The sequence below is a fragment of the Prunus mume genome, linkage group LG4, assembly GCF_029339155.1.
Source record: "Prunus mume cultivar Tortuosa linkage group LG4, ASM2933915v1, whole genome shotgun sequence".
Taxonomy (NCBI): Eukaryota; Viridiplantae; Streptophyta; class Magnoliopsida; order Rosales; family Rosaceae; genus Prunus; species Prunus mume.
This window is the reverse complement of record NC_142701.1, coordinates 953245-1096805: the sequence shown is the minus strand read 5'-3', so window position 1 is coordinate 1096805 and position 143561 is coordinate 953245. Positions and strand designations below refer to the sequence as shown.

The following is a 143561-nucleotide window of genomic DNA, read 5'->3' as shown; positions in this document are numbered from 1 at the left end:
TAGAAATTTCTTCTCCTTGATAACCTTTTGCCTTGTCACCATCTTTTTTAGATCCACTATTAATGTGCTACTTGAAGTGGTCTTTACTTTTGTTGGTATAGAGAACTTCCTCTTCACCTTTTGACGAGACCCGTCCCATTTACTTAGCCATATCTTCTTGATTGGCAAGCAAATTTTCAAATTCAACAAGTGATGGTTGAGTCGGCCATTCTTGTACAGCAACAACGAAGCCCCAGTATTCTAGTATCAGACCACGGATATTTTTTATTTATTTATTCTTGACAGGACCCACCTAGGACTCCTCGGAATCCGGGACGAATCCTGTGGTATTTCCGACATCATCCCGATATCGGGCCCACTTACTAAAGACCGAGACTTTCTGCCAAAATTTCAGCAGAGTCTCCCCTGTAAAATGGACAATTCCCAAATGTCTCAACCTGTTAAAAACACAGTTTAAGTATATCCCAACAGGCAGCATGCTTTAGAAACGATTAAACAATTAACAACAAAGGCCTCCGGCCTCACAAATCAAACCCTATAGGTTGATAACAGAACATGTCTAATAGAGTTCAGTTTACAAATGAAAAGGATGTTTAACAGAATAAAAAGGATTAAAAGTTCATCCAACGTAAGCTTGGGATTCGGAAGCTCGCGACTTGGCTCTGCTGCTCGGTTTAATCAACTATTGGCTGGGGCGTGAAACAAAAAAGTGTGAGTAGACAAAAATAAGTTTAGTTCACAATTGAAAACAACATAATATAACCTCACCGTTTAGAAAACGATGCTATATATATAAAGTTTGGTCAAACCCATAACTAAATCCGAAAACCCAAAATGAAACTTCATAAATCAACCCATCCAAACTTTTCTTTACAATTCCCAAACTAAACTCTCGAAACACATACCCGCTGGCACCACGAGCGAGGAAGTATCCTCATTGAGAAACAAGAATGAATGAATAGATATATATATATATATGTATACACATGTACATATATATAAATATGACATCACTTAGTTTTTAGCAGTGAAACAATCCAATCGGAGATTGTTTGACTAGTCCACATGGAAGAATCCTCAATTGACCATGTGGCTAGGGAACAAGCCGTCCAACCGAGGGACTAACTCTACCAGCACATACAGCCGAATCCTCAAGACTCGTCCAATCGAGGGACTATCTCAATAATCCAATTCCATTCCATAATTTCTGTAACCGGGGAGGTACATAGGGTAGTGCGTATAGCACTTCAACTGACATACTAAAACCCACTTTCTTTCCAAAATCTCACATCAACACCCCTGCGTACCCTACACATAACCAAACATAGATAGCAATTCTCGAAAATATTATATATCAGCTTAAGATACTTGTAATACACAAAAACCCAAATATATTTTAAAAAATATAAAGAAATATCAAGTTCAACAATTAATAAAAATAATAAACTCATTAAATCGAACATGCATAGTTTTCCATCACAAAATCAATGCTTGTTATTTGAAAACAACGTCCACTCACAGGTAGTCCCACGCTGCTTGACCCTGAGAGGGTCTCGCCTCTGTGTATGCGCTTGGTCGGAGTACCTATTTCAGAATACGAGTATGAAATTAATATAAAACGCTTTGAACGGTAACTTTAAATTAAAAATCCTAGTTTCCCAGGTTTCAAATAAGTACACGAGGAATGAGACATTCCTAAAGTCCAACTACATGTTTCGGATGATGGGATAGCATCGGAAGACGCTCAGTCAACTAGGTGGTCAAACTTTCCAAATTGGGTCAACCGAGCCCACGGGACCCACGGCCTCCTTTTTACAATCTGGAAGTTCCTATGGGTTCAACAAGGTTTAGAATACACATCCTGCAAGTTTGGTCCAGATCGAACAGTCGGATTGCTCACGATCGGACGGTTATCGTTTAAGTAAACTTTAAGTTATTGAATCGGAACATCCGGTGCTCCGATTCACAATCTGTGAAATCTTACACGATCATAGGAATGCCTAGATCAACATATATTAAATTCGAGTTGATCCAACGGTCCGAACATGTCGAACTCGGATAACGCCTAATATGCGATATCTGATCGGCGGTCAAACGATAACCAAATTCAAATCCGAGCATACCGTCGTGCTCGGGACGACATGAGGATTATTTAGGACCAAGAGGGACACCAAAAAGGTGCCCACATGCCGCCACACAAAACGGACAGCACGTAAGTGTCCAAAGCGATTCCGGCAATCAGAAAATCTCCAAACTGCCAGTCAATACTTATACCTACATGATCAAGACATTGAGTGGAGCAACTTTTGTTCTTTGACCTATCCCAAAAAATGGCTGAAAGTGGTCGAAAACATGGGCCAAAATTGGCCAAAACTTCTATTGCTTATTTGACAACCAAAAATAACCCAACTAGCAGATAGATCACATTGAGAGAATGGAAAAGCATACCTGGATCACAAGATTTGGTTGCTGAAAATCTTCGAACGAGCTCCGAGAATTTTCAAGTTAAAACCGACCACTTTTCTGTAAATTATGGCCAAAACCGGCAGCGGTGGGGGCAAGGATGGGGCTGGAAGAGGGAGAAGAGGCGGTCCTTTTGGGACTGGTGCCACAAGAATGGCGGCTTGTGGTGGTAGTGGCAACAGTGGGAAGTTGTTGCCGTCGCAATCGAGTGAGGGGGGGAGGTTGTTATGAGAAGAGAGAGAGAGAGAGATTTTTTAGATATTTAAAACCATTTTCAAAATAATTACGGTTGTGCCACTGAGCTTCTTTTGATTGTAACTTCTTCGTTACAACTCCGATTCGAGCCCACTACGTGTCTACGAACTCATCTCAGTACAATCTATGTAATAGTACTAGTCACTTCCCCAAAATCCTTTCAGATTAAAAAGTGACCAAATTACCCCTACCCCCGAAGGCAAAATTGAAATTTCACAATTAATTAAATTAATTAATTTATATGGATAATTAAATTAGGCTCGAGGTGTTACAATTCTCGATTCCACAATAGCAACAATAGGATCTAATTCACAAATTTCACGGCATATCGACTTTACCTTGTGGAAACACTTAGCAATCATTATGTCACGTTGTGCAACTGATAGCAGCTTGTTCTCAAGGTGCTTTAGTCTCGTATAAGTCTTCATTGAAAAGAGTACTGCAAAAAGTGTCCTATGCTTCTTCTTTTTTTGGTGTTTTGGCTTTTCTTATGTGTTCCAATATTTCTTCTTCAATTGTTGTCTTTAGGACAAATATGGCTTTACCTGCGTTGATCTTCCACTTACGTAAAGTGTCATTGTTGTCTCATATAACTTCATTACTCCCGACGACATCCCAAAGATCTTGACCTTACAACTCTATACACATTACCCACGTGTTGTAATTTTTGTTGTCGAGCTTCTTACTTCCTCTAACTACATGAAGATCACCCATCATGTTGGCAGAGTTTCGGCAAGACCAAACAAGCTTGATCGAAAGATGCAAACTTGTAGAGACAAGTTCCTTGCGACTCAAGGAAGCTCTATCATAATCAATCCCTAAGCGTCCCGCTCTGATACCATATTGAGAAATTAGAGTACACAACTCTAATATATAATTGTTGGAGACAAACAAGTGAACAAATTACTTGTATTGAACTCACAAAATATTACAACAAAATAACTCTAAAAAATAGCCCACAGTTTTTAGAAGTTGACACCTTTCCTCACTTTCTAGAGACAAACTCTAGAACACTCACACTCCTCACAAAAACTACTCAAACTTATGCTCTATAGCTTATTGCTTATGCTTCTTCTTCTTTTTGTTAATTGATTGCATAAGAAGGACATGCACTCCTATTTATAAATGCAAGTGGCTGACTTATCCCACCAACTTGGGATATTAACTTCAATCCTAGCCACAACGTTTACAAACCGACTCTACACACATTATTACAACTTTAGATAATATCATTATTTTACCAACTTTACTTTACCAAGTCATTGAGCTCTTCTCAATTGTTCTGAATATTTCTTCTTTCTTCAAGACACAAGTGTTTATTAATATTTCTATGGGTTGGGCTATTTAAACATTAATGTGGTTGGGGTTGATTTTAACCATAGCATTCTGATCCAACCCTTTAAGTTAAATTCACTCAGTTCATATCAATGAGGTGATGTAAAGTTCCAATTGATACGACATGCTTATTCTGCAATGGTGTAGGGGAGACTACCACACACCTATTATGTGACTGTCCTTTCTCTGTTTGTGTATGGTTCAGCTTTCTGTTAGGCAACCATGGTCGTCGAGATACGTAGCAAGACGTCATAGATTGGGTCCTCAATAATGCTGAGAAGATACAAAGTTCTGATTTTTGCGCTTTTCTCATGAATGGTTAGGCTATCTGGGAGGCACACAATGATCTATTATAGAACAATAAAACACAGTTACCGGTGGTTGTTGGTTTTGGAGCTATCATTCTGTTACAATAATTTTTGCGGGTTAATGAGAAAAAGAAGGGTAGCGCTCAAAGTAGACAGGTTGTGAAAAATTGGAAGAAGCATTTCGTGTTCTCATGAAAATTATTATTGATGGGGTTTGGAATTCGTGCAATTCGGAATGAGGAGTAGGCTTTGTTGTACGGGACTCAAAGGGAAATTTTATGGCTAGGTGTGCATAACATTGGTATGAGATTTTCTCTGTCTCATATTGAGGTGTTAGCTGCCCGTTTGGGTGCAGCTTTGGGAGTCAAGAAGGGTTTTAATCATGTTAGTTTTTAGAGCAATTGTCTTCATATTGTATTAGTCTGGAAGGCCATACTGACCCAAATCATTGGGGAAGCTTTTACCCATATCCACCTAACTGCAAATTAGGTGGCTCTTGCATTGCACGCTTTGCGAAGCATATTGGAGCTTCTGTTAGTTGGTTTGAGGAACCACTAGATTTTCTTGTTAATCTTTTATTTGAGGATTGTAATTTGTAACATGTAGGTTTTATGGGTTAGTCCCTAGAGGGACCGGGAGCTCTATTGAGGCCAAGTTCTTTCTCCATTTTCTTGTTAATCTTTTATTTGAGGATTGTAATTTGTAACATGTAGGTTTTATGGGTTAGTCCCTAGAAGGACCGGGAGCTCTATTGAGGCCAAGTTCTTTCTCCCCCTTGTGGTTGAGAGGGTAAGGCTACTGAGGTAGTCGACGACCAAAACGCCCATTGGTGTAGAGGTACTCGCCTAATCCTCTAGGACATTAGCCCGATTTTTTTTACTTGTTACTCTTATATTGATATATTTTAGGTTTATAAAATGAAACCTGCAAAGCATTGTATATTTTTATTTTACTCTTATATTGATATTTTTAGGATTATAGAATATAACATTTACTCATATATTGATATTTTTTAGGTTTATAAAATAGAAACTGCAACGCAATGTGTTTTGTTTTGTTACTATTATATTTGTTATTTGTATTTTTAGGCTTGTAAAATAGAAACTATATTGCAATTTGCTTTTTTTTTTTTTTTTTGGTTACAATATGTATTTTTTATATAAATGTTTTTCTTCTTCTTTTTATAAAATATAAATATAAATATAATTAGTCCAACATATAGCCTATGGCACATGGGCTTAGGCCGAAGAAAGGGACCTAGGCCAAGCCCAAAAAAGAACATTCATTGAGAAGAGACATTTGGAATAAATAAATAAATAAAGGCTAAGAGCCTTTTTCATGAAACCATACGTAGGAATGGTAGAAATCCACGTTGTGTCTTTGACCCTAACGGGAGGAGATTTCGAGGGCCAAACATGGATCGGGTATGAGAATTCCCGAATTTTAAAAATTCTCAATGGGTACGAGCCTAGGATGATATTGGCATCCCCATCCCCGAACCCAACCCAATAATTATATGTTTCTTTTGAAACTAATAAATGTATAATATAATATTTTGTTACCCTAGCCCATATAAATCTCCCCCATAGCTCTCTCTTCATAGCACTGACCCTCCCACTCTCTCTTTTCCTCCTCTTTGTTGGTCCTATTCTTGTGACTATTGGAGAGTTGAAGGCCCTTGGCAATGTCGATTTGAGTGAAAATCGGCTCAATGGAAGCATCCCTTTCGAAATTGGCGGGGTCTTTTCGTTGAAGGAGTTGAAACTGGAAATATACTTTCTTCTCAAAGAAACTTTTAGGGATCAATTATTATAGAATATGATAATTTATTATAGTCTTCCAAACATGAAACTATTTGAGAGTGAAGGCAGTGAAAACAAATATTTAGTTAGCTTTTAGAACATCAAAGATTGATAAAGGCCTCTTCTTGGAGTTCGCAAATAGTTCCTCTATTGCCAAAGCATAAATTGTCGAAATGGATTCATGTTTTGAAATTCTTTTGCATATTTATTTTTATATTTAAATTGAATGTATTGAATGATAATTTAATGTGAGAATTAATATTTTTTTAATACAAAAAAATTGGAGATTCAGGGTGGGGATGGAGGATAGGCCCCCGACGAAGATGAGATAGGGATTCCCTGAAACCACTAAAACATGGATGGGGCCGGGGCTAGGGCTAGCAATGGTATTGTCATACTCGACCTATTGCCATCCCATACGAGATGTTGTTTGAAACGAAGTGTCCAATGCATTCCCTTCAACATCAGGCTTGCCCCAGCCCAATTTCATTTTCAGAATCTCCTTGGATCATTCACAAGGACAACGCAACAAATTCAACAAAACAACATATTGTGTCCAATCCAAAGCAAAGGATCAAAGCGTTTGGATCAGGTGAGAACGCTTATGTGCGAACGTTACGTGAGAACACCGTTGGATCTAATCTAACGACTGCATCAAAAGCAATTGTAAGTGTAAGTGTTGTATTAGAACGAGGCCTTCTTCTCTCTTGTTGGTAATTTTTAACAACAATATTAAAACCTTGCAAGTGCACAAATCAAATGATAGTATAGTAACAAGCAAGGATCATTCCCACAGAGATTGTAATCTAAAGAGATGTTTATCAATGTCACGCAACGAAAATTAAAATACAAGGACTTCCACACACACACCAACACCAAGGGGGGTTTTGATTTGATTTTGTAAATAAAACAAAACAAGGAAAAGAAAAGAAAATAGAATTTAAATTAGAGTTTAAGAGAAAATGGTTTAAAATCAATCAAGAACAATAGCTAGGACTCCCTATCCACCTCCAAACAATCAATCAATCCATAAATAACAATAGATAATCAATTTCTAGCAAGCATATGATGACGACACTCACAACAAGATCATGGCATTTGGCTCGAGTTGTATGATTCTCTCTTAAGTGCATGTAAAGTGTATGGCATTTACATCAATACATGTATTCTTAATTGAAATCTAGTATGGCATTTACTCAAAATAACAATCAAGAATCCATTAAGATCAAAGAGAATATGAGTGTTACAAAAACCCTAAAGCATGGCATTTGTTATTAGGAATTCAAGAATCGATTTCTCATAACTAGTTCTTAACCCAATTATTCGTTGCAAACAAGAACACATTCAATATGGCAATTGACCTATGTTCTACAAAAATTTAATTCCAATACATGCTTCAAAGTTAGCTACTCAAAGAAACAAAATATCAGAATTCACATAAAATAGAGAAACCGAAATCATCACGCTTGTAGAAACTGAAAATCCGTTCAAACTTGTTTATAGAATTGGAATCATGTTTAGGGGTTCAATATTAAGCCCTAACTAACAAGAAATTAGTTACTCATGTTCTTGGATGAACTCAAAAATAAATACATCAGAACTGAAGGAATGAAAAGAAAGAACTCGTTGGCAGCTTTCTCCACTTGCGCAGTTGATCTCCTTAGGACGTGAATCCTTTGTATGGGGCCTTGGCTGGCATTTTATATCACTTATATCAGAGTTCTAAACCCTAAAATTGACTGACAAGTCGTCCAAGAAGTCTTGGTAAACAAGGAATCCAAATAGGAAAGTAAAAATCACAATTCCTAACTCCACAGGGAAATACAGCTTAGCCCAATTGTCACACGATTTGGGGATCTTCGGCCTTTCAGAAAAATTATTAAAAATATATTTTATAAAGATAAATGTCTTATCTTTCCAACCATATATAGCACGTAACTTGAAAAATTCGGGAAGGCTTCCGTTTCTTCACATTCACGTAACATGTACGAAACTGTCATGTCTGCACGTGGGCTAACTTTACTTGTAATACTGTACCAATTGGCTCGGTAGAAAATTCTAGAAAAATCGCAGATTGAACTTCAAGATGTTAAATTCCTCCGAAAAGTTAATTTTTCCTTAAAAACCTTCTAAGAGCGCAGAAAAGCTGAAAATCAGAAAAGTAAAGTAATAAGCCCTTTTTAAATCTAATTCTCCTACAAAACCTAAGTAAAAGAGTACATAAATGAGTATATTTATGGACTTATCAAAATACCCACAACTTAGATTTTGCTAGTCCTCGAGCAAAACAAAACGGAAAATAAAAACAAAAGAACAAAGACTCAAAACAAACAAACAACTAAATTCCCAATATTGATCTTAGAGATAATTGCCAACGGTTAACTAACTTCCAAGAACTAAGCAACATTAACTCAAGACATTATCAAAAGGTTAACCAAACTTTAATTGAACAACTTGGAGTGTTGTGTGTGAAATAGCCAACATCAATATAACCACGATTTATGCTTCACAAAAGTTAAATAACCACATAAGAACAAGCTTTAACTTCAATTCTCACCAAGGATGTTCACTCCAATGAAAGCACTCAAAATTTGACTAGGTAGTGTCACTCATATATGTGAGAAGAATCAAATCAATAGGATGTACTCACATAATTGAAATAAAAGCAAAGGATTTGAATTTTGGGGTATTCCGTGCCGGCACATCCTAGCATTCTTAAGAAGTAGGTTGAGCACTTGCTAGACAAGTACATATTGAAATGATGGCTTCAAAGTGCGAAAAGCGGTGTAATATATGATAAGAATCACAAAGAAGTTAACAATTGCATTGATGGTTTGCTTTTGGTTAAGAGATCGAAAGTTTGCAAAGTTGCAAGTGATTTGATTGAGTCGGCTTTGTTGTCTGATGAAGGTTTTGAGTTGCTGGAAAAATCTTTTGAGGACATTCGTGGGAAGCTTACAAGGTTGGTGTCATCAAGAGCTCATGTCGAAGAACCCAATGGTTCTGTCGGAACTAGTTATCCCCAACTTAGAATCAAAGATCCACATCGAGTGAAAGTGAAAGGGCGTGCAAAAAGAGTTAAAGGAGAAAAAGAGAAGGCAGCGCAACGACATAAACGTCGGTGCACTGAATGTAGGAAGACTGATCATGATAGACAGAGTTGTCCAAAACTTGCGAGCCCGTAAGTGAATATATGTTATATTATGCTTTGAAATTTATGTTGTTGATGTTTATTATTATTTTTTTTTCGATGTGGCAGCTCTTCATCTTCCGACCCAGAACTTGGTGGTCCAGTTGCTGAGAATTTGTAGCCCACTCAGAGCACGCAGGACAGTGAACCTACTATGATAGAGTCATTTATGCAAGAGTTTGATTTCATGTATGGTCCCAGAGTTTGAACACTTATTGATACTTATTTACATCGTTTTTGAAAGTATCTGGAAGCATTAGTGAATCTTAGGTAAATGCCTCATGTCCATTGATACTGAACTATGGTTTATTAAACACATAACTATCTGGAAGAGTTTGTTTTCATTTGTGGTCCCGAAGTTTTAACATTTATTGATACCTATTTACATCTTTTTTGGTCGTGAACGCCACCATGCTTTCAATGCGTAACCTTGAGTTGTTGGAAAAATCTTTTGTTAAAGGTGGATGTCCCGGATGTCCTCTAGGGCTTTGGGATTTTCAGAACCTGAAGCCCTTGTTTGAAGGAGAATGAGTTTGGGGGAATCATGCAAGGGGTTTTCTACACAAATTTGCAATGGTTGCAATGATATGAAAATATCCAAGGGAATCTTGAAACCATGACTATGTGTAGTAAGAGAATCTTGAAACAATCACAATGTCTCTGTAATGTCTCAACCAACGAATATCTGTGTCAAAGAATCTTGAAACAAATTGTCTCCCCACCGACAATGAATTAGACAAAAAATTGTGAGCACTATTACTAAATGAACGCTTTTAATCCGGAAGTTAGTGATCGAACTGTGATTGAACTCTAGGTTTGATGGCAGTGTAAAATGAAATAATAAGCTGCACGTAAGCAAGATCGGGCATTAATATTAACAGTAACCCAGATCGGGCATTCACATTTAAACACTAACCCAGATCGGGCATTTTAAAAACAAACAACTGCTAAGGGATTGCCTACGGAGTGATATGGCTATCACCAGTCATTATCGTTGCCTTTGGCTGGTTGGTGGCCTTGCTCTGTTGGGTGTGCACTGCTGGAGATGATTTCCTACGCAGCAGCAGGGTTATGGCGTCCCAGTCAATATCTTTGTGGACATCTGCAGCGAACCATCGGAATTTCTCAAAACGTTCGTTGAAAGCCACAGACATTGCCTAGCCTTGGTTGTCGCCTCCTTTGTGGATGCTCAAAGATTCGTACGTAGCATCCTCCTCTATCATATGCAAATCCTTTGCTGTGTGCTTTCTTCTTTGGGCACAAATTCTCTGCTTCTCTTTTATGTAATAGGCTTTGTTAACTTGCCGAGTCAAATAAGCCAACTTCTGCTCAGCTCCGACACACTTTTGAGTCCAATAATGGACCAAGGAAGAGTTCTGTTCTAGTTTGTTCTTCATATCATTTATTTCCACAGTGGGATCATCGGAGTCCCCCTCGCTTGCGGAGGAGATTGGAAGAGGCAGCGGTGGTGGAGGGGACCTTGGATAATCGGAGGCATATTCCCATAAGCCATCAGAGTCCCCTTGATTTGCTTTGGCGCTTGAACTGGCGAACATGTTGAAAAAATCGTAAGATTGGGGGATTCGGCTGAAGGTTTGTATGCAAAAAAGACGACTGGAAAGAAGAAAAAAGAGATGTAAGGCATGAGTATCCCATAGGCATAAAACAACGTTTATATATTTTGTCTGGAAGTTTTCCATTTAGTTTTTTCTCCTTTTGTCCCATCACTTTAATATATATATATATATATATTTAAAATAATCAGAGTATTTGATTTAGTTAATCACAGGAGCCTCGCATGATTAGTAAAAATGTAAGCACGCACTTGAATTAAGATTTATCAAGTTTGAATGAGTTCGTAGCAATTTACGAAATTTTTTCCCGATTTTTGTATATTTAGTTATGAAGGATGCGGTCAGTTGTCGCCATGTGTGTACACATGTGCACCTACTGAAGGGGGATGCGGTCAGTTGTCGCCATGTGTGTTATTTCTTTATGTTTTAAATTTTGTAATGCAAAATTATTTAAAAAATGGTAATAAATAGGAGAAAAATCGAAAAATTTTCCGAAAAATTGCTTCCACCTCCTTGTGCCGTTACAAAACTAGGGGAAGCTATAAATCATCCAAAGTGATTATGAAAACTCAATTTCGAACTTAATTTCATCTGATGTGACAATACAGAGTGAACACTCCATCGTTGGAATATGGTGATAACTTGTTTTCCTTTGAACCGTAACATTATATTTTACAAAAATTAGAAGTATACTTCTTTAGTGTTCATTATCTAATTTATAAGAACACAAGTATCAGCTTCATGTGCTTCATATATAATTGTTCGGAAAAATATTTCTATATTTTATCCTTTGAATTGACAGACACAATATGGTTCTTGTTATTTCATTGCTAAAATTATATATTTGAAACCAATAAGCAAACCTCTAAAATGCCAAGTTACGAACATAATTAGCTACCATATAAGTGATCAAATAAATGCTCAAACCTCAAAACTCACCCAATTACTTAAAAAATGGGGAAACAAAAATAGACTTCCAAATAAATTTATTCAGCACTGTATTGACTAATATATTTTTCTGCATAGCTGCATTATTTTATTCAAACGACCCAAAATGGAAACACACAAGAGCATTTACCTCATATATAAATATGCTATGAACATACAAAGTATCGACTAAGTTTTATATTTTATATTAGTAGATTATATTGTATACAAATCTTAAGCCACAGTACTTATTTATTTAGTTAACTTCCAACATATATATAAACATTGTTATATTGTCTTCTAAGTATGTACTCTATATATTCATTATGTTGTCTTACTGCTCTTTTTTCTTTTCAACATAGTAGTTATATAATTGGTTTTTTCTTCCCTAATGCGGCGGGCCATGAAAATGGCATACCCACCCCCGATTCAACCCATTGTCATCCCTAAACGAACGAGATAAAGCCAACCCTCCATTACTTGATTACTATGCGACATAAATACATGGAGTATCAATAAATCCACCTCTGTTGTTTCTATTCCATGCCTTTTAGGCGTTATAAAATAACACAAAGAAATATGTGATCAAAAAATAATATAAACAAACTTCATAAAAGCACAACAATTTATGTAGACAAAAGTACGCTTAAAAAACTCATAATAGTTTCCACATTTGTTTACAGTTGTCCTTCACATCTTACAGTTGGATACATTACCTAAGAACTATGAACACTTCAAACCACAGTTTTTACACCTTCAGGAGCCCACACAAAATGCCAAAAAACGTACTCAAAATGAACCACACACTTGTTCCGAACAAAATACTGACAACCCCCAAAATGAATTTTATCCAGGGATGGTTTACTCCATGGCAATCCCGTCCCAGTTGTAGGTTGGGACAACACATCTTGCAAACTCGCGGAACAGGTCAAACCCTTTGCGTGCTTCTGCTTCCCTCATTTGCACAGACTCATTCAAGTACTGAACCTTCGAACACCTTTCCCTTTCGCAAGCCAAACCCTCACTTTCATTCTTTGGACTAATCGAAGGTGGACTTTCTCTTTCTTTTTCTCCTTCCCCAATGTTTCTTGATACCATCTTAGACGTATCTTCAGGCGTTTGATTTCCATGATCAACGCATCATACCTCATCTTGCCAATCCGAGCTAAATCATCGTGGTCCTTAGATGAAAAGTTTATGGATTTCACAGCTCCATCAGCAACATCTTCAACTTTATTATTCCTTTGTGACAAAGGTTCTGCATTTTTTGCTGGAGTTGTTATAAGTATGGGGGGATTTTTGTAGGGGAACCCATTCTGAGTTTAGGCTTGTTTAGAGCAAGTGGAGGTGCAATGGGAGGTAAAATACTTTTATATTGGTATTTATAAAGCAGTCCCCATTTTCATTTTACCCGCCAAAATGACAATGTTGGCTTCGAGTGGGGAGCTGCAACTTTAGTTACCTTGAGAACTGGTGATGTCATATTTGCATTATTTGTATCATATACGATATTTTAATTTTCTTTACCGTTTGTATTTAGTATCATATTTGCGAAGATGAAGCTGTTGACTTGGTCATGTTCAAATGTAAGTTACCTTCACAACTTGTGATGTGATATTTGCATTATAAGTACCACAAACATATTTTTTTGTTTCTTTACTAGTGATATGAGTTCATATTTAGTATCATATTTTAGAAGATGAAATTCTTTACTTGCTCATGTTAAATTCAAATTACCTTCATAACTGGGGATGTCATAAACACTGCTTTCATTTTCTGTACTGTTAATGGTGCGTTCATATGATATTTTGTTTCATACTTGGCTGTTAAATTATTCACATGCAATGAATTTTACCTCCATAAGTAGCGGTGTTCGCATTATCATAAAAAGTATATTTAATTTTTTGACTGCTGACGTTGATTAGAAGTATCATAAATGCGAACACCCACGAGGTGTACCTAGGCATGAAGCCGCGAGAAGACCAATTTACCGCCATAACCTCAATCATCGAGGTGTGTGAATTGTCCTTTCAGTCACACCGGTTGGGAAACGAAGCAAATAATACATGATCTAAACCCAATGTTGTCTTCGTCCGTAGTTTAGGTGACGACGGTTCGTCCCAATATATACCTTTCTTCTTGATTTGTCTAGACACACCGTTCATTATTCCTCCACATACCTTTTGCAATCCCTCTTCTCAAACAACCCATATGGACATCCCAGCAGAGGCATGGTTTAAGGTGCTGCTTTTGGTTGCAAAGCACTCGTCTGAAGATCTGTACAGCATGGCGGGACATGCAAGTTATTTCAAGAAATGCTGAATGATCCTGACGTTTGGCAAACTATGTCTGTAAAAAAGTACCAGTGGCATCTTAAATGGTACTGGTTTCATCAAGAGAAACTTGTTGAGATCTTGCAAAAGTGCAAGGAACACAACAACCCAAAAATCATTTACAGAGAAGCTGTAACTCAATTCTTCATATTCAAAGATGATGAGGCTGTCAACAACTTCCGGGTGGCGGCTAAAGCAGGGCATATGGAATCCTCCTACATTGTTGGCTTGCTAGGGCTGGTGAACCCTACGGAGGGCGAAGAGGATGCGATGGAATGGTTGTGCCATTTAAGCAAAACGAAGAAAATTGACATGCAAGCATGCAGGGCATCATTTTTTAATCGACTGATGAGGTATACCATTTCAGGCGTGGTGACTCCTCCAACTCTTGCAAAGTTTATCGACAGAAATTTTTTCTTACTGCGCTAATCGAAGGGTGTTAATCGTGAGGGTAATCGGAGTGGTATTTCAAATTCTCATGGGATCAAGGGCGACTACTCGACATGGTAGCTACCGAATCGCTGTGGAACCTCAGTAAATGGAAGAGGGAGCTGATCTTGATTCGAGCACAAACTCCGTATGGAGACCTGTTGGATTTAATAAATTAAATATTCATGGTATGATATGGGTATTAAAGTGTTTTTTGGATTTTGTTTGTTTTTATTTATAGGGGAAGTTTACCTTCTGTTTAATGTTTTGAATTCAAGGTCTGTTTATGTTAATGTTGTAGACGTTTGTGGTTTTAAGTCCTGTTTATGGTTTAAAGGTCTGTTTTTGTAATCGGTGCACTTTTAAGATCCAATTTAAGTACATGTTTGTAGATGTTTGTGTTCCATAGACCTTTGTAGCTTGCGTGCATATGTTTTGGATGGTTTTGGGTCCTATAGTTTGACTATGTGTTCTGAAATGGGGAATTGCTGGTTCTGATTCCCGAAGCGTCATTCGTTGAAGATGACAGACACCAAAATGCAGGGAGGTTGCGTGTTGTCAACGCATGAGGGATTATCCTTTCAGTCAGACCGGGTCTGAGCCATCCTTGATCTTCTAAGACACTCTAGTGATCCTTTAATGACGTTTTCAATTTCCCCACATTTCCTGATTTGTCCTGCATTTGAAACTATATTTCAAAGATAAAAAATAGTTTAAAAAAGAAATCCGAAATTCTATTTTCACTAACATAATGATTTAAATAACGAATTTAAGGGGGGAAATAAGTGTTGGGTTTTTCCCCTTCACATTCGGAATTTGTCATGCAATGTTGTTGCAACAACAACAAAAACACAAAATTCCTTGAGAAGTATAAGCCAAAAACTCCTTGAGAAGTGATTTAAATAGCGTATTTAACCAAAAACTCCTCGAGAAGTATAAGTCAAAACTCCTGACGAAGTATTCATCCCGATACATACTTAGGAATTTTTCCCCATTTTTTCTGAATTTTCCTGTATTTTTTAGGATTTTCTGGAGAAAAAAAAAAGGAATAAAATACACACGGAATGCCAAGTGGCGGAGCCAGAGTGGGGAGCTGCAGCCCTCATGACATGCGACGCATTCCCATGCTTTTTATTTTCCCGTTCATGCATTAGGGTTATATATATATATATATATATATATATATTCAACTTTGGAATTTCCCGCTCACGGATTGTCGGGCCAAAAAAGGCTAATTCAAACTTCAAACTCCATATATGTTTCGACCAAATAATAAAATCCAATTCCATTTCAGAATTGGAGGAAAATAATTTGGGGGTTTTGACCAAATATTTGGAAGGGTATAATTCTTTTGTTTTCTTCATTTTCAACTATGGGCAAAGCTATGTCGATTTTTTCATCAAACACTGAAGCAAAGAGGTGTCGGCACTGCAATCTTTGAGATGGTGAAGCTAATTTCCAAATCCGAAAGGAATCTGGGCAGACCGTATTGGAAGTGCTTCACAACATATGTAAGTATAATCTTCCCAAACCTCGTATGTAAAACCGAATAAGCTGTATATAATAAACAGTAATCCCAAACTGAAACTGCTCCAGATAAAAGAATACGGTCGACATTGTAATTCCACACTGAAAAATGTAGGTTTTTTTTGTTTTTTTATAAGGAGCTACAAGGTGTAGTGGCTATGAATTGGTGACAACAGCCAACACCCCACCTGAATCTGACATTCAAAGCCAGGTGTATGTGAAGGAACTTAATGCATATGCTGAAGTAATCCGTATACTTAAGGGCATTAATAAAATCCTCCTACTGTTGTTACTTCTATCATTTCTGAATTTGGCTGTTAAATTGATGAAAAAGTAAGAAATGTTTTGGGTTTAAGTATTTGTTTTGTAATTTTGTAATCCGAACAACTACATATAAGACGTGTTTGGAAATGTACAAATATAATTAAGCCTTCAGCACAATTAGTCAATGAAAAACTTCAACATTTCATATGCCTGCAACTTCACAATTGTGTTTGCCCCAAACAAGATACATTACTATTTATTCGACATTTGAAAAGAATCATGCACCATTTAAGGTTCGGGTTCAGCATACTGTCAACAATATGTGTTGAGGGTTTCATACAGCTTGTATTTGAGCAGAATACAAAAACTAATTCTTTAATTTTAAGTGAAAAGGGGGAGTTGGATCATAAAGAAGACTTTGTTCCTTAACAAACAAGAATCCTACCTTTCCAAAACCTTACTAAAATAGAAAGGGGAAAGATGCGCTCAAGCATGCGAAGAAAGCTTTTCAAGCTTCCCTTATATTATAGAAGGGTTTGTTTTGTAACTTGTGAATATAAGGTCTGTTACCAACAAAATTGCCCACCCGGTTAAATTAACTTTACAAGTTCATATGCTACACTACACCCACCTAGTTAAAAACTTTGTAAGTTATAGTATCTCCTAATGAATCACAGCTACCAATATCCCTGCAACAACTGTACAACGAGCTTCAACCGATAGAAGGGCATGGCGTCATGGGAAATGTTGGCCAGGTCTACATTCGAGGTCAGAAACTCGTAGTATTTGAGGATGTACATCCCACAGTCGCCCTTGAAACATAGCGAAGAAGCTGTGATTCATTGTACAACAAATCCATTTCATAAGACAATGTGGTTAGGTGGAATATTACTCACTCGCCTACTTGTTGGGGTGCATCCATGACGCGAATAACTGGCCACTCAGTTTTCAGAAGTAGACCATCGCCAATATATCCAGATTCCTTTAACAACCGGGCAGCATTTTCGCCACCGGCTGCACGGCCCATTGGATGGCTTCAGTTCTCCACAGATCTACTTTTGAATCATATGCCCTTATCTCACACTCTTTTAAATTGACAACAAGTAAGATCCAGTGCTTCTGCCTTTGTAGGTTGAAGGGCAAACAAACGTGATTCACAGACGACCATGATTTAGCCAACTTAGGCCCTTCGCCCTTTACCATTCCCAGTAGACCCTTGTTGTGCTACCTGTCCTCATTTCCCATATACGCCTTCATTTGGTTGTAATCCAAGGCAGCACATTTCTGCATAGTGGCACACGAGTTATGCATCCTAACGGATACCAAATTTGAAAATAAACAATGCTTAAGAAATAATACAGACCTGAAAAGTAGGGTCCAGTATCGTCCAGTCAGAACCTACCCAGTTGCCAGAGCTCTTGTGCCGCTCCCGTAGCAAAAACTAGGCCATGTCTATGTTCTACATAAAAGAGTTGTTTCCATTATTAAATCAATAAATCACTACATAGCATGGGCATTTCGACAAAATCTCAAATCAATCAATGCTTACCGAGTCATCCAACCAACCATCCTTGGTCAGCAATCGAACAAAGAAGTTATGCGAACCTTCCATACTGTCTTCTCCACATAACCGCACATGTGAACTATATTTGTGAATCATTATTATTATCAATTCCGTTTCACCATTCACTCAATAACTAATCATAATAAATCATTTACATTTCACTAAGGACGGGCAGTGGGAACTTACTTTTCTTCTTGTCCCCATTCCCAGCAAAATTTCGCAACCTCCAAAAGGGAATCACGAGGAACAGGCCTTAGGGGCTCAGCAATTTTATCCTCCGAAATATTGGGAATCTCCAGACTTGTCCATGGAGTTTCCCTCACCACTGCCCTTCACCTCTTCATCGCAGGGCCAAGAATCTCACTATTTCCCCAACCCCTCTTTTGCCGGACCACAACTATAACATCTTCACCACATTCACCCTCAGCAATGGACATGTCAATCTTTCGAGGAGGATTCGTAAGAAATTTAAGAAGGGTGACACACACCACAACCGGATCATCCCAATTTATATCCCGGGGTGTATATTGCACCTCTTCTTTAGCATTTTGTACACACTGCTCTCTCGATTTGGCTACTCCAGCATCCTCAATTTTGTCACTCTCCTCTCTAGCATCCTCAGTCTTCTGACTCTCCTCTCTAGCATCCTCAGTCTTATTCCTTTCCTCTCTAACATCCTCAGTCTTATTCCTCTCCTCTCCAACATCCTCAGTCTTATTCCTCTCCTCTCCAGCATTTGTTGATTCAATTCCTAACAATTAAAATGAGTTATTAAAAACAACAACCTTAATTCTCGCAAGTGCACGAATCGTTTATAGTATAGCTTATGTAAATACGAGATCGATCCCACGGAGAATGGTAACTTGTTCCAAGTTAAATTACTTAGAATGCTAGAAAAACATAGAACAAGGAAACTGACTAACTAGCTAAAGGCAAGGTCGAATTCAACAATACCTCTCGCTAATTACTCAAGGTCTAGGACAGAATCCTAGCACCACACACGCACTCAAAATGGGGGGTTTTGTTGTTGAAATGAAAAGAAGAAAGTGAAATGAAAGTGCTCGAAAGTAAACATTGGACAGATTGTGAAACAATAATTGAGAGGTGTTAGAGCCTTGGAATCCACCACTAGTTTTCCTATCCAAGTTATGAATGCATAGAAATTGACTCAAGCTTCATCAACAACAGATTATCGCATACAAGCCTATGGTATCTAGGTGCAGGATGCATGATTCTCCTAAGGCATGTAATTGTGCATGGTATCTACACAACATGTGATCTCTAATATGCAACCTAAGCATGGTATCTACTTAGAATAAAGCATACAAGAGTCATTAAGCTCCTTGAGAATATGATAATCACACAAGTCCTAGAACATGGTATCTGTCCTAGTCAACCTATGGTTATTAACCCCTTGAATGATTCTTAGGCCATTCATGTGTTGCTTGTGAAAGAAGAGTAGAATTGGTGAATCTAAACCCCTTCCCAACCTGTGCTAGATGCATAAAATCTTAGTTAGCTACTCTAAGAAAACATACATCAAGCAGATTATAGACTGGAGATTAACAACTTGATAATGAAAGCAAGGAAATCAATTAACTATAAAATCATCCGTAACATTGAATATTCATGACTAGGGCTTCATCCTAAGCCCTAACTAAATGGATTAGTTAGACATAACTATGAATACAGAAAATAAGAAATACATAGATAGGATAAATAGAGGAGAAGAACTAGATGATGGCAGCAAGGAATTCCTAGGACAGCTCCAAGCTCTCTTCTCTCTTTGTGGTGAATCTGAATTTGTGTATGAGAGTAATGGGTGAAGTGAAAATGTGTATCTGACTCTATATCTCTTTGAATGAGTGTGCAGCCCTCTATTTATAGAGTGTAATTTCGTCCTCCCCTTTGGCTGGTGAAGCACACCTCTCTTAGCTGCTCCCAACAACTCCAGCAGCCTATACTTGCCACCTACTCCAGCTGCCAAATACATGCTTTGGTATGGTTTTTTAATGGAAAACTTGACTTTTGTTCATCATTCTGAGTTTCTGAGCTGATTTGACTCCATGTGTGGCTGCCCATACTTAGCACATGGCTCTAGGGATGTAGACACATTTAAATGTGATGGCAGCCAACATGACATTTCTTTGAACTTGGTTAAGTCTTTGACGTGCTGAGGGCTCCAGATTTATCCAATTGGGCTGAAATTTGGATATGTGATAATAGACACCTATTGGAACAACTTCTATCAAGGATGTCTCCTCATCCGACTGTGTAAGTTCCTGAAATGAGGACTGCAAGATGACCCACGAAACTGGACTGACAAGGAGTGTGGCCCAAATTGGATTTGTCTTTAAGCTCATATTCCTCTTATCCCAATCAGCCTTTAACAAGCATGGATTGCATCAAATGTGATCTCTTGCTGTCTTAACCTACAAAACAAACAAAAAGAGGTAAGTGACTCAAAATAAAGAGAAACTAAGCAAAGTCACTGAGTAAAGAAGTCATGCGAATGTATGAAATTATGAACTTATCAGCGTCCCTAGTCTTCCTCTCGTCTGCATGACTGGTACACTTTTCCAAGCGTAAAACTCTCTCCTCTAGCTGACCCTTCTCACGGTGCAATACTGCAACCTCATTCCTCAACTGCTGCACAACAGAGTTTAACTCATCAAGGTCCTTACATACCCGCGGAGCTACACTAGGTGCATCACATTCAGGAACATCTGATCCCCAAGTCCAATACAGTTGGCTCATCTCCAATTGACTTGGTCGTAAGAGGTGCAGTATAACAGGCTATCAAACACATAGAGTTAACAGGTCATACACAATACTAAACAGCTTTCCACATGAAACGAACATAGTACTGAAATAAATTATTAACTACACACCTGTTTGCTTTGAAATATATAAGCGTTCAGCTATCTAAACTCAGGCACTTTATCCATGGATTCCCACCGGTAAATTCGAGGGACTAATGTAGGTTCCTCGATCCGCTTACAATATCTAAGGAGAGGAATTCTCAATTCAGCAATTAATTCATACACCCAAATCTACAACAAATAGATTATCAAAGGCAGTACTTAATTACGAACTAAAATTTTACATACACTAATTTTGAACTACATCATACCTGTAGAGCATAGCTCAATCCCTTTATACTCCATCCAGGTCTGTTAATTCTTTTAGGCTTCTCATCTTCCACGTTTTTCTTCCCTTTTCTCACCTGAACCCCGCACCGCCTTTTTTCCTTTTTTCTTAGTCCTTTTCCCTTCCCATCATTCTCTTCATCACTCTCTTTCTTCTCAGGAGCAAACAATAGAGAATCTTGCAGATACTCAAAAGATATAGATCCCCACGGATAATTGTTGAATTCATCCATTTTATGAACCAAATGTAAGTACTCCTCATTTATCTTCACATTTTGGGGTTTACCCATTATCACGAACTCCACAAAATACAGCAGTCCCAATTTGAACAAGTCCTCGCTTCCTCTTTCGGACTTTAGGAATGCATTTTCTAAGTCATTGCAAGTAATGTGACCCCTGTTAGTAAAATGCGCTTTCATAAATTGATTATGAGCATCCCCCCCGGACGTTATGTCAGGCTCTGTTCCACATTTCAAACCACTTATCAAACAAAAATCCTTTACACTGAATTGAGCAACATTGGACCCTATTGCATAACTAAGGCCCAGCATGTCCTTAACACCAAGTCCTCCGACTCTCCGGAGTGCCAGAGCATGCACAATTTGACCATTAAATGGAATTTTATGGAGGCCCAACAGGTTCCCAAAACAGCTCTTTTCATAAGCGACTCACAAATGCGCCCCAAAATTACACAGACTGAATTTGCCACACACAAATTATTCACCCACAAGAAGATAGACCTCTCGACTCGGAAACAAAGTTCAAACCTGATTCCATTTTATAATCAGTAATAAACACCTTTTGCTTAAACAGAAGTGATACCTGCTCACAATATTATCTACACATCTTCATCACATTAAGATATATAATGAATACCTACAAACACTATTTTCAACACATTCACATACATAATGGATATCTACTAACACTATTTTCAACATATTAAGATGCAAACTGATACATTATTTTTAACTCATTAACATACCTAATTAATACCTACAAATACTATTTTCAAACATTTAGATACATAATGGATACCTACTAACACTATTTTTAACATATTAAGATGCAAAACTGATACACTATTTTCAACTCATTAAGATGCATAATTTTCACCTACAAACACTATTTTCAACACATTCACATACAGAACTGATACCTACCAACACTATTTTCAACACATTAACATACAGAATTGATACCTACTACAAGATGCATTGATCCTTCTACATCCCAAATCATCTCATATTCACAGTTAAGATTCAGTTTTCTCTTCTGCGTTCTACTTCTAATGGTACTTATTCTTTGTTTTCCAAACCCCATTAAATCCCTAAAATGATGCCATACACTCACACCACTAGATGGGCAATGCAGGATTACAATGACTAACACATGAAGGTTCCTGGAATTTTAAGAAAAGACAACAAGCAAGCACAATGCAAAAAAAATAGGAACAACCAACAACTGTGAATCTACACTTCAACAAATTACCACAACAAATTGCAATAAAAAGACAACCCAGCTTTTGGAAAAAGTAAATAATATTTAAACCGCAGAAAAATTTTAAAAATTAGTTACTATGCTTCAACAAATTACTAGAAACTAGAAAAAGACGCAAAAAAACAACTGAAGCCAATTTATATTTTTGCAAACACAACTACTACAGAGACAGAGTACTCTTACCCAAAAAATTAAAGCCTCAAATCTTACACCAGAGATAGACTACTCTTACCCAGAAAATCAATGCCCTAAAATCCTAAACATTATTTAAACATTAAGTGATTTAAACATTAACTGAATGCAATATGACGTGCAAACTTTAATATGAATGAAAGAGAGGGAATTCGAGAGAAATGTACCTTCTCAGACGTTCAAATGAGAAATATTAGATGAGGGAGGAAGCGAAAGAAACATAGTACACCAGGGAGTTTCTGCAACAAGAGAAATACACAAATTTATGTCTGGTAGGTATTTTGGGTGTTTAGGGTTGATTCATAAATTCATAAATTCATCAATTTATTGACAAGAAAGGCGCGACAAGCGTGACTTGACACTTAGGCTTAGGGGAAATGCAGCCTACCCGTTTTTACCGTAAGCTTGCTTTTTCTCTTTAGCCGTTCGGATAATTTGGATGGCTGGATTTTGTTCTCATATAACGTTCGCACATAAGCGTTCTCACTAGATAACCACCCAAGGATCAAATATCAACGACCTTGTCACCTATTCAACAGTGAAGTCTTCTCCATAGTCCGATTCTTTGGACCCCAAAACGCCCCCTTTGATATCATCTTGGACCCAACTTTCCACGCCCCATTAGGGCTCTGAATTCAGATAGTCATTGCAGAGGCCCAAAGCCACAGAGAAATTGGGATGGCTGATTGGGTCTCCAACAAAAAAGAAAATAACAGAGACTTATATTTCTGGTTTTGCCCTTGTTCAAAAAAAGAGGGGTAAACGGCCGAATATCCCCCTATCGAAATGTCCCCCCTAGATTATTTTTTTCAGCTAATTTAGCTTTCGAATTATTTTAAATGACCAATTTAGCCCCTGCCGTCAAGTTTTTAGACTTCCATTCAATTTTCTGTTAATTATAAAGGTAAGTTTGTCATTTTACAAGGACAATACCAAAAAATAATAAAGAAAATGTAAAATCATAATTTCTTCTCTCTTTTTTTTTTTTCTTTTTTCCTTTTCCTTCTTCTTCTTCCCTCTCTTTTCTTTCTTCTTTCCCCGTCTCTGGAGAGACTGCTACTCTGTTGGCAAATTACAGGTTGTGGACCAGAACTTTGGTCTCTTTGGTTGTTGGGTTGTAGCTCATCAATCTGCCATGGGGTCCGCCCCCTAAATACCCGATGTTGCCATGGTTTTTTTTTGTTTTTTTGTTTTTTTTTTGTTTTTTGCTTCTTTAGTTTTTAAAGATTTAATTATTTTTAACGGAAAATTGGATGAAACTACATGGAAACTAACGGCATGGGCTAAATTGGCCATTTAAAATAGTCTGATAGTTAAATTGGCTGAAAAAATAATTCAGAGTGGACATTTCAACAAGCGCTATAGTTCAACGGGGGTTTTCGGTAGTTTACCCAAAAAGAAAGTGACGTAAAGAAAAGAAACAGGCAAAATTGTAAATGTAACTTCTTTTTTTCTTTTTTAACGAAACAAACTCATTAAATTTTTGGGTTGTAGTGTGCTTAGCCATTGGCGGTGGAGGGTCACCAGAATCAGATGAAAAGTCAAACATAAATGAGAAGAAAATTAGCATCAGAGAGAGAAAAAAAAAAAAAAAAAGAGGAAATTTAAAAAAAAATGTCTGAGCCCGGGTTCGAACCGGGGACCTCTAGTGTGTGAGACTAGCGTGATAACCGACTACACCACCCAGACAACTTTGATATCTAAACTAGTAAATTTAATATAGTTATCAAACCAAGTGAGTCCAATCTTAGTACTATACTAAGTCAAGTCTCCCAGCCTAAACTCCTTGGAGTTGGAAGAGGCCAAAATCTTATCACTTCGTAATTGGACTGAGAAAAGTAAGTCCATGCCAAGCTCCACCGACCGACACCCCAAAAAGAGAGACCCAAAGTCTGCAATTGCGGTGCGGCTGGAATTCACCTCAGATCTAAGATGAAGGAATTTGGGGATATTGGTTATCTTTATTATATTATGCTAATAATAAATAAATAAATAAACAAATATATTGGTAGATGCAAACTTATTTTATTCATTTAAAACCCCAGTATTCTCATGGTACAACTGATAGTACAATGATTGCTGGTCTAGAAGAATGACATCAACTAAGTCATCATTCTTGTTACATATTATATATATATATATATATATATATATATAACTACTTCTTCATGATGAAGAGGATTCAGAAGAAAGTGACTGATATTGGAAAATGATTTAACATTGAGGGACGGGAACACCACAGTTGGAAGCAAGTTTTCTGGCGTTGGGGCTGTTGACATATTGTCTGAGGCTTGGGTTCTTGAGATATCCACAAAGGCAAGGCCTCTGCTCCCTCAGTTTCTGGCAGCATGTGGTTGAAGGAGGTGCCCCTGAATTTATTGGGCCCAAGCATGGGCTCAACTGCACTGGGCTGCATGTCACTGCCTCTGCCATCCTTGCCTCTTCACTTAGCATCACTGCCACCATCACCACCACACACAGTGCCACACCTGAATATGACAACTTCATCATCTTAATTCAAAGTGCACTAGTTAATAATTTTAGAGAGAGAGAGAGAGAGAGAGAGAGAGAGAGAGAGAGAGAGGGAGTATGGTGCATTTGGGAAGGGCTCCTCCTGCACAATTTATAGAAGGAAGTAGCCAATGCTGTGGTGGAAAGGCGAAGACTGAGTGGCTGATTTTCATAAGTCTTCTTCAACACACTCGCTCACGTGGGAGGACCACATTCACACCGGGATTACAAAATTTGGCATAAGTTGAATTTTGGTGACCGAAGTTGGGTGTAATCCACGCATAAGAGTAGTTGTTGATTCAAGTCTTTTGACTATCATGCTACGTAGAATTACATTCTTTTTTTTAATATGCTGAGTTATAGTTGTGTATTTGCTATTTTTTTGTTTTAATTTCTTGTTCCTATTAAGGGCTTGTTTGGGAGTGATTCTAGATAAGAATCACTAGGGAGAACCACCTCTCATGTGATTCTTCATATAATCACTTTAAGTGATTTAAAGTGATTATGAGCAGGAGCACCTCCCATGTGCTTTTCCATAAAATCACTTAAAGTCTGCTTAAGTTGATTATTTGGAGAAGTAATTCTCTATAGAAGTGCTTTTTTGCGTATCCAGAATCACTCCCAAACGAGTATTAAGTCCCTGAAGTCTAAAACGGGCAATTTATTATTAATTACATGTCTATTTATTGAATGAGTGCTGCTAAACGAATTCTAAAATTAACCGAGTACACCCTGATATCAAACTATTTATTGAATTACTAATTTATCCTAATATAAAATGACCAAAAATGATATATTGAATTGTGAAACAAATATAATTTTAATAAGTACACCTACTCACCGTATTTAACCCTAATCAAATAATCGCCCTAGTTTTACCGTCTTTAACCTAACCCTTAGTCTTTCACTAGACAACAATACCGTCCACCACATCATTGCCGTAGTATGGAGGAAATGCAACTTCACTGAATATGATATTTGGTGACATCAACAATTCTAGCTCAGATATTCATCTGACGACATCAACAAAGCTCTTGCATGCTCAAATCAAAGATCAATGAATTTGGGGATATTGGCGATTTTTACAAGTTTAATTTACAATTAACTTATTACATTATGCTAATCATAAATAAATTGGTAATGCAAATTTCAATTCATTTAAAACCACAAATTATATATGTTTTTTTTAAGAAAAAAATTATTTATTGAAAGAAATATTACGGATGATCTTCAACTAAGACATCATGATGATATTGAAAGGGTCCCCATACCACATTAGCACTTGAAATAAAGTTACAGCAAATCGAGCTAATCTATGAGCCATTGAATTGACTTCATAAAAAACGAAATTCAAATAGCAGCCAAGCTAAATGAAGCAAAACCGCATATTTCAGAAATCAATTACACTGACATTTATTTATTTTCTTTAACCATATAACATATATCCCATTATTCTCCAGGCACAATTGATAGTATCATGATTGCTGGTCTTGAACAATGACATTAATGAAGTCATCATTCTTATTACTTAATTTTATATAAGTATTAAGGAGTGATTAATAATGGTAATTAATTTAGCATTGAGGGAAGGGAACACCACAGGTGGAAGCAACTTTTCTGGCGGTGGGGCTGCTGACATATTGCTTGAGGGCTGGGTCCTTGAGATATCCGCAAAGGCAAGGCTTCTGCTCCCTCAGTTTCTGGCAACATGTGGTTGAAGGAGGTGTCCCAGACCTAATTGGTTCCAAGCATGAACTCAACTCCAATGGGCTGCACGTCACTGCCTCTGTCATCCTTGCTTCTTCACCTAGCACCATCGCCATCATCACCACAACACACAGCCCCACACCACAACATGACAACTTCATCATTTTAAAATTCTATATCTATTAATTATTTAATTACTTATATTCACAGAGAGAGAGAGAGATTAGAGAATGGTGCATTAGGGAAGGGCCTTACTCCACAATTTATAGAAGGGAGAAGGGAACGCTGCGGTGGAGGGGATAGCTTAAGTGGCTGATTTTCATGAGTTTTTTTGTCGTGATTGTAATACCACCTGACATGTTGACGTAATTATACCTATGGTGTTAACATTAAATTCTGAACTTTAAACAATGATATTAGTATTTTTTGTATTGAAAAAAAAAATGGTTAATAAATGTAAGTACAAATAATATTATCGACAACCTCTTATATTTAAGGAATTTTTCAAATAATTTTATTTAAAAAATAACTTATAAAGTCTATTATGAATTTTCAACAATCCGAAGTGTTTATTTTTCAACTCTTCCCATTGAAGCTCTTTGATATTATCAAACTCTAAATGGCGTGGTTAATACTAAATCCAATACAAATGTTGTCATGTCATGTGGTGTCACGGCTCACACACAAGTTCTTCTTCTTTTTAAGCTGCAGAAAAAAAAAGGGCAAGTTTAGTGTTGGGGGTCCCGCATTGCAATGAATCAATGTGACCCACTCTGTAATGCGAGGACAAAGTGAGTCACGGAAAACTGCACAGAAAAAGCTAATAACGCCACAGAAAGGTCTTCCTGAAAAAGAGATCTCCTACTTGACGCGAGTCCATTACCATATCAGAGAAAATTTTGAAGTGGCATGACACGATTGCTTGCAAGGATAACGCCAAATGGTCCTTTATTTTGGAAGATGATTGTGTGTGAGGTTTGTTTTACTTCAAAGATAATACTAAAAATATAGGACCCACGCTACGGTTGTGTAGGTGGAAGATAGTGGAGTGAGAAAAATGAGAAGAAAAAAAGTGGGTTTGTAAGTAATTAAAAATCTAACAGTAAATTTAAATTACATATAATAATTTTTAAAAAAAACTATTTATTGTAAATTGTAATAGGATATAATTTTCTCAAGATAGTGTAAATGGATATATTAGGTGCACGACCGAAAAAAAAAGAAGAAGAAATATTAAGTACTAGCAGTCTCGCTCACCTATAGACCTAAAAATGAAGTGTTTTGAGCAACTGAAAAAGTCACTGTGAAAGCTATTAGGTAGTGAGTAATGTGATTGGCATGAGACAGATATTAAATTGCAATTATTGATGGAAAAGAAATAAAGAAAAGTTGTGTGCTACAAGGCTTTCTAAGTTTCCTCTAATAATATGACGATGCACAAGGAATATTTCCCAACTGTAGAAATCTTGTGAGACCAAAAGAAGTAAATAAAAAAAATAAAAACAAAGTGAGACCGAAAGTTGATACACCCCCAACTATATATATGATGATTAATTTGCAAAGAAATTGGCGCCTCTGAGTTGAAAGCAACCTGCTTGAAAGTGGAATATACATATTCTTAAAGCAGAAGAACTCGTACTATCGGGTCTTGCCAGTTAGAGTAGAATTGCCCAAACTAGTGGAATTATACTGGCAGCAATAGACTTATAATGAAAACACAAAATTCCTTTCACCAAACAAAATTGAAGCGAAGTTATAGCATTTTCTAATATTAAGGCGCAGGGTCGAAAAATTAAAATTCGTACACTTTTACGAAAACTTAAAGAAAGCAACGAGCTTGAGCTCAAGTGGTTATATTATGTGTCATCAATTTTGTCATTTTACGATATCATTCGTATAGAAAGAATATATGCATAAACAAACCAATAAACCTTTTATTGAATTAGCAAAGCAGGCTAGGGCCAAACTAGGAACTAGACCACGACTAAATTCAATTGGTTACATAACCGCCAGCAATGGCGAAGGAGTTCAGCTGCTCAGGATCAAGTTGATGTTTTCTGAACTACGACTAAATTTCAATTGGTTAATCAATCCAATAAGTTCTACACTAAAAACACAGAGCAATAAAATGCATGCAGTACAAATTAATATTGATTGGGACGCGACAAATTAAGATGATGTGTATGGTTACCAATGGGCCACGCAGAAGGCATTCATGAATATCTACTTGTTGACCTCTAATTGGGCATCTACTCGAAGGCGACGAATTACTAGAACCCACTTGTTTAGTTTAGTGGGACGGGCCTACCCAGGCCATGCATACCGCCTTAGCACTACGCCTATAAATAGAAGACCCATCTGATGGAAGAGGGGCTGACTCTTTACCTTTCAAGCTCTAAGCTCCTTTGCATAAATTATTTTAGGAGTGCTTTTAGAGAGATTAAAAGACAACTAAAAGTATTTATGATAATGTTTGATAAAAAAAAGTTTAAAAGCATTTATAGATCATAGAATCGCTTTATGGAGGAAGCACTCCCAAGTGCTAAAGCACTTAGATTTTTTTTATATGAAAATTCAAGATTTTTCTAATAAAAGCGATTTTGTTAGATGCACTTATGAGTAGAAGTATTTCTTAGAGAAGCAAACGATCCATTAGTTTTTTAGGTATAGACCCACTTCTAGCATCAATATTATGAAGATATTCAATCTGGGGATGAGTTCTCTCTCTCTCTCTCTCTCTCTCTCTCTCTCTCTCCATCGATTGAGTCATCAATGGTGGAGGAGGCTCCATTGAACTCACCCAATATTGGATCGGCAAGATCGAGACCATTCTGATGAAAGACGACGATGTCAATGACCTAGATCTCGACAACCCAAATTTTCATTGCTTCATCAGAGAGAGAGAGAGAGAGAGAGAGAGAGGTATAAATAGAGGTAATGGGCTTCTTCTTTACTTTTTTTTTAAAAAATTTAAAATTTTAAAAATGATAATCAATTGGAACAAGTTTTAAAGTTCAATACCAAACAAGTTTTTAAATATTGTATTTGAAAATTCATATTTGTAAAAGAATCATGGTTTTTGAATTCACTTTTTTTTAGTAGAATACCAAACAGCCTTATTTTTTATTTTTTATTTTTTGCTTGCCCTTTCTGTACGGATCCTTGTTTGGGTTTTTTCTTTTGTGTTGTTTTTTTTTTCTTTTTCTATTTGGGCATGTTGTATTTTGGGTTTTTTTAAAGTTGGGTATGGGCTTGGTTATAAAAGTCGGTGGCATGGTTCATTTTGGGTTTTTGAAGCCCAATATATAAGCCTTAAATAAGGTCCTATCTCTTATCCGTTGGATCAACCTAACTAATTTGATTCAAGTTAACCAATCTGATCCAAAGAGTTAAAAGATAGAGCCTCACCTAAAGGCCTTATATAAGAACCTCGGGTATGTTTGGTATGCCTCACTATGCCTCATTGGACTGGACTGTATTAAATAATACTTAAAACCTATGTTTGGCAAGGGAGGAAATTAACTTAAATGATACTCTATAGTCCAATAGTTAAAACCCGGACTCGTGTGTCTAATATAGAGAGCCCAAAATTGGGTTCACAAAATAGCGAGCGTCCTATTTTGAAAATGCGAGTCCGAAGGATTTGCTTATGGCTTGAATCAAAACCACACCATCACAGACGCAATCAACGGACTCTGGCAGAACCCAACGCCCAGCGCTCCCCCCAAATTTCTTCTTTGGGTGAAGAACCCCACAGCACCTCTGCAACAACAGTAGCTGCCTCTGCATCAGAAACAGAGGCCTCTCTCACTCTCTTCAGTATTTCCAATTTAAAAGCTCTTTTCTCACTTTGCTCCAATCCTTCCCCAACTTCCACTTGCACTGCAAAACTTGCCACCCACCTTGAAAATGGAAATTTCTCCACACTTTCCTCCATTTTTGGCTCTTTCTCCTCCGCACAAACACTTCCATTTCGTCCTCATTGGACTGCAAACCCACCTCCAATCTCTGCACACCCATAAGCTTCTTGATCAGGTGCTCTTCAAGCATTAAACCAATCACTTCCTCTCTGCCCAAAAACGCAATTTCAAGAATGCAATTTATGGCTGCCACTTTAGTTGACAAGTCTTCAGAACCCAGGAGGCTGATAATTCTTGGGATTTCTCCATTGACGTCATCAACCAGAGGGGTTCTGATGATTTTGACTAGTCCAGTGAGGACTTGAATCGAACAAGATGAACCCATTTGAATTAAAGCTCTAACAATCGGACCCATCAACACCAATCCCACAAAAACATTCTTATTGAATTTAACCAGACCGAGAACAGCAAAAGCAGCTTGGTCTCGAACCCAAGTCGAAAACTTTGAGTCACAAACCATGAATTCAAGAAAAGAAAATACCTTGGCTCTCAAAATTAAGTGCTGATATTGTTTATCAAACCTTTTGCCCAACCTGTAAATGCCTAAAAATATAAAGAATCAAAAAAGAAAGCCCAAAATGCTACATTATATTTATATTTTTTAATTTTTTAATTTAATTTTTTTTAAAGTTATATATATTTTTATATATTTATTTTTAGATTAAAATTTCTAATTAAAAATTAAATATTAAAATAATTATTTTTTAGTCCGACACAGAATCAAACATAGGTCTTCACTATTTTTACAATCCAGTTTCTTAGTCCGATGCAAGACTATGCGATGCGTATGTCAAGATTTAATCTAGCTTAAGCCAATCCGAGCTAATCCAAATCGCCTCGGATTTAGTCAGTCATGATCATTATACCAAACGACCATTCACTATAGAATTCTTGCACTCTTGTAATTTAGTTTGGGTTTTTTTAATGAAGTTTGGGTTGGGCTTCTGTTGATGGTAATGTTATAATTTATAGGTGTTTTGAATGTTGTGTGTTTGAAAATGGGCTTTGGGTTTTTAAATTGAATTTCTAGAGGGTTGGGTTTTCTGTTATTCCAAGCCCCATTATTAGGTCTGAAACTAATGCCTCATTTGGGATTGTTTTTTTTGGCCAAAAATCTGCTTCACTTTAAAATTAAGCAGTTTAAGGTGTTTGTAAAAAAATATCCCGATTATTTTAAAAGCATGACCTTTTGACAAAGAACTTTAAAAGCACTGGGTTGCTTTTCAAAGTCGCTTTCAAAAGCAGAGATGAACTTTAATGATTTTTTAAATTCCCAAAATACCATCATTCATTTTAAAAAATGACACCACCTCCACTTCCACATCCAACTCCACCACTTGCACCACCACATTCACTACCTTCACCACCACCACCACATCCTTCTCCTCCTCATCCTCCGCCACCACCACCACAACCACCACCTCCTCCTACCTCCACCTCCACCACCACTACCACCACAACCACCACAACCACCTCCTCTTCCAAAACCTCCACATCCCCTACCACCTCTACAACCAACACCACAATCACCGCCATGCTGCCACTACCACCACCACCACTACTACCGCAACCACCAACTCCACCTTCATCACCACCACTACCTCCACTCCATCACTACCACTATCACCACATGATTAGTACATAACACTTTTAACATCATGTCTATTTTAGTCATTATTCACAGTTATAACAATTTTATATTAAAATTTACCAAATAGTTTTGACACTGCTTTTTATACTAACAACACTTTAAAAATATTGTTTACTAAAAATGGAGCTGCTTTACTTTACAGCTAATTATTTTCAAAGCATAGCAGAAACAACTTCTTTTAAAAGTGACAGCAATTCCAAACTGGGCCTAAAGCTCCCATAAATCAAAGTATATTATAGACATAACTTTTTGTTTTTCCATACCTCAAGTCTTCATTTTGATTCTTGTTGTAACCGTGCACTAGGTCAAGGTCTCACATTGACCGGTGGTCTTGTCAGTCAACATGAGAATAATTAATATGACTATAAAATACGTATGATGTTAATTTAATGTGAGTCTTCTTAAAAAAAGGAGAGCTCCTAATTAATGCGAGTCAGTTACCATGTTAGAGAAAATTTGAAGTGGGTATTGGTTGAATGATAATGCCAAATGATCTTTATTTTGGAAATTTTAATGCTTGTGATGTGAGGTTTTTTTACTTCAAAGGTAATACTAAACATATAGACGCATGCTATGGTTGTGTAGATCACAGATAAGGGAGTGAGAGAAAAATGAGAGAGAAATTTTGAGTTCCTTTAAAAAAAAAATAATGAATTTTGAGTTCTTTTTTTTGAATAGGGTACCAAACAAGCCTTTAGAATGCGGGAGAAAAAGGTGAGTTTGTAGGAGCACTTCCACCCATTTGCCATGGCAAATGGCAAGGGGGAGCAAGGGCAAATACTATTCACATGAATAGTGGCAGCCTTTGCAACACCGATTACCATGGCAAAGGGCAAATACTATTCATTTTTTGTTTTTTTTTAATATTTTAAAACCTAAACAATTAATTTGGGGAAGATTTTTGATTCCCACGTGTCAATATTTATTATAAAATTCATATCTCATAATTCGAATGACTTTTTCGGATAAGATTCAAATTTCAAATTCAAATTCATATTCATATGTCATATTTCAGATAAGATTTCCAACCTCTAAAATCGCGCCATGTGTCATCTCTATCTTCTAAATCTCTATATAAAACCAGAGGCTCAACTTATACCTCTCACACCAGATCTTCCATATCTTTTCATTTTCATATTTTAGATTTCATACTCCATTCTCAATGTTAGACATGAGGAGATACTTGGAGAGGTAAGAGCGAGAAATTAAAGAAAGAAGGTGTAGACGAGCTAAAGAAAAAAGAGTGCAGCAAGAAGAAGATGAACAAGTTACCATGACAATGGGTTTTCTCGATCTAGAAAGCCAAGGCCGCCGTCGTGGTTCACAAGTCAGCCGTGGCCCGAACATGGACAGATATAGGCATTCTTAGGGTAAGAATCTTTTGGAAGAATACTTTATCCCAAATTATGTGTACTCTAATGTTGATTTTTGAAGGCGATATAGAATGCAACCCCATTTGTTCAATAAAGTCATGCATGATGTTTGCAATTACGATGCATGCTTCATTCATAAGTGTGATGCTGCTGGGGTTTTGGGGCTTCTTTTGGAGCAAAAACTTACAATGTTATTATCGAATCTTGGCGATCGAGTGTTTCCACCCAATGACCGGAGCTCGAGTAAAATAGGCCCAACTCAAGCTAGCACTTCCAGAGCCAAGCTTGCCAAGGCAAGGTGTGGGTCCCACGTAAGCCACAGGACAAACCAGCGACCTCTAACCCGGCGGTGACGTCATGGCTAACGCCATTGACGGTGGAAATGCTCTAGCCCGGGCTCTAGTCGACGGGTGGAAATGCTCCATTGCGGCATTCATATAATGATTGTAAGCTTTGCTCTGAAAGAAGCCTCAAAACCCCAGCAACATCACATTTAAGAAATAAGTATGCATCGTAATTGCAAACATCATGCATGACTTTATTGAAAAAATGGGGTTGCATTCTATATCGCCCTTGAAAATTAACATTGGAGTCCGCAGAATTTGGGATAAAGTAATATTCCAAAAGATTTTTACCCCGAGAATGCCTATGTCTGTCCACGTTCGGACCATGGCCAACTTGTGAACCATGACTGCGGCCTTGACTTTCTAGACCGAGCCAACCCACTGTCATGGCAACTTGTTCATCTTCTTCTTGCTGCACTCTTTTTTTCTTCAGCTCGTCTATGCCTTCTTTCTTTAATTTCTCGCTCTTGCCTCTCCAAGCATCTCCTCATGTCTGACATTTAGAGTGGAGTATGAAATCTAAAATCTGAGAAATGTAAAGATAGGGAAGATTTGGTGTGAGAGGTATGAGTTGGGTCTCTGGTTTTATAGAGAGATTTAGAGGATATAGGTGAGATGTGGAGCGATTTTATAGGGTGGAAATCTTATATAAAAATGTGAAATTTGATATTTGAATTTGAATTTGAAATTTGAAATTTGAATCTTATTCGAAAATTTTATCCGAAAAATTCATTCGAATTATGATATATGAATTTTATAATAAATATTGACATGTGGGAACTGAAAATCTTCTCCAAATTAATTGGTTAGGTTTATAATAAAAAATATAAAAAAGTGAATAGTATTTGTCCTTTGCCATGACAATGAGTGGAAACACACCTTACTTTTTGCAAAGGCTGCCACTATTCACGTGAATAGTATCTACCCTTACTTCCTCTTGCCCTTTGCCATGGTAAGGGGGACTAGGGCAGCTACTATTCATGTGAATAGTGGCTGCCTTGCAAAAAGCAAAGTGTGTTTCCACCCATTGTCATGGCAACCACTATTTACATAAGATATGAAGAGAGGAATTTATATAGAGTTTTGATGTAGGAAGTGAAAAATATGACTAAATATTTATTTTTTTAAAATTCTGAAATTTTTAGTTTTTTTTTTAGTTTTCTTTTTTTTTTTTAATTTTTTGTTGTCGACGTCAAGAAACCCAGGCTAGATCGAGGTTGATTCTGCTTGAGGGCCAGCCCAGGCTTGTGGAGCCCACCCACAACTCGAGCAGCATTTGTCCACGGAAGGCCGTTTGGGCCTAACCCCCCTTGCCCGGGCACCTGGAGTTGCTCTAAGGAGTTAAAAATTTAACATTAGATTTTAGATTACATTATATATATAAAAAACTATTTGCTGTAATTAGGGATGTAATTCTCTTAAATACAATATAAATGGATATATTAGGTAGTGAGTAATGTGATTGGCTATAATATGAGACAAATATTTACGTGCAATTGTTGATGGAAACAAAATTAAAAATTTGTGTGCTACAAGGCTTGCTAAGTTTCCTCTAATTATAATATGACCGGCAGAAAAATATCCTCTTCTCCACGTGAAGAATTACCATCTCATCAATGGCCGCGGGTCAAAAATTAAAATCGGGACAAAATTACGAAAACATAAACAAAACAATCAACTTGTAGCTCAAGTGGTTAAAGAACATTTTATGTGTTTAGATCCCTTCGTTTGCCATATCGCTCGTATAGAAAGAATTTATGTATAAACAAATCAACAAACCTTTTATTGAATTAGTAAAGCAGGCTAGGGTCAAACTAGGAACTAGACCACCAGTACACATTGAGGTGAGGACGGTGAGGTGAAGATAAAACTCGTCAAATTTGAAACTCAAGAACAATGACTTTATTTTTATGAAATTAGGGTATACAACTTATCAAAGGTATAAAACATGCAGCCTGGGTTTACATAACCGCCAGCAACAGCAAAGAGCTCAGGATCAAGATGATGTGTTCTGAACTATCCACTAAATTCAATTGGTTGATCAATCCAATTTCTACACTAAAAAACCAGAACAATAAAAATGCAGTACAAATTTGCTCTTCCCTTCTTAAACCCTTTTTTCTATGACACCAAAAAATAAAAGAATTCCTTGGTTTCAGCAGACCACAACCTTGATATTGAGAACAAAATGATCTTCACCTGAGATGGCTAGATGCAAAATAAACTCTGCCACCCCTTTCAGTAACAACTAAACTTTATTGGTTCTAAGTTTCATCGCCCTTTGCTTTGCCTCTGAGCATGTCAGTGAAATGTCCACGCATGATGCGCCTTAACCTAGTGTCTTCGACTGGTGGCATTGGTGCAGCCTTCGGAGACTCAACTGGCTCTGGCGGTAGCTCAACATTTTCTTTCTTGCCCAGTAACCCACCTTCACCAAAGAAACTAGTCACAGATGATGCAAGCCCAGCCCCCATCACCTTACTGATAGTATCAAAAGTTCCACCAGATCTCTCCTTCATTATAATTTCAAGGGCTTCCTTGTGTGCAGGATCCAGCGCATCATAGTCTCTCAACAAGTTCTGTATGGCAGGCAGGAGGAAATCCCGTACACTATTTGCTGAAACATCTGTATTAATTAAACACATTTGCCACTTGATATCAATAACACATTTTAAAACTTGAAAAATAAATCCATGCAAATTTAAACTTTGCTGACAATTTAACATAATTTTAGGTTAACGAAAGTCTGCACACATAATTCCAACTAGCTTAGAATTCTGGGAAAGCTAAAAGTTAGGAAATCTGGCAGAGGTAGTAGTTGTCAGGGAACCATCTGTTTTTACACATGCTTTCTCCCCTACTTTTGGTTCCTTATTAGTTCATTAGAACATGTAAAACCAGCAATAATTCTGGTCTGTGAAACAGAAAGGGAAGAGAAATAAACACCAACACAACAAAAATAACATTTTGGTCCGCGAAAAAAGAAGAAGAAGCAAACCTGTCGCATCTAGAGCACGAATTGCTTCACAAAATGCATTGGCTCTCTCACGACGGCGCATCAAGTCACTTGCAGGCGGAGTGGCTGTAAGTTGAAAAATCTTGGATAAAAGATGTATATAATGTTAAAGAAGTGACAATTAAAAAGTGGATCCAGTAGAAAATTGCACAAGATCAAGGAATAATGAGTCCGCATATGAACACTTTGCTGAAAATGTGCTAATTATAATTCTTCAGTAAGTATGTAAAGGATATAATCTTTAAGTCTATCCGTTGTATGTGGTACAGCAACCACCAATGCACGAACCACAGCAATGGTAGCTTCATGTGATCCATCTTCAAGAAACGCATCCATTTGAACACGTATTTTATCAACAATCTGGGAGGTTTCAATTGGATCAGCCAGATGAACGAAAACTGTTCCATTAAGATAGCTAATTTGTTGATTGCAGAAGGAAAAAGATTTGTACCATATCATTTTTAAAATGTTGGGCCACAGCTCCAAAGGCATCTATGCTTGCATACTTCACACTCAGGTTTTGGTCAGAACCCAAAGTAACTAGGGCAGGCAAAATATGAGTAGATGCAACTTTTGCATCGATATATGGAACCTATTAAATGGATGCAGTCAATTATTGTTGGTTTTAAAGTCAGACACATGAAGAAATGAGTACTCCAAGAGAATGGCTAAACTTACAATGACTTTCAACAGATTGGCAGCATTGATCTTCATATCTATATTGGAGCTGACAACCATTTCCCATAGTAAGTTAAATATCATACCATGATGATCTTCAAAAGTGCTGCATTATGGAAAAAGGCCAATCAGTAAGAAATAACTTATAATTAAGAAAAATTAGTTTTCAAAGGGTGTTTATTACTTTACTAACCAAAGGAAGCGAACAGCATCAACAATCTCAGCATTGCACTTTGTAGACTGATTTGTCACACCTTCAACTAAAAGCTTTCTTAGGTACTCCACTAACTGTTCATGCTTACTAGGGGCACCCAAAACACCAGCTAAGAGAAGAGGTAAGACACACATAGTAGCCAGTCTCTTAGCCACAGCCGTTCTTGGTCTCAAACCTGTTATGTAAATTATAGCCACAATTAAAGATCGCACACTGGTGTGAAAGGGTTTTAAAAGATTTCCATGCCATTACCTTCAATTCTGGAATGGATTGCAGATGGGAAAAATGTCAACTCAGCGTCATCCCCAGTGGCTACCAGGAATACAGGCAGCATTATGTGCGTCAAATAAGAATCCCCATAGTGTTCTGATACAGCCAACAAGAACTGCATTTACCAACATGTAGGTCAGAAACGATTCACACTGTTAATGAGGTAATATTAAAATCCATAAAAGATAGAATGAAGATACCTTGGTGGTTCGGTTTCGCAAACTATCTTCTTTTGGAGGTAACAAGCAGGCAAGCTGTATCAAAGCAGGAAAACAGTCGACATGCAGCCACTCAAATGCAGGCAATTGAGCATGTCCCCTACACAGATAATAAAATTTATTATAAGCAGTTATAGTAAACAAGTCTTTCCCATTTATCAATATCATTATCTCAATACAAAAAGTCAAAAGGTTATGCTCTGTCAGAAGATATAAGAGGAACTCAAAAGAAATATGAGATAATTAAAGTTGAAGAAGAAAAATGGACCTTACCTTGCATACAATTCAAGGAAAGATATAGAAAATATTGTCCCAGTTGTTTCCGGATCAGAAGCAATTGGGCACATCTCAATTGCTTTCTGGTACACAAAAGGAAGCATTTCCATTAGCATCCGTAGTAGAACATCAACATTCCAGCGTTCTCGTTCACCTAAAACACGAAGATGTGACTCCACTGACCCTTCAACGCCCGAAAGGGGAGGACAACGCTGCAATGTCACAATGATGTAAATAAAAGAAACTATTACAAACAAGGAATAGATTACCTCAATCATGAATGAGAAAATATAGTTAAACAAAAACATACCTGAGCAGAGCTTGATATATGAGAGAGTAGAACTCTTAAAATATGGTCTAATTTGTTTCCCCACTTGTTTACTGCAGGAACTAACTGCTTAAGTGTAGTTTCCACCACCACTCCAGAGGGATCACATACCAATTGGAACATCAAATCCTCAACCTATAAATAAATAAAATACAGTAAAATAATGGAGAAAAGTATCCTCGTTGACTTTATACATCTTTCTTGTCATTTATCATGTCATGATAAGGAGAAAGTCTCCATTCCCTAGACGATGTTCCATCAACCTATTCTAGAGCTTACATTGTAGCCATTTCTGTCAAGTCAGAATTCCTCTCCATGAGAGCCTCTGAAGCATATTAGTGAGGCTGACCTTGAAATATTTGTCCATGTTCGGAAAGAGTGGAAGCAGCAATGCAAGATTATGTGCAGCAGCCTCCCGGACAACAGTTGCAGAATCTTCTATGAGTTGCTGAACAATAGACAAAATAAGAGAATCACGAATCTCAGGCCGGACAAATTCTGCAAGCTGTCCACATGATTGAGCAACTAGCAGCCTGCGCTCCTCATACATATGATTTATCTGCAACCCATAAACCAGAGAAATCCGTCAAAGCTATCAAAATGACAGAATGGTTAAAGATGACCACCCCTACAAGATTTAGGCTCAAACTTACTTGTTCCCAACACTGGGGAAGCAATTCTGTTTCTGTTCTCATCTCTCCTACATTCTTAGCAAGGGTAACACATGCCTGAAATCCAGTTAGAAGATTTAGGAACAAGTCAAAAACAAAGCAGCTATTTACAAATAAATGAAGTACTTCGACTAACAGCCTACATCCATTATAATTCTTCTTTGTTGCTCATCTGGACGTTTGATTAGATTAAACAATGTGTGGGTCAAGGAATCTCGAGTGCTACTATCTGGATGGCGCTCAATTGCACACATGATCAGGGGAAGAAGCTCCTGTAAATAGATAATATCAATAAGCTCTTTCAAGATCCATACACATACATATGATATATATTTATATAAATACATACACATACATATAATATATGTGAGATTCTCTCTGCACGATGTCTGTTCTTTCTTAAAGGATGGTCGCATCTAGAAAATCTCATGTACTCTCAAGTTTTTCAACTTTATTCCATTATAGTGACAGGGTTGATTCTTTAGGATATAGAATGACCCTTTAGAACCTAAAATCTAAATGACAAGATAATCCATGACTAAAACCTAAACCTAAGCTCTAAATAGTGATTCTACATTTAAAAGTAATTGACCATGTCAATAAATGGCTAACAAAGCTGAAGAAAATTGAGCAGAAGTGAGGTTTTCTTAACCCGTCCGTTCTCTCTTAAAGAATGAGCGTCTTGTCCAATTAAGAACTCTATAACATGTGTGTGTGTGTATGTATACTATGAAAAGAAAGGAAGAACCAAACCTCACGATGGTTGATCAAAACATAAGGAACAATCTTGGGCAAAGCATCAGCAAGGATCTGAATGGTCTCTAGGCCCTGTCAAAGTACAAGCATAACTTAAAAAGAAAAAAAATAAGAAACAGAGGGGACGGGCGGGATTCCAAAGCTTTTAAAAATCATTATATCTAAGAAGTTCTATTATTTAGAATTTAGATGGGCGTCCATCCAAAACAAAAAACAAAAAACAAAAGGGATGCCCCCAGCCAACCCTGGAAGAAGAAAAACATTTCTGATCCAGTCCAGCAGTAAAGGCTTTGATGCCCTAAAAGAAAGGTACAAGGAACTTGCCCTTTTCTCAGAAACAATTCCAGCACTAAGATCCTCTGACGTTAGATGTAGCCTTCCGCCTGATGATGGTTCAGTATTTTGTTTGGAGACACTTTCATCATTGACCAAGTTACTGCTATCATTCAAAGGAGCCACCGAAAACTCTTGTGGAATTTCCTTAGGTGTAACTATATTGTCATCAAAAGTTTGAGCAGGCAGAGATTGATCATCTTCCTTTTCCACAACTCTTGATACTACATCAACTGGATGCGGGATTAGACTTTTATCTTCATCCATGACGACGACTTTTTCTTCCATTTGCACAGACTCTTTCTCAGAATTGGTGGAATCTGAAAAATCAGGAGCTTTTGCGTGTTTGGATTTTAAACTTTCTAGTTCCATCTGCAGTGATTTTACTTCTTCCTTGTATCTTTCCAAGGACAGGGATTGGACACGATCAGCATCAGCAGCTACCGTATTCCGTCCAGAACGATATCCTTCAATATGCATTTTCAAAGCAGTGATTTCAGCTCTACAATCATTGAGCTCCTTCCTTTGGTGCTCCAGTGACTGCTTCAAATTCTGTACCTGAAACAAAGGGTGTGTTATTTTCTTACATATGAATCTTCATTGGATAGAAGCTCAGAATGCAGTGTAGTAAGGGGGCTTACAAGGTTCTCTTTATCTTTAAGGTCCTTCTGCAGACCTTCCAATGATTTGTTTAGTGTACTGATTTGACCTTCAGCCAAATCTTTGTTTTTAAGCAAGCACAGCTTTTCATGATACAAAGTCTCTTTTTCTTTCGATAACGAATCATTTTCTCGTAGCATGGTAATTTTCTCCTGAACATAGAAAATTATTATTTATGTTGAATTTAGGAAAAGCAAAAAGTAGAATTCACAAGTATCAATAATGTAACTAAGTAACTTTTTAATACTTGAGAAGCATCAAGGCAATCTAGGTATTCAAATCTACACTGTAAGTATCCATAACAAGAATTGTTGCAATCGGAAGACAAACACTAAGGAAAAGCACTGTGCACATTGATAAATTATTTATGAGCAAACATAAAGGGAAAAAATGTCAGCCCACAGATCTACAAATCAATATGCTCATTGCCCAAGGTTTTAGAAAAATAATTTGCATAAAAAAAAAAACTAATCTGTTTAAGACATCGCAAAGTAAAAGAGATGGGTTTAGTTGTGGTAGTAATCTCAGATTTCCACAGTGCTTAACCTGGATTATTTGATAGAATTAGCAACACTCAGCATTTAATGATACATTAATTTATGATGCTGCATGATTATATTTTAAAGGATATGCAGGAACGTCTCTTAATCATTTTTATTTTTCTATATAACAACCAAACAATCATATGAATTTAATTACAATTGACTAAGCCCTATTTGTCCACCACCAAGTGATAAGCATACAACAAACATGCCGCAGGCCACAGTTCAGGTGCAAGAAAGCAGAGGCAAGGTGAACAACATTGAATCCTTTCTCCAACAAGCTTGGTGAAGAGTGGTAAAAGGCATTACGTTTATAGAATTATTTATGAATAACTGCATTCTAAATATTAAGCCTATTTCTGCTCCCTGAGTGATTAAAACATACAGCAAACATGCCACAGGCCAGGTGTAAGAAAGCAGAAGTTCTGCAAAAATTTGATGCCCCTGTCAAACAAGCTAGGTGAAGCATGGTAAAAGAAGTAATTTTTATAGATTTCAGCACATTTCAACATCACATGTTTCAAGAAATACCTCAGCAGCCTCTGTAGTGGACGAAAGATACTGATAATAATAATGGCGCAAAGCATCTGGCACGCATGCAGGTGAGTCCTGCCAAACATCTAGATCCTGGTCTGTGACCTGGGGAGAATGTATTGATAGGTTATCAAAACATTTGAAGATTAGTCAAACAGGGTATGATAACATATCAACATAGCCACACACACAAAGTGACAATCACACAACATTCACCTGATGCAAAGGTTTAGAAATCTAATGGGCCTCCAAATAGGTCAACCTAGTGGCATAATTCCTAAAAAATTTGTTCAATGCCACTGCTTACTGCAATAAACAGATCAAAATCAAATCCTATCTAGTAAAACGTTTTAATTTTCTTTTTATTAGAACTTGTTTTTCTAAAACCTATTTGCCTTTTTTTATTGATAAAATAAATTAAGCCTGCTGCTGTTACAATGTTAGAAAGCTTCCATTGCTTAAATAACAAGCAACTCAATCCGTGAGCAGGAAGTTTTATTCCATGAGCACTACGGGGTTCTTCACTCACGACAGTAATTTTAAGATTAACCAACATTTTTTTTAATTTTTTTTTATTTTTAAGTATAACTAGTTATTCATCATCGTTAAGTCAAAGAAAGAGATAGAGAAGGTATTACACCAAGTGATAATTAAACATATAACTAGTTTGTCATCTTTAATACTCTCAAGACACCTCCGCCAAATCAATTGATGTCTTCCAAAAGGACTAAGGTGGAAATCATGTGCCTCACCAACAAGATGGACCTCAAAACAAAACAAATATATTTTAAATCTCTACAAGGAAGTACCAATAACCCAATAAACTTTAACACCAAACTCAACAACTAAAACCGCTAGGAAACAAAATATTTCTAACTAATGTAGAATTCTAATTGCAATATACTTTTAATTTACTTTGCACATACATATTAAATCCAGTACAATTTGTTTATATGTGTTGTCCAGTTCCCCTAGCAAGACCACCTGTTTACAATTCGGGGCCAATAAACTACTAATGGTAGTTGAATTCAATAAGCGTGTGTGTCACAAATAAGAAGTCATCCTGTCTCCTATATAAATACTGAGGATAAAACGATAGGAAGAAAACAAGACATTAGAGGCAACGAGAGAAAAAGACAACTAAGCATTTATAGTGATCCATACCTCCTCAAAAAACGTCATTGCAGTAAGCCGGTACCCTGCTATAAGCAAATATTCTTTTACAGCACAGTTAAGATCTCTGCGTTCATTATCTTTCAATGGACCCAAATGAGAGAAGGAAACATCTCTCTTTTGCCGCTGAAATTCTGGTCCATTATTTACAGAAACACTGGAATTTGAACCTGAATCCAAACCTGAGGAGAAAGTCATGGAACAAAATCTTTTGTGCTTTACTAGTAAAGAAACTATTGTATATACAGTGTATCTCTGGTTTTCCACTGTTTACAGGTCTAATGCTGATTCTCAAAAATACAACTTCAATGAATCAGCAAGAGGAAAAAAAACAAAGGGGTAAGTCCCCAGCATTGACATGCATTTTTAGCATGGTTTGCTAGAAAACTGAAATCTAGTACAACTAAGAACAGGCAAGGATGTCCGTGTTCAGGATATGGCTTTATGGTCGGTCTTCATGATAAGATATGTTCAATGATTTAATAACCATAAGGCATCGATTCTTTATAAATGCATGGTTACTAAGTAGAAATTATTGAGCTAACAAATCATAGCGGATACAGAAAGATGTATCATATTAGAAGCAGAAACAAATATAAGAATACAATTTGAGATTCTGCACAGATGGAAAAATTACCTCTTGATTCATTTACAGGTGATTCAGCTTTCTTCTGCAATTCAGTCTTCAGTTTCAAAATGTCCTCTTGGGCTAAACGAAGCTCATATTCACTAATTGCTAATTTTTCTTCTACTGCTTCTTTCTCTTCTAGCAAACTTTGAGGATCTGCAACTGCATTAAGAAATGAAAGCAGTAGAAAGCAAAAAACATTAATAATGTTCCAAAAGGGAATATTAAGTATTGAGATTTCTGGAGTGACTGACAAGCATTAAAAATGTTCAAAAAGCTTTCCTTATCAAGTTCAAATTATCAGTTAATCAAGCAGAGACATGAAGACTATGATAAGTAAAATCATATTACGAAATTATGATATCATCATCACTACAATTAAGATGTGGGAAAGAAAACTAGGATAAAACATTTGTAAATGAGTTCTGCCATGGTATTAAGAAAGTTCAATTTAGGCTCTTTTCCCCTTAAGTTTAGTAAAGGAGAGTCTTTCTCGTTTCCTACGTAATAAATGCAATTTCTGCAGGCTTATTGTCTTTGAGTCTCCCTATGTCACATGATTAATGTATTAGGTGTAATAATTATGTCCTTAGAATTCCCAAGTGTATTAATGTGGACCTTTCCAGATTCATTTACCAATTACCTTATAAAAGGAGCTACTTTGTATGCTTAAAATCAGAGTTAGTGAAAGATAAAAGTTCTTGAGAATTCCTGCTTGTGTGTGGCACAATTTGTCTTGGAGTGATTCCAAGTCACCTTTGGTGCGATGCCAAAGGCCAGAGTGAGTCCGGATCTCTTTATTTTGTCCTCTCTGCTCATGATGTCCTACATCAACTTAACTTTCTGTTAGTAGGCTTGTTGGTCTTGTTTGTGTGATGTTTGCAGTTTAGGGCCTTTTTGTTTTCCTTGGCTGTTGAAATTGTTGTCGTCGGCCGTACTGGCTTTCTGTTCCACTGTTGTGCACTTCTCTAAAAGAAGCTTTCCTTTTTCATTTTTCACTAAAAAGAGTCTCTGATGCTTTGGAAGCACAAATCCAGAATATGGCACTAGCCCCACCCCTCCCCTCTTGATGCCCTTTACCGTTTCACTTACAGGCCGCATCATGCACAAAATTGATGGGATTCCTATCTTGCAAACTTCTCTTTCTTTGTAAAATTTGGCTTGGGGCTGGGGTGGTAAACTTGTTAAACAAAGAGTCCTTCAATATTCTTCTTTGAGTTTCTCTGACTGAGGATAAACCTCAGCAACCAAAACTCATTATACTAATTCTAACAAATCTTATTTTTGTTGAAATATAAGGTTTCTTATGAGTGAGAATCCAAGTGGGCCATCGAAAAGGGAACCAAGAAGCAAGCACAGTTCCTCTTGACAGAAATGACACAGAGAGAGAGAACTCTATATGACTCCAGAACAAAGAAACAGATATTCACACCTCAGCCCTTGCAGCTGAAAAGAGAGGAAATACAATTATGCATCCACAACATACCCATACTTTTGGTTGCATTATTGAAATATGTTAAGCCATTTCTTTTCTGCAGAAAGTAATAGTTCCACTAAATTGATAAGTTTCTGAACTAAATGCTTTCTCAATTCGCCACACCAGCTCATTTATGAAGTGCTGCTATCTGATGGTTCAAGTAACCCATTTGGATACATGACTGAAAGCATTCCTAACACTTCAGTTCATTAACTAGTAACAAAATCAAATTCCATTTTCGACATAAAATGCCATCAACAATAAGGTTTCGAAGCCAAAAATTTCATTGACCCCCAAACACTAAAAGAGATAGAAGGATCCTTCAAAAGCAGAACAAATAAAAGATCACAAGCGCGCCATTTTGATGCCATTGAAAATTCCAAGAAAACAGAGCAGAAAACTAAATTCCACTCTAATGCTCCCCACATTTCCCCACATTTTCTCAGCAACCAAACAGAACAAAGACAATTTTCAATTAACCAATTCAAACAGATTTAGAAGTGCGTGTAGGAGAGTGTATCGTAAAAACCTCGAATAGAGTTGAAGCGAGAGATCTGATCGGGTGGGAATTGAGAAGAGTCAGCGAAGAAGTCCTTGAGTCGAATGGCCTGGTTGTCTCTGCCATCGTCGAGAAGCTCATGGAGCAGCTCGAACGCCGTGAGCAAGTAGTTCTCCTCCAGCAGAAAATTCACAACGCAATTGCACAACGACGACCTCTCCACGTCCATCGAAGCTTCACTATCTCCACCGCCTTAACACAACGCCATGGTAGAACCACTGAACCAAAGCAGATCTCAGGGGCTCACTCTCTCTGGTATTACTTTGATTTCTCAGGGGCTCCTCCTCCTGATCGAGTCGTTGAGTTGAAAGGAAGGATCGAAGGAAGGTGGGAGATCAGATGCTACGCATCGATCCATGCTGTCTCGCCATTTCAACCGTGGATCTTATGCTATTCAGCTATTGGCTGTACATCTAGTGATTCACATTTATTTAGTTAGTTACGTTCCGCACGTGTGACTTTGCATGGGAAAATGGTGCACCGCCATCAAAGGTCAACAGTTGACCTTCCAATAAAACTACCGTTGCTTCCGAAGGAGGAAATAGTAAAAAAAACATTTTTTTTCTACTATATTATATAGGCTTAATTATATGCCCCAAAACTATAGTAAAATCCCAAATTGTCCCTTCAAACTTAAAGTGGCCTACTTATCTTTTTTTATTGTGGTTTAGTGACTCACTTTACCTCATATCGTCAACTTCATCGAAAATTTTGTTTAAATCTGATGACGTAACAGGAGTGCTTAAGTAATTTTATACACGTGGGCTATTTTATGCTTACATGGACTTCACAAAAGCAATAAACTAATCAAACAACTTCAAAAACTAAAAAGAATAATACTAGTCTTACCACATTTTTTATATCACATGATGTGGTAGCTGATGTGTACATACCACATCATGTAAAATATTAGTTTCTATTTTTCTAATTTTATTTATTAAACAATAATGCTACGGGCACCAACTTGTTTACCAACTTTTGAATACCAACACACGTGGCACATGACATGGCAACCCATGTCATCTGCCATGTCATCTGCCATCTCATCTATTTTAATTACATAATTTATTATATAAATAAAAGAATTTATCACCGAAAAAGATATAATTAAATATAAAAAAACCCATTTATATTCAATACCGCTACAGGCACCAATATTAAAATAGATGAGATGGCAGATGACATGGGTTGCCATGTCATGTGCCACGTGTGTTGGTATCCAAAAGTTGGTAAACAATTTGGTGCCCGTAAGCGTTATTGTTTATTAAAATACACTTCATTCATTTAATTAATGTGGCATATGATATAGGCGTACGCACATTATGTGATATAAAATGTGGGATAATAATGTGGTAAGTGTAGCATTACTCAAATAAAAATTATAAATAAATAAAAAATCATAAAGCCAAAAGAAAAAAGAAACAAAAATTTAAAATTGTTTTAGTAAGAAATTAAATTCGCAGCCCCCATCCTTTTCACCACAGCCCCGATCTTCTTCCCTACAAGCACCATCTCCCCCAATCTTTCCCACGCTGCCCACGCCACCCTCAAGTTGAACTTCATCCCCACCTGCAACTCGCCCATGGTAGACCACACCCCAACAAGCACCAATCTGCCACAGTTCCCTCTACAAACTTAGTAACCACCATCCCCCACTAGATCCAATCATTCACAACCCATACACACAACCAATTCATCATGCAACAAATGGATCAAACCCCATGAATATCGAGAAAATGAAAACAAAAAACCTCACTTGTATGCTATATTCTTTTACGAGATTAGCATGTCAATTAAGGGAGAAGGGGAGCGGAGCGGAAGAGGAAAGAAGGGGCAGCACCATCCCTTCCTCTTTATCTCTTTTTCACATCAAAGGTGGCCCACCCCCACAACTCAACAACATAGGCTCCCTCACCATAGTCCAAAAGAGGAGATTGAGAGGTTGTGAAGAAAAGTAAAAAAGATAGAGATTGAGGGGCTTGCAAATCTGCATTATATGCCCCTTGATTCTTGCTTGTTCTTGTAGTTGGGTCTCGATGGTGGAGATTGGATTGCGATGGTGATAGGGCTTGAATTTGGGGTGGGTTAGTGCGGCTGGGTTTGCTGACGGGGGTGGTGGTGCGATGTGAAGAAGATGGTGGTGGTACTGGCAATGTGGAGAAGGTGGTGGTTGCTGGCTTTTATTTTTTATTTTAATTTAGGCTCTTATAAAATTTTCTTTAAATTATTTTAAAAGGGCATATGGATGAAATTACCAAAAAGCCCATACTATGTCATCAGATTTAACAAAGTTTTGGATGGAGTTGACGACAAGGGGCAAAGTAGGTCACTTTAAGTTTGAGGGGGCAATGTGAGATTTGACTATAATTTAAGGAGGCATTGATGTAATTAAGCCTATTATATAATCAAGAGTAAATTGCTGAAGACCACAAAATGAGGGCCTCAACCACAAGTGGGAATGGCAAGTTGATGAGCTTTATAGGTTTAATTTTGTTTTCTTTAAAAACAACATGGGCTACAGTAGGTTTTAAAAAAATTCTTCAAAAACCTTGTAGGTAGTTCCACCCCTTGTTGTTAGTCTTTATACAATAACTTGTCTATATCTATTTGGTCATCTCAAGTCATATTTAGTTTAACATGAAATTAGTCATTATGTGTTGTCTATCCCTCAAAATATTTCTAAATTTGAAAATTTGAGATACATTTCAATTCTAATATAAAAAAATTCAGAATTTTTAGATTTTGGAACTTTCGAATGTCTTAATTGATTTGTACTCACCAAAATTGGAAGTTTTCGAATTGAAATCGATCGGAATTGAAATTTCCAATCCAACTTGCACCCCTAATATTCATGATAGAGAATACAAGCACGGATACTATCTTATAGATGGTATATTTATCCCAAATAGACCATTATCGTCCAATCAATTTTAAAGCCTTAAAGACTATAAAATAAAATTATTCTCCAGAATGCAAGAGGTTTATCATAAGGATGTTTAGAGATCCCTCAAGCTCTCTTTGCGACCGGGAAGACATTGGGGATTTTGAAGACATTCGTAATTCTTCACATATGATTGTGATGGCAATGCCAAGTCTTCTACACCTTATGTGTATCTTGTGGTGGATGATCTTGCCGAGGCAGCCCAATAATCATTGATAAATATCGAAGTAATCGTCATGCAATGACAGATCCAATCTGTCGCATTACCCTTCGAAATAATGTTATTAAACACTTGTGGAGTGGAATTCCGATCTACCAAGGACAAAGCTAACTAAAAAACCCTAGCCGCACTCTGGTCCCCTTTCTCTTTGCTGACAACCAACCGCAAGGAAGCTAAGAGGAGGTGGCCATTGCCCCTCCTCCCCTCCGCCCATCTTCCTCTCCTCATTTCCCCTTCTTTTTCTCCCATATTTTCCCTTCCTCTTATCCCCTCTTCTCCTCCCCTTCCCCTCCCCAGATAGTCTAGATCTGTTTGGATATAGGTCTGTTTGTTTTGTTTTGTTGTTTTTGCAGTGTTCTAGGTGACTGCTTTTATCTTTGTCTTGGTTGCGGCGATAGTAGTGACACTGGATTGTGTCTCTCATTGGGAGAGTTGTGATAATTGGTGGCTGATATTTTGTCTCTATTATCAGCAACAGCGATGCTAGTGGTAGTTGTTGGGATGTGGTGCTCTTCTTTACTCTGTGCCAACCAAAGAACTATGCTTGGTCATATGAGGTTTTCTTTGTCAGGTTCTAAGTGGAAGTTGAGTGCTTCTTAGGGGTCTTTTTACTGTTGTTTCTGTGTTCCTCCTTCATGTTCTCTCTTGGTTTCTACTATGGTATGTGCCTTACAATTTGTATGGGTGTCAAAAGACTATGATTTTGCTCATAGAAGGCTTCTTTTGACAATTGGGATGTTTTGCGGTCCTCTCATGTGGGTTTACTATTTGGGGTTTCTGCGATCCTCTCATGTAGGTTTACTATTTGGGGTTTCTGTGGTCTTCTACTGTGTTAGTCTCTAGTTGCGGTTCTCATCGGAGTTCTTTGTGTTTGTTTTTGTTTTTGACTTGTTCTTTTATTGTAACGGTCCAAAGTGACATGAATTGGACTCTCTTGTTAGTCTTTGACATATGTGGTACTCATTCCTCCCATGGGGTTTGTCCCATGAGGTTGTCCTAAGAAGGTTTTAATGAGGCCACTCTATCATGTCGCTCTTTGTACGTCTCTGGTTTTATGAATTCTCATTCTCATCCCCAAAAAAAAAAAAAAAAAACACTTGTGAAGTGGAGGCAATATGGAGGTGAGAATTAAGTGAATTGTTTTATGCTTTCAATACCTAACTAGCAAAATGTCCTTGCAAATGAAGGAAATATGAAATAAAATAAGTTGATATATATTGCACTACGAAAACAATTCATTAATGACACGAAATAACAACACTTTATTTCTTAAACTTCCAACATGGTCCGTGAACAAACTATAATAACATACAATAAAACAAATACATGATAATCATTCCTTTCTAGGAGTCATCAGATGGCGGTTCTGGATGATAGATGTCATCGTCAAAGTTCAGACAACGGGAGGCTTGTTTCGCCATAATCTCCTTTTGTTTCTCTTTAACTTTGGCTCTTCTAGCCGGAGTTTCAATTGTAGAAGTTTCCATCATCATAACCTTAAACTCTTTGTTCTTGTCATAACTTTCCTTGTAAGACTTCATGACTTTAGCCATAGCATTACCTTGATCCATGAGATCATGCATAATATCCTTTCTTTTTCGTTCTTGAGCCTTTTTGTTTCGAATAGGCCTTCGATGCAGGTTTGTTGTTTCTGGGACATTTTGGGTTACCGAAAGCAGACGAGTTTTTATCAAAAATAGCCAAAATTTACCCCTACTTTCATAAATGTCAATTTTTATAAAAACTTTCAAAAATAGTAAAAAGCTCACTTAAAAAATACTCAAATGCCCTCAAAACTAAAACCCACATCAATCCAAAAGGCAAAGGCTGCATCTCTGTTTTCAATTTGATTTCAAAAATAAAAACAAAGTTTCAATCAATGTTATATCATTGAAGGACTGAACCATGAATATGATTTCCAACTTGTAAACTCCCTTATGTTTCAATCAATGTTATATCATTGGAACAGGAAGGTACCATCGAAGCAATTAGAAGTGCATCATCAAACACAGGCCTTTGAGCAAACATATGGTGACTGGTGATCATGATTCAAATGACTTACACTTGTACCAGCAGTTGTACTGCTATGCAACTCAGTGAAAGATATATAGGCTTGGGGGCACTGTAGGGAAGCTTCATGGTTCAAGTCCTCCAATAATATAACATTGATCGAAACATAGGGGAGATTTATATGTTGGAAATCAAATGAAAACAAAGATTGCAGGTTTTATGTTTTTAGGTTTACGTGGGTTTTAGTTTTGAAGGCATTTGAGTCTATTTAGGTGAGTTTTTTGCTATTTTTGAAAGTTTTTTTAAAAACTGACATTTATGAAAATAAGAGGTAAATTTTGACTATTTTTGATAAAAACTCGAAACAGACTCCATCGATTCATTATTGTTGAGAGAATTGGGAGTAGGCATTGGAGACGTCGTTGAGGCTCTGCATAGAGCTACATCTTTGTGGATGGAGCAATTTGCACCATTTTTATTGGAACCTTCTTCATCATCTCCCATTGGTGCAAGTAAAATGAGAGTAGAAGGACAACAAAAAGAAACTTTGTGAACGAGCAAGGTAAAATAAACATAGGTGTGAAAATTGTATGTTGTGAAATTTGTGCGAAATGAGTTTGATATATATATATATATATATATATATATAGGCCTCATCATTTGGCCCACGGGCTCATGGGCTGATGGGGGCACGCCCGACCCATCGAAAAAGCCCGGCCGGGCCGTTATGGGCTTTGAGATGGCCCGACCCGTCTTGGGCGGGCTAGGCTTAGGCTTGGGTGTCGAAGCTCAACCCGGCCCGATTGAAAGCCCGCCCAGCCCGCCCACAAAAACCCGCCCGTTAGGCCCGCATACATATATAATTATGTATAAATAAGAGTTTAGGTTTAGGATTCTATCACCTAAATCACATATATAATTTGTTTCATTTCATTTACTTTTCTTTACTCATTCCTAGTTTATAATTGGATGATTAGCACATTAATTTGTGTCAATTATTAATTCAATAATTATATATATATATATAAGACGAACAACATATCACATCACCAAATATAATCATATCACGAAACATAATCGTACCACCAAATATAATCATGTTTTTCTTGAATACATCACCAAATATTTGCATATTTATTCATAACATCCTTTAAAAAAAATATTTGCTTGATACTTATTATTTTTTAAAATTATTTCTTAAAATGTGTTACGGTCTAATTATTTAATAACCTCAAAAATAATACTTGGTTTTATAATTTTTGTGGAAAATCTTATCAAGTTGTGTGACTTTATTGGGTGTTTTATGAATTTGGTTTGATGTGAAAATATTGGAATTAAGTGAGTTTAATCTCAAATTTGGACTAAAATGCCCTTATAAAATGCCCTTATTGTTCGTTTTCATTCTGGTACTTGGACCCAGTCGCAATATAATTATAGTACTACTAAAAAAGAAATATTAGCTATTGTATTATGTATTAGTAAATTTCAAGATGATTTGCTTAATCAAACAAAAAGACAAACAAAAAGAATCAGTCAAAAAGCCATCTGAATCTGCCACCCAACCTAAGTCCTCCCAGCTCCGAATCCTTCCCCCATCCATGAGGCAAAATAAGCCAGAAACACCTAAGCAGTTAGTTCCCTTTCCTGGTTGCACTCCAATCTCAGTTGTCACACCAATATCGTTGCCAATAAATTCTCTGCCTTAGGTTCCACATTGGCCAAATTCGCTCTGATTATCAGTCAACCCTAATCTCCGATTATGATCCTTTTGCTGGTCCCTCAGTTGCCTTCAAGAAGTCATCTCCTTATTTGCCCAAAAGTAACTCTCACCTGTTTATTGTTGAGCCCATCTATGATATTCATTCTGATCCAGTTGATATAGCCAAACACTATTTTCCCCCAGGATTTCATTATATGCCACCTAGTCCATACAAATCTCTCAAGTATTATAGAGATATATTACTTGAAACCCAGTCAGTTGAAATTAAGCCTATAAAGGATCGAGATCACCCTGAGATCATCCTCTACCATTCTCTCTATATTCACAGAGTCATAAGCCAAGAATCTTTCAGTAGCCACCCTTACCAGTTCAAAACCCTTCAGTCAAAATTGCAATATAATTATTCTGATTATATTGAAGCCTGGTACTCTATCTTCCTCCACCAATCTGAGGATTTTAGCCATTCCTGGTTTATAAATTTTGACAATAAGTTCAAATGTTCTTTTCCCTACTGGTTCCTCCATTGGTGGGAAAAACATGGTCCAGTTGATGAAATTCTACCTATCTCAGTTCTTGAGTTAATCCGCCATTACACCAAAAAAGCCAAGTTCTCTAAAGTTGATTTATTTTTCCCCAAACAGTTGCTTTTTGTTGCCAGATATAAAGTTCCTTGGATCCTCAAATGGTCCTACAAAGTCACCAAAGATACAGAGTTCTTGATCGCCAATTCTCTGTTAAATGGTGGGACAAATTCGAAGTTGACAGAATTGCCAAATATGTCTACAATGATTTGCCTCTTGATCTGTTCAGCAGTCTCCCCCTGGTTCGACTCGATCTGCCTTCTCGTTGAAGGAAAATCGAAGTTGGAACTTCAAGAAATTGCTCGCCAGTTAATGATTCAAGCTTCTCAAATGGATGATGATGAAGACAATGATTCTCCTTTGTCTTCTAGTTGCCAGCCCATGCAAAGCCCTACTAAGCCTAAGTCTTGGTATGAAGACAGTCAAGACCCCTATGATGCCTATGATCTCAATTCTGATTAGGCTCTTGGGTGCTGACACAATAGTTGCCCCGGAGAATATGATTGTGCAGCCATCTTCTTTCCCGTGTCTCTACAATCATTATTTCCCGACATTTCATCCAGAGTTAAAGCAAAAGCTGCCCCGACATTTCATCCAGAGTAAAAGCAAAAGTTGCCAGAGTTAAAGCTGCCCCAACATTTCATCCAGAGTGAAAGCAAAGTTATTCCTTTTAAAAAAGACAAAATTGAAAGTTGAATCGGTTCTTTTCCGTGATTCTGCAGTAACCATAGTTACTTTTGGTTACTCAACCATAGTTGTTTCTATCTATTTAAGTTGGCCTTGGCCTCAGTTGTATTCGGAACACAATTTCACACTTCAGTTTTTTAAAGATTCTCTCTAAACACTTTAGAGAAATCATCTTTGTAAACACTGAGTGTTTTGTATCCGAAGATTCCAGTTGCTATCCTTTGTGAGTATAAATAAAAGTTGTTATTTTCAATTATCTCTATTTTTAGTAATTTCATGTAAGCATTATTTTTGCATGTTTGCATGATTTGCTATCTGCTATCTATCTATCTGCTTCTTCCCAACTATCTCGGTTCTCCCCTTGTTTTGGTATCAAAGCCGTAAGAGTTACGGTCTTTGTCTAAGTTCGCTTCTCATCCCCGCCCAAGTGGCTGGTTTAAACTTCTGAGTAGAGGTTCTTCAGTTGCTTCTTCTTCTTCCTTTTCCTCTTTGAGTCTTTTGTTAATCTTTCTTTAAGGTCTGACCCGTGAGTCCTTTTTCTAAACAGTAAGTCCCCAATGTAGAGGGCCTGAGCGGTGGGCAGGAAACAGAAAATTAAGGAAGGTTAATAAGTTTCTTGTAGAGGAAACGGTCAGTTTAGGAAGTCCCTGTTTATCTTCTTCCTCAGAAACCAAATCCAAACACTTGAGTAGTCATGAGTCGTTTATTTAGAACAAATTCTTGTAGTTCAAGCAGTTCTAAAACCAGTATAAGCCGACTCCCTGAGATAGTTAATGAAGAACAATTTGAATATGATTCCAGTAGCAAAAAACAATTAGACTTTAGATATTGGAATATACCTAAAGTCCCGAGTCAAAAAATATATAAGAAACATTGGTTGCCTTCTAGTTTTAATAGCACAACTCATGTTAAGACAGTTGAACAAGTGTATGCTTTGAGTAAAGAACATGAAACTTGCCAGTTGCTTAATCTTGAATCAATTAAGAAACATAAGAATAATGGTAATAACTTCTTGCATATTGGTTTAGTTCAAGTTGCTGTTAAACCGTTAACAAGATTAGGATTAAAAGCTTCTATCCTTCTTTGTTTGCGTGATGCTAGATTCACTGAGTTTAGTGACAACACCTTAGGAGTCATTGAGTCCAGTTTGTGTAATGGTCCAGTACATTTTGATTGCTATCCAGATTTCACTGTAAGTCTTAGTGATCCTCACATATTAAGAACCTTAACTCTGAATATTAAGACCGAAGGTTATAATCTCCTCCCAGGAACCCAACCTTTAGCCTTAGTTTACAGAATTTATTATAAAGTTACAGGCACTAATATGAATTTCCAAGCTCTTAATAAAAGCCCAAAAGACCAAACTGTTTTGATCCAAAGTCACACAGCGGATGCCCATATCCAAGTTCCTCAAACCATTAAGTGGTCAGAAGTTGCCCTTCCAAAGGATTGGAACCTAGTTACCTGAAAGCCAACCAGCTCTAATTCAGCGTAATCTAAATAATTTAGACTACATCCAACAATACTTAGACGGTACAGTAAAAATCAGATTTGAAAATCAGCCCTTAAAAAGGTCTAATGTCCAGTTACAACATTGCCAACCCCTGGTCAATCCCAAAGGCATGCCCTTGCTAGACATTCCTTTGCTGCCTCGTCCTCCACTCTAGAACGAGACCTAGAGTTAGAAAAGGCCATGATTGATTTTAAACTTGAGTCCCTGAGAAAATCCTCTCAGGTAAACCAACCTTGTTATGGCAAGGTACCAGTTCAAGAAGATAAGTCCGATTTACCTGAGTCACCTACATAGTCCGACTTCTTAGTTGAAAATTTTGCAGCAGTTGATAATCAACTTAGAACCCTTAATAAAAAATTTGAGATTAATTGGACACGTCTAAATTATCACCTCAAGTCTCCAGAAAATCAGCATAGGAGAGATAGTTATCACCAAGCCTACCCTAATAGCGAAAGCCGCCAAAAAATCTTTAATGAATGGAAAGATTATATGCGGTCAGCCAGAGTTGAAATTTTCTACCTAGATTTTATTGAAAGCCGCTACATGTCTAATGAGTTAAAAAATTTAACTAAAGAAAAATGGAAAATGGTAGACAAATCTGTAGTTGAAGCCAGCCATCCTCCAGTAGACACCATAATTATTAACCATAAGAATACACTCATGCCTGCTAGCCCCTTCAAAGCCTTTGAAAGCAATGATGACAATAGAAGAATAATTGAGCAGAATAATTATACCAATCAGAGTTTAATTGTCATAGGAAAACAATTATATACAATTGAGACTAAAATTGACAAGATAAGTTCCCCAGAAACTAAGTCTAAACCTAAAGTTGAAAAACCAATAGTTCAGTTCCAGGATCTTAAGTCAAGCCTACGCTTAAGATTAAACCTACAATAAAGAAAATTGAAGAAATGTTAGAACAGTTGACCCCAAGTAGAGCTGAAAAATCTGGTCTTAGAACACTAGATTCCTTTGTCACCACAAACCCCACTGAGTCTGAACCTGAGACAACAGAATCCGAAACTAGTAATATTTCAAAAATAGAAAATGCCTTCAAAAACCTAGAAGTCCAAGTTAAACCCAGAGTCAAAAGATTAGACAGACACATAAGCCCCACTAGCTTAACCAAAAATTGGTATCCCAGACCAACTCCTCCAGACATCCAATTTGAAGAAAGAACTTCCAAACCCAATTTTCAGTTTCTTCTGATAAATTATATGAATGGAATATTGATGATCTGTCTGAACAAGAAATTTTTAATAAGTTACAACATATGTCCATGGTTGCCAATAGTTATATCACCAATCACGGTTTCAGACAATTTGAAATTATACCCTTGTTGGTTACCGGATTTACTGGTACTCTTAGGTATTGGTGGGATAAGCATTTAACCCCTGAGTCCAAGAATCTGATCATTCATGCTGTAAAACTCAATGAAGACGGTCTCCCTATATTTGACGAACAAATAGGTCAAGGTACGGAGTCAACATTTTGTTTTACACAATAATTGAGCATTTCATTGGAACCCCTTGTAATACCACTGCTAGGATCCATGACCAGCTAAGTAACCTCAGATGTCCTAAGTTGTCTGATTTCGGATGGTACAAAGATGTCTTCATTTCTAGGGTCATGCTTAGAGATGATAGTAATCAACCTTTCTGGAAAGAAAAATTTGTTAATGGTATCCCAAATTTATTTGCCCATAAAATATGCACAACCCTGAGTAATGAACAAGGCCATATAGATTGGGATAATCTAACATATGGGAATATTATAAGTACAATTAACCAAGTTGGAATGAAAATGTGTATTGATTTTAAAATTGGTAGACAAATACAATCTGATAGGAAATCAGCCAAATATGAATTAGGAAATTTCTGTGAGCAGTATGGTCTTACCAGCATCCCTCCTTCCAGGAAAAATAAGCCTAGTAACTAGAAAATATCGTCATTATTCTCGTAGAAAACAATTTTCTAGACATAATAATGATTCTCGTGAGTTCTATAAGAAAAGGAAAATTCCTCCCAAGAAAAATTAGTCGAAAGCTCCAAAGAATACTCATTCCAAAAGAAAAAATGATAAAACTAAAGTCAAATGTTTTAAATGTCAAAAGTTTCGTCATTATGCCTCTGAGTGCAAAGTAAAAGATACTATTAAACAGTTGAAAATCACAGATGAAGAAAAAGAAAAGTTGATAAAGGTTTTGGAGTTGCGAGACTCTGAAACAAGCAATACTGAAACCATAGTAGCCAGTTCTTCTGAGTCTGAATCTGACCGGTCTTCAGATTCATAATTAAGCTCACCTAACATCCAAATAGGTTGCAAAGATAAGTGTTGTAATAGATTAAAATCCATTTCTGTTCTTACTAAACAGGAAGAACAAGAAGAGTTACTAATAGACTTAATAAGCAAAGTTGAGAATCCTAATTTGAAATTTGAGTATTTGAAAAGGTTAAGAAAAGTCATTAGTCAAGAAAGCCCGAGTCAGTCTGCCCCTCAGCCAATTAGTTTAAGCACCACTTTAGAAAAATTTGCTAAAAAGAAAGACATTACCTTACAAGATCTTCAATTAGAAGTAAAAATGGTTAAAAAAGAAATAATTGAGTTAAAACAAGTAAGTCATAAATTACAAAGTGAGAATTATACGATCAAGCAAGATTTGGTTCGTCTTCTGGAAAAAGAGTCTTTCGAGTCCAAAAGCCAGTCAGAAAGTCCAAACAACTCTGATGCTGAACCTTCTGATAGTAAACAAGCCGTAAATTTAATCCGACAAGTCAACTTTAGAAAATGGTATTCAAAAGTAACCATATTTGTTCAAAATTTTGAGTTTACCACAGTTGCCCTATTTGACTCAGGAGCTGATCTTAACTGCATCCAGGAAGGTCTGATCCCTACTAAGTTCTACCAGAAATCTAGAGAATCCCTAAGCACTGTCTCATGAAAATCTCTCCAGTTGAATTTTGAAATACCAAAAGCCCATGTTTGCCAAAATAAAATCTGCTTTAAAACCTCATTTGTCCTAGTTAAGAATATCACTCATTAAGTCATTTTAGGATTACCTTTCATCGCCTTGTTATATCCCTTCCAGGTAGATTATGATGGCGTCATATCTACTTATTTAGGTGAAAAGGTTAAATTTGAGTTCCTATCTAAACTTGAGTTGCATAACCTAAAAGCTTTGCAAAAACAGTCAGTATCCAAATCAGTACAAATTATCAGAAAAAATAACCAGTTGCACTTTCTTAAAGAAGAAATTAAATTCAAACGAGTTGAACAACAGCTTAGTGATCAATCTTTACAGTTACAAATTCAGCAGTTTGAAGATAAGTTGAAAAATGAGATTTGCTCTGAGTTGCCTAATGCTTTTTGGTATAGAAAACAACATGTTGTTTGTCTTCCTTATATCAAAACCTTTAGTGAGAAAAACATTCCTACTAAGGCTAGGCCGATCCAGATGAGTCAAGAAATAATGGAATTTTGTAAGAAAGAAATTCACGAGTTGCTTCAAAAGAAAATAATTCGCAAAAGTAAGTCTCCTTGGTCGTGTCCTGCTTTTTATATCCAGAAAAATGCTGAGCTAGAAAGAGGAGTCCCAAGATTAGTTATCCATTACAAGCCACTTAATTCTGTCTTAGAATGCATTAGGTATCCCATACCTAATAAAAGAGATCTGATTAATAGATTAGAAAAAGCAGTTGTTTATTCCAAATTCGATATGAAGAGTGGTTTCTGGCAAATCCAAATAGATGAGTCAGATAGATATAAGACTGCATTTGTCACCCCTTTTGGTCATTATGAATGGAATGTAATGCCATTTGGTTTGAAAAATGCTCCTAGTGAATTCCAGAATATTATGAATGAAATCTTTAATCCTTATAGCCATTTCTCAATTGTTTATATTGATGATGTCCTTATCTTTTCTGAGTCAATAGAACAGCATTGGAAGCATCTGCATAAATTCCTCCAAATTGTCAAACATAATGGTCTAGTTGTTTCTGCCAAGAAAATTAAGTTATTCCAGACTAATATCAGATTTCTTGGTTTCAATATACGCATCACAAATCTCCCCAATTGATCGAGTCATTCAGTTTGCTGACAAATTCCCTGATCAAATTCTAGATAAAAGTCAACTCCAGAGGTTTCTAGGATCTCTCAATTATGTTTCTGACTTTTACAAAAATCTGAGAAAACAATGTAAGCCCTTATTTGACAGATTGCAAAATAATCCTCCCCCATGGTCAACCATTCACACTGAAATTGTCAAACAAATAAAAGTCCATGTCAAGACACTTCCCTGTCTTCGTATCCCTTCAGTTGATTTCTTTAAGATAGTTGAAACTGATGCCTCCGACATAGGTTATGATGGTATCCTCAAGCAAAGTGCCTGTCCAAATTCCCCAGAACAAATTGTTCGTTTTCATTCTGGTGGACCCAGTAGCAATATAATTATAGTACTATGAAAAAAGAAATATTAGCTATTGTATTATGTATTAGTAAATTTCAAGATGATTTGCTTAATCAAAAGTTTTTAATACGAGTTGATTGCAAATTTGCAAAACATGTTTTAGAAAAGGATGTTCAAAAAATTGCATCTAAATAGATTTTTGCACGATGGCAAAGCATTTTAAGTATATTTGATTTTGATATAGAATATTTGAGAGGTAGTAAGAATTCAATCCCTGATTTTCTTACTCGAGAATTTTTGCAGGGTACACAATGGCACCCAAAAAAGACAAACAAAAAGAATCAGTCAAAAAGCCATCTGAATCTACCACCCAACCTAAGTCCTCCCACGCTCCGAATCCTTCCCCATCCATGAGTCAAAATAAGCCAGAAACACCTAAGCTTAGTTCCTTTCCTGGTTGCACTCCAATCTCGCTTGTCACACCAATATCGATTGCCAATAAATTCTCTGCCTTAGGTTCCCTGATTGGCCAAATTCGCTTGATTATCAGTCAACCCTAATCTCGATTATGATCCTTTTGCTGGTCCCTCAGTTGCCTTCAAGAAGTCATCTCCTTATTTGCCCAAAAGTAACTCTCACCTGTTTATTGTTGAGCCCATCTATGATATTCATTCTGATCCAGTTGATATAGCCAAACACTATTTTCCCCCAGGATTTCATTATATGCCACCTAGTCCATACAAATCTCTCAAGTATTATAGAGATATATTACTTGAAACCCAGTCAGTTGAAATTAAGCCTATAAAGGATCGAGATCACCCTGAGATCATCCTCTACCATTCTCTCTATATTCACAGAGTCATAAGCCAAGAATCTTTTAGTAGCCACCCTTACCAGTTCAAAACCCTTCAGTCAAAATTGCAATATAATTATTCTGATTATATTGAAGCCTGGTACTCTATCTTCCTCCACCAATCTGAGGATTTTAGCCATTCCTGGTTTATAAATTTTGACAATAAGTTCAAATGTTCTTTTCCCTACTGGTTCCTCCATTGGTGGGAAAAACATGGTCCAGTTGATGAAATTCTACCTGTCTCAGTTCTTGAGTTAATCCGCCATTACACCAAAAAAGCCAAGTTCTCTAAAGTTGATTTATTTTTCCCCAAACAGTTGCTTTTTGTTGCCAGATATAAAGTTCCTTGGATCCTCAAATGGTCCTACAAAGTCACCAAAGATACAGAGTTCTTGATCGCCAATTCTCTGTTAAATGGTGGGACAAATTCGAAGTTGACAGAATTGCCAAATATGTCTACAATGATTTGCCTCTTGATCTGTTCGCATGCCAGTCTCCCCCTGGTTCGACTCGACTGCCCTCTCGATTGAAGGAAAATCGAAGTTGGAACTTCAGGAAATTGCTCGCCAGTTAATGATTCAAGCTTCTCAAATGGATGATGATGAAGACAATGATTCTCCTTCGTCGTCTAGTTGCCAGCCCATGCAAAGCCCTACTAAACCTAAGTCTTAGTATGAAGACAGTCAAGACCCCTATGATGCCTATGATCTCAATTCTGATTAGGCTCTCGGGTGCCGACACAATAGTTGCCCCGGAGAATATGATTGTGCACCCATCTGCTTTCCTGTGTCTCTACAATCATTATTCCCCGACATTTCATCCAGAGTAAAAGCAAAAGTTGCCATAGTTAAAGCAAAAGCTGCCCCAACATTTCATCTAGAGTAAAAGCAAAATTTGCCAGAGTTAAAGCTGCCCCGACATTTCATCCAGAGTGAAAGCAAAGTTATTCCTTTTAAAAAAGACAAAATTGAAAGTTGAATCGGTTCTTTTCCGTGATTTTGCAGTAACCATAGTTACTTTTGGTTATTCAACCATAGTTGTTTCTATCTATTTAAGTTGGCCTTGGCCTCAGTTGTATTCGGAACACAATTTCACACTTCAGTTTTTTAAAAATTCTCTCTAAACACTTTATAGAAATCATCTTTGTAAACACTGAGTGTTTTGTATCCGAAGATTCCAGTTGCTATCCTTTGTGAGTATAAATAAAAGTTGTTATTTTCAATTATCTCTATTTTTTAGTAATTTCATATAAGCATTATTTTTGCATATTTGCATGATTTGCTATCTGCTATCTATCTATCTGCTTCTTCCCAACTATCTCGGTTCTCCCCTTGTTTTGGTGTATATATATATATATATATATAATGGTATTCTAAAATTACTGTAATTGTTGATGATTTTGAAATTAATACCGTTGCTTTATTTGATTTTGGAGCCGATCTTAACTGCATAAAAGAAGGATTAATCCCAACAAAGTATTATATGAAATCTAAAGAATCTCTAAGCACTGCTTCTGGAAAATTATTACAATTAAAATATGAAATCCCAGAAAGCCCATGTTTGTCATAATAGAGTCTGTTTTAAGACTTCGTTTGTCTTAATCAAAAACATAACTGATAAAGTCATTTTAGGATTGCCTTTTATAAGCCTTCTTTATCCCCTGCAAGTTGAATTTGATGGAGTAGTTTCTAGTCATTTAGGAGAAAAGGTTAAGTTTGAATTCCTCACCCGATCAGAATTGCATGAATTAAGAATTTTGCATAACAATATAATTGCTAAAACTACTTCGTTAATACAAGATAAGACTATCCACATTTGCCACCTACAAGAAGAAGTAAACACCAAAAGAATTGAGTCTCAATTAAATGATTCTTCTTTGCAAAAACAAATTCATAATTTTGAAAGAAAATTAATTGATTAAATATGTTCTGATTTACCTATTGCATTCTGGCATAGAAAACATCATGTAGTAAAACTACCTTACATAAAGAACTTCTCCGAAAAGAACATACCTACTAAAGCCCGTCCAATACAGATGAACCAAGAAATGGTAAGCTATTGCAAAACTGAAATTAATGAGCTATTACAAAAAAACATCATTAGGAAAAGTAGGTCTCCATGGTCTTGCCCTGCTTTTTATGTACAGAAAAATGCTGAGTTAGAACGAGGATCACCACGATTAGTCATTAATTATAAACCTCTGAATACTGTTCTAGAATGGATTAGGTACCCTATCCCTAATAAAAGAGATCTGATCAACCATTAAGAAAAGGAAGTTTCGTCCTAAAAAGAACTAGTCCAAAAAGCCAAAAGATAAGAAAATAACCGACAAAAGTAAAGTTAGATGTTATAAGTGTCAAAAGTTTGGTCACTATGCTAATAAGTGTAAAGTAAAAGATGCTATCCGACAACTGCAAATCACGGATGAAGAAAGAGCCAATTTACTTAAAGTCCTTGAAATAAGAAATTCTGAGTCTAGTGAAGATGTAACTATGATAAGTAACCCCGAGTCATCCCATTATGAGTCTTCTGATTCCCAACCATGTTCACCAAATTTTCAAATAAGCTGTAAAGATAAATGTTGTAATATTCGTAAGTCTTCAAGATTAACTGGAAAGCCCTAGATAAACACCTTTATGATCCTAGTAATAAAAGCAGAAGAGATATATATCACCAAATTATTCCGGAAACCTCTGAATACTGTTCTAGAATGGATTAGGTACCCTATCCCTAATAAAAGAGATCTGATCAACCATTTAAGCAATGCTGTCATCTTTTCTAAATTTGATTTAAAGAGTGGTTTTTGGCAAATACAAATTGATGAATCTGATAGATATAAGACTGCTTTTGTTACTCCTTTTGGTCACTATGAGTGGAATGTTATGCCATTTGGACTTAAGAATGCTCCCAGTGAATTCCAGAATATAATGAATGAGATTTTCAATCCTTATAGTCACTTCTCTATCGTTTACATTGATGATGTTCTTATCTTTTCTAGATCTATAGAACAACACTGGAAACACTTGCATAAATTCCTACAAATTGTCAAAACTAATGGATTAGTTGTCTCTGCTAAGAAGATTAAATTATTTCAAACTAATATTAGATTCCTTGGTTTCAATATTAGTCAATCACAAATACATCCGATAGATCGAGCCATACAATTTGCAGACAAATTCCCTGACCAGATAACCGATAAGAATCAACTACAAAGATTTTTAGGATCCCTTAATTATGTTTCTGATTTTTATAAAAACCTAAGGAGTCAGTGTAAGCCTTTGTATGATAGGTTACAGATTTTCTGGGGGTCAGTTTTATCACGAATAGGCTTAATATCAACAGATTTGGTCTCATGGAGTATTTCTCGGTAGAACTTAAGAGATTTGTACGGACTGGTCTTAGGTTCGGAAGGAAATAACTTATCAACCTTATTTTCTATTGTATCTAATTGTTGTTGGGGAAAATCACGATACACAGACTCAGAAATACAATGATTGGGACTCATTGTCGTCTTCATCATCTTGCATTTGGGAGGCTTGAAGTAGAAGTTGCTTGGCCATATCCTGTAATTCAGTTTGTTCACCAAATATTCAAATAGGCTGTAAAGATAAATGTTGTAATATTCTTAAGTCTATTTTTGTCTTAACTAAGCAAGAAGAACAAGAAGAATTATTAATAGAACTGATTAGTAAGGTAGAACATCCTGAGCTAAAATCTGAATATTTAAAAAAACTAAAGAAAATTATGATTCAAGAAAATAGCATACGTCAGCCCTCTTCTTCCACTATAAGTCTTAATACAACCTTAGTAAGGTTAAAACTATATATATATATATAGGAAAAGTTGTTGAAATAGCCGTTAAAAAGGAAGGAAAAAATTGCAGAAATTCTGACTGCTAGCCGTTGCTGCCCTTCAAATTTCAGCTCTTAGATTGTATTCAACTTCAAATCTGGGCGGTCCAAATTAATAGCCATTAGATTAAATATATGCTTTGTTTAGTTACCGTTGGTTGCTTTGAATGGCATTGGCAGCCTTTAGATTTCCGTTGGAATCAAATCTCAGCCACAAATTAGGTGACCCTTGGAGCTGACCAATTCCCCAGTTTATTTTTGGCTGAAGCGAGGATGGCCTAAACTCTTTGAATTGTTTTAAAGACTCGGGCTGGGCAAGAATTTATAGAGATCATACTTCCGACTACGAGACAAAAAAACAAAAGAGAGGATAAAGACTTAACATACCATTCTTTTGGTTGCATCAAAGAACAGTTGAAAATTTGATCCTACGTACTTGCCATTCAAAAAATCTCATTCATTTAGAAATTTAAAAGTAGAATAACAGAGAGCGAGATTTGTTAAATGTCCAACAATTGATTTCCCAATATAAGTAACTAAATCAAGCTGTTCTTAGAGGAGGTGAAACAAGGATGACCCCGTCTCCTCTGACAAAGAGAAAGGGAACAGTCCGTTTTTTCGTCTGCAATGGAAGAAGAGGAAAAAAAAGGTCATCGTCTAAAACAGGACCAAGCGAGTAACAACAGCCGAAACATACCAGACCAAGCAAGTAAGGATCTATGTTAAAACCAAACGCAATACAATATAGTTGATGAAAAACCAAACAAATATTTATCATCATTTTGTACCTTTTCTTCGTTAATTACGTTTTAGGGTTTGATTGTCTATATCAATGTTAATATTTCAATACACAACCATGTATTTCATGAATCAGCTCCAACCCATTCTCAATGGTAATGCCTCGAGCTAAAAGCAATTTATTTGATATGTTGTTTGGTTATGAATTGTAAAAGACAAAATAAGATAACTTATATAGTTTCACTGCAGTCATCTTTTGATGATAAGATAAATGAATGGCAACTTAAACTCACTCAGGAGCAGATGTGACCTATCAAGGGTTCAATAGACAGAATCCACACAATTTTTTTTTTCATATCTGGCTGAAAAAATAAATTTCCATTGGCAGAAGTTTTCCAAAATTTAGCAAAGTCCACAGTGGTAATGCAGAAACATTCAGATCTAGGTAAGCACTCCCACAGGTAATAAAGAGTATTGCCTCTGGAACAACCTGAGGGTACCGTCACTACAGCAGTTCTATCCCATGGTTTAAAGTTACAATTTTTATTTATTTATTTATTTATTGGTTTTTCATGCAATTTACTCCACCAGGAAAACAATATTACAAATTAAAATTTATTGGAAAATAAATGAACTAAATTTAAAAATTAAATTAAAAATTGTGATGAAGACAACAGAATGTGAGTCACATACCCGGACAATCTCTTCATAAGTTTCATCATCAATTTCAACAGAAGTAACAACTTCTTCAACATCACCAAGAATCATATTCAAGTGTTGATCATAAGCCTGCAAAGCCAGATTTGAAACAACAAAATAAGAATCAGACACTAAGCTTTATAACCACAATCATATGTAACAATTAGCAGAACCAGCTGACATAATTGTAAACATACAAGAAACTTTCTCATTCACCCTCCCACCTCTCCTAATCCCTAATGTCATTGCATCAAGTTCGACAATTGGTCCTCGCATAACAACCTTCTGAACCAACAACTTGTAATTTTTCTTTTCTGTCCTTTAGGACATATTATTCATTGTTTGATTAGAAGTACTTTTGAGGAACATGCAAACAAAGGTGAAGGGGAAAAGAAAGATGATTTGGAAAGCATCACTGGTTGGCTTAGCATAACTCTTATGACAATAGCAATGCTGGCTAAGAAGTATTGCTTACTCAAAAAGTCAACAGAATCACCCAAGAATAAGAAAAAAGAGGATTTACCTCTGAAAAAATAATAAAGATGGCTACAGATTTCTTATACAGCCACACATTTTGCCTCGATCAGTTAATGGGAGAATATAGTAGGGTATAATTTCATGATAAGATGAGCCAAAGAGCAAACTAAATAATCACTCTAGAATTGATAAACTATTTAATATTAACCACCAATAGACCACATAATCATAGTAGTGTCAAAGTAACCACTGTAAGTATCTTTTCATACTCAACAAGCTCCAACATTTGAAAGAAAATTTAAAACTTACAAAAAACAAGAAGCAAAAATACTTAGAATTGCAATAAAATGAAAAGAATCGAGTTCATTCTGTTGAAATATAATCCTGTTCTGCCTGATTTCTTAGAGCAGAAGTCTTGTTCTGCCTGATTTCTTAGAGCAGAAGTCATGTTCTGTCTGATTTCTTAGGCAGAAGTCATTTTCTATTTTCTGTTCTGTCTATTTTAAATGATGTAATGAGAACCATTAGATCATAGTCTAGGTGGATTCTCTAGCTTAGATTTGGTATGACACGTGTAAGCACCTAATAGGGTGACAGTTGTAATTCTGTTAGAAGAGAATCACATTTCTCTCTCTCAGACACACTATGTAAGCGGCAGATTGTAAGAATTCAATAGAACAGTGCCTTCCTCATTTCTCTTCATTCTCTCTAGCTAAAATCTCCAGAAAATACATCTCTTCCTAATCGGAAAATACATATACAAACTAAGAATTCTAACATGGCCTCAGAGCCAGGTTCGATTGTTTGTTGGGCGTGAATCTGTGAAGATCGAGCTGGTGTTTTGCTGGGCTGACGTTGAGCTCACTCAAAATTTCACGAAGCTTTTCTAGCTGCGTCTGATGTCTAACATGGCAGGATCAAGCTCTTCTGAGCTTCGTACACCAGTTTTCAATGGAGAAAACTATGAGTTTTGGAGCATTCGAATGAAGACCATTCTGAAATCTCATGGACTGTGGGATTTGGTTGAAAATGGTTTTGATGCTTCAGATCCAAAGAAAAAAAAAGGAAAGGAAGAAGGATCTAAAGCTGCTGAAGAAGAGAAGTCTATAACGGCTGAGATTTTGATGAAAGATGCTCGTGCACTTGGACTGATCCAAGGTGCAGTCTCAGACCAAATTTTTCCCAGAATAGTGAATGAAGAAACCTCAAAAGGTGCATGGGATATTCTGAAGCAGGAGTTTAGAGGCGATAAAGCAGGTACGAAGTGTGAAGCTACAAGGCTTACGTAGAGAGTTTGAATACACTCGTATGAAGGATAGTGAGTCATTCTCTAGTTATGTTGCTAAACTATTTGATCTAATTAATCAAATGAAAAGTTATGGTGAAGAGTTACCAAGAGAAAGAGTTGTGCAGAAATTACTTATTAGCTTGCCTAGATCTTATGACTCTATATGTTCTGTGATTGAGCATTCAAAGGATCTTGACACTCTTGAAATTCAAGAAGTGGTTGCGTCTCTCAAGAACTTTGAGCTCAGGTTGGATAGGCACACTGAAAATTCCACAGAAAAGGCTTTTACTAGCCTGAACATAGAGAGTAAAAGCTCTAAGAATGGAAGTTCTTCTGGAGGTAACAAGTCTCAGAGGAACTGGAAGGGAAATGGGAAGAATTGGAATAACAAGTCCAATTCTAATCCCAAACCAAATGCATCAAATGATGGAACTAAAACACCTTGCAAGCACTGTGAAAAACTGCACTATGGCAAGTGCTGGTTTGAAGGAAAACCAAAATGCAGAGGATGTGGAAAGTTTGGTCACATGGTTAGAAATTGCCATGAAAATCAACTGTCAGAAGGTGAATTATGCCAATCAAAGCTTACGTGAATCTGGAACATTGTTTTATGCATGCAATGCCGTGATGATGTGAAATTGAACAATTCTTGGTATGTGGACAGTGGTTGCAGTAACCACATGACTGGAGATGAAAGGCTATTGATAGATATTGAAGGATGTAACTTCCAAGGTGAAAATGGGGACTGGAGAGACAGTTCAAGTTGTAGGAAAAGGCACACTTGTGATAGAAACCAAGACAGGCAGAAAACACATTCAAGAAGTGATGTTGGTGCCTGGTTTAGAAGAGAACTTGCTCAGTGTTGGTCAGATGATGGAACATGGGTATTGTTTAGTATTTGGAAAGGGAATGGTGACAATTTTTGATGATTGGTCACTGCAAAATCCTATAGCTAAGGTTCCAATGACTATCAATAGGTGTTTCTCTCTCACAATGGTACCTGCTACTCAGTTGGTGCTGAGAGCAAGTGTGACTCACAGTTTGCAGACTTGGCATAAAAGGCTGGGCCATCTTAATGATCAAAGCATCAGGATGCTGGCAAATCAAGACATGGCTCATGGACTGCCTAGTCGGAGAAGGATTTTGCGATTTGTGAAGGTGCAAGTGGGAAAGCGACATAGAGACTCATTTCTGCAGAATCTACTTGGAGAGCTCGGTTTCCACTTGAATTAGTCCACACTGACATCTGTGGTCCTATGCAGATTGCATCAATGTCAGAAAACAGATATTTCATGTTATTCATTGATGACTATACAAGAATGGCTTGGGTTTATTTTCTCAGAAATAAATCTAATGCTTTTGAATGTTTCAAGAAGTTCAAAGCAATGACAGAATTGCAGAGTGGACACAAGGTGAAATCACTTAGAAGTGACAGAGGTGGAGAATTCATGTCAAATGAATTTCTTGCATACTGCAGTGAGGCTGGAATACAAAGGCAGCTGACTGTAGCATATTCCCCTCAACAAAATGGAGTTGTTGAGAGGAAGAACAGGACTGTAATTGAGATGGCAAAGTCTATGCTACATGAAAAGAGACTTCCATATGAGTTTTGGGCAGAAGCTGTTCATACAGCAGTCTATCTTCTCAACAGGTGTCCTTCTAAGTCTCTTAAGAAAATGACACCATTTGAGGCCTTCACAGGAAGAAAGCTGTATTGCACACTTGAAAGTGTTTGGATGCCTATGTCATGTGCTTATTCCTTCTGTTTTGAGACACAAGTTGGAAGAAAACAGTCACAAATGCATTTTTGTGGGCTATGGATTGTGTGAAAAAGGCTATAGACTGTATGATCCTAAGGCTAGAAAGATTATCTTGTCTAGGGATGTCTATTTTGATGAAGAAGCCTCATGGACATGGGAGAATCCTAGCAATGCAGATGTGAGAATGCCTATGCTAGATGGAAATCAAGGTCTGCCAATAAAAGGTATTAGATGAACAATCTCAGTTTTTGGATACTCAAATGCAGATGGAAGAAGAAATTGCACCTCAAGGGGAAGAAATGCTTGATGAGACTCAAAGGGTTGATCACACACCTCACAAGTGGAGGAGTATTAATGACATCATGACACAATGCAACATGTGCATTGTAGAAACAAACTTTGAAGAAGCGATTTGGATGAATCATGGAGAAGTGCAATGGAGGCTGAATTCGAGATGATTAAGAAGAACAATACATGGAAATTAGTTGACAGGCCATTTGACAAACCAGTAATGGTGGTGTTAAGTGGGTCTACAAGGTCAAACTGAACCTAGATGGTACTGTGCAGAAGAATAAAGCTAGGCTTGTGGCTAAAGGCTATTCACAGAAGCCTAGAATCGACTATAATGAGACATTTGCCCCTGTGGCAAGACTTGACACCATCAGAACCTTGATAGCCCTTGCAGCACAAAAGGAATGGAACCTATTTCAACTGGATGTGAAGTCTGCCTTTCTCAATGGCATTCTAAAGGAGGAAGTTTATGTTGAACAACCTCAAGGATATGTTCAAGAGAGCAAGGAAACCAAGGTGTACAGGTTGAACAAGGCTCTATATGGACTGAAACAAGCCCCAAGGGCCTGGTATGATGAAATAGATGCCTATTTCAACACTGCAGTTTTAAGAAGAGCTTAAGTGAAGCTACTCTCTATATCAAAACAAGTGACACCTCAGGTATTATCATTGTCTCACTCTATGTAGATGACATTATATATACTGGAAGCTGTCCTAAAATGCTTGAAGAGTTTAAACAAGATATGATGCAACACTATGAGATGACAGACTTGGGTATGTTGCACCATTTTCTTGGCATGGGAGTGTAACAAACTGATAAGCATATTTTCATTCATCAAAAGAAATATGCCATGAAAATTCTTGAGAAGTTTGGAATGAGAGACTGCAAGTCGTGGCAATTCCATTAGTGGTGAATGAGAAATTGTGTAGAGAAGATGGAAGTGAAGCAGCAGATGAAAATGAATTCAGACAGATTGTAGGGAGTCTGCTTTATCTGACTGCCACAAGACCAGATGTCATGTTTGCATCTAGCTTGCTTGCTAGGTTTATGCACAATCCCTCAAAGAAACACATGGGAACTGCTAAAAGGGTGCCTTTGAGATACATACAAGGCACATTAGATTTTGGAATTGAGTTTGCAAAGGGGAAAACAGCTACTCTAATTGGGTATTGTGACAGTGACTGGGCTGGGAGTGAGGATGATATGAGGAGCACCTCAGGATATGCCTTCACACTAGGCTCAGGCATGTTCTCTTGGGCTTCCATCAAGCAAAACACAGTTGCTTTATCTACAAGTGAGTATGTGAGCTAGAAGCAACTTCACAAGCTAAGTGGCTCAGATTTGTGCTTGAAGATTTTGGTGAAGAAACAGTAGAAGGGACTCCAATTCTATGTGACAACACCTCTGCAATTGCAATGGCAAGGAATCAGATTCATCACCAAAAGACAAGGCACATCAATAGAAATTTCATTTTATAAGGGAAGCCATTCAAGCAAAAGAAATCGAATCGTGTACTGCAAGACAAGATCGGATAGCGACATTTTGACTAAGGCTCGCCTAAGGATCGGTTTGTGAGGTTGAGAAGCTTGCTTGGAGTGAAATCAGCTAAAGGATTAGAAGGGAGTGTTGAAATATAATCCTGTTCTGCCTGATTTCTTAGAGCGAAGTCTTGTTCTCGCTGATTTCTTAGAGCAAGTCATGTTCATGTCGATTTCTTAGGCGAAGTCATTTTCTATTTTCTATTCTGTCTATTTTAAATGATGTAATGAGAACCATTAGATCATAGTCTAGGTGGATTCTCTAGCTTAGATTTGGTATGACACGTGTAAGCACCTAATAGGGTGACAATTGTAATTCATTAGAAGAGAATCACATTTCTCTCTCTGTCAGACACACTATGTAAGCGGCAGATTCTAAGAATTCAATAGAACAGTGCCTTCCTCATTTCTCTTCATTCTCTCTAGCTAAAATCTCCAGAAAATACATCTCTTCCTAATCGGAAAATACATATACAAACTAAGAATTCTAACACATTCATTCATATGACTTTTCTCAATCAACCCAAACGCAAAAACAGACAATTATAGAAAATGCATTAAAAAAAAAAGGTTATGGCTTTTCCTTGGAAAATAATAAAAGAAAACAGATATTGTATACTTTACGCATATCATCTAATTTCCATTCACCACTTAACACTAAAGCAGCATACTTTAAACCCTAAACTTTCTTTTCTCTTCATTTTTAGTTTTTGCCAAATCTAGAACCCTAATTAGAACAACTCAGAAAGTAGACAAAACCTAATTTAGAGCAGAGTAAGAGGCATGGTGGGGGTGTGGAGACGTACATGGAGTTTACCGCGGAGCTCACGGTCGGAGCGGAGCTTGACGTAGATGCGCTCGTCGAGGCTGAGCCGTATCAGATCCAACGGCTCCTTCACGGCACTCTCTTCCTCACTGGCCATCTCTTAGTTTGCTCAGAAAGCAATTCAATATCTCCAATGGGTACCTGTTTGCCGCGCTCACAGGTTAATGAACAACCCACAAACCAAAATCAAAATCGAAACCCCCAAAAACCCAAAATAATATCACAATTAATTAGCCCTTCCAGCCTAAATCAAAAACCCCAGAAACCAAAACCAACACTGTAATTAATTAGCCCTATTTAAAAAATCTGAAAACCCAAATCATTGCATAACTCTAACTTTGAGCTTGTAAGAATCACGAACTATAGGAAGAGAGAGAAAAGTGGTTGCCTTGAACTCGAAATAAAATTGGAAAGCCCGAGCAGCTCCAGCTGACGTCGAAGAAATATCTTCAAGCGGATGGCGTCGCTGAATCGGAGCTGTTGAGCGTCGCAATGGTGTTGAGGGAACTGAACTGAGGATTGGGGCTGTTCTCTCGGCAAGGAATAGTAAAGGGAGTGTGTAGGGATATTTTCAAGAAAAATGGAGTCAAATAACACATTAGGGATATTTTCAGTTAAACCCCCTGAGGTCTGGCATAATTACGACCGTACCTCAAAGGTTTCATTTATTCCATTTATACCCCTCATTTCTAACATCTGGGTTCCTCCCTTAATATATGTTTCTGTAAGTCCACGTCCAAAGAGCTATCAATCTATCTTTATATTATGCTCATGCTTTGTTGGTGGAAATAATGCATCGTATAAAGAAATGAAGGAAACAAAAATTTGAAAGCCATGAATGAAAATAAAATCCAAACATTTATTCCTTTATTTCATCGTCTGCATTACAAATTCTTGACATCAACAATGTGTGTCAAGATCCAGGATAAATTTATTTCTTCTCTATTATTGGGAACTATATGTATACTATCATAACATATAAGATCCCATTATATATATATATATATATATATGCTTATGATGGGCAGAATGTGATGAGGTAGTCAGGTCTACCACTGCATGTAAAGGTGCTGCTCTTGTCATCATAAGCATAGCTATAAGCTTGAGGGCACTGGTCCTTGAAGATCTTAGAGTACTCAGTGGGAGGGCATGTCTCCGGCTTGTCGTTAGGGGGAGTGCAACAGTATTGTGGCTGGTTGAATGCTAAGCAAGCGCTCTTGCACGCAATTACGCTTCCATCAGATCCCTTCACTTGTAACTCAGCCGGGCACACCGCGTTAACATCAGCAGGGCAAGTTGAGGCCTTACACTCGCCGGTGCCGCCTTGTGGAGCCACGGACATAGGCAAGTTGAAGCCGTCAACAAGACTAACATCGTAGAAATCTTGACCCCCGTTCTCAGCAATAGTGATTTCTACTAATGTAGCTGGCGGAGCTGCGCCGTTACCGTTGCATGAGACTTGGCCAGAGCCACAATCTGCTGTGGCACAAGTGAACTTTCCTGACGCGTCCGTGGAGCACCTGGTTCGGCCAAAGAAGCGACCGGACCATGGGGACGGAGCGTCCACAGAGTTGCTAATTCCGGTTGCTAACTCGAACCCGGTGAGTGATAATTGAGGTTTTTGGTCACCGGTTAGGGTTCCTGGCCAGACGGTGTAGGTACATTTGTTTGTGAAAGTGATTTTAGCTGCATGTGCACCTGCATATTCAAGAACGTGATCATAAGAATACAAATTACAGAGACAATTGTAAAAATAAACTTTTGATCGATATCTGATCACCCAACAAAGTTTGTATAATATTATACCTGAGAAGAAGAGGATGGCCAAGGTGGTGAGGCCGAGGAGAGCTGCTTGGCTCTTCATCATCATCATGGAAATGTCTTAATTGGCTAGCTGTTGCTGATAAACTTAATTAACTTGTAATTTGGTGAGGAGGATGATGATAAACTTGGGTGCCAGGGGGTGCTTTATATAGGGCTTGTAGCATGCCTAACTTTTGATATTTTCTTGCTATTTTGATTACGGGTCTAAGCTGCCATGGTAACACGTAAACAGGACCCTAAGGAAACTAACAAATTACTCATAATATTTGGTCCTAGATGTCGTCATTGACAATAAAGTCCCCTGTTTACATTATCCCAAAAAATAAGTATTACAGAAAATTCAAATCCAATCCAGAAAAAGTAAAGTCATCATATGAGCCAGTAATTAAGTGTAGAAAAAGTGAATTGGAAAAACATGTCTAATTATAAGGGGTTAACTTAGTCACAGATGCACATGTAAACGAGAAATGTGATAACTATTAAATGATTTCTAGTCACATATAAACATTAATAAAGAAGTTATTAAAAGATCTTTTATAGGGTCTCTAGAGAGATTTGGATTAAACCCAATAGATGATAGGTCATCAATACTAGGCAACGGGTCATAAACGCTTAGTCTCTGTGTTACACAAGTGATAACTTCATAGGTTTATTTGTAACAGCTGGTACTTTGAATACTGGCACGAGTACATATTACTTGCAAACATAAAAAAAAAAAGAGTAGATATTAATTTAGATAATGAAACCCAAGAAATGTCAAATTGGCAAGACTGGGAGAATTGGAAGACTGCCAACCACATGAAATTAAAACGTTGATTAAGAACATTCGTGACTTTGAGAAACAGTCCATATACACAACTAGGCGCGCGCCACGTAACCATTTTCATAGCGTGATTGATGGCCCAGGCTGCCGTGAAGGAGGAGAAGAAGATGCATGGAAGCTGAGTACAATTAATGAGGGAGAAAAGTAAAACAAGGAAGGAAAACTAACATTTCCCTTCATTTTTTTCTTTGGAGTGTCAGCTTCAATTTTCCTCGTCCTCCCATCCATTCAAAGGATTTTTTGTTTGTTTTATCTTTTATTTCGAATTGATTACGCTTACGTAAAATTACTTCAAAGGATAAGTACAATTACAATTTGATACGTGTCTAGAAGTTTTTTTTTTTTTTAATTTTATTTTATGAATTATTTTGACACGTACCGTAATTTACAAATATCTTCTTCCAGAAAAGGAGACAATAAGGAAAGGAGACCTTTTCCAAAACGATTATTTTTATTTCTTCAAAAGACCATTTCAAGAACTCACCAATATCATACAGTCATTGAACCATTTGATTATTTTAGTGTTTTTTTGGCATTACCATTCTCTTGTATTTATTTCATCAAAATTAGATGTCTTAAAAGCTTATGACTAGTCTAATTTTATTTTTCCAAAGATCTATCAATAAGATTCAAAATAACCATATGCTGTCTACAAAATAACAGAGTACAACACAGAAAATGTTCGGAATGATGTCGTAAAGACAATCTGCCTCCTTGCTGATGTGAAATCAGCACATCCGTCTGTTAAATTTATACTCTGAAGAAGTCATGATTCAGGCCCCCTCATATCTTTCATAAAAGCAAATAAGCTTAAATAACTCTTCATGAATTCACTTCAGGTCTATCCTTCCTTTTTCCCCTACGTGGATCATTAACATCCTGTTGTTGCTGTTCAGCCTTCTTCTGAGCTCGGACCATGGCTCGTCTTGTACGTGGTCGCATTTCCCTAACTTGCCGAGGGGGCATCAGATACGGTTCAAGGGGCCGATCACCAAAGGGGTGTTCACCGCCAACAAATATCCTCAGCTTTCTATCTCTATCCTGCATCCAAATTAAAGGAATGCTGTAAGATAATTTACTAGACCAGCAAATAATTATATGCATTTGCCAGGTCAGAGTTGGAAGGATCCTGCAAGTGGAGTAACTGCAATCTAGTAAGGTCCTCTCTAGCTTGGGCAACCTTAGAGTTGATGCTACCATAGTGTTATAAACTAAAATGTAACAGAAGAAAAGCTACTACCATAAAACTTACGTCACGCAATTTGTTCCTTGGGAGCATACGTAATACAGCTTTGCGAATGACTTCCGTAGGGTCCTTGGCCATCTGATCCTTTAAAGTCCTTTCCTTGAGGTGACCTATATACCTACAGGCCATATATGATTCAACATCAAGACCAAAGACAAGGACGACGTTATTTAGAGGGTATTAGGAAACATCATGAATCAATTCTATTCATTTCCTTTGCTCATTCATATAATTATTGACTAAACTTGAGGATTCCCACAACTGAATTAAAAGACTAATTTTTCGATTAATCTGATGTGGGGATAAGTTTAGAACTAAAATATAGACATATAATATTATATTAAAGGAATAGTTTGCTGATTTCAATGAATTTTAAGGGGACAGACTTTCTCATTAAAACAAAAAGGTTCAAAGCTCAAATGAAGACTGTCGCACTATACTAATCATACAACAAGATTTGAATGCTCTTATTTTCACGAAGTTCCCCTTCGTTGTAGAACTGAAAACTTTTCACAAAAGTAATTCTAAAACTACTGCACTTACCCAGTATGCCAATGATAAACCTTATCAGTTAGTTTTCTCCCAGTGACACAAACATCCTTTGCGTTAAGCACGATGCACATATCACCATCATCTCGGTTTGGAGCATATGTTGGTTTATCCTTCCCTTGAATCACAGTTGATATTTGAGATGCTAGTCTTCCAAGAACCTAAAAAGAAGGGTACATGGCCATTATTTTTCTGCAAAGGTTGCTACTTCAAGTAAATGATATGCTAACAACTGAACGATGCAATTCCACCAAGTTCAGAATTCATCAAAAACTGGATCAAGAAGCCATTTGCTTCAGCATACACCCTCTGCAAATCTAATTTCATAAAATTTCACTTATTCATCTCAATATTCGTAGCCCCAGGAAGTATTAGAAAATAAAGCACAAGGACTTGTTTTCAAAATTAATTTTGAAAACAAAAATGAAAAACGATCTCCTACCCCAACCCCTTCAATGCTACCATAAATAGTATAAAAACTGTAAACAACAACCTGGCCTTTCGCATCAAATACTTTCCACCGCAACCCATCAAGATCAATACGCCTCAGGCCGGCAAGAGCTTTCTGTATGAATGCCAAAGCAAATATTCTGTTACTGATTGTGCACACTGAGTTAAAGAAAAAATTCTCTCAGTACATTTCACAAACATCAAATAGGCTTCCGTTAATATACAAATTTAGGGCTCGGTGAGGTTTGAAACAAACAATGGATGAGTTCTATAAGTATCGAGACTGGAATAGGCACAGAAATTAACCATTAAAGATCATGAAAATTCAACAGATCAGTAGTATAAGAAGAAAACAATACCTTCAAGTTGCCATTAAAAGAGGTAGCTGCTTGGCTTGCCATTTCTCTCCGTTTTCTCTGACTTCAACTTTCTCTCACGCTAATCTTTCACCTGCAAAACCCTATCATAGACTGAGCAAACAAGCGTAAAGCTGAAGAAGATTTAACAGGACTATTGGGCCAGGCTGTTGTTTTCTCTGACTTCATAACGGGTTGGTTCCTTCGGTTATGTAATTTTCATGACTTGGCCCAGGCAGTTGTTCTCAAATATCCACTTTGCCCCAATCTTAAACAGGCCTATTGGGCTTTAAAAAAAACACAGTTCCTGCAATCTTTACTCATAAATTTAAGCTAACAAATTACAAAGTTTCAAACTAATTTCAAATCTAATTTAAATGTCTTATATATCAGCCATATTATTTTATAAATAATTACTCAAATTAAAGAGTTTAGATTATATTTGATATATAACGGTTAATTGACATAAAGCTAACAAAAAAGAAAAAAACAATTCTACCATCTCATGTGTTTGACCAATCTATCATCTTAAACTACAAGTCAAAATGCTGCAAGGTCAAATACATGGCAAGGGGCATGCTACAAAATCAATTTAATAACACTAGCATGCTACAAGATCATATGAATTAGAGGGGTGCTGTTTTCAGCAAAGGAGGTGATTTAAAGAGAGTATAAAAAGGTTCTTTCAGTTCACAGTTACAATATTTTCTCACAATTTAAAAATGCAAAATTTTAGAATCATGGCTCGTTTGGGAGTGATTATAAATAGGCCAATAATCACTTTAAGTGGTTTTAAGTGATTTTATGGAGAAGCACATGGGAGGTGCTTCTCCCCATAATTGATTTTGGCTTATCTAGTATCACCAAAAGATCCCTAATGATTTCTAAAAAATTTATGGAGAAGAAGAATTAAATACTGAAACAACAAACAAGAAACTGCATAATATACCAAGTTGTATTTCATCCATGTAAAATTTCAATCATGAAATTACTAATATATAACTCCAAATTTTCAAGAAAAAATGTTTCTTCCCTTCTTTCTTTCTTCTTTTTCCTCTTTTAAAGTTTCAACCATAAGGTCTGAAACTGTAGACCATCTATGCCAACAACGCCTTACAACATAAATAAATAAGTAAAAGAGGACAAGAGTTGAATTTTGAATAGCCTGGAAGTGAATGCTTTACCACCAGATTAGATTTAAATCCCACAACTAAAATGCAATAGGATATATTCTTTTGCAAGTTAATATTAGAAAATGTCAAGAAAAAGAAGACACAAGCCTCAAGTCACACAATGTACACATTTTAAAGAGAGAAAGCAATAACATAACTCTAGAAAAGCCAAAACATAGGCTGTAAATCTTTGACTGGCAGATCAAATGGACCAAAAAATTTCAGATCCAAAACAAATACATCTCTTGATGACTCATCAACTGAATGCTAATTAGAAATATTGTTGTAGCCAAATTAATAGTTTCTGGTTGTAAATGTTATATCAGTTAGAGCGGTTTAGTAAGCCAGTTGGGCTCTGTATCAATTAATCAGGATATCTAATTTATTAGCACCCACAGTCTCTCTAATCAATCTGTCTAAAAAAATAATAATAATAATTTGACTTCAAATTCATAATTAAGGTATCCAAAAACAAAATCGGCAAAGAGTCCATTGCTCTGCCTATGTATATCAAAACTTCCACGTCCCATAACTTAAGAATCCTAAATCCGCCACTAGTCACACCCAATGCGTCTTGAAGCATAAAACAAAACAACCCTCTTTGGTTTATGCTTTATGCGGTCGTATGGTTTGGCATGCAAAGACGTGGCAGGTCTTCTGCCTTCGATTTCTAAGGCACGTCAGTAGATCCAAATGTATATAATGTGTCATTTTGCAGTCCTGCCAAAACTATCTTTGTAATATATGATTTGTCTTTTGCCCACTTCCTTACTTATTCAATTCATCCAAAAATAATCTTTCTATTTTTCACATTATGTTGATGTTTCAGGCAAACAGATTCCGACCAAAAATAATAAAATAAAATTAAAAGTATATTGCGACGGTGAACATATCCATGCAAATAGTGGTATAATAACCTCATAGCTAGCTAGCCGAAAACACATGTTTGATATGAAGGAAACTTTTTAAGGAATGCAGAGCCGAAAGGATCCAATGTAAGACTCTAGAGCCAGTGTCTTAAAGCCAAAGATTAGCTAATACATCCATTGTTGAGTTCCATTTCATCCATGTATGTGTGAAATAAGACACTAGATTTCCTTGACAAAATAGAATAAGGATGCCTGCAGGGCATATCAACACGACTTGTAAAATCAATTTCCATTGAGTGAAAAATCTCGAGATCGTTTCAGCTATTAATGCAAGACTTTTACTTTTTCATGTGAGGGGCACATGGTCAAAACTTAACGGAATTTGAAGTAATTTGACAAAAATTGGAAACTGTCCTCGAATTGCTCCAAATTTAAACTAGAATGATAAATAGACAAAATTTTAACTATGGAGATCAAAAATGGTAAAACGGGCAAACTACATATACCAAAATGAGATTTTTGCCTAGAAGAAAGACCGTTATTGGTTGAGGATATTCTTCAGTATATCATGTTTGGCAACATGTGAACAAATTTTGTTCATTAGCTGAAAGGACATTCTGTATCATTGTACGAATGGGTGGACCACTGTTCCAACTAAGAGAAATCTATATGAGTATTTAAGGGACATTGATTCTTAACCTAATAAAATTGACAACTTGGGAAAATTTGAAGCTACGTTGTAAAAAGCTTGAGTAGGAATTTTACCTATGACCTTTTGGACTTGCACCAAAAATGGGTCAATAATATTTAGAAAAAAATTTAAATGTGGGGAAAAAAAAAAGAACAAATAGATTAGATGGCTGGCGATAGTTCCAATATCAGCCAAACATCAGGAGCTCAGGACACAAGCAACTCTTGCTGTTTTATCTTTGTTCCCTCTTAGAACCGAATAAAGATAGGGAACAAAGATAAAACGGTCTGACAAAGAAAAAAGCTAGCTCAAGCTCTCTGGCTTTCAAGGAACGAAGTTCGCTCTCACAAGGTACACATTTCTGAGTATGTTTCAAGATTGTTACTTTTAGTTGCTTTTTTTTGCTTGCATTTGAGTTTGATGAATAGAATATCTGTGCAATAGTATCAGGAAAAGCAAGTTTAGGTTTTATTTATTTATTAGAATTTCGTTCCAATTTGAGCAGAAAAAAAAGTTATTTGGGTTTGTGATAAATTAACAGAATTGTCATGCATGAGTGTTAAAAACAGGTTTAATATGAGTAGAGGAGAGTTTGATGGCAGAAGAAGAAGAATTGGGTCATTTAGAAAAGCCAACAATCTATATGAAGATAGGATTCTTGAAGCTAGTCCTTCACTGAAGAAACCAGAGAGAGATTTCTCAGAGGTATATATGTATATATAACTCAGCAAACTAGAGCTCTTGAAACTATGGAAAAACCCCATTTCACAGATGTTTTAGTTTCTTTCACTATGTAAGCATAACACCAATCTGCATTCCTTCTGATCTTTCTGTTTCTCTATCTGTCTGTTAATTTCCTAAGAAGTCTTCTTCAATAGCAAGAGAACTCCATATGGCGCGCCGGGACATAGGTCGGTTCAAAGAAAACAGAACAGACACAGATTTGGTAAAAGCACAGGCAGAATCTGAGCTATATGACGTATACAAGAGAGCCAAAGATCTCTCTTCTGTGATTGAGGAATCAAACTCCAATGCAAAGTCACATACACGAGAGATTGAAGTACTAAAGAAATCGAGAAGGCGTGGAAATAAGCGTGAAGATCGGGTGTTGGCTCTGGGGGAGGTGGAGAATCAACAATATGCAGACGTGATGAGAGAATTGGAACTTGTGAGGCAGGAACTCAGCATGCTTAAGCTTGATGTGGCTTCTGTTTTAGAAGAGAAATCGCGGGCAGAGAAGCAAACTGAGGCCTCAAATACAAAGATGTTGTTTTATACAAGCTCAGTGGAAGCAACCAAGAAGGAGATTGAGGATGCCAATGAAGAGCAAGTGCTAACTGAGTTGGCCCGGATTGAAGCTGAGAGAGAATTTGCAGATATTGAAGCTGAGAGAGAAAAGGAAGCCAATCAATTCTCATTTGCAGTGGTGGAAACCAGAAAAAATGAAAGATGTTATTGAAGAGATTGATTCCTCCAAAGAGCTTGAAACTAAATTATCTGTCACAATGTCTGATGTGGTTGTGTTACAAAATGAACTGAAGCTAGTTAAAGAAATGGACAAAAGGATTCAAAGGATTGATAGCTTGAGTCGCTCAGAACCTAGTTTTCGTAGAGGAGAGGACTTGGAAGGTTCACCATTGTTACATTCAGTCACAGAAGAACTAGAGGTGGCAAAGAAAGAATTGGCCGCAGTTAAAGTAGAAGGTTTTCAGTTCATGGCCTCCATGGATATCATAAGAAATGAGCTTAAGCATTTAACAGACAAGACTGCTCGATTAAGGAAAACAGAACAGAAATCGGATTTAACGGTTAAAAGTCTCAATTCAAAGCTTCTCAGAGCAAAAGCCAAGCTGGAAGCTGTATCTGCATCTGAAGAAAAAGCAAAATCAATGGCATCCAATCTTTCTCTCACTCTTGAAAAGCTTAAGACAGAAGCAGAGGCTGCAAGGAAAGAAAAGGAGCTTGCTTGTGAAGAGGCTGCAACCATCAAGTCAGAAATTCTGAAAATGGAATCTGAGATAGACTTGACTGAGGAAAAATTACAGGCTGCAATGGAAGAGCTTGAAACAGTCAAATCATCAGAAGCTGTAGCTCTTGAAAATCTCAAAGATCTTATTGAGGATACCGTAAGAGCTAGAGCTTTTGAATCACAGAGTAGTTCTTCAATTACCATATCCAAGTTCGAATACGACTATCTGACTGGACGTGCAGCTGGGGCTGAAGAAATTGCCGATAAAAAGGTGGCAGCAGCTCAGGCATGGATTGAAGCTCTAAAGGCCAGTGAGAAGGAAATATTGATAAAGATAGACCTATCTCTTAGAGATCTCAAAGAGATGAGAGTGCAGGAAGAGCAAGTGACCTATAGAGCAGAAAGACAGCTTTCTAGAAAGATGAGGGTTGAGGGAGAATTACAGAACTTGGGACAAAAGCGGGAGAGAAATGCAGTATACGGAAACCGACAACAAGCACAGCCTAGAAAATCTATGAAAAGCAATGGAAACTTGACTCCATCCAGGCGAGCTAAGCATAGAAAATCTGCTTCTCCTGGAGCTCGGAATACTTTCCCAATCCAGAAGAAAAAAAAGGTAATGCCTAATCTGGCCAAGATTTTTAGTGGTAAGAAAATTGCCAAAGAAGTGTGAGCTATTTGAAGTTTACTACATACTCATTGGCCAAGTGAATCTAGTCTATCAAATGAATAAATTACACTCACATAGTTTGAGCTTTGGGAGCTTGTAGCTTTGCTTTTTTCAAATAAGTACTGCTCCATTAGCTTTTGACTTACCGCAAGCATGTGAGATAGATATCCGAGTGTATAGCTGTGGGCTTAGAGTGTGGCACATTCATGTATGTAATTGTATGTTGAATGCTTGTGTCAATAAATAGAAGAGGTCATTGTTGTGGTCATGCTTATTGATAAAAGTCTTATTTCAGATGTGTTTTCGGTACGTTCTGCCTTGAAGTATTCTGAATATGCTGCTCTATTGTTGTATACAAACTGAACGTCTGCCAGTGAATTTTTAGCTCAGGAAATAAATATGAGACGAAAAGAACAAAGATGAGAAAATAATAGTCTAAATGCATCATAGGTAGGAGATCAGAGGCAGGAAAAAAAGAAAGATAAAAACTCCTGTATCCTTTCCTGTATACTTGGTTTGTTATCTATCTACAACATATTTAATCAGAGATGGTGCCTATCAAAGTTCAGCACAAGTGAACACAACTATAAGTAGTGCACAGTAACACAGAGGTCAAAGCAGATTAATGATACACCAAGATTGTTTTATTTTGATCAAGGCTAGAATTGGAAGGAACTTCCAGAATTATTTTATTTAATGTTATCTGTACTTGAATTCCTAAACACACTTGACTCTCAATTTGAAACATGTTACATGATGTACACCGTTTATCATTTCCTATCACCCTAAGAGCACTTCTAGCGCTCCTCTTTTCCCTGGGCAGGGGGGGCCTAGGCCCAACAATTGGCTCCAGCACGCAACGTCAAGACCGGGTAGTTGACGGGGTCCACAAGCCTGGGCAGGCCCAAAGGCAAATCTTGCATGGGTTTGCTGACGTCATCAATAGCGTCAGCAACGCAAAAATTTGTAAAACCAAAAATTTCAGAGGGGGCTTGCTAACTAAGAGCACTTCCAGCGCTCCTCTTTTGCCGGGGCATGAGGGGACCTAGGCCTAGCTATTGGCTCCAGCACACAACGTCAAGACCGGGCAGTTGATGGGGTCCACAAGCCTAGGTAGGCCAAAAGGCAATGATGTCAGAAATGAAAAAAATAATTAAAAAAACAAAAAATTCAGAATTTTATATATATATATATATAAATACCTAGTCATATTCTTCACTTCCCAAGCCAAAATTAATGATTTAAGTATAAAAAATAGAAAATAAATTAAAATAAATAGTAATTGCCATTGCCCTTGTCGGTGGAAAAAAAAAGGCAAGGCTATCACTATTCACGTGAATATTGTGACAAACATTGCATTTCCTTTGCCTTGCCCTTGCTTTTTGGGGTGGAGGTGCTCTAAGCTTTTGGAATCCAAGGGGTCCTAGGTTCGAAATCTCCAAAGTCCGAGCCTTTAATCAGTGGCGGTCCTACAGCAAGGGCAGGGTAGGCATTGCCTACCCAAATTTTTTTCACTAAAAACACTACAAGGGAAACCTTTTTTGCGACGAAATATTTAGCGACGAACCTGACTTTGGTCGCAAAAACTATAAATTGGCGACGAACTATTTCCAGGTGGTCGCCAAAACATACGTGATATTTAGACAAGATTGGTGGATACATTAGGACTTGGCGACCAAACATATAATTGGTCGCCAAATTCTGAAAACATGCATGCGAAACTCAAAAATTGTTCGCGACGAAAATATTGTGTGGCTAAGTTTCATGTGTCGTCACATGGGCAGGGTAGGCACTGCTTTCCCAAAAAATTTCACTAAAAAAAAAACCCATATTTAAGCAAAGCTATTCCTATCCAGCCCATGTGATAGTGTGAACCCATGTCTACTCAAACTTAAAAGCAACCCACATGTGTTATGGCCCCTCAAACTTATAAAAAAAGGGCGGGGGGGGGGGGGGGGGGAAATTACAACCAGCCCACACTTGTGTTATGAGATGGCCTAGTCAAACTTATGACAAAAAGAAAAAAGAAAAAGGGAAGCAATATTTTTGAACTGAAGTATTGCATTCAATAGACGACAAAGAAACTGCTACAAAGCTACAAATCAAGAGGGCCCAGCCACAAAGGGAAACAACATGGTGCCAAGGTTAAAAACCAACCAAATTTAACAAGGGCCAAAAGCAAAACATTGCTAGTGCCAAAGATAAAACAGCTAAAGGAGTTACATGAGTAAGGACATAGGCAGAGCCTAACATGTGTCCATTCCTTCCAACTAGAAATATGGAGCTAAATACTTGGAGAGTAGGGGAGACAAGCAATATTAGCAGTCAATTTCCTTTCAGCTGTGCAATAGTCGACAGTCCCAAATCATTTTCCTTGATAACTTCTTCTTGAGTCTTGACTTTCTCTCTTGGCAGCATCTTCTCATATCTAAGGCCAATAAGTATTCTTCTTATTCTCTCCTCTTTAATTATCTTCTTCTATTGGGGTTTTCCTAAAATAAATGTATGCATTTTAATTTTAATTTTAATTTGGAATTGAGTATTCTAGGGTTTAATTACGAATGAATTATAATTTGGGGGTTTTCCTCAGTTATGTCAACAATTGGTGGAAACAACTTTGGTAGAAAACTACCGTTTGCTTTACAGGTTGATTCGATTTGTGTTGACTCTTCCTGTTTCTACAGCAATGAACGAGCTTTTTCATATATGAGAATTATTAAGAATAGACTTTGGAGTACCAAAGCTGATGAATTTCTTGTTGATTGTATAATCCTCCACATTGAAAGAGAGTTAGCTAATAGTATCAATAATGCAAAGATAATTAAGGAATTTAATATTTCTAAGCCTTGTAGGGTAAAGTTTTAGATTTAAATAGTTTAGTTTTGTGTTGCATTGCATTTATTTATTTATTTTAATTTTTTTATTATTAAGCTTTTATTTATATATAGAGATGCATATTTGAGGGTAAGGCTCATTACGTCCCCCCGACTGGGTGTATTTTTTTTATTTTTATGAATGAAATTCACTCGTACCGTCGAGTTTTTAAGATAAGTTTCTTCTACCTGACTTTTGAATCCTGGATCCGCCACTACCTTCAATAGCCATTCCCGACCTCTGTCTCTCTACATGGAGGATTAATAGGGGCTACACTACACGTGAGGGAGGTGTTAGCTCGATATATATTGTTGATTCATTTCCTAATTGCGTAGGGTTTTTAAATCCAGTAATTATCTAACAAATATTTAGATCCAATACAGGTGCTAATCAAGAGTCAGATATTTGGTTAACAACTACGATATATGGACCATGTTTAGGGAAAAAGGTATTTTTTATTTTATTTGTGGTGCAAACACCAAAACATGATGAAGTGGAGAGAAGACTAACCAAGCTTGTTCTTTCTGCTCCAGTCTTCGAACTCCATTGTCTCATGGCTGGATTTTCCTTAAGTCAATTTGCTGGGCCATGGATGCCCATGGGTTGGTCAAACTAAAATTAACCACACCAAATCTTTCCCTTGCACTTTCAGCGGCAATCAATACACACACAAACATCGCCTCCAATTGCGCTTAGTAACTAAAGATGGACCACGCCTCCCTATAATGATTAGCAATCAAAGCAACCTCTTCATGGCTGACAATAAATTCAAGCATATATCCTACGCTCAAGTTTGAGGAATAAATATATTCGGAGATTACAACAAATCAATCACCTTCTTTGAGTGGTTTTAAGAGACAAAAAAAACATTGTGTTTATATCTAATTAGCAGTAAGGAGGGCCCACAAAAAGCAACGTCTTACTTACTCTCTTAGTAGAGATTATAGTCAGCATCACCTTTTTTCTTGGTCACCACTAATGCCTACTTTACAGAATCAGCAAGAATAAACTTGTTTGTCATCTCTCTCTCTCCATCTGTTTTTGCTTCCCCTCATCAGTCCTCATAAAACCCAGTTTGCTCCTTGGCATTTTGATTTCTTCTTTGGCAAGAACTTTGCTTTTGCTAAGATGGTTTTGCAAGTGCTTTACTTGGTTTTCCTTGTATGCAACTCTCTTGCATTTATAAGTTGTGTAAACGAAGAAGGATTGGCTCTACTTTCATTCAAAGAATCCTTAATGCACTACCCTGAAGGCTCTCTGAGTAACTGGAACTCTTCAGACCAAACCCCATGTTCATGGACTGGAGTCACATGCAGACAAGACAAAGTTGTATCTCTAAGCATTCCAAGCAGAAATCTTTATGGGATTTTCTCTCCTGCTCTTGGAAACCTCTCTGCAATCCGCCATCTGAATCTCCGGAGCAATGAGCTCTTCGGAAGCTTGCCATATGAGCTTTTCAATGCAAAAGAGCTGCAGAGCTTGGTGCTATCAGGAAATTCATTATCTGGTTCGGTTCCAGCTGATATAGGGAAGCTCAGTTACCTGCAAACATTAGATCTTTCGCAAAATTCATTCAATGGTTCAATACCTTCATCTATAGTTCAATGCAAGAGACTAAAGATGCTTGTTTTCGGTGAAAACCATTTCTCTGGTTCCCTTCCAGATGGTATAGGAACCAGTTTGGTTAGTCTTCAAAAGCTCAATATTTCCTTCAATAATCTCAGCGGTTCAATCCCTGAGGACATGAGCAACTTGTCAAGTTTAAGAGCAACCCTTGATATGTCTCACAACTTCTTCAACGGTTCAATTCCAGCAAGCCTAGGAGCCCTGCCTGAGACAGTTTATATTGATCTCAGTTACAACAATCTCAGTGGACCTATTCCACAGAATGGTGCTCTGTTCAATTTAGGTCCAACAGCTTTTGTAGGAAACCCTTTGCTCTGTGGACTCCCATCGAAGATTTCATGTCCTTCTAGCAGTTCAGGCTCAAATTCTCAGTCCTTGATTGACAACCAGTCTCAAAATACAGGTCGAAGCCCTGGTATGAATGGGAAACACAGCAACTCAAGCTCAGGTATCTTTGTAATTACTGTCATTGCAGGTGTCATGATTGGAATCTGCATTGCTGGGCTGTTGTTCTCCAACTGGTACAAGAAGGTTTGTGCTTGTAAAGTAAGTGAACATTTTGTTGGATGCAGCTTTGAGCAGAAATTTATGGCTAGAAAAGACTTTTCTTGCTTTGCAAAAGATGGCTTGGAGACCCTATCAGAGAATCTGGAGCACTACCATTTTGTGCAAGTGGACCTACAGGTGAACTTAGATCTTGAGAAACTGTTGAAAGCATCTGCTTTTCTTCTGGGTAAAAGTGGAATTGGGATTGTGTATAAAGTTGTTCTTGAAGACGGAAGAACCCTAGCAGTGAGAAGATTGGGAGATGGAGGTTCCCAAAGGTTCAGGGAATTTCAAACTGCAATTGAAGCAATTGGAAAGATCAGACATCAAAACATTGTGACTCTTTTAGCATATTGCTGGTCTGTTGATGAGAAACTGCTCATATATGATTATATCCCTAATGGTGACCTTGCTTCTGCAATTCATGGTAACCTTCCCTAACCTCTACCAACAAAATTAAATTTCAGACACTTTAAACTGATCTTTCTGCTTGTTAATACATATTTTATTTTGGGTAATTTTCAATTTACTAGAGTAAAGTTTGCTGACTTTTAGAGTTTGATACATCAAATTTTTTTCATCTTAGTCGCATGTACAAAGTTGATTTTCTTATAAATTTCATACATGTCGTCGGTCTTTCTATTACTAAGTATGTTAACTGCTGATGTAGCAACAAATGTGCCACGTAGATCCACTCATATGATACCATGTGGCCCGCATATATCCCAGATGCAAAGTGTTTTAATTTTTTTTTCTTTTCAATTTTTGAATTTGTAGAGAGAGAGAGAGAGAGAGAGAGAGAGAGAGAATCTGGATGGGTCTCGAGTGGGGCTAGGGGTGGATCTCGGGTGGAGATGAGGGTGGTTGTATGCGGCGTTAGGGTTGGGGTGTGGGTTCGAGAGAGAGAGAGAGAGAGAGAGAGAGAGAGAGAGAATCTGGATGGGTCTCGAGTGGGGCTAGGGGTGGATCTCGGGTGGAGATGAGGGTGGTTGTATGGCGTTAGGGTTGGGGTGTGGGTTCGATGGGGGCTGCGAGAGAGAGAGAGAGAGAGAGAGAGAGAGAGAGATTTTTGTTTTTGTTTTTTTAATTTTAAGATTTTACGGGGCACATTTGTTGCCATATCAACATTTAACAGACTTGTTAACATAAAGACAGATGTCATGCATGAAACTGGTAAGAAAATCAACTTCGTGTATGCAACTGAGATGAAAAAAATTTGATGTATCAAACTCTAAAAGTCGTAAACTTTACCATTGTAAAGTGATATATGACTTCACATTAAGCATCGTACTCTATAATTTTCTTTTCTAATTTGTCTTCAGCTTTTCACCTTTTTTTTCAACACACTAAGCATCTGATATATGACTTCACATTAACCATCGAACTCTATAATTTTCTTTTCTAATTTGTCTCGAGCTTTTCACCTTTTTTTTCAACACACTAAGCATATGATATATGACTTCACTAGGCAAATCTGGAATGGTATCCTTCACACCTCTTTCTTGGCCTGTTCGTCTCAGAATCATCAAAGGCTTGGCAAAAGGCTTGGCTTATATTCATGAATTCAGTCCCAGAAAATATGTCCATGGAAACTTAAGGCCTAGCAACATACTGCTTGGACAAAACATGGAACCCCATATCTCTGATTTCGGATTAGGTCGCCTTGCTAATTTAACTGAAGAATCCTCCTCCTCTTCATCATTTCAACTTGAACAAATCATGACTGAAACACCACCTCAGAATTCTCCATACGTGCAAAGGGTAGCAAGCTCACTAGCTGCAGCAGGGACTTTTTATAAAGCTCCGGAAGCCTCTAAAGTTACCAAGCCATCACAGAAATGGGATGTTTACTCATTTGGGGTAATTATACTAGAGATGATTTCTGCAAAGATGCCCTTTAAAAGAATTGGTTCTTTGGAAATGGATTTGATTCAATGGTTTCAGCTCAGCATTGATGAAAGGAAGCCGCTCGTTGATCTGTTAGACCCTTTCCTAGCTCCTGATGTAGACATGGAAGAGGAGATTGTTGCAGTACTGAAAATGGCTCTTGCTTGTGCTCATAAAGCCCCTGAAAGGAGACCTTCTATGAGATTTGTCTGTGACAATTTGGCCAGGTTTGCCTAATCCACTTACTGAGAACTAGTGCAAGGTCAGAAACAAATAAAAAGGAACTGATCATGTTCATGAGTTATATAGCACAACAGATAAGGCAATTGTACATATTTCTGCCTCCTTGTAAGAATTCTGCTGCCTAGTTTTTCTTATTTTGTTCAATTAATCAATGATTTGTTTTCTTGTATTCTATTCTCTTGAAATTGTATGTCATAATAACATGAACAATTAGCGGTTCCTGACCCTAGTTTATGCAGCAGCCAAAATCACTGCATCACCCCATCTTCAGAAGCAAAGCACCAACAATTGACAGTCAAACTCATTGGCTTGACTGCCAACGATTAATGTAAGAACATATAGGACATGCCTAAGTTACATTTGAATGATTTGATACACATTCAAAGGAACTGGTAAGACACAAAGAAAGGACACCGAGCAAAGAAAAACATCTTAAGAAAAAACTGCATGGCTGTTTCATCTTCCTGAAGCATATGTCTTCATGCTCTGGTGTCTCAGATTAAGATAAAAGATAAAATTGCAGAGATATTAGGAAGAAGAGAATACCAAATTTAGCATGGAACAGAGGAAGGTGAATGTCGTTCCCATGTGAAAAAGGGAGTGACTTAGTTCCTGAAGCCAGAGCATCATACTCTGCTCTCCATCAAAGGGGCTCAAAAAAACCACAAACATGATGATCACTGCCACAGGCCAACGATCAGGAATTATCAATAGGATAACCATTATGTCAATTTTCGGTCCTAATTCATGACAAGTTTACAGCTTTTAAAAAGAACTTACGTTAAAGTGAATTAACTATATCAAGAAATAATAGATCAATATCCCTATTCCCAACGTTACATTTCAGAAGTACACCAGAGACCCTACTTAAAGCATCAGTTAATTTATTCACAGCAGAAAAAAGACTACACAGATACAGACAAATGATCAATACCCCTATCCCCAAGATTGAAAAGAGGCGACACATACATATAAACATACATACTTGCAACAAATGACACAAACAGTTACATTTCACATATTTGAGAACAGAAAGTTAAGTCCTTCAGCAAATCTATTTGCTGCACACACGAATTCATTAGGTTGAGACACTAGCACATCGGAACTTTAAAAGAGTTAAATAAATCCTCTTACATTAGATTGAACTTATGCATCACTCTTCTATGACTTCTAGTATATACTTAAATACATATACTATCAAATTACAGCATAGAACAGACAACAAAAAGGTGGGAAAAAAGAAGAAAAATAAGATTCAAGTTCTTTGTTGCTACAACAAACGAATAACACATTCACATGCCAAAATGAGGGCCAACAAAGAAAGTTGGAGTTACCACAAAACATCTCACAAAATCGTTCCTTCTGGAAAGTATAACTATTGTGAGTCCAAGTTCCCAGTCTGTTGTTTACGGTTGTCTATATGAAACTGAGTCAAGGCTTCCGATAAATGTATTGTATCTTTGGTCATGCTTTGGTAAGCCAATGACGGTGCTGAAGGCTGAGATTTGTATATCAGGTCACGTGCAGGGTCATTATCAGGCTGATCACTGGATTTAGGAGATTCCCTGGAAGCAATAGCAATAGTTTCATGCTGCATTTCAGAAACACCTGATGGTTGTTGCTGATTTCCATCATATGGAACATGGATAAGTGGCACTCCTCCATGATGTGGCATTTCTGAATGGACTGGTCTGTACACTCGTGAAGCAAAATCAGATGAAACACCAGCTTTAATAGGTTCGTTCTGAGTTGCTTGGGGAGGGATACAGGAAGCATTTGGATACAACGGGGGATGACCATGAGCTATAGGGAAAGAGCTACCGTGCATTGGCAAATTGTAAGGTTGTGCTGGTGCAGCAGGCAAGATGTATATTGGGTACGGCTGATTGGGCTGATAGTAGTGTTGCAGCTGCTGCGGATGCAGCTGCGGATGGTACATTGGGTAGTATGATGAAACTGGCAACATCCCAACAGGATTCTGGGGTATGTAATGGGTACCTACTTGAACGAATTGTAGTTTCGGTTGCTGAAGCTGATCCAGTTGTGGAGTCACTGGATAATATCCAGACGCCTGAACTGTTTTCTGGACCTGGATCCCAGAAAAATTAGGATCACTAAGTTTAATATCTGATTCAGCATGGTTATAAGAAACCCTGTTCTCCATTGAAGCAACATTAATCACTGCGTCAATCTGCGAAAGAGAAATGCCATTTCCAACTCCAACACTATGTTCACTGCCACATACAAAACCAAATACCCAATTCAAACATCTAACATTACTGCTCTGAAAATGCAATTTAGGAAATCTAGAAAAGGGTAGTCAATTTCTAATATCTAGAACCTTAATGTCAAACATCCTCCTCAAAACTGAGCCTCATAACAGTTTCTAGCAGGAATGAACAAAGAAGCTGAAAAACGAAAAAAAATGGAAAGTTGATTAAGAAACAGAGAGAGTATCGCAGAGCAAGTACCGTCCAATGGACTCCCCAGTAGCCACTTTGACCTTATTTTCCAGCAATGTACCAGCCATAACATCCTCATCTCGAGCTCTAACAGAGGGCAAACTAGACAAAGAAGCTGAAGATGAAGTAGACCCAAAAGACGAGCTAGTCTCCAGCACAATGGACTCTGCAGCCACAGACCCACCACCACCAACCCCACAGCTCAAAAATTGCCTACTACCACCACCACTCAAACACTCACTCTGACTCTGACTCTCGGCCTCAAAACCCACCAACCCATTACTCCTCATCCCCTTCTGCATCACAATCTTAGCACTCTCCAGCGCATCAATGAACCAAGACTCAGTCTTTGGGTGCTGAATGGCCTTACACTGATGATGGGTCTTGTCGAAAAACACAAACAATCTGATCCGAGAGGCGGAATTGGAGAGGCGGCGAAGCTCGTCGAGGAAGATGAGAAGGTCGTCGTCGGTGGAGAGAGAGACTAAGGAGAGGAGGTCGTGGCGGGGAAGTTGGTATTTGAGAAACAGAGGTGCGGGGAGAGAGAGAGTGGCTGCGAGGTGGGATGTGAGAGAAGAGAGAGTTGAGGCGGTGGTGGGGTGGATTGAGAGTATGCGAGTGTCACCGCCAATGTAGCAGAGGGACTTGGAGCTTGGGTTGGGGACTATGTGGCCGCCATAGCTGCACATAATGCGAAACTTTGGTTTGGTGGGTGAGGTGGTTGGTGGCGGAGGCGATGCTGAAGTCTCCATATTTTTGTGTTGCAGAGAGATCTGTGGGTTTCTAGTAAAGAGAAGGCGACTTTCGGTGTGTGTGCTAAGCTGAGATTTGAGGCTTTAAGCAAGAGTTTTAGCAAAAAGAGAGAGAGAGAATGAAAAAATAAAAGTAAAGCTTGTGTCCTTGCTTTGTTGGCATTACAGGTGTCCGGGACGTGCATGTGGAGAGCCACGTCATTGAGCTTTTAGATTACAGGTAGGACAACTCGACAAGTATCAACCATCAACAAGGATTCAAAGGAATGTTGTCAATAGTCTTGGGTAAAAGTTGTGCTGTTCTTTACTTTTATTTTTATATTTTAACTTTTTTGTGTAAGATGGGTAAATTTTTAGACCAGAAAACAAATTAAGATGGCTTAATTTTGGTTAATTTGGAGTAATGAGTCTTGAATTTGTCATTGAGTTACATTTTAGTTTATTAACTCAATTTTTAGTTTACGTGTGTAAACTAAAAATTTCATGTTGGGTCTTTAAAAGTTAAAAGGCTAATTTGGACCAATAGTCCCTGAATTTTTTCACGAGTTATATTTACGATTTTTCTCTAATACCCTCAGTACTGAGTAACGCAAATATAGTTCATCTAAATACCATAATATGGGCCATCCATTTGAATTCAATGGCTCCTAATCATAGTCTAAAATATCAATAATATCGACGAAATGTCGAGGATATTATCAATTTTTCGTGTCACGGATATTTCGGAACGTATCTATATACCTATCGTATAAATATCGATAATATCGGATAATATCGCTATAATCTGGAAGAGGAGTCCAGAAAAAGGAACAATCCCACATCTCGGGATAAAGAAAAAGTCATAGAAAAGTGATTGAAGGGTTCATGACATCAAGTTGAATCTGAAAAAGCAAGATCAAATCCCTCTTATATATGTATATTGGAGATTTTTCTTGTCTTTACAGAGAAGGTAATTCTCCCAAGGAGATAAGCAAGTTACAATCTCGAGAGAAGGATAAGCAAGAAAGCGGTGTCAGAAAAGGAATCAAATTAACCATCACGGGTAAAATATCACAAGGCAGTTGAAATTAGGAAAGAGATTAGGTTCCTTTTCAAGAAAATCGAAGTGATTGCCTATTTTGAGAGCCTATCTGCTAAAACTGAAGAAAACCTATTTTCTTTCCTTCCATTAAAGAAGAGAAAAAGGGAGATATCTTTGCCGCCCAATAAATAAACACAATCACCCTACTCAGAAAGCAGTTTACTATAAATACAAGAAGGAGTGAGCAGGGTAAGGACAACCAAAAAATCAATCAAAAACAAAAACTCAAAATGATCACTTGATCTCAAAACCTTCAAAACACTGAAGCAACCAAAGCTCATTGAGCCACAACAAACAACAACAACAACAACAACACAACAACAACAACAACAACAACAACAACAACAACACAAACAACACACAACACAACAAAAAAATCATCACCCAATCAAACAAAGATCCTACACAAAGAAAACCGTCAACAGACAAGTTCAAAATCAACCAACAAGCCCACTTGGATTTCAAGTGAAACCAGCTCTAGATCAGAATCTCCAAAATCCAGATTTAAGAAGCAAGTCATTCAAAACGAGATTTCTCTCGTTACAAATTTAGTTCAAAAAAACCAAAACAGGGGGTTTGAGTCTCCTCCAAATATGGAAAACCTCAACAAAATTCACATGCAGTCTCTAGCCCACTGAAACCCTCAAAAGCGATCACTCCGCCTGCAGATTGAAAAGCTGCGATTACGCCCACTCAAAAGCTTCACAAAAGCATGAGGTGCATCAAAGCTCTGCAGAATCAGCCTTTGGTATCGATTTACAAGTTGAAGCTTAGCAGTCAAGGTTGTCAACGGTCCGGCCCAGCGTCTCGATCCGGCCGGGCATTTCAGATCCGAACAGTAACCTTCCATCTCGGAAATGGAGTTCCAACAGTATCTTCATCTCTCTAGCATGAGTATTTATTGTTATAGTTTTGTAAAAGGCGTTCGCCTAAAAAGCGATTTAAATTCCATCAACCATTCTGGCGAACAACCTCTTTATACTAAGATAAATTGTTAAAGTCCTCACCAGTCTGAGGCAAGAAAAGAACTTACTTGGGAGATATTCCTCACCCAAATTCACAATCGTTTGTTTGCAGAAATCAGTAACTTAGGGCGCAAGTTATCCATTCCAAACTAAGTCTGCTAGAATTTTTATTACTAGCAGTACGCTCACACCAAAGAAAGCTGACTTGTTGACCAGTCTATGGTTCTCAAGGTAGTAGGGAACTTTGCCCTTCCATCATAGGAGTAAACGCAAAACGGGCAAACAAATATCGAAAATATCAATGTAATGGAAAAAAAAAGAAGGAAAAAAAACACAAAGTACACATGGAAAGGGAATTCAAACCCTTGCTATTTCACTCCTCCAACACCTTAACCACCATGTTGCTTATGCTTTTGTGATAATATACTAAAATATGTATATTTATATTGTTTTGATTTGAACTGTTTTTGCAAGAATTAGATTTTCACATGAGAATGTAAGTCTTTGACTTTTCCTTTTGGGATGGAATCGAGCGGCTGATGGAAAGAATTCGAGATCTAATCTTCAAATGATTTTGCTTATGAATAACGTCAACCAATCTCGGATCCAGATGGGTGACATGTTAACAATTACATAGAAAACTATCTTGGGAATTTATCATTTGATGACTACTCACAATAAACTTACTCTACAGATAGAGATGATGAAGATACTGAAAATTTTGAACCTCATAGTCACTCATGTATCTTACCATGCAATGTATAAATTGTAAAATATTGTAGTAGATCATTATATACAAATGATTATGGTGTGTTTAATCTTCTTTCATTAAGTACTACATATTTTATATACTTACAGTATTTGTCAACTCGCTGTATAATCAACTTAAATCAATTAAACCCATCATGCAAATAATTTCCTTTAAGTACTACATATTTTCTACATTCACAATGTTTGTCAGCTCGCTATATAATCAACTTAAATCAGTTAAACTCATCATGCAAATAATTTCCTTCCAATTTTTTGCTATAAACTAATAGATAATTGACTAAATAAACATCCTCCAAAGTTTCAATAAAAATTTCCAAGTTTTTCTTACAATTTCCGTGGTTTTTATTCAATTGTTATGGATATCGATAATATCCCGATATTTTCAACGAAATTTCCGTGTTTTTGGACTACCGATATTTCTGATACCATCGATATTTTAGACCTTGGTCCTAACTCATAAGCTTTTAAAAAGAGAAGAAAATTTCCCAAAATAATATTGGAGGGAAATAATTACCAGTTGCACTAGTTAACCGATCTCTTCCTATATGTAATCCTACTCGACACCTCCCCTCTCTCACCATATTTCTTCTCTCTCTCTCTCTCTCTCTCACACACCTATTTCTTCTCTATGTTATGGGCGATTGGGTTAGGGTTCATAACTGTTACTGTTCACGTTTTCCCAAATCACTATGTCATCTGATTCTTCTCTCTGTTAGGGAATTTTTCAACCAATTTATTTGATTTCATCTTTCTTTTTTATCACTTTATTAGTGTGAGAGGAAGAATATGCAATTCCCAAACCACTTTGTTGACGAAATTCGCAATGAATTGTGGCTCATTCCACCTCATGTTAGATCAATGTTAAAGGAAGAAGCTACATGGGCAACAAAGAAACTAGAGATATTTAGTTATATACCAATTCTTAGTACTAATGATATAAATAAACCCTATACCATTTAAAAGTGTGTATTTTATGTGATCAGTGCTTTGTATGGAGATGAAGGAGGGGGATGCATTTGGGGCTAAGGATGGGAGGAGTGGAATGGAAAGTTAGAAGATTGAACCCACTCATGCAATTTCCTTTTCTTAATGTTTACCGAATTCATCCAAAAAAAAAAATCTAAAATAAAATAGTAGCAGTTTTATGTGGGTTTTAGTTTTGAGGGCATTTAAGTCCATTTAGGTGGATTTTGGATGTTTTTGAAAGTTTTTATAAAAACTGCAATTATGAAAGTATGGGGTTATGGTTTATGCTTGTTACTACTTGTTTTTCTTCTGAAATATCTTATACGACTTTATAAGAATTGTTCATGGATAGAAAATTGAAATAATTGACAACCTTTCTATAATCGAACAAAAATACTGAGACAAATATAGATAAGCAGTAAAAAAACGAAAAGCCAAAAATTAACTATAACTTTTAAATGCTGTTTTGGAAGCCTAAATGACCTCAAAAGCCCAAAATTCACTATATGTCACAACATCGTAGTGAGTTTGACTCGTGGCATCGTTCCTTTTTCAGAAAGGTATCATACACTCCAATCGGAGTTCGGATGCCAAATCTGTAAATTCCTACTGCGTTCATTTTCAATTCTTCACTCCAATTCTTCTTCAATCCATTCAGCTATTTGTTCTACATCATTCATGTTTGTATTCAACATAAGATGTGTCTTGTCTGTTAGGATCTATGGTTGTTGATGTACATTTTTTGTGTAGTGTTTTATGGGTTTTGTATATTTTTTATGTTGTATTTGTGATTAACATGATAAAATTCATAGTTGCACCACTCAAATGGAGTCTAAAAATATACAACAAGTAAATAGAAAAGGGAAGAGCAAACAAGATTATAATGCTTGAAGTGTGGAAGAGAGTAGAATGTTATTGCAACTCATGGTTGATGCTACAAGGATGGCTTGATGCTAATGGAATGTTAAGTAAGGCAACTGTAGAAACCAAAATACTCCCCAAGATTAATGAAAAACTTAGGTGTCATAAGGTATTTTTAAATTTTAAATTTTTTCTTATAGTTTACATTAGGTCATACATTGGATACTAACATATGTGTAATCTATTATCAGGTAAATTTTTCTTAGTGGATTGTGGATTTCCAAATCGACACTAATTTTTGGCTTCATTTCAAGGTGTTCGATATCATCTCCAAGAGTTTTGTGGTCAAGGCCATGCACCTACAAATGAAGTTGAGTTGTTCAATCTTCGTCATTCGTCCTTGAGGAATGTCATTGAGAGGATATTTGGTATATTTAAGTCATGATTTACAATTTTCAAGTCTGTACCTCCATTCCCATATATGACACAGATAGAGATAGTGTTACCTTGTGTAGGACTCCACAATTTTCTTCGAAAAGAGTGTAGATCTAATGAATTTCCTGTTGAATTGGAGAACGAATCTTCTTCATCTTTATCATTACTGGTTAATGAAGGGGATCCTAAACTCGTATTTCAAACACAAGAACAACAATGACAGAATGCTAATGAATGGAGAGTTGGTATAGCTTTGGATATGTGGAGAGATGCTGGGCACAATGACAACAATGAGAATAAAGGATAATGAATGAATGTTAAATATTTTCCTTAAACTTTTCTTTCAAATTTGTAATACATTTGTCACTATATTTCTTATGAATTTTGCTTTTCGTTAAACATAATTTTATTTTGAATAATACTACTTTTACCACATTTGTATACCACATTCTCATACCATCTTATATGGCAGATGAGGTGGACATCCACATCAATTAAAATTATTTAACATTTTCTTTTCTTTTATGATTTATTAACACTTTTTATTTCATGTTGTTGAAGGAAAAGATGTTATGAATTTGGTTTTTTATTTCATGTTGGTACAAATCAAGTTTAAAATTTTATTTCATGTTGTTTAAAATTGGATCACCATTAGATACATTGGCAGCAATGTTACTATATAAAATAATTTTACTTTGTATACTTTCCATCTGGTCAAGTTATAAGTAAAAATCTTTTCATGTGTAGTTGATTCTGATAGAAAGCTAACTTGTTACATGTATTATTAACATAGACATTGATAGGGAGGAGTTTAATAAAGTCATGGCTTTGATGAGATCTAAAAGCAAAAAAAACAAGGATGGCCACAAGTTCAAAGTTTCTGTAGAAGACAGAAGCCTACTTGGGCACGTCTTTTGTTTTGTTTTGTTTTTTTTTTTCTTCAGGGCCTTGTCATTTTATCATACTTCATTTTTTTCTCTGGCAATCAGCTGATTTGGAGTTTTCTCATTACGACTACAAAGAACAAGGAACCATATCAGCTAAAGAAATTATAGAAGTCTGGAATAAAAACCATACAAATCTTAAGAAAGTTTATTAAAAAAATTATATAGAAGTCTTCTAAAAGTCTATCAAGTTCGATACGAATTCTAAAGTTTCATTAAGTTTTATGAAAGCTGGCACTTAAACAAAATCTTTAAAACGCTCTAAAATCCTAATTGAATATACCCCCTAGTATTGCTCTAAACTTGCATTTAATGTGAGTTCATTTTTATCCCTAAAATTGACAGAAAATTAACAAAAGTAAAGAAAATAACTAGACATGTGGCAAATAGTTGAGTTGATCGATAATTTTTGCTCCAGATTACCCTCGTCTAAAATATCAAACAAATAGGAAGCTTCCCTTCCTTTCCCACCTCAGACTGCCACTGCCACTTTCCTGGTCACATTTTATTCCAAGCGTTGGTTCTCTTTAACAGTAATAGTTTGTATTGTATCGGAGTGTTTGGTTTGGCTCGTACAATGCCTTGGTGGGATTTGGGATCGCTTTCTCGTCTTAAAAACTTCAGTGGCCTCTTTCAGGTTAGTGGGTTTTATGCTTTTATACTAAAGTTCGTGGCTTAATGGGATGCATATTACGGAAGTATATGGGTAAAATACCATGTGGGTTTGGCTGTTTTTGATGTAATTCAGTGACGGTTTTGATGATTTGTGTCTTTGCTCAAGTTAGTGCGTTACTGATTGAACTGTGTGGTTATTCTATGAACAAAAGCTCACTTTCTTTTAGACAGATAGATTTTCCTTTTGCATACCAGGCTTCTTTGTCCCTTTAGTTTTGCAACCTATATATACTGTGATGGGTTTGTGGCATCTTTATATTATAAACTTTTAGTAGATGTTCTAAAGTGAAATAGATGACTGGGGTGATGTTTAATTTGTTTGAAGGTAAAAGTTGCTGGATAAGTGAAAGTTGGTTGTTCTGGGAATGAATGTTCCAAGGGATGAGAGTCTATTGTACTGCTAATCAACCTGGAACTTTAGAATCTTGAACTGTTCAATAACTTTAGACTTCAAATGGAAATTTTCAGTTGACTGCTAGAATGCTTCAATTCATTAGCCTTACCACCAAAAACCCCAAAAAGAGAGATAGAAAAAAATAAATGAAAATGATCTATTAGTTGGACTAGTCTTACTAGTACATCCCCCCACCTCCACTTCTGATGTTCTCTTTAGAGTAAAAAAATATTTGGATTGCGCTTCAATGATAAAGTTTTTGACTGCTGTAGCTCATTGTGTTGTACATTAGGTTTATGTAAGGGAATGGTAGAACGGATTTTCAAAGCCTTAGAAGCTGCTTGGTAAACGTTGTTATTAATTACAGCCTCATCATTATGCTCGTTCCTTCTTTCTTTATGCTTGAGAAGATTTTTTCTGCTGTTTCTTCTGTCTCCTTATATTGTTCAAAGGAACTTGTAATTAATCAATAATTTGTTCTTTCTTCCTCCGCTTTTCCTGGACAGTCCTAGATACTGTGCTTCCAACTGTAGTTTCTTTGGGCTATGTGCCACTGTTATTCTGGATTGACATACCTTGTGATGACATAATGGATTACTTAGCATGCGGATTTTAGTCAAACATAATTTTTAGTAGCTGTGCATCTAAAGATACTGAATTGTGTGCCATAGATTTATCTCTCTATGTAGCGAACTCTTCCCATTTTATTTTTTTGGGTAACAGAAAATGAGTGCTGCTTTTTCTACAGTGCATATGCCAGTAGTTTGTTAGGCGATTGGATTGAACTAAATATAGTAAGCATGAAATACCAATTTACCATACTATTACTATATGTATTGTCACACACAAACAAACCCCACACATGACAGATGATTCAAACATTCACATCATGAGAAGCGATTCCCAGTTTTCTTGCAAACTTCACATTCTTAAGAACAATTTAAAATAGATATCAAAATCAATGGTTTTCACTTCTCCTCATACTTGAATTCGAAGTTTAGGTTTCTTAGTGTTTGTCTAGGTGATACAGGGATCTTGTAGGGAGGTGGATGTTAAATTGTTAGTACTTAGTATGTAGTTAGAGTAGATTGGCAAACTTTCTCTGCTGATTCCATAAATATTTCAAGCCCAGAATCAACAAAGTTCATATCCGTTACACGCAAAGTTTGAGTTCGGGATTAAGTCTAATGAATCTGGTGCCCTGATATTTATACCCCTGAAGGTTGATTTTCTTTTTTTGGGGTTATCTAGGATGTGTCAAGCAAGAAGCCGGAGATTTCTGCTGTTAATAGTGATTCATTTACACCCATTGACCTTCCATTGATAGGACACAGGGAGGATGAGGTATTTATTTTCATTTGCTAGTGAGCATAGCTATATCTTGAGTTGATAAAATTTAAACCCCGCAGCACCCTTTTTTCTGTTTGGTGGGCAGAAGGGTTCAAGACAAAGTTAAATCACAGTTTTTTTCATTAAAACATTGGCTAAACTATATTTTTGGTCACTGTAGTACAAGCCCAATCTCATTCTGTAGTTTCAGTTTAAACATTTATATGCCCCTGCTAGTTTACTAATGTTTGCAATTGGGTCCAAGATAACATTTCTACCAACTTGGTTGACAAAATGGCATGGGTTAGAAATTTGGAAGGAAAAAGTATAATTAAAGATTAGGTTTCAGCTTTCACCCATTAATTTTTTTTTTAATAATATCCTCAATCCCTAAATTTCCTTTTCAGAATCCCTAATTTGTAAATGAAATCCTCTTCTCTTTCTCAAAATCATATGTAATAGAAGAGAGCTAAAAGTCATCACCTAAGAGGCATGTGCTGTTTCAGCCAACCAATTTGACAGAAATGTAATTTTGGACCAATTGCAAACCTTACCAGGCTACAAGTGCATATAATTTTAACTTAGAACTACAGGGATTAGTGGAATTGTGCCCAAAGTACATGGACAAAATATAATTTAGCTGAAAGATACAATTATGTTTCTCGTGTGATGTAGCTTCTTTGGCTGGAATGTAAATTGATAAATAATGTATGATGGATTTCTTCCCTTGTTGACTGGCTGGAATTTATCTGGAAAATAGAATGTAAGAATAGATCTATTCCCTCCTTTCACTTATCTGTTCTTTGAGATTTAAGACGAAGCAACATCTATCTGGTTCTCTTATATAAATACATGATAATACTTGTAGGAATGAGAAAAGCCCTTTGTTTTTATTATCTTCGGCAGGCATCAAGTTAATTTGCCACTCATTTTTGTTGCATAAACGTTTTAATTGTTTGAAAGTTATTGAGTTATATAAGTAACAGCATTTTACCTTGTGACCATTCAACACGTGAGTCAGTCCTGTCATCTTCTCAAGCACTAAGATTGGAATTCACGATTTTCTGTACAAGGCTGATAAGAAATCGGGTCTCACATGAATGATGATGTACCACACTGAATGAGTTGTGCAGTTATGCTTGGACCTCATCGTTTATGCAGACAAATGAAAAGAAATCATGTTTGACATAGATGTGGTGTGTCTCAAACATCTAAAAATTCAGACACAAATACTGGCCAATATATATATGCATGTTTTGAATTTGTGAAAATCTATATGGCTTGTGCATAGCATAGTTGTTAACCACCCTTTGCCCCTCCCCCCCAAAAAAAATCTTAACTGAGGAAGAAAATTAAGTGATCATCTTTCCATTTGAGCATATATTTTCTTGGAAAAGAACCTATATATACTAAGTTATTATGAAAATATAGCCACGTGTTATTTCTTGAGAAAAATGCATAATGTTGATAATTCTGCACTCCTTTGAGGTAAATGAAGTTGAATTCCTTGTAAACATCCAAATGAGTGGCCAATGGTTGGACACAAGCGCAGGGTTCTAAGGTGTCCAACATGGAATTTTTTTTTGAGGAAGAAGTGTCCTTAATATTGTAGGCTAGTACCTTTTCTGTGACGCATGAAAAGTTGAACCAAACAATAATCAAACATTAACTTGTATCTAACGGTAAGGGGAATGTCTCCTTCACATGTCTGGTATTGATTATTTATATTATAATTTCTGCATCTTACTCAATGTAAGAGCAGCAATAGCAGTCCATATTATTGTAAAACTCGGCTTCTTCATGCAGTGTTGATTGTATCCATCTTGGGATTCTGACACACCCTACACTGTTTCAGATAGTTGTTGCTTCTGTACAGATTATTTATGGCGGTTTTTGTTTCGATTTCATCTTCTGGCAGGGTTTACCAACTTGTGCAATCCACAGCTCATTTGCTCTAATGGTTCATAATTTTGTGGTCATTTCAATGTTGGATGGCTGTTATTCCTAATAATGTGCCATCTTTATTGCATTTAGAGCTCACCTTGTGGATCTGTTTCCTGTTTTGCATTAGGATCATTCTCTTTGTGTTTATCATGTGAGCTATATTTGTTTTCTTCTACTTGCCTTTTATCGTGTTCGTAGCTTATTACATATTTTCTGGAACGTTGTTTTCTTCAGAAAACTTTTCCATTATTTTCACATGTAGTATCATTGTTTGGTTGTGTTATGCATAAAATGTGATAAAAGTATTTTCTTTAAAATCTTCTCTCTTTTCTGTGGCTGTGGTTGCCTTTTTTTTTTCATTTTTTTTTTCTACACAGAATAAAATGCAGGAAGTTCAGCTTGGTTCGCATACTGTAAGGTCCCATGGGATGACAGTTGCAAGGACACACATGCATGATTGGGTGATACTAATGCTTCTTGGGTTGATAGTTGTCATCCTGAATGTGATTCATCCCTTTTATCGCTTTGTGGGAAAAGATATGATGACTGATCTTAAATATCCCTTGAAAAGTAACACCGTGCCTGTTTGGGCCGTTCCTGTAAGTTCTCAGTGTTCTGCTATTATCTTATGATCCCATATTTACAGATATAGTATTTGAATACTGAACTGATGTGATGCTTCTCCCTGCCCCCATCTTGGAGGGTTAGATTTATGCAGTTGCACTGCCCATAGCAATTTTTGTTGTTGTCTATTTTCGTAGGAGAGATGTCTATGACCTTCACCATGCCATACTAGGTGATCAATTTTCTGACAATTGCTTTATTTTAAGGAAGATTGTCATCGGATACCCCATTTGCTGAAGAAGATACAATAGAAAGACAGGAACTGATGTTTAGAAGTTGTTACTGCAGGTCTCTTATTCTCTGTTCTGATAACTGCGGTTATTACAGATGCTATAAAAGATGCAGTTGGTCGACCCCGGCCAGACTTCTTTTGGCGTTGTTTTCCAGATGGAAAGGATGTATGGCATTCTAGGTTCACAGTTACTTTATTGTTATTGGAGGGCAGTCTTCTTTTAGCAGATTAATCTATGATGCTGTTGGCAATGGAAATTAATAACTAATTTCTTCTCAGGTGTACGATCAATTGGGAAATGTTGTATGCCATGGTAAGAAGAGTGTCATAAAGGAGGGGCACAAGAGTTTTCCAAGTGGCCATACTTCATGTAAGCAGCAGCGTACTGTCTGGTATTTTCTATAATTTACATGCCAACAAGAAAAAGATTTTATATTGTTGATAAATTTGGCATTATAAGGGAATGCATAATATTAATACCACTTGGTTGATCATGTGATACCAGCACTATATTTACCTGAATCTTTTGTAGACTTGTTAACTTTGAGGAAATTTGGGTACAATGTGCAGTTTCCTTTGCTGGTCTAGGATTTCTCTCACTGTATTTGTCGGGTAAAATAAAAGTATTTGATCGCAAAGGCCATGTCGCAAAGCTGTGCATTGTATTTCTTCCTCTACTTTTTGCATCACTAGTCGGCATTTCTCGTGTAGATGACTACTGGCACCACTGGCAGGACGTGTTTGCTGGAGGTCTCCTAGGTTTGTGTCATAATGAATTATAACTAACTACTCACTGATCCTTATGTGGTCAATAACTATCATGACATTTTTTTTCAGGATTTATAGTTGCTACATTTTGCTATCTGCAGTTCTTTCCACCCCCATATCATGCTCAAGGTACATTTTACTAAGAAAATTTTATATGGGTGTTTTTGTTTTGGGGAAATAGTTTCTAGAGATGTTGCTTTTATGGTGTTGTGACATTTTGTTAATAACATTTTCTTAGAATGATATTTTTTATGTTTCTTCTTTCTTGACAGAATTGATAACACAATTCCAATGGCGTAGACATGTTACATTTTTTTCTTTGCTCATCAATGATGATGCTCCTTTAGTGGTCACTTCAGTCGTCTCTAGAACTGACCAGAAGTTTTACTCATTGATGTCTGTCCATTGCATTTGTTTTGATGAGTGTGTGTGTAGGTGTCACAAATACAATTGGCAACTTAGAAAATATGTTCAGCATTTTAAGAGAATTGCCATTTGTTAATTTGGTAATTTGGCTCGGCATTTTAAGGGAATTGCCATTTGTACCATGGAAATAGATAACAATTAGGTATCAGACAGTCATTTCTCATACCCAAATGAACATAGGCCTTGTTCTAAATTGTGTTAATAATTTTGTAGCGATCTTATTTTCTGTACATCCATTTGTAGGTTGGGGCCCTTATGCTTACTTCCAGGTGTTGGAGGAGTCACGTTCGGTGACACAAGCAGGGGTTGAGAATCAAGAAGACGAAACTAGCATCCATGGATGCATGGGGTTATCATTAGCACATAATTCTGGTTCAGCATTGGAAGAACTGGAATCTGGGAGGAGATAGTTTTGCACACGAAGGTTACTTTAAAGTTTGGAGCTCTCGGGGATTGACTCCTGGCTGTGTACATTTTGTAGAGCAATGCCACGACCTAAATTGATAGGAACTGTACCTTCTCTTCCAAGCTTGGCCTCAGGAATTTTTGAAGGACTCTGTTTATATTCATACTTAATATGATTGTTGGTATATAAATTTTCTGCTAGTATTTTATTTATTTTATAGTTTCTGCCCGGCTGCCCACATGCATATTGAATGGATTAATTTTCATCCTAATGACATGCAGACAAATGGAAACAAGCCCAAATGAGAGAAAGCAACACAAGCCCAATTTGTTACCTCATCTTTTGACGAAGAAATAACTAAACAAAAATGTTACCTTAGTTTTCTTTTGGGGAGTTTAATTCACAACCCTAATTTGTTGAAACCACTTCTCTACCAAAAATTTCCTCAAAAATTCCACTTTTATCCCTCTTGTTGAAGCCTCCCCTTATCTCCGGGGTTGACATGGAACGTTTGAAGAACATGATAAAGAGTAATTTGCCCACCCCTATTAGTCAAGTTCTGTGTAACCATATTTAAAAGCGTTTCTTATTTACGAATATTAGACATGAAACAAATGAAACATTGCCATATCAGTTCTTAACTAAAAGTTGGCATAATGGGTTGGTGTATCTGGTATTACTCTTGCCTTTTTAAAAAAAAATATTTTTTTATTTTAATAATAATTAAAAATAAATATATTCTTGGTTTTTTAATTATAAAAATATTGTCTAAAGGGCTAATTAATGTAATTGATTCTGTTTTCGATAAGGACGGTTCTACATATGGTATGTAGACTTTACTTCTTATTTACCTTAACCAAAAATTAAAAATAAAATAAAATAAAATTCGGGACTTAATTATGACTGAGCACAATGAGATTATGTAGTGAACCGCAAGCAAACCACTCTGCTATGTAGGTCAAGTAAACTCCAGTTTTTTTAGATCTGACAAAACAAAAGGGAGGTTTAAGAAGCCATTTTCTGTTCTCCAAACGGCAAAAGTTCTTAGAAGCCATTTAAGTGAAGGTACCTACTTCGTTCAATATCTATATTCTCTTCTCTTTACTTGATGTATTACGTTCATACATGTTTCTTTTAGTTTGCACATCCCTTTAAATGAGTTTTCCCATTTGTGGGATCGAAACGCTTTCGTTAATTAAATGCAATTGTTTAATTACTTGTGATGATATGTATGAAACATTTGTTCAATGATAAGTGTGTAGGGTGCTGTTGATCCAAACACATGCTGTAGGATTATTTATTTATTTGATTTTCCACCTATTTCATTTCATGTTTTAACTAGTTTTCTTGAGCTTTGTTTTATCATGAGAAGGAAAAACAAAAAGATCAAAGAAAATCCAGTGTTGAGAGTGTACGAGGCTAAAATTGGCTAAATTGGAGTCAATTCTGCTATTTATGAAACACATATACTGCGAATCTCACATTCCCTTAAATCATATTATTATTTTTGTATTTGTTTAGAGCAGAAGAATTAATATGGGCCGTGGAAGGCTGAAGATGGAACTGATAGCGAACGAACGAGCTCGAAAAACAACATTTCAGAAGAGAAGGAAGGGCATGATGAAGAAGGCCTACGAGTTTTCAACTCTTTGCGAATTAGATGTCTGCATGATCATCTATGGCCCTAAACAGACTGATCGGCCTCCTGAACTCCACACGTGGCCCGAAAACCGCGACGAGGTTGACCGCATAATCAACAAGTACAAGGCCAGCATCATGCGCAAACCAGCCAAGAAAACCTTTGATTTGTCTGACTTGTTGAGGGACAGAAAAACCAAGGTCCATGTTGACATCTACAGAGCGCAGAAGGAGATGTATGAGGCCAAGTATCCAACATGGGATGAACGCATTGAAAGTTTCTCCGAAAATCAACTGGAGGCGCTTCTAAATACGTTGGACACAAAGCTCGAGTCTGGCAAGAGAACATTACTTAACAAGAGGAAACAATCAGCTGAATGCCATCAGCATCAAATACATTGCATGGGAAAAGCAGCACCAACCAAAATAATGTTGATGGGTGGAAACCCTAATAATAATATCACTGGTGAATCATCAAGTCAAAAGCAGCCTTGTAACTATTTCATGCAAGGCCATGTGCATGAGGAGGACCAAAAGCCTATGAGATCCTTGAGTAATAATATGGTGGATATGCATCCAGTCTCATCATTTGATCATCATCATCATCATCAGTCGTCTGATCAAATGCTTCAACTTGACAATTCAAATGAATATTTGAATAGTCTTATGGCTCATAATTCGAGTCCCATGGCAATGTGGATGTTGATGGAGAGCAACTATAACTATAGTACTCTTCAGTTCAGCTCAGGGGCTTCCAGCAGTGCTCATTCTCAATCACCACTGGAGGGGTATCAAAATAATTTCAATGATCCGATGATGCAGTCCGCGGTGGACAATATGAACATGAACATGATGATGTTAAATGGTAACATTAATCCTCCAAGTTCCTCATCCACGAGCCAGTACTATGCTCGGCTAATGCAGCCAACTGTGCCCTACATGCAGTATTATCCGCCGATGCCGGCCGCCGGTGTTTCGTCTCATCAAGTTCAAGTGCATGCTTCTCAAGGCAAAGATGAACCGTACGAAGATATCAACCAATATGTGGTCATGAATAACAGGATGGTTTGACGAATGTTTGTGATAATTAGTTCTATATATGCTAGAATTTATTATTTCTTATCAAGATTGCTATGTGTGAACTCAGCCAATTAATTTCTTACCATAAAGTAGGTTTCTATGTATTTTCTTTTAATGTGATCTAAGGCAACTGTTTTTGTTTTTTGGTTCATGTGTTCCGAATGCTCTCTCTAGCCCTTCTATCGACATTGGGCCTATTTGTAACCAAAATTTCAAAAGTTTTGCCCAATGAGGTTCGCTTTTGGATCCATGCTATGTGTGATTTGTATCTAGACTCTAAAACTAAGGGCTAAGGGTAGTCGAGTTGGCAATAATTTCGGATACGGCGGTCGTACTATTAAACGGAATTAATTTACGTGTTATAATATGAGCGTTGATGTTTTTATAGGTCTAAGGTATATTATTAGGTCTTACAAAAAACCAAATAAAAATTCCAATTTGTGCCATTTGTGCATTGATAAACGTTTTGGTTCATGCTCATTGTGAGACATGATTTCACTAATTTTTTTTGCTCCAACCATTGTTAAAGAATAAGTGACAATATTGGTTGAGTGTGAATAAGAACATATGACATAATAATGTGAATTGCATGGAGATAATTAAGCAACCACATTTAAAATTGAGCTCAAAGAATTTGTAAAATCAATATCTCTGATACACTTGAATCCCTTCCTTGGAATCTGAACTCTCCTTGGATACATAAGACTCCAGAGAGTCGGAGCTAACTCCATACCCAACTCCTTGTCCAAACCCGAATCCGATCCCGATCCCACAACCCACCCCAACGCCAAACACCAGCTTTACTTGGTTGAATGGCCAGGCACCATATCCTATCCCTCCAACTAGTCCAAACCCTACTCCAGCACCGCACCCAATTCCAGCTCCAGCTCCAGGCCCCAGCAACACCTTTCTCTCTGCTTTTTGGCCGCTCTGGAAAATTTCAGCGATGGAGAATCGATTTTCGTTCTGCTGCTTCTCGTTGAAAGGGCTTGGCTTCCAAGTCCAGAAGGAATCAGTGTCGGCGTTGATGTTAGATTGGATTTTCATGGTGTAGGGAAAAATGCGAGAGGTTATTGTAACTTTTTTGGTTTAATTGATTGAATATTGGTTTTGTTCGTCTTCTTTTCCTCCTAGTGCCAAAAAGGTTTCTTATCTTGAATTGGATAGATATCTGACAGTGACTTCACAAATTTTGTCCCATTTCCAGCTCCTAGTTCTAAAAAAGTTTCTTACGGATAGATATTAGATAATGGGGCCTCGTCATGGAGGCATTCTTTTGTGAGGCTATAGTACATGGCAGCAGAGTCTGGTAAATATTTTACAGGTTCACTTTTGTTTTTGACTGTTTTTTTTGTAGGTTTAATAAGGCCAATTTTTTATTCTTTATAAAATGATTTCAAGATTAGCATTGAAGCTAAGGTACGTGTATTGAATTGAGATTTTAATGGATTATTTTGAAGCTTTAAAGTACAGTGGTATTCAATTATGATTTTTAAGTAATCAATAAAATTCTTGTGGTATTCAATTAGGATTTTTAAATAATCAATGCAAGTCCGGTGATATTCAATTAGGACTTTTAAAAGATAAGAAAAAGTACCGTGGTATTCAAAAACTTACTGATTTTAATGTATTTCATTAAATTGTGTATTGTGTGAGATTTTTGAGTGTGTAATACAAACAACAAATCACATAAGAAATCCCACCCTCCTATGCCTGATTCTTATATATGCTCTCATAGTTTTTTTTTTCCCATTATTTTTTTATGCTTTCTACTGTGCAAAAAGATATAAATATAAAACAAAAAACAAAAAACTCTTTAGCTGGTGGGCTCGTGTGTCTCGATTGGTTTCCCCTCCTACCTGGGTAGTGGTGCCATTGGTCTCGTGGTCTTGAGGTTGTGGTTGAAGCTGAGTGGTGGGTACTTTGGCTTGGACTTGGTTTTTTTATTTTATTCTTTTATTTTGCAGATTTGGGTGTTCCTCATATCTATCCTGGATCCATATGTTTTTGGGGACAGTCAATTGATTTGGTCGACTTGGGTGGTCTTGCTGGAACTTTCGTGGTTCTTGGAGCGGACAAGCTAGCTATGTGGATTTGCTTTTCATTGTAGTTGCAGTTTTATGTTGTATTATTTTGCTTGTGAGAGTTAATGGTAGTTTTGCATTTGTAGTTGAGTGCATGTGAGTGGTGTTCTTGCATGTTATGTCTAGGCTCTCAGTATCTTTAATGTATTCATTTTGGTCATGTGTGGCTATGTTGGGAGTTACATTGTTCATGTCAGTGTACTTTCCTTGGACTAACATTTGATGGTTATTGTGCCACTATCTTTGTATTAACCCTAAAACTTGAGTATATGTATCCTAAAAATTGGGCAAATTCCTTCAAGTTATGTATAGGTGAATGATGATGAGTGATAGAGTTCAAGCTTGTATAGAAATATAAGTAAAATCATATAATTGCAATCTATCAAAATCATAAGTAAAATCCTAAGTGAATTAAAATAATAAGTAAAATCATGTAATTGCAATCTATTAAAATCATGAGTAAAATCATATAATTACAAATCCGGCTGAAATCCATTACATTAAAATCATGTAATTACAATATGTTAAAATCTCAATTGAATACACCCCCCTAAAACTTTAACATTAAACATTTTTTATTATTCTTTTTTAAACAGGGTAAATATCTAGAATACATACTGGAAGTGTTGAAAAGTAAATTGCTTACTAATTTGTTGCTAGTAAATGATTTACTTATTAGATTTATCTCTTGTCATATTATGTAACTGCTTTCTGTTGTGATAGCTTGAGCTTATATGCCAAGTGTAAGGTCTTATATCAGCTTTCATTTGCAATGGCTCACATGCCTTGTAAGTGCCATGTGTCATAATCACAATGGCTCATGTATTTGAATGGTTGTGATGACTTATGTAAGAGAATGAACTATATGAATGAAATGCATCATTCTGCAACAGTTAGAATGTTGCAGTGATTATTCCCTTTCTCTATTTAGCTATTCTCTCTTCCTTTCATTCCTCTGCTCCCTTCATAATCCAAAGAAATCATCAATGAAAGACTATCCAAACATTAACATGGTATCACGAGGGTTCTATCTAGAGTCTAGACGTCGGATCTATGAGTACTGTGCTCGGAAATCCAATGTGAAATTTCCGACTCAGTTCGTCGATTCAGGTTTCAAATGGCTGGGTCAGGTGGTAGTGATCTTCGGGCTCCAATATTTAATGGGGACAACTATGAATTTTGGAAGATCCGAATGAGAACTATTTTCAAATCACATGGAATCTGGGATCTAGTTGAAAAGGGTCTTGAAATTCCAGAATCGAAAGGGAAGAAGGTTGATCCGGAAGGGTCATCGGAATCAAGAGAAAGTATCTCTGCTAATGAAGGATGCTAAGGCACTGGGTATTATCCAAGGAGCTGTCTCGGATGACATTTTCCCTAGAATCTCGAACGAGGAGACCTCAGAGGATGCTTGGGACATTCTACATCAAGAATTTCATGGCGATAAGCAAGTGAGATCCATCAAGTTGCAGGGTCTACGCCGTGATTTTGAGTACACAAGGATGAGGGATGATGAAACCCTGTCTATGTATCTCACTAGTCTTCTCGAGTTGGTGAATCAAATGAATGGTTATGAGGAAGAATTACCCATAGCACGTTTGGTTCATAAATTGCTTATAAGCTTGACCAAAGAATTTGATCTTGTTTGCTATGTGATCGAGCAAACTAAGGACATTGAAACTATTGAGGTGTAAAAGGTTATTGTTGCATTAAGGGGTTTTGCACAGCTCCTTAATAGGCATGCTGAGAGTACCATTGAGAGAGCTTTCAGTAGTATGAATGTGAATCCAAAGGGAACTCAGTCAAATCCAAAAAAGAACTGGAAATCGAAGGGAAAGAGATGGGATCCTAACCCTCCGAACTCTATCAATCAAGGTGGAAAAAATGATCAAGAGAGAAAATCCGATCAGGCTAAGGGCAAATGCAAACATTGTGATAAACTACACTATGGTGAGTGTTGGTTTAAAGGGAAGCCAAAATGTCATGGTTGCAATCGATTTGGCCACTTCATCAAGGACTGTGATCAACCAAACAAGGTTGGAAAGCTTGTAAACTTTGCTAATCAGGTAACAGAACCTGTAACCATGTTTTATGCTTGTCATTCTACTACTATTAGAAGGAATATGAACATATGGTATGTAGACAGTGCATGTAGTAATCATATGACATTTCATGAATCTTTGCTTATTGATGTTGATAAAAATGTGAAGTGTAGAGTTGAAGTAGGCACTAGAGATTTAGTGCAGTCAATAGGCAAAGGTACCTTGGTTATAGAAATGAAGGGTGTGACTAGATACATTAAAGAAGTTATGATTGTACCTGGAATACATGAGAATTTGTTGAGTGTAGGGCAGATGGTTGAACATGGATATTGGCTTGTGTTTGGTGATTACATGGTTGATATATATGGAGATAAACAGATGGAAGATCTAATTGCAAGTGTTCCAATGAAAGGAAACAAATGCTTTCCCTTAGGTCTAGAATATGTCAATCCTCTTATAGCTAATAAAGCAATTGTTGAAGAGTCATCTTGGGTGTGGCATAGAAGATATGGACATCTAAACTACATCAGTTTGATGCCTGGCCCTGCAAGAAAAGGAGATGGTGCAGGGCTTACCTAGACTACAAGTCACTGAATATGTTTGCTCTTGATGTGCTACAGGGAAGGGTCATAGAGAACCATTTGATAAAGAAAAGGCTTGGAGAGCATCACAAGCTCTAGAACTGATTCACTATGATATTTATGGTCCAATGCAAATCACTACACTTAGAAGAAACAAATTCTTCCTTACCTTTATCAATGATCACAGTAAAATGTGCTGGGTGTTCTTTCTACAGCACAAGTCACAAGTCTTCAAAATTTTCAAATAGTTCAAATCCATGGTTAAGCTTTAGAGTGACTATCAAATTAAGAAACTTAGAAGCGATAGGGGTGGGGAATACACATCTCTAGAGTTTTCAGAGTTCTATGAAGATATAGGATTAGAAAGGAAATTGACTGTGGCCTACTCTCCACAACAGAGAGGAAGAACCGTACTGTGATTGAAATGGCTAGGACAATGATGTTTGAAAAGAAGATTCCCTTGAAGTTTTGGGCTGAAGCTATGAATACAGCTGTGTATTTGCGGAATTGATGTCCAACAAGTGCCTTGAACAACATAACTCCATTTGAGGCATTTAGTGGAAGGAAACCAGGTGTCACTCACTTAAAGATATTTGGTTCTTCGTGTTACATTCACATTCCTTCACATGAAAGACATAAATTGGAGGAAACTGGTGAGAAGAGAGTATTTGTTGGATATGAGAATTGTGAAAAAGGATATAGAGTTTTCAACTTGAGAACTCAAAAGGTTAAACTATCAAGAAGTGTAATCTTTGATGAGAAAGCAATGTGGAATTGGGAATCTAATGAGGCAGTGCAAGTCTCTATTTCTTGGAATGATGAAAGAAACTCAAGGATATCTGAATTTGATTCAGAATCAAATGATTCACCTCAGTCTATGCATTCTCCTCTAAAATCACAAACAACTAGAAACTTGCAAGCATCTTAGAAATCTGGTTCACTTGATTCTCCAGTTTCAATCTCAGAAACCTATGATCATACTATACAGAATTGGAAAAGTTTGAGTGATGTATATGCTCAATGCAAGATGGGCATTATTGAACCTGAAGATTTCAGTGAGGTAATCAAAGATGAAGCTTGGAAAAAGGCTATGACAAAAGAGATGTTAATGATAGAGAAGAACTTAACTTGGGAGTTAGTAGATAAGCCATGCAACAAACCAATTGTGGGAGTGAAGTGGATCTATAAAACAAAGTTGAATCTTGATGGTTCCATTCAAAAACACAAAGCCAGACTTGTAGCCAAGGGCTACACACAGAAACCAAGGGTTGACTACAATGAAACCTTTGCCCATGTGGCAAGGTTAGATACCATTAGGACACTCATTCCACTAGCTGCACAGAAAGGTTGGAAGCTGTGGCAATTATATGTTAAATCAGTGTTCCTAAATGGTGTTCTTGAAGAGGAGGTATATGTGGATCAACCTGTTGGTTTTGTGGTTACAGAGGTTGAAGACAAAGTGTACATAGGCTAAGAAAGGCCCTCTATGGTCTAAAACAGGCACCAATGGCTTGGTATAGTGAAATTGACACATACTTAATTCACTGTGGCTTTCACAGAAGCTCAAGTGAAGCAACTTTATATGTGTGGAATAAGGAAGGTGTTGGTACTTTGATTGTGTCAATCTATGTTGATGACATAGTGTACACAGGAAGTAGTGCAAAAATGATGGAAGAGTTCAAGGCTGAGATGATGTGCAAATATGAGGTGTTAGATTTGGGTTTACTCCATCATTTTCTTGGAATGGGGGTAACTTAAACTGAAGGGAGCATATTTATATACCAAAGAAAATATGCTCTAACTTTCTTGGACAATTTGGGCTCAAAGACTACAAGCCAGTGAGCACTCCATTAGTTGCCACCGATAAACTGAAAAGAGAGGATGAAACTGAACCTACAAATGAGAGTTTGTACAGAAAAATTGTTGGGAGTCTTTTTATTTAACAACAACTAGGCTAGAAATTATGTTATCTGCTAGTTTGCTTGCACGGTTTATGCACAAGCCTTCTAAGAAGCATTATGGAGCTACTAAAAGGGTTCTAAGATATGTTCAAGGAACAATTGACTTTGGGATTGAATATGTGGTTGGAAAGCACCTTAGGGTATGCTTTTTCGTTTGGAAGTGATGCATTTTCATAGGCTTCAGTTAAGCAGCACATTGTAGCACTTTCAACTGCAGAAGCAGAGTATGTAAATGCAGCTGAAGCAACCTCTCAAGCCATTTGGCTCAGGTTTGTGCTCGAGGACTTTGGAGAAGAGCAAGCTGCTGTAACTACTCTATTCTGTGACAACACTTTAGCTATAGCCATGTCTAAGAATCCGGTGTTTCACCAAAGAACCAAGCACATTGGCAGGAAGTTTCACTTCATTAGAGATACAATTCAAGAAGGTGTGATTGATTTGGTATACTGCAAAGGTGAAGAACAGATTGCTGATATTTTTAACAAGGCTCTTCCCAAGGACAAATTCAACTATTTGAGAAACTTACTTGGTGTGAAATCAGTTAGCAATTTAGAAGGGAGTGTTGAAAAGTAAATTGCTTACTAATTTCTTGCTAGTAAATGATTTACTTATTAGATTTATCTCTTGTCATATTGTGTAACTGCTTTATGTTGTGATAGCTTGAGCTTATATGCCAAGTGTAGGATCTTAGATCAGCTTTCATTTTCAATGGTTCACATGCCTTGTAAGTGCCATGTGTCATAATCACAATAGCTCATGTATTTGAATGGTTGTGATGATTGATGTAAGAGAATGAACTATATGAATGAAATGCATCATTCTGCAACGGTTAGAATGTTGCAGTGATTATTCCTTTTCTCTCTCTAGCTCTTCTCTCTTCCTTCGTTCCTCTGCTCCCTTCGTAATCCGAAGAAATCATCAATGAAAGACTATCCAAACATTAACAAGAAGAACATAATTCCAAAGGAGGTTTTTGCAAAACAGAAAATTTAGAAAAATGTACAGCTTAAAGGCCAACTCATTTGGAATTATGAATGAGGACCCATAAAACCTGCAACAAACTAGTACTTCAAGAAGACCAAGGCATAGAACAATCTCTCAAACAACTTGGGATAGGAAACATCACGAAGTGGAAGGCATTACTACTCAGCATCCAATAGGACATTCTAATTAATATCACAACATCTCCAAATCCCCACTTGATCCAAAAGCACAAATTAATGATTGTAGATCCAACCAAATCTAGAAGCTCCACCTCCAAAACAGATAGATTTGAAAGTGATCTAGCACAAAAAGAGCAGATCTACTAAGATCTACCAAAATCCAGCCCCAAAAAAATGGTAATCAACTCCTACAAAACAAGGGATACAAAACGTTGCAAAAGCAAGGCAAAAACCCAACATAAAGCTGGAAGGGAAAACTCTCCACAACATAACCGGGGAGGTGGGGATTGTTTTGGGGGGGGGAGAAATCCGGTTTATTAGCCAAACAGGTGGTTCTAGGGAAAATCCCCTGGAACCAAAGAGGTTTTCATATTTGCTGTGAGTTTTGGGTTGGGGGGAGAAGAAGAGTCGAGGAATTTTTGGCACATCCAACTTTGTGATAACTTAACATTATACTTAAAGTATCAAATGCCCATATTGCAATAAAACTTTGAGATATTTAGTTATATACCCATTCTTAGCACTAATATTATAGATAAACCATACACCATTGAATTTATATAAACAAACCCAAAAAAACCTAAAAAATGACAACTGGCCTTATTGAATTTAATATTGATTATTAAATTACTTTGATGCCTTATTGAGTATTTTGGGTATTTTTATGAGATTTTGGGGTTGGGCTTGTTTTAAGAAATTGATGGCAGTTTTGTAATTTATAAAAGGTTAAAAGCCTATTTGTTATGTTGTAAATGAGTTTTGGATGTGTTTCTAAAGTCCATTTCATATAGGGTATTTTTATAATTTGAGCCCCTATATTGGGTATAATAGTGAATCTCCCTAAAACTTTATTATTGTATAACCTTTTTATTGAAATAAACGTATTGAGTACTTATTTATATTACTTATTATTTTTAAAAACCTAGACTCTTTCTTCAATATGCTCACCCAGTACATAATTCATATATATCAGGTCTTAAGCTACACTATATATCATATAAACTTAAATGATATATATATATATATATATATATATGAAGTGAGAAAGAAAGAGGGAGAGAAAGGGGTACTGACTGCCACACTTGAAGTTGTTAGGGACTCGTTTTCCACAAGCTTGAATTTGGTTTAATCGTACGCGGGAGGTTGATCAAATTAGTAAGCTTGGGAGTGAGAGTGACATGGGAGCAAACACACTCAAAATGCATGGCCCTAAACCGCCGGCAGCAGTAGGCAGAGGCTTTATGCCACATAAAAACCTGCTTGCATTTGCACTTGCACTTGCTAGTGCTCGTGTGTCCCCTTTCGCCATCGAAGCCGCTACCACAACCGCCGCCGCCAATGGCGGATCTAAGTGCGGGTTGGAGTGGACTCCAGCCCAGTGCTGAGTTTTTAGAATATACAACTTAGACTAAGTTGTCCTAGCCCAAACTAGGTAAATCAAATATTAGCCTACACCTCTATGTAGAAATAAGCCCACCTTTGTATAATCCCAACCGTTAGATTGATTGGAATCAATGTGATGTAACTTTGGAGCCCGTGTGACTCAATTTAATTATAAAGATAAATACTTTTTAATATAATTAATGTTGTTGATATGTGCTCCTGTTGGCCTTACAAGTTCACAATCTTCCAAAGTAAGGCTCCACGTGCTCCATAAAGGTAATATAATGGATTGTTTATTATAAAGGTAAATGATAATTTCCTCTTTGCCCTGCTCCATTTTGTCAGTTGCGATTCATTGTTTTCTTATAAATTTTTTTTTTATTTCTTCATGAAAACCTTTAAATTGTTTATTGGAGATTAAAGATACAAATATAAGCATGAGGTTCTGGTTTTTTCTCTGTAATTCTTTTTTTGCTATAATCTTTCTTCTGCTCAATCCATATTGTTATGATGGTATCATAGCTCATCTTGATACTTCTATAATTTCTCATATCTTTCTTTCAATTTCTACTTTATGAAGCTCCGTTTTGAATTTAGGCACAAAGCCTTTACTAAATTTATGAACTTTTCAATTTCTCTAAGATTCTTCTGTGTTCTTTTTTGAATTTTTGGTTCTTTTAAGTTACTTTTGCTTCCTAAATCTTGGCTTATATTATGATGTTTAACCATAACCATTGCTATATGGGGAAAAAAATAACATAACCACCATTACAATTGATATCGCAAACAAACAAAAAATTTAGCCCAACCCATAAAAATTCATGGATCCGCCATTGACCACCACCAAGCACCACCACAATAACCATATCATAATCACTGCCCTCATAATTTATTTTTTATTTTTCCTTCTTAATAATTTGTTATTTATTTAATTTTTGGCAATAATAATAATATTACAACTCATGTACATACACACCACCCCTTTTTTATAGATTGAGAAGATATGGTTCAACAACTTTGATATTTTCCATTATCTTATATATGCCCTTCATGTACGTATACTACAGCCTTACAAAAGAATGCTTCCATATGATGAGAGGATTCATTAGAGCATTTTCATCCATTTGTCATGGCAAAGGGGGGTGGCAATGGCTGTTACTATTCATGTGAATAGTGTTGGCCCTTACAAAAAGAAGTTGTGTTTCCACCTATTGCATGGCAAAGAGAAATTACTGTTCACTTTAATTATTTTAGTTTATTTTATACTTAAACGATTAATTTGGATAAGATTTTCGTTGCCACATGTCAATATTTATTATAAAATTCACATCTCAAATTTTAGATAAGATTTTTTGATAAGATTCTCGGTTGCCACATGTCGATATTTATTATAAAATTCAAATCTTAGATTTCAGATAAGATTTTCACCTTCTACAATTGCACCACGTGTCATCTCTATTGGAAAATTTGGTTTATGAATACTACTTTTTCTGTAAAGCATCACAAAAATATATATATTAGAAAATTGTAGTTTACATTGATATAATATATAGAATAAATAAAATCAATGAAATTACAGCAAAATACTTATCTTTTGGGATGTAGTTGGTCTCCATTGAGACTTGAGTAGAAGAATAATTTTAGGTTGAGGCATGACTGTCCTTAGGAGTAGATTTCGCCCCTCAAAGACAATGTCTCGGTCTATCAAGGTTGTATTGCTGCCTACCCTCCAAGATACAACAACCTATGACCCTCATATGCATACACTCGCAATACTTGGATCGGATGAACAACTCGAATTTTTCCCTTGATAAAAGAAAACAAATTGGAACACAAACTCAAGAATGTGGAGGAGAAAATAATGAAGAAAGATGCCAAAAATCTCTCACCAACGTTTTTCTTTTTTGGTGTATATATAAGCCTACTGACTCCAGTGAATGTTGGGTTATTAACCAAGCAAATTAAACCACATTTGCACATTAAGAACAAAACTCAACGCTATTGCTCAAAATAGTAAAATCTGATCCCAACTAAGCAATTAACTCATGCAATAAAGCTTTGAAATCAAAACCTTCAACGACTATTGTAAAACCAAAGGCATTTAACTTATTTAAATGATAAAATAAATTGATACAAAAAGTTAACGTAAATAAACCAATTAAAACCATAAAGAGATAGCAAAATCGACAACAAATTAATGTCAAATTTATTCAAAACCAATACAAAAGAAGTTAATAATTTTCATAAAATAGAATTAAACCAAACAATCAAAATTTCACTTTCAACATAAATTAGATAAATTAATTTTGTATTTTGAAATACTTGCAAAAATTCCAACAATCTCTTTCTTCTAAATATTGTGATCGGGCAATGACCAAGTTGGACCCAAGACTCACACAATAAAACATCTTCCATGGTTGTCCACGACCCTCTGGCTTCGATGGAAGATGTCATTTGTATTTTTATACAAATGAAATTTAGTAGTAGAAAATTTGGTGTGGAAAGTGAATAATATTAGTACATATTTATGGAAAAAAATTCACCTCCTTGTGCCTTAACAGGTCCATCACCGCATAAATGTTTACGTTATCCAAATGACAGTACACTTTCATTTTTATAATGTAAAGATCGGAGTACTAAACACTTTGATCTAATATTGAAATCAAGTAAAGATCATCTCATCCTTGTGAACCTACTCATTAGCTTAAAATAGTAAAAGGTGTAGCATCATGGCTCACACAATCCCACTAAGTACTGACCTTACAAAATGATTATACATAGCATTAAGATAGATAACATATAATCAATTATAGCTATTTATGGACGATATATTTCTTTTCTCAATGTATCACATTACTTCGCATCTTAGTGAATCTCATAAGTGGATTATTGGTAACAAATCATAAGTCCTAAAATATACCAAGATAAGCAACAACATGCTAGAGTCTGTAATACTCAAACATTTATACCTAAAGGTTCAACTCCTCCAATCATGTTAAGTATAATTGTGGGAGCAAATAATTGTACACCAATAATAAGACGCCACATGTAAGACAAAGAAATCAAATGGACAAAATTTCCCTTAGCGAAAGGCGAGAGAAGATAAGAAGCATCCAATCAAGCATTAAATGATGGCAGTTGAAATTATTGCCCCAAAGCTAGCAGAGGTCGATTCCTCTGGCAGTTAAGGCTCTGCCTGAGCCCAAGTTGCCCACATAAGCTTCACAAGGCCCTTCTAATGTCAAAGGCCCATGGACAAACTAGTCCAACATGAGTCTAGACACTTGCCTGATCTAAGCCTAGATTAGATAAGGCTTAGGGGATAAGCCCAACATGACTTATCCTTGGGCAACACGCCACTAAAAGATCAACCCAAATCTTGGGTATATCCTCATTAATTGCAATAGCAATAATTAAGGACATTAAGCTCCACCACTTTGGGTAAATATCTCACACGTCCCAAGTCAAACAGCTAATTGATTGGACATACACATCAAGGAGTCATGGCACCCACCACTTAGTCTCAAACATGTAGCCTCCAAACGACAGTAAATAAGCCACTAATTGGCCAAATTTAAACCCACCTCCATATGTGGGAGAAGGAAATTGTTCCTTGAACTAAGAAACTCTAACTCTTTATTTGTTTAATAGTGCTAACCTAGGCATAGGAGGCCTTTTATCTCACACCACACCAATGTGCTTGAGGACTTACTATTGTCTCTCTTTTCTTAGTTCTCAAGGAACACGAGTCCTTTCTCAAGGTTGATGAATTCATTCCTCACAATAATAGTGCACTATTTGAAGGGACTTAAGCTCACAACCAACTTCAAAAACTTGTAACTCACTTGAAGTATTTGTTTCATAAGCCCACTTTGTATTACTTCTCAGGACATAGATCATATAGTGCATAGTTGTGATACATAACCATACTAACGATAACAAATGTGTAACCATAAGTATGTAAGCACATAACTAAGATTTCAACCAAAAATTTGTGTAAGCAAACAAAATTTATATTTCATGTAATTATAGATAGTGAGCATTTTTGCTCACCACTTTAACCCAATGTGTACCCTCCCTTTTTATAACTTGACAAAATTAAAAAATAAAGTAAAATAATAATTAAATAACATTTATAAAATATAAAAAATCTCTCATTCTCTCTCCCCTCTTCCCGACGAGACCCACCCTACCTCACAACTAGCCACCTAACCTTAGCCACCACATTCCCCTGCAGCAACCCCAACCACCTCCTGACCTTGTTCAACCTCAACCACGCACCCCACCACAACCACCACCCATACCGACAAGATCCGATTGGGGTTCGTCGGTGACACTGTGATCGGAGCCGTTGGAGAAGAACCATCGGGAGAATCGATTTGACCAAATTCAGAGCATCCACGAACTACTGGTGCTCCGACTTGGTCTCGTTGGAGCCGAAGCTAACGGAATTGTGTTGTTGCTGAGAGGGAAGAGGAAGATCCTGAGCCTTGCGGGCTTAGCGGAAGTGCAGTAAAGCCGACTGTACTTGATCATCATGTGGTTGAGGTCCTCGTCGTTGATGACGGAGATGAAGGCGTCGAGATCTTCGCCGGGGAGCTAGGCGAGCTTGGAGGCGAAAATGAAGAGCATGATGTTGCGATCTACGGTGAGGATTTTGGTGTCGCTGCCGGACGTATACGAGTTGGTGGTCGTGCTGGTGGGGGTGGGCCTTGTCGCGAAGAGGGAGAATCATGGAGAGAGAGTTTTTAATGTTATTTAATTATTATTTTACTTTTAAATAATTTAAAATTTAAAATCAAGGAGTTAATTATGGTTACAAGAATAGACATGTATCAAGGTATAAGAAGGGTGGTGAGGGTACACATTAGATTAAAGTGGTGAGTACAAATGCTCCCTTATAGATAAGACATATGCAAAATTTAGTAGAGAAGTAAGAAATGTATTATAATCATGAAGAAAAATTATAGCTATAATACCAGCCATACATTAAGAATTATAATCATGGTGAGGGTACAACTTTACTACATATTATCTCCTTAATTAAGACTAATGCGAATTTGGGCCACCTCAGTTACCTAATACAAAAGAAAATTTAAACCCCACAGATCAAGCCAAAAACCAAAATACTATTTATGATAGCCTTATTAGTAAAGAATTTTATCACTAATACTTTTCTTTTGTTTGCATAATACATGCTACCTAACTAAGAAGAAGGCAAAAAAAGTACTACAAACTCTATACATATGTAACAAAATTTAGGTTTTGTTTGGTTATGTGTAAGGTGTAAAGTAGATAGTGGGACCTGTATTTTGCATGTCTAATTATGTATTCTTTTTTTAAATATTTAAATGTCAAATATGCCATTTTAGTTTAAATTGGGCTTGTGAGTGTTTTATTTATTTTATACAAACGATATCTAATGTAAACTTTAAGGAGAGGGATTTGAACTTGGGTGCAGAGGGGGTAGCACATCCACTCTAACCAACTTTGTTAAGCCCATGTATGTAGCTTGTGAGCGCCATTTTACTAAAGTCTAATGTTTTCAGGGACGTCTAGGTGCGGAGCTCTTTCGTTTTATTCCATACAATTTTGTTAAAGTCATAACTAAATTTCCTAATTCATATATGTCCATGTTTAGAGCCTGGAAACCAAGACTAGGAATGTAATGGATTTGGAGAAATTCCTTAGCAAGGATCAACTTCAAAACTGCATACCAAACGCAGATTAGGCCTGTTGTTTTTGAAAACCGCCATTCTAGAATCCTCTTCTTCAGCTATAAAAGTGACTTGAAAACTAGGTTGGTATGCGCAAAAGCTTTTGTCAATCTCCTTTCTTGATTACATATTAAGTTTTGGGTTCTACATAAATATGAAGGTTTCTCAAGCAATGTGAAGGGCAAGATGAAGACGAAGATTGTGGTAGTTCTGCATGCGTTGACGTAAAGTTCAATAACATCGAATCTATGATTTACCAGAGGTATCTTTATTATCATAACACTTTGCCACCCAATTTTCTTGAATTTGTAGAATATAGTTTGAATCTTAACTCAATAATTCTAACTTGATATGGTTCCATGTGAAGATGACGCTAAGGTAGCTCAAGAAATGGCGTAATCCTTTTAGGGGTTGTTTGGTACGACGGATTGTCATGTACTGGATTAAATTTTCAGACAATCTTGGATTGGCTTGGATTGGACGAAGCTGAATTAAGTACCGACCTACATTTGGTGTCGCGTCGGACTAAGAAGTTGTATTGTAAAAATAGTGAAGACCTATGTTTAGTATAATGTCGGACTAAAAAATAAATATTGTAATATTTAAATTTAATTAAGGATTTTGATATTTTTAAAAGGAAAATGCTAGGGATACCAACTTTAGATATCAACTTGTGTACCATCTCTCTAATAGAGCATGAAATCCATTATATTGGTGCACTCCACCTCTATTAGAGATATGGTACACAAGTTGGTATCTAAAATTTGTCTCCCTAGCATTTTCCTTTTAAAAAAAATATCAAAATCCTTAATTAAATTTAAATATTACAATATTTATTTTTTAGTCCGACCCTTTTTAAAAGCTTTCTAATATTTTATATGTAAGCTATTTTCAAGTTTATTTTTGTTAATTTATGTTAAAAAATAATTAAAACAATAATAAAATTATATTTAAAAAAACTAGATAATACATCATAATAGATATAAACAATACAAATTGATAAATAAAATTTAAACTAAAAAAATTAATTAACTATAAACTAATAAAATATTTGAGAAAACCACAAATATCTTCCCTTCTTCCTCTCCCCGTCACCTCACCACCTACAATCCTCCTTAAGTCCATTTGTCTACCTCCCCAAACCACACAGCTCAAGCCATGCTTTCCACAAACACAACCATGCCTCTTCTCCTCCCTATCACCACACTTTGCCCCTAATTAAGGCCATCAGATTCTGACCCACATCAACAAAACTAACAAGTTGGGGATGATTAGGATGATGATGGGGTCCTATTGGATTGCTCACAGTTGGATGAGGCAATGAAAGAGGGAAACGCAATAGCCTATTAATTAGGGAAGAAACATTTCCAAAGGTGATAGACCCACCATTAATCTTCTTCTATTTTCAAGAATCCAAATTCTTCATCCCATGACTTTTTTTTTCCCCAAAATATGTCACTCTTTGGTTTTTAATTTTTTCAAAATTTCAAATGGAATTATTGGCCTTGTGGGAATCGGTTGTCCAGGGGATGTTGTGGTTGTGTAGGGGAAGTGGAGACGTCAAGTTTCTGGGTTATGCAGTGGGTTGGGTGGTTATGGGTGTTTAATTGGGTATGGTTTTTGGTGTTGATACAGTTTACTGAAAACAAAAATCCAGAAAATCTAGTTCCAGGTGAAGAAGAAGCAGAAATTGGTGTAGTTTGGACTCGCATGTTCTATTTAGCAAGTTCGCTATTTTGCGAACCATTTTTCAACGTCGCTATATTGGAGGAGCGAGTGAAGGGTTTTGATCACTGTTGGACTATATAATCTTATTTAAGTTAGTCTCATCTCTCTTACCAAACATGGGTTTCCAGTGTTATTTAAGTCAGTCCAGTCCAGTGTGGCGTACCAAACAGAGCCTTAGAGAATAAAAGGCCAAAAGTGTTGTGTTTAACAAATTTATTTAAAGCCAATCATACTATGCCACATGTCTGGCGGCCCAACTTCGACCACCACCACCACTAGTGAACAACTCCAGCCAACAATCGCTGCCCGTCAAACAACTATGTTTGGCGACTTACCTCCGGCCACCACCCGCCGACGACCAACTTCTAGTGGTGCCCTTTCAATGTGGATGTGGTAGTACTAGTGTCTTATTTATTCACCTTTAAAAAAAATTGTTTTGTTTTGCCATTGTGGGGACTTGAACCTCCAATCTCATAGATTGAAATCCCACCCAAAACCACTGCTACACCAACTTTACTTTTGAGACATCTATGTAGTTGCATAATATTTACATTAAAAGTAAAGTCAATTTTATTAAAATATAAATTTTAAGACCGATTCACAAACTATTTATACCGAAGCCCTCATGCTTACATAAATATAACAACTTAAATTTATAAAAATTTACAAGTTTTGAACCCTTGTAAACAATATATATGTTGCAACAATATGTTCTATGGAGAGTTTCAGAATTTGGGTCCAGGGTCAAACATAAGCGGGCAAGCAGGCTACACCAAAAAGCTAAGCGATGCAGAAGTCAAATCTTTCCTCAGCCTTGGCTATATTTAGGGTTCCAAATGGCTTCTTCCTCATGTAAATACAAGATCCAAACATAGTATAGTTTAAGAATAGGAAATATATACATACATTTATAGTTTCCCTATTTCTTAGGTGAGATTGAGCAAAGAGCACTGCCAATCCTATACGTATATATAATACATGCCCACAAGCAGTACGTACATCTTATATACGTATTTGTCTACCGAAAAAACTAATGATGTTAAGTAGTATGATGTGAAACTTTCCGTTTTTGGTTTAAATTTGAGGAGCTTTAGTATTATACCCAAAATAGGTGCAAAAATTATTATTAAAAAAAACCCACATGGAATGCACTTTAGAAACATACCAAAAATCATTTACTACATAAGAAATGTGTGCTGAAGTTCCTATAAATTACATGACTGCCATTAATTAACTTAAAACAAGCCCAACACAAAAAAAAAAAAAAACTAAAAAAAAAAACCAAAAACAAGCACAACAAGCCCTAAGTACATTGTTAATACCATTTCATACAAAAAAAACTATTTAAAAAAACCCAAAAAAAGCCCAACAAGACATCGATATCCTTTGTGGAAATCACCTCCAATTGTCCACATTTTCATCAGAAACAATCGCAAAGGCAAAAGGAAATACCTGTACAAGAAAAAAATGTACACCGTTCATACTATGTCATAGAACTATCTTCCTAGTAAAAACCACATTATGCATATCATAAACTTAAAGTGCATAGCTATATATAGAGCAAAATATAAAGCACGCTTTGTTACTAAAAATCTATTAATACTATGTCATAGAAGTACACTGTTAATACTATGTCATAAAAATCAACTCAGTTGCAGGGTATGAACAGTGTAACAACTATTCATACTGATGTAACTCGCCCCAAATTCCTTGGAACTCGAGACGATTCGTGGAATTCGGACATCACCCCAATGTCGGCCTACTTCGACACTATAACCTTTCTTTTTGTTCCAAAATGAATAAGGGTACTAGACTTTCTGCGAAAATTTGGTAGTCTTCCTTGTAAATCGAACATTTCCCAAAAATTTCAACCTGCATAAAACACATTTAATATCACCAACTGGCAGCATGCACAAGATAATTTCATGCAATTCATGTAGACGGCCTTCGGCCTTCAAATAATCCGAAGCGAAACCACCAACACACTCTTAAGTCAATTAATACCTTAAACAAGGCAAACAATAAATTCAATCACACTTAGGAATGTCACAGCAATCCACTACATTTAATTTTCTCAACATCCAACATACGAGGTTTTAACCTCCTAACCCAAACACATCTCGTTCTCACTCAAATAGCAGGACCAATGGCAAGGTCCGCATCATACTCAATAATACGCAAGTAAAGTTTAACTCGCGGCTGCACCTAGGCATCACCCTAGGCTGCCTACGTACCCTCACCGAGGGATCAAGCCACACGTAGTTCTTTTAACAACAATCCTCGTCCCAAAACATACAAACCAATACAGCAATACAAATTCATACATTCTAGAATTCATTCCATTCCATTTTTTAATTTAAATCATAACTCACCAAGCACAATCTTTTTCAAACATCTCTCAAAATCATCACAAAATCTCCCCATACGGCGAAACATCCAACACCATGTATGGGGCCTGTCAAAACGCCGGAAAATCCTACGCCGCGTGCGACCTCTCATCTCATGTTGCATAATCTCCCCATACTCCGGAACTACCAACGCCACGTATGGGGCATGTCCGCACGCTGAAAAATCCTACGACACATGGGACCTCAAAATCATATCACAATAATCTCCCCATACGTCGGAACTACCAACGCCACATATGAGGTCTTTCAACACACCGAAAAATCCTACGACACGTGTGACCTCATCACAATATCACATCTCCCCATACGCCGGAACTACCAACGCCACGTATGGGGCCTGTCCGCATGCCGGAAAATCCTACGACACGTGGGACCTCAACATCATATCACAATATCTCCCCATATGCCGGAACTACCAACGCCACATATGGAGTCTGTCAACACACTGGAAAATCCTACGACACATGTGACCTCATCACAATATCACAATATCTCCCCATACGCCGGAACTACCAACGCCACGTATAGGGCCTGTCCGCACACTGGAAAATCCTACGACACACCGGACCTCAACATCATATCACAATATCTCCCCATATGCCGGAACTACCAACGCCACGTATGAGGTCTGTCAACACGCCTGAAAATCCTATGACACGTATGACCTCATCATAATATCACAATATCTCCCCATACACAGGAACATCCAACGCCACGTATGGGGTCTGTCCGCTAACCAAAAAATCCTACGACACGTGGACCTCAACATCATATCACAATATCTCCCCATATGCCGGAACTACCAAAGCCACATATTCAGTCTGTCAACACGTCGGAAAATCCTACGACACGTGTGACCTCATCATCATATCACAATATCTCCCCGTACGTCGAAACTACCAACGCCACGTATGGGGCCTATCCGCACGCCGGAAAATCCTACGACACGTGGGACCTCACAATCATATCACAATAATCTCCCTATACGCGGGAACTACCAACGCCACTTATGGGGTCTGTCATCACGCCGAAAAATCCTATGCCATGTGTGACCTCTCATCTTATATCATGGTACTTACACAGTGTAATCAAACATCTTTATATCTTTAATATATATATATATATATATATAACTTTCCCCCAATAAATAATAATAATAATATTCATTTCCATTTTCCCCTAGTTTAAGACAATAACTAATTCCATAATCCCACCATAACAACATAACTCAACTAACGCTCAGGACCTGTCCCTATGGTAATTTTAATTCTCCTATGAAGGTAAGACTACCCCGGAAGACTCGCGGTCAACCAAGGGTCAAACTACCCAAACTTGGTTAAACGGGCCCACGGGGCCCACGACCTCCAAATTCCGATCCGAAAGTTCCTATGTGTTCTACATGGCTTAGGACACACGTCCCACAAGTTTGGTCCAGATCGGATGGTTGGATTGCTCACGATCGCACGATTACTGTAACCCTAGCCCTAGGGTTGGCATTTCCGGAGTATCCGAGACTCCGTTTTACAATCAGTCAAATCCTACAATATCCAAAGGATGTCCAGATTAATCTATAATAAATTTAAGACCATCCAACGGTCCAAACCTATCGAACCTGGATAATGTTTAATAGGCGATATCCTTTCGAGACTCAAACAGTATCCAAATTGAAATCCGAGCACACCTACACACTCGTGAGGACCAGGAGATTACATCGGGACGCAATGCCCTTTTTACAGTGCCCACACGCCGCCACAAGCGCCGGCAGCGCTTGAGTGTCCAAAGCGATAACCCATCGCCCGAAAAACCCAAAATCATGGCTCAAGACTCCTACCCTCTGTGTAGCACCCTATTTGAAGTCACTTTTGTTCTTGGGCATACCCTAAAAACTGACCGAAAGTGGCCGGAATCGCTATCCCAAAATCGGCCGAACCCTAACTCGAAAGTCAGACAATTTAAACTCAAAATTAATGAAATCCTACCCAACCATCAGCTAGAGCTCGAGGAGTAGATGGATTTCCATACCTGGATCGCCAAAAATGGCGGCCGGAGGAGAGTGATTGAAGCAGCGGTTTAGAGTGAAACCGGGAGTTTCTCTTCGCTTTTCTGCGAAATCACGGCGGCTAGAGACGGGGCCTGGTTGGGGTCGGAAGAGGACGACGGCCCGGTCATTTTGGTACCGGCCCCATCAACTTTGGTGGCCAGACGAGCACGGCCGGCCAAAACGTGGCGGTTATTACACCGTCGCGAGAGAGGAGAGAGAGATGATGGCTTTTTTGACTTTTATCAACCCTTTTCACAATATTTACGATTATGCCATTGAGGGTATTTTGATCGTATCTCTCTCGTTACAACTCCGATTCAAGCTCACTACGTGTCTATGAACTCATCTCGCCGTGCTCTACGCAACGGTACAGTTGAAATTCCCAATATAATATTCTAGGGGCAAAATGGTCTTTTGTCATGTTTAATTAATAATTAAACATTTATTTAGGACTGGGTCGTTACACATACCACTTACTGGAAATTAACAACTATATCATTTCATTTGCATAATAGGTACGATAAAGAATCCAAACAGTACCAAACATCAAAACCAAGTCAACACTAAACAATGTTTTGCGCATTAAAATCATAAAGAACCTAGATCATTGAGAATCTAAATCCAAGAACAGTAATTATCAAATTTCTTTTCTTTTGTTCAATTTGTATTAGAAAAGAAAATGAAGATGTAGTGACAAGATGCCACACCAACAATACAAAATCGTTGTTAGCTAACTCATAGTGGAAAGCTTGAAGGAAGAGAGTGAGCTAACTCATAGTGGAAAACTTGAAGGAAAAAAGCATACACTCTCTGCCTTTTTCACCAACTACAAAGAGGCTAACCAATACAAGATTTTGTGGAGGACCTTCTTTTCACCAAGGAATATGCATCTAGCAATGCTAACACTAAACTCCAGATGACTTGCAGACCCATTGAAGCATTCAGGTAGTTGCAAAATGAGCATTGCCTTAAAGAACTATTACAATTTTTTTCTAGGATAAGAAATGGTATGTGATGCATTAAGAGATACTGAAATTTGCCCCATAAGCCTACAGAATCAGGTTACACAACTGAACTTAGATGGCAATTTGCTCACAAACATTAGATAGCATACACAGATAGAGCCAAACAAGTCAACAACAATGAGAAAAACAAGCATAATGAATTCTAAATCACTAATTCTAATTATTATATCATTATAAAATAGAAAAAACAATACATCAATGACTCATGTTGACGAATTAAGTATTTTACACCAAGAACTCATCCCAAAATTCTAACTATCACCACCTCTAGCACCTCGGGCGCCCCAAAGAATGGAGAATCAAATTGAATCACCATATCACCATCACCATAACCTCAATTCAATCATGCAATAAGCAAATACATAAATTAACAACAACAACAATAACAAAATACGAGAAATTAAAATTTTCACAGTAACCTCTAAGAGCTTTTGCGTATGAGAGACTATGAGTAGTTCTTCAGAGAATCTCTCTCCTGGTGGCGTATCTATACTGAGATCGACGAATGTTATCCAACGATCATTCCAAGTACGATCTCTGAGTTCTTTGCCGTGCTCATTTCTCTAGAGGAGTTCTTAGCTCAGTCTTCGTCCGAGGTTGTTGTGGTTGACGTCAATCAGATTCAATGGTGTTGGAAAAGGAACTGGAGGTGTGTCGTCGGCGAACGGAGATTGAGACAGAGATGATTGCGGTGGCATCAGAGGTGAAGAAGGATGTGGTGAGTTAACTAGGGCATCCGACGAAGATGGAGGAAGGGAAATCGACGATCGAGTTTTGGGCGAAGGTGAATCGGCGACGGGTTGCTGTGATGGAGTCTGTGAGGGCTGTGATGGAGACGATGAAGATACAATGGAGAATTGGACTAGGAGAAAAGCTAGAAGCAGAGCTCGATGAACCTCGCCATTATTGAAGAAGAAGAAGAAAGTTTGAGATGCTGGTTTGATGAAGATTGAGTTGATTAATGAAACAAAACAAAAGGGTAAAACAGTAATCAAACATAGCTATAGAATTTAAGAAATCAAATGGCCTTCAATTTTTGGGTTATTTTGGGTGTGTTTATATATATTGAATAGTATAGGGTTTCTTTATAAAACTATGTCTAGGAATGGGTATTTAACTAATTTTCTATTAAATTTATAGCCATGGAAATTTTATATATAAGATGAACATGTTCACATTATTTTACGAGTTGTGATGTTATTTCTTCATCTAGAATGTGCACAAGAATTCTTAATTTATTTGTAAGGTTCCTAGTTATCTACACAATAACTTTCTTTGGGCTAGCCACCAGAAGTCAATGGCAAGTCTCTTTCGGGCAAGAATTCTATAGTGAGGGCCTTATCTAAAGCCTTAAATGAGGCTTTATTTTTTAACCGTTGGATCAGATTGGTTAGCCGTTAGATCAAATTAATTAATATGATCTAACGGTTATGAGATTGTGCCTCATCTAAAGGCCCTCGCTATGGAATGACTCCTCATTGGTTTTCTAGTTTCACATTACTAGTTTTCTTTCTTCACATACATTAGGAACACTTTGGAAAAAGCCAAAGGAGAGAGAAATATTTTGAAAAGAAGCCAAAATGGACAAAAATACCCTCATTTATTTTTGGATTTCTGATCTGATTACTCTTGGTTAATCTTTTTTTTTTTTTTTTTTTTTTCAGGAATCACCACTCCACCATAAGAAGACAAATATTCTAGCTAGCTACAAGAATATATTATTAAGCTTGATTATCAAATAAAGAATGATCTAATTAGCTTTCTTTCAAACTATGATGAGTTAGAGAGTGGAGGGAAGGGGACAAAGATGTATGACTTTCCTCAAATAAAAGTGAATTATAAGATGTCTCTCCTATATATTCCGATATTATTGACACGATTGTCCAATCTTAACCTTTTATCCATTCAAGGAATTTTATGTTCTTCTCCAATGAGAAAAGTATTCGTTCAGAAGCTCTAATATTAGTCATCCATTGTAAAGGACTATGGTCGAGTCAAAATGACGTTTGACCGGATAATAAGCATGGGTTCATAGAGCCGGTACATTTTACAGGCTCGTTACAACTCTTAGCGTGACGGATTACATATTTTCTTGGCGTGGCACATGGACCGTGACTCGTGTGAGCGTGTATGACAAACTTTCGCATGCTCAAATTGGGATTCTTCTCATTAAGTATCGCATTAGGCCGAGAATATATTTGGACCTAGCCTTAGATTTTTTGGGTCTCAACAATTATCAAATAAAGAATAATCTAATTAGCTTTCTTTCAAGCTATGATGAGTTAGAGAGTGGAGGATGTATGACTTTCCTAAAATAAAAGTGAATTATAAGATGTCTCTCCTGTATATTCTGATATTATTGACACGGTTGTCTAATCTTAACCGTCTATCCATTCAACGAAAAGTATTCGTTCAGAAGCTCTCATATTAGTCATCCCTTAGGTTATGTTTTTAATATATAGTCCTTAACTAATTATTGATGAAGCGAAGCCTATGATTGCACTTAGATAATTGAAATAAATTTCTTTATTAGTTTTCTCATTTTATTGGAATAATTTTCAAGGACTTTATTTCCTGGACTAAAACTTAAAACGCTATATAAAATAACGATAGTGGGCTTGGATATTAGAGGATCATATTATTCATATATATCGAATCGGTGAAGGAATTGACCCTACGGTCCAAGTCCTCGAGTCAAGGTTGAAACCAGTCCCAGTAGTATATGGCAGCACAGTACGGTCGGATATTTTATAGGTTCACTTTTGTTCGTTTGTTTTCTTCCTAGGTTCAATAAGGCCAATTTTGATTTTTTATAAAATGTTTTCAAGGTCAATATTGAAGCTAAAACTTAACATTATACATTTTTTTTTAAACAATAAAATTCATTGATAAACAGGGTAAATACATACAGGAAGAACATAGCCCCAAAGGAGATTTTTGCAAAACAGAAAATCTAGAAAACTTGAACAAACAGGCACAAACATTGCAAGAGAGTGAGTACAAAAATGTACAACTTGAAGCCCTGCTTATTTGGAGTTACAAATGAAGAGGACCCACAAAACCTGCAGCAAACCTGTACCTCAGGAAGACCAAGGAATAGAACAATCACTCAAACAACTTGGAACAGGAAACACCACGAAGTGGACGGCGTTACTACTCAGCATCCAATAGGACATTCTAATTAATGAATATCACACCATCTACAAATCCGCACTTGATCCAAAAGCACCAATGATTGTAGATCCAACCAAATCTAAAAGCTCTATCTCCAAAAAAGAGAGATCTAAAAGCAATTTAGCCCCAAAAAGATGGTAATCAACCCCTAGAAAACTAGGGATACAAAACCTTGCGAAAACAAGGAATAGACAAAACCCAGCATAAAGCTGGGAAGAAAAACTCTCCACAAGTACATAACCCGAGGAGAGGGGAGAAACCCAGGTTCTTCTCCTGCCCTTTTGCATGCACTCACAGGAAGGTCCTTCTCTTGCTTGCGTTGGCTAGGGGTCGTGTCGCCTTCTGCCATTGGAACCACCTCAACCAAAACACCAACCACCACCAAGAACAAGCATACAACCACACCCAATGAGCCTGCAGCCTTCATGATTTTATATTTTTTTTGCTTCTTCTTTTCTTTGTTGCTTTTTGTGTGGCAAAACTACCCCGTTTTATAGATTGTGAAGAGGGTTATATTTGGGAATTGTTTGGGTAAATATCACAAAAAGAACTTGACTAAAAGGTCGCTAAACTCAAAGTCTAATTGTTTGTGGAAAAGTATCTCCATTGGGAGTTCGACTTGACTAAGAAGAAAAATTAAAAGGAAACTGGTAATGTGAAACTAGAAAACCGAGGACAAATTTGACGTGTTCAGATCAGACCCAAAAAGAAAAAAGGCAACAAAGAGGAGAGACAAAATTGACGTGTAATGGACTCCAAAAGTCGAAGGCTTTTAATATCCTTGCATGGACATGGTCTTTCTAGGAAGCTACTCGAGGGATGAGTCATTCTATAGCGAGAGCCTTTAGATGAGGCACAATCTTATAACCGTTAGATCAAATTAATTAATTTGATCCAACAACTAATCAATTTGATTTAACGGTTAAAAGATAAGGCCTCATTTAAGGTCTTAGAGCATCTCCAACCGATATGTCAAAAGTGCCACATAAACATATAACGACTAGAAATAACATCTCACATCACTCCAACCGATGTGTCAAAACTGATGTGGAATAAAGGTTGGAGATTGAGATATTATTTTTGACATCCCAAAAGCAAGATGTCAAATAAATATTTTATTATTTTAAAAGATAGTTGGCTGTTACTGTCATTTATTTTATTTTTATTTTATTTTTATTTTCTTCTTTATCTTAAATGATTTGACTGTTACAATAATTATTTATTTGATATATCGGGTAGAGTGTAAAACTATGTAAATGTCAAATTGTCACATCAGTCATCAAATTTAAATTTGATGTTTGGTATTTGATATCTCCCTTGGATGCTCTTAGATAAGGCCCTCACTAGCTCCTCATTTAAGGCCTTAGATAAGGCCCTCACTATAAAATTCTTGCCCGAAAGAGACTTTCGATTTCTGGCGGCTGGCCCAAAGAAAGTTGTTTTGTAGATTTTAACTAGGAACCTTACAAATGAATTAGGAATTCTTGTGCACATTCTAGATGAAGAAATAACGTTACAACTTGTAAAATAATGTGGACATGTTTATCTTATAAATAAAATTTTCATGGCTATAAATTCAAACCATAAACGGAAAGTTTCACAGCAAACTACTTAACTACATTAATTTTTTTTTTTCCGTAGGCGAATACATATATGAGATGTACATATTGCCAGTGTGCATGTATTGTATGTACATATAGGATTGGCGGCGCTTTTTGCTCAATCTCACCTAAGAAATAGGGAACTATAAATGTATGTATATATTTCCTATTCTTAAACTATACTATATATGTCTAGATCTTGTATTTAGATGAGGAAGAAGCCATTTGGAACCCTGAATATAGCCAAGGCTGAGGAAAGATTTGGCTTCTGCATCACTTAGCTTTTTGGTGTAGCGTGCTTGCCTGCTTATGTTTGAACCTGGACCCGAATTCTGAAACTCTCCATAAAACATATTGCTGCAAAAATTACCACATATATATATATGTAAATAATAATAAAAAATGGATCCTAGAATAAGAAAACATTTTAGAAAAATAATGAAAATTGCTTACTTACTTGGAACGTTCAGGGTGCCCAAAGTCATTCCATCGTTCAGGATGGACGACATTGGCCATGTCGGTGTAGGCAAACACCACAGTGGGGCTGCTCCCCCAAGCCCTGCCCAAGTATGTACCCCTCACATATGTAGTGCCAGTTATTTTGCAATGCACAAATGAAAATCCATTATCCTCCAAAGCATCTCTTTGTTGTGCTGTTATCACCGTAATATTCCGCTCTATGACATGTATCTCAGTGTTCTGCACAAAATATATTATATCATTTAGTGTCACAACTTGAGCTAATAAATGAAAATTTAATTAGAACAACATATTTTTTAAAATAAACACTACAATGCATAAAGTTAACATAAACAAGCATATGGTTTGAACTCAGAGAAAGTATTGTATGATACTACGAGGCATTATTATTACAAGACATACCAAGTAGAGAGATTTTCCTTTTCCGAAGATGAAATCTACAGTGCCTTCAATGTAGCAGTCCTTGAAGAAATGCAAGCCCTTGTAATCATAAAGAGTGTCCTGAAATCCAATAAACTTGCAATTGTAGAAGGCTGCCTTGTCCCCGGAGATCTGCAATGCAACAGCCTGCGCACCAGACCTTATCCCATCCGGCTCCGGCGCCGAATTCTGCAAAATTATATTAAACCACTCCATGAGACCATAATACATACATTACCATCATTAGAATAATATAACATTTCTCTAACTAAAGCAAATTATTTAATTCATAATTACGTACCGTAACAATAATGTTAGCAGCCCTAAAATAGTCAGATTCCACAATCAATGTACCACTGTAGACAGTCCCATACTTCTCAGCCGTACCATCAAACATCAAAGTTGGCATATTTTTTGGCGATCCATACAACGTCACAAATGGTTTATTTTGTGGGATATTGATTTTCTCGTTGTACACTCCACCTCCAATGTACACAACCACACGCTTGGTGTTCCTCTCAGGGATGCTATTAATGGCGTCCGCAAGGGTTTTGAAGTTTCCACTTCCATCTTTCATGACCTTGATAAGTTTTGGACCATCCTCAGCCGTCACAAGAGCGGCGTCAAGCTCGCCCTTGCATTCTGCCAACGGCTTAACGTTGTTATCGAACCAGCTGCCGACTTGGGAACCATCAGCAGGTATCGGTGTCGAATCGTCGGCGGCGGTGGTATTAGCAGCGAGGAGAATTGTTATAATTATAAACCCAGCTCCAGGCATGACCATGCATGTCGTTCTTCCAGCCATCTTGTTATTGCGATAAGCTGCCTCGAGTTTCAGTGATACACAATTCTAATTAGGCTAGGCCTAGTATATATATTGGTTCTATGAACTGGAAATCCTAATGCAACGAGGAAGCATAAGGAAATCTAGTGAACAAAAGGAAAAACAACCCCAATCCAAATGGGAAATAAATTAAACCACAAAATTACCAAAACGTGCATGTATGTTTGTTTGGGTGCTTATGAGCTAGAGGGTTAGATGTTTTTTCTACATCGTGGTAAAATAAAGCATATAATGTAACTTTTTTTTTTTTTTTTCTATATGTTATAGTGAAGACTTCTTCTTTTTTTTTTTATAATTTAAAATAAATACAATTAAAAGGCTAAGTTCATAGATACTTTAAGAAAAATTAGGTGGAAGTCACATAATATAAAGGACTAATTTTGGTTTTGGGTTTTGAATTTTATTTTTGAAAAACTCAATCAAGAGGCCCAATGAATTTGGGCCAGTTTAAATTAATAATGAAAAGACAGTTTTACCCTTTTTGTTTAAAAGGGTGCCCAAAGTTTGGGCCACCACTTGGACCACTGCCGGCCACGCCCTCAACAACCATTACTGCCGCCGCAAACCACCGCCGTCCCTTCGGTGGCAGCCATGTGGCACATTGCTAAATCACCTTCAATAATTTTAAAAAATACGAGATATGCCATTTAGAGGACTCGAACCATATATGTCCTCCGCTTTGGAGAAAGAGGCATATAAGCAACCAAGCTAGGCTATTTTATTTTTTATATACTATATTGTTCAACATCAACTTAAATATTTTATTTTTTCTTATTAAATTAGAAAATAATTTTTCACTAATTAAAATTTATCTTCTTAAAGTTTAAAAAAAAGAAAAAAAAAAGTGAAACTACACTATATAATTATTGTTTATTATTATTCTCCTACCTTTTTTTGTATTGCTATTTCATGGTTTTTTTATTTTTGGGAGTTTCACTAAAACACCCAAAATGGGGGTTGAAATTACAAAAAAAACACAAGCACTATTTAAATATATAAACACACCCAAAACTCATCATTACACACACTCAAAACCCATTTATAAACACACCAAAAAAGTTGACTTTGTGATTGATTTTGGGTGTGTTTTTATGTTTAAATAGTGCTTCAGTTTTTTTATAAATACATGTCTAGGATTGGGTTTATTTATAAATTTGTATTTTTTTTCTTAGTTTTCTTAGCAATTGATTTTGTATCATTACTAACATATCAATTCACTATTCTCTTGTAAAAAAAACATAAAAGGAGTAGCATTTAACTTGTCAATTTAATTGTAAAATAATATATAATGATATAAAGGTCACTAAACCTAAAAATATCAATATAAAAGTAACATAAAAGTACATATTGCATTGCAGTTTTAATTATATAAACATAAAAAATACCAATACAAGAGTAATACTAAAATGCACATTTTGTTGCAATTTCTATGTTATAAACTTATAAGTACCAATATAAAAGTAACATAAAAATACACATTATATCGTAGTTTCAATTATATTAAAATACCAATATAAGAGTAATATAAAAACACACACTAAGTTGCAGTTTATATGGAGTTTAAGGTTGCTCTCTCATACGCGAGGAGAGCCAAGAGAAACGGCTAGGTTTTCTTGGGCCATATGGATCTTGTGCGTTCTTGGATTCTCGGTGTTGGGCATACGATTTTCGGCAGGTAGGGTTGTTGGTTGTAATTTATGTTCCCATCTCTTCGGGTTCTTTCGTGATGGGGACTTGGGATCCGGGTACGGTGTTGATAGAGCCTTTACTATTTTTGAGCAATTTTTCAGGCGACACCCTGTGCTCACAGATTCTCCTAGTGAGTGTAGAATTTTCATTGACGAGTTTGCTGATAGGGCGACGAAGACCAGCCTCGAGGGATCTCCCAGTTCTCCCTGATGTGTTCGCTAGAACATTTGTGCCCTTGGCATCCGATAAATGTTCTTATTGTGATGATCTTCTGTGGAAAGTTCATCATGTTAAGAGGCCACTCTTAATCCCTCTGCCTTATCGGTGAGGGGTATGTATTAAGAACGAAGGAGATGACATTTGTGCTCTTTTTGGGGTCCTTCTTTGTTTGCCTCTACAGTTTCTTTCTTGGTGTGTTCTCTATTGTCTCTAGCCCTTGGTGGGCTCTACAACTCTTGTGTTGAGATGATCTAGGAAAAAGGGATTGAACAATTGTCTCGTTACATACATAAAATGGGTATATGATCATCATATAATTTTAATGGATTTGTCCGTCGGTTGGTAGCTCCAAATGTAGAGGACTGGCTAGAGTTAGTAATATTGCTCGATCATTCCAATCATTTTACTAAATAAATAATTTAACTAGCATAGCAACACAAAATTGCAAAAATAAAACTTCTAAGTTAGATAAAAATTTATGCCACTTATCACTTCACCTGAATCAATAGATGTTTTAGTTTACAACAAGTCTTCAGTGGAACTCACACCTCCATAGTCCAGTTCCGTGTATGTGTGGCATGACATGATGCATCCACAACGGAGTGGCTGCACAAGGTAACAAATGAATAGAAACTTTGTTGATCCACATAGCATAATGCAAAATGAAAAATTAGACCAAAATAAAAACATAAGATGAAGTTGCCTGCTCACCATTCTACGAACAGCACGATATCTCCAACCATCACCACACCGCCAGAATGAAAAGTTTCACAAAACTGATCATTTATATAAGCAGAACTAAATTTGCAAATAATCAAGTCAGTTACTAAGTGAAAGTACACATATAGTCGTATGAAATTGCTAGTCTTGAACTTACTTGAAGGTTGGGAAATTCATGCCCATAGTTCCAACCCTAATGTTTAGAAATTCCAATCTGCTAGCAAATTGACATGATGAATAATAAAAAATTAGTAATTATACCAAGTCTTCATTATCTCTTCACACCCAACCATATCAAGTTAGAATCATTGAGTTGAGATTCAAAATATATTCTACAAATTCAAGAAAATTTGTTGGCAAAGTGTTATGATAATAGAGATACCTCTGGTAAATCATTGATTCGATGTTATAAAACTTTGCGTCCACGCATGCAGTACTACCACAATCTTCATATTCATCTTGCCCTTCACACGTTTGAGAAACCTTCATATTTATGTAGAACCCAAAACTTAATATGTAATCAAGAAAGGAGATTGACAAAAGCTTTTGCTCATACCAACCTAGTTTTCAAGTCACTTTTTATAGCTGAAGAAGAGGATTCTAGAATGGCGGTTTTCAAAAACAACAGGCCTAATCTGCGTTTGGTATGTGGTTTTGAAATTGATCCTTTCTAAGGAATTTCTCCAAATCAGTTCCACAAATCCGTTACATTCCTAGTCTCGATTTCCAAGTTCTAAACATGGACATATATGAACTAGGAAATTTATTTATGACTTTAACAAAATTGTATGCAATAAAACGAAAGAGCTCCGCACCTAGACCTCCCTAAAAACATTAGACTTTAGTAAAAAGGCACTCACAAGCTGCAAACACGGGCTTAGCCAAATTGACTAGAATGGATGTGTTCCCCACTCTGCACCCAAGTTCAATTCCCTCTCCTTATAGTTTAGATTAGATATTGTTTGTATAAAATAAAATAAAACACTCACAAGCCCAATTTAAACTAAAAGGGCCCATTTGACATTTAAATACGCAAAAAAGAATACATAATTAGACATGCAAAATACAGGTCCGCTATCTACTTCACACCTTGCACATAACCAAACAAAACCTAAATGTTTTTACATGTGTATAGAGTTTGGAGTACTTCTTTTGCCTTCTTCCTCGTTTGGTAGCTTGTATTAGTTAATAGTGATAAAATTCTTTACTAATAAGGATATCATAAATGGAGTATTTTGGTTTTCGGCTTGGTCTGTGGGGTTTAAATTTTCTTTTGTACTAGGTCACTGAGGTGGCTCAAATTTGCATTAGTCTTAAATTAAGGAGATAATAGGTAGTAAAGTTGCTATAATTCTTAATGTATGGTTGGTATTATAGCTATAACATTTCTTACTATTACTTTACTGAATTTTGAAGCTGCCTTATTTATAAGGGAGCATTTTTGCTTACCACTTTAACCCAACGTGTACCCTCACCACCCTTCTTATAACTTGACACCTGTCTATATGCTTGTAACCATAGTTAATTCTTTGATTTTAAAATTTTAAGTATTTAAAATTTAAAATTTTAAGTATTTAAAATTTAAAAATAAAGTAAAATAATAATTAAATAACATTAAAAACTCTCTTTCCTTCACTCTCCCTCTTCCCGACGAGGCCCACCCCCACCAACCCCTCTGCACGACCACCAGCTCACATACGTTCAGCGGCGACACCAAAATCCTCACCATAGATCGCAACATTAAGCTCTCCGCTTTCGCCTCCAAGCTCGCCTCCCTCTGCGACACCTAGAACGACGTCGTCTACTTACCACTCTCCGACAAAGATCTCGACGCCTCATCTCCGTCACCAACGACAAGGACCTCGACCGCATGATGATCGAGTAAGGTCAGCTCTACCGAGCTTTCGCTAAGCTCGTAAGGCTCAGGCTCTTCCTCTTTCTTCTCAGCAACAACCATCCCGTTAGCTTCGGCTCCAACGAGACCAAAGTTGGAGTACTAGTGGTTCATGGATGCTCTGAGTTCGGTCAAATCGAGTTTCCCGATGGTTCACTTCCAACGGCTCCGGTCATGGATGGAGTCACCGACGAAGCCCAATCGGATCTTATCGGCGTGGGTGGTGGTTATGGTAGGGTGCATGCAGGGGCGGATCTTAAGCCAGGGCAGTGGTAGGCTACCGCCTACCCAAAAATATTTCACTAAAAAAAAAACCTATATATAAGCTATGTAATTGATATCCATTCCATGTGTTGGTATACACTCTTGCCTACCCAATCCATATAAAACCCACAGCACAAGCCCACTCAAACTTTAAAAAACAAAAAAAAATTATAACCAGCCAGCCCATGTTATGAATGGCTCAGTCAAACTTTAATAAAAGAAAGAATATAACTTAAGCAGCCAAATAGTGGCTGTTCACTGCAATTCAAACAGCAGTCGGGAGAGCTTCTTCTTCAAAGCAAGTCTTGGCTGTGCTGTGCAATCGTGGACACTGGACAACCTCTTCTCTTCTCTTCTCATATACAAGGAAACAAGTATTCTTCTTAATCTCTTCTCTTTAATTATCTTCTTCTATTGGGTTATTCCTAAAATAAATGTATGCATCTTAGTTTTAATTTTAATTTGAAATTGAGTTTTCTAGGGTTTAATTAGGAATGAAATATAATTTGGGGATTTTGTTGAAAT

The 143561-nt window shown here is 36.9% G+C and overlaps 13 protein-coding genes, 1 long non-coding RNA gene, 1 other non-coding gene and 2 pseudogenes across 17 annotated transcripts; 7 read left to right on the top strand and 10 right to left on the bottom strand.

Annotated features, from left to right (window-relative positions):
• The first annotated feature begins 14169 nt into the window (after window positions 1-14169).
• On the top strand, window positions 14170-14616 carry LOC148917600 (uncharacterized). Its single transcript, XM_089049867.1, has one exon. The coding sequence runs from the start codon at window positions 14170-14172 to the stop codon at window positions 14614-14616; it is 447 nt and encodes a 148-aa protein (XP_088905993.1).
• Window positions 14617-24427: 9811 nt separating this feature from the next.
• Window positions 24428-24501, bottom strand: TRNAV-CAC (transfer RNA valine (anticodon CAC)). The gene has a single exon. It is a non-coding gene; the product is annotated as a tRNA-Val (tRNA).
• A 316-nt stretch (window positions 24502-24817) lies between these two features.
• LOC148917599 (non-specific lipid-transfer protein 2) lies at window positions 24818-25417 on the bottom strand. The gene has a single exon (XM_089051305.1). It carries the CDS (start codon window positions 25321-25323, stop codon window positions 25027-25029), a length of 297 nt encoding a protein of 98 aa, XP_088907431.1. The 5' UTR covers window positions 25324-25417; the 3' UTR covers window positions 24818-25026.
• Window positions 25418-26711: 1294 nt separating this feature from the next.
• On the bottom strand, window positions 26712-27276 carry LOC103328640 (non-specific lipid-transfer protein 2 pseudogene; annotated as a pseudogene).
• Window positions 27277-29997: 2721 nt separating this feature from the next.
• LOC148917598 (uncharacterized) lies at window positions 29998-31500 on the bottom strand (annotated as a pseudogene).
• A 4697-nt stretch (window positions 31501-36197) lies between these two features.
• On the bottom strand, window positions 36198-47038 carry LOC103328682 (HEAT repeat-containing protein). 2 transcript variants are annotated; one of them, XM_089049676.1, is made up of 20 exons: window positions 46622-47038; window positions 44625-44777; window positions 43979-44169; window positions 42812-42919; window positions 41720-41890; window positions 41070-41636; window positions 40743-40817; window positions 40133-40261; window positions 39972-40046; window positions 39668-39877; window positions 39301-39453; window positions 38988-39202; window positions 38697-38814; window positions 38479-38611; window positions 38206-38401; window positions 38013-38118; window positions 37786-37926; window positions 37571-37694; window positions 37317-37430; window positions 36198-36944 (listed from the first exon to the last, which is right to left on the bottom strand). In XM_089049676.1, exons 1-20 carry the CDS (start codon window positions 46818-46820, stop codon window positions 36583-36585), a joined length of 3540 nt encoding a protein of 1179 aa, XP_088905802.1. In that variant the 5' UTR covers window positions 46821-47038; the 3' UTR covers window positions 36198-36582. The 2 variants fall into 2 exon arrangements, with proteins under 2 accessions (XP_088905802.1, XP_008229312.2); XM_008231090.3 differs by having other exon boundaries at window positions 43979-44157; window positions 46622-46997.
• An 18830-nt stretch (window positions 47039-65868) lies between these two features.
• Window positions 65869-73593, bottom strand: LOC103328641 (sm-like protein LSM3B). The gene is made up of 4 exons (XM_008231047.3): window positions 73439-73593; window positions 73031-73191; window positions 66864-66959; window positions 65869-66054 (listed from the first exon to the last, which is right to left on the bottom strand). The coding sequence occupies exons 2-4, from the start codon at window positions 73145-73147 to the stop codon at window positions 65974-65976; spliced, it is 294 nt and encodes a 97-aa protein (XP_008229269.2). The 5' UTR covers window positions 73148-73191; window positions 73439-73593; the 3' UTR covers window positions 65869-65973.
• LOC148917597 (uncharacterized) lies at window positions 67707-68038 on the top strand. Its single transcript, XR_016125974.1, has 2 exons — window positions 67707-67752; window positions 67814-68038. It is a non-coding gene; the product is annotated as an uncharacterized LOC148917597 (long non-coding RNA).
• Window positions 73594-73889: 296 nt separating the features above from the next.
• Window positions 73890-75013, bottom strand: LOC103328642 (thaumatin-like protein 1). Its single transcript, XM_008231048.3, has 2 exons — window positions 74857-75013; window positions 73890-74748 (listed from the first exon to the last, which is right to left on the bottom strand). The coding sequence occupies exons 1-2, from the start codon at window positions 74921-74923 to the stop codon at window positions 74066-74068; spliced, it is 750 nt and encodes a 249-aa protein (XP_008229270.2). The 5' UTR covers window positions 74924-75013; the 3' UTR covers window positions 73890-74065.
• A 1282-nt stretch (window positions 75014-76295) lies between these two features.
• On the bottom strand, window positions 76296-78459 carry LOC103328643 (Ribosomal protein L13 family protein). The gene is made up of 5 exons (XM_008231049.2): window positions 78302-78459; window positions 77986-78057; window positions 77487-77653; window positions 76950-77061; window positions 76296-76738 (listed from the first exon to the last, which is right to left on the bottom strand). The coding sequence occupies exons 1-5, from the start codon at window positions 78341-78343 to the stop codon at window positions 76520-76522; spliced, it is 612 nt and encodes a 203-aa protein (XP_008229271.2). The 5' UTR covers window positions 78344-78459; the 3' UTR covers window positions 76296-76519.
• Window positions 78460-81242: 2783 nt separating this feature from the next.
• On the top strand, window positions 81243-83937 carry PMI2 (PLASTID MOVEMENT IMPAIRED protein (DUF827)). Its single transcript, XM_008231050.2, is given in 4 exon segments — window positions 81243-81381; window positions 81600-81735; window positions 81893-82467; window positions 82469-83937. Coding segments are annotated over 3 exon segments (1908 nt in total). The 5' UTR covers window positions 81243-81381; window positions 81600-81606; the 3' UTR covers window positions 83673-83937.
• Window positions 83938-87567: 3630 nt separating this feature from the next.
• LOC103328684 (receptor protein kinase-like protein ZAR1) lies at window positions 87568-91014 on the top strand. The gene is made up of 2 exons (XM_016793700.2): window positions 87568-89142; window positions 90184-91014. The coding sequence occupies exons 1-2, from the start codon at window positions 87672-87674 to the stop codon at window positions 90837-90839; spliced, it is 2127 nt and encodes a 708-aa protein (XP_016649186.1). The 5' UTR covers window positions 87568-87671; the 3' UTR covers window positions 90840-91014.
• Window positions 91015-91840: 826 nt separating this feature from the next.
• Window positions 91841-94147, bottom strand: LOC103328685 (Octicosapeptide/Phox/Bem1p family protein). Its single transcript, XM_089050983.1, has 2 exons — window positions 93317-94147; window positions 91841-93079 (listed from the first exon to the last, which is right to left on the bottom strand). Exons 1-2 carry the CDS (start codon window positions 94057-94059, stop codon window positions 92221-92223), a joined length of 1602 nt encoding a protein of 533 aa, XP_088907109.1. The 5' UTR covers window positions 94060-94147; the 3' UTR covers window positions 91841-92220.
• A 6371-nt stretch (window positions 94148-100518) lies between these two features.
• LOC103328646 (lipid phosphate phosphatase 2) lies at window positions 100519-107092 on the top strand. Of its 2 annotated transcripts, XM_008231052.3 has the most exons (9): window positions 100519-100719; window positions 102403-102495; window positions 104802-105023; window positions 105133-105220; window positions 105337-105446; window positions 105560-105650; window positions 105851-106039; window positions 106118-106177; window positions 106718-107092. In XM_008231052.3, exons 1-9 carry the CDS (start codon window positions 100660-100662, stop codon window positions 106882-106884), a joined length of 1080 nt encoding a protein of 359 aa, XP_008229274.1. In that variant the 5' UTR covers window positions 100519-100659; the 3' UTR covers window positions 106885-107092. The 2 variants fall into 2 exon arrangements, with proteins under 2 accessions (XP_008229274.1, XP_008229275.1); XM_008231053.2 differs by lacking the exon at window positions 102403-102495 and having other exon boundaries at window positions 100524-100719.
• Window positions 107093-108416: 1324 nt separating this feature from the next.
• LOC103328687 (uncharacterized) lies at window positions 108417-109915 on the top strand. Its single transcript, XM_008231094.2, has one exon. The coding sequence runs from the start codon at window positions 108417-108419 to the stop codon at window positions 109587-109589; it is 1173 nt and encodes a 390-aa protein (XP_008229316.2). The 3' UTR covers window positions 109590-109915.
• A 2777-nt stretch (window positions 109916-112692) lies between these two features.
• LOC148917596 (uncharacterized) lies at window positions 112693-114303 on the top strand. Its single transcript, XM_089049865.1, has 3 exons — window positions 112693-112812; window positions 112915-113325; window positions 113410-114303. The coding sequence occupies exons 1-3, from the start codon at window positions 112693-112695 to the stop codon at window positions 114301-114303; spliced, it is 1425 nt and encodes a 474-aa protein (XP_088905991.1).
• A 22210-nt stretch (window positions 114304-136513) lies between these two features.
• LOC103328688 (putative pectinesterase 63) lies at window positions 136514-138401 on the bottom strand. The gene is made up of 4 exons (XM_008231095.2): window positions 137708-138401; window positions 137389-137595; window positions 136964-137205; window positions 136514-136863 (listed from the first exon to the last, which is right to left on the bottom strand). The coding sequence occupies exons 1-4, from the start codon at window positions 138209-138211 to the stop codon at window positions 136689-136691; spliced, it is 1128 nt and encodes a 375-aa protein (XP_008229317.2). The 5' UTR covers window positions 138212-138401; the 3' UTR covers window positions 136514-136688.
• Between the last annotated feature and the right edge of the window lie 5160 nt (window positions 138402-143561).

Bases quoted from the DNA above. Each gene is read 5' to 3' on its own strand.
- LOC148917600 (XM_089049867.1), top strand. From the start codon at position 14,170: ATGCTGAATGATCCTGACGTTTGGCAAACTATGTCTGTAAAAAAGTAC.
- LOC148917599 (XM_089051305.1), bottom strand. From the start codon at position 25,323: ATGATGAAGTTGTCATATTCAGGTGTGGCACTGTGTGTGGTGGTGATG.
- LOC103328682 (XM_089049676.1), bottom strand. From the start codon at position 46,820: ATGGACGTGGAGAGGTCGTCGTTGTGCAATTGCGTTGTGAATTTTCTG. The intron at 44,170-44,624 runs GTAATTTTTCCA...CTTTCTCCTCAG, and splicing joins ACCTGTAAATGAATCAAGAG to GTTTGGATTCAGGTTCAAAT. The intron at 42,920-43,978 runs GTATGGATCACT...CATTCTCCCCAG, and splicing joins CAATGACGTTTTTTGAGGAG to GTCACAGACCAGGATCTAGA.
- LOC103328641 (XM_008231047.3), bottom strand. From the start codon at position 73,147: ATGGCCAGTGAGGAAGAGAGTGCCGTGAAGGAGCCGTTGGATCTGATA. The intron at 66,960-73,030 runs GTACGTCTCCAC...CTGGCTTTGCAG, and splicing joins AGCTCCGCGGTAAACTCCAT to GCTTATGATCAACACTTGAA. The intron at 66,055-66,863 runs GTATGTGACTCA...CTTCCATTGCAG, and splicing joins CTTATGAAGAGATTGTCCGG to ACGAAAAAACGGACTGTTCC.
- LOC103328642 (XM_008231048.3), bottom strand. From the start codon at position 74,923: ATGATGATGATGAAGAGCCAAGCAGCTCTCCTCGGCCTCACCACCTTG. The intron at 74,749-74,856 runs GTATAATATTAT...TTGAATATGCAG, and splicing joins GGCCATCCTCTTCTTCTCAG to GTGCACATGCAGCTAAAATC.
- LOC103328643 (XM_008231049.2), bottom strand. From the start codon at position 78,343: ATGGCAAGCCAAGCAGCTACCTCTTTTAATGGCAACTTGAAG. The intron at 78,058-78,301 runs GTATTGTTTTCT...GCATTCATACAG, and splicing joins CTTTTAATGGCAACTTGAAG to AAAGCTCTTGCCGGCCTGAG. The intron at 77,654-77,985 runs GTTGTTGTTTAC...CCTTCTTTTTAG, and splicing joins TATTTGATGCGAAAGGCCAG to GTTCTTGGAAGACTAGCATC.
- LOC103328684 (XM_016793700.2), top strand. From the start codon at position 87,672: ATGGTTTTGCAAGTGCTTTACTTGGTTTTCCTTGTATGCAACTCTCTT. The intron at 89,143-90,183 runs GTAACCTTCCCT...TGACTTCACTAG, and splicing joins CCTTGCTTCTGCAATTCATG to GCAAATCTGGAATGGTATCC.
- LOC103328685 (XM_089050983.1), bottom strand. From the start codon at position 94,059: ATGGAGACTTCAGCATCGCCTCCGCCACCAACCACCTCACCCACCAAA. The intron at 93,080-93,316 runs GTACTTGCTCTG...TGTATGTGGCAG, and splicing joins ACTGGGGAGTCCATTGGACG to TGAACATAGTGTTGGAGTTG.
- LOC103328646 (XM_008231052.3), top strand. From the start codon at position 100,660: ATGCCTTGGTGGGATTTGGGATCGCTTTCTCGTCTTAAAAACTTCAGT. The intron at 100,720-102,402 runs GTTAGTGGGTTT...GGGGTTATCTAG, and splicing joins ACTTCAGTGGCCTCTTTCAG to GATGTGTCAAGCAAGAAGCC. The intron at 102,496-104,801 runs GTATTTATTTTC...TTTTCTACACAG, and splicing joins TAGGACACAGGGAGGATGAG to AATAAAATGCAGGAAGTTCA.
- LOC103328687 (XM_008231094.2), top strand. From the start codon at position 108,417: ATGGGCCGTGGAAGGCTGAAGATGGAACTGATAGCGAACGAACGAGCT.
- LOC148917596 (XM_089049865.1), top strand. From the start codon at position 112,693: ATGGTATCACGAGGGTTCTATCTAGAGTCTAGACGTCGGATCTATGAG. The intron at 112,813-112,914 runs GTGGTAGTGATC...TCTGGGATCTAG, and splicing joins GTTTCAAATGGCTGGGTCAG to TTGAAAAGGGTCTTGAAATT. The intron at 113,326-113,409 runs GTTTGCTATGTG...GGTTTTGCACAG, and splicing joins TGACCAAAGAATTTGATCTT to CTCCTTAATAGGCATGCTGA.
- LOC103328688 (XM_008231095.2), bottom strand. From the start codon at position 138,211: ATGGCTGGAAGAACGACATGCATGGTCATGCCTGGAGCTGGGTTTATA. The intron at 137,596-137,707 runs GTACGTAATTAT...ATAATTTTGCAG, and splicing joins CTGCTAACATTATTGTTACG to AATTCGGCGCCGGAGCCGGA. The intron at 136,864-136,963 runs GTAAGTAAGCAA...TAATTTTTGCAG, and splicing joins GGGCACCCTGAACGTTCCAA to CAATATGTTTTATGGAGAGT.